Source organism: Ahaetulla prasina, chromosome 4, assembly GCF_028640845.1.
Source record: "Ahaetulla prasina isolate Xishuangbanna chromosome 4, ASM2864084v1, whole genome shotgun sequence".
In the NCBI taxonomy this organism is placed as follows: Eukaryota; Metazoa; Chordata; class Lepidosauria; order Squamata; family Colubridae; genus Ahaetulla; species Ahaetulla prasina.
This window is the reverse complement of record NC_080542.1, coordinates 60,726,212-60,854,583: the sequence shown is the minus strand read 5'-3', so window position 1 is coordinate 60,854,583 and position 128,372 is coordinate 60,726,212. Positions and strand designations below refer to the sequence as shown.

The following is a 128,372-nucleotide window of genomic DNA, read 5'->3' as shown; positions in this document are numbered from 1 at the left end:
GCAACAGGTAATTTTTGTATTATCTTCCCGAGGGGGAGAATCATCTTAAATTCAAGGTTTTCTTCCTCTTTAGTAAATATAAAATTATTAGCATGCTCAAAACAGGATTTGATCATTTTCCACTAGAAAACACAGGTCACTAGAAGACACAGCTAATACAATATTGATCCAATGTGTCAATTCCCTAATATAATAACAACAACAACAGAATAACAGAGTTGGAAGGGACCTTGAAAACCTTCTGGTCCAAGCTCCTGCTAAAGCAGAGACCATATACCATTCCAGACACGTGGCTGTCTTAAAAGCCTCCAGTTAAGGAACACCCACAAATTCTGAAGCCAAGGCATTTCATTGGTTAATTGTTCTCTGTTAGGAAATTTCACCTTAGCTCTATGTTGCTTCTCTTCTTGATTAGTTTCCATCCATCGTTTATTGTCTTTCCTTCTGTCCTTTAGAAAATAGGTTGACTCTCTCTTCTTTGTGGCAGCCTCTCAAATATTAGAACACTGCTCTCATGTTATCCCTAGCCCTTCTTTTCACTAAACTAGAGATATCCAATTCTTGCAACTGTTGTTTCTATGTTTTAGCCTCCAGCCACCAAATCATCTTTGTTGTTCTTCCCTGCACTCTTTCCGGAGTCTCAACATCTTTTTTATAATATGGTGACCAACCCTGAATGCAGTATTCTAAGTGTGAATACTAAGGCCTTATAAAGTGGCACTAATATTTCATGTGATCTTGATTATATTGCTCTATCAATGCAACCTAGGATTGCATTGGCTTATTTGACTGCTGCCACACTCTGCTGGTTCACATTTAAACAATTGCCCATTAGCACTCCCAAGATCCGTCTCACAGTTATTGCTATTGAGCTAGGTTTCACCTAATCTGTACCAATACATCTGGTTTTTCTTGTCTAAATATTAAAACCGTATTTTTCGCCACACTGAATCTTATTTTGTTAGATATGGCCCAACATTCAAGTCTGCTGAGACCCAAACGGATCTTGAGACTATATTTTAGGGTGTTGGCTATTCCTGCCAGTATCATTTGCAAATCTGATGAATTCCAATAATAGGCAGGTAGGTAGATCGATCGATCGATCGATAAATTCTGTTTATCTTTTAAATAAACAGATGACAACTTAAAAAACAGAAGAAAATGAGGTACTGCTTCACCTTTCTGTTCTGATGTTTCGCTCCCCTGATAAAAAAAAGTTATTAGTAAAAATCTGTAATAGACTAAGCATTGCCCAGTCAACTGCATTACTACTGCAGGTATGGATAAAAGCCATTTTAATATTCATCCATTAAAAAAAAGCCTCTGCTAAAATCTAGCAAAATATCTTGACCTAGAACTTCTATTTTTAGAGGACAGATTTTCTCAGCTCACTTCTGCTAGTATACTTTGACTAATCTCCAGTTCTTATGGATTTCAATCTGTTTGGCACCTTCTCGAGCCCGGGAACACTTAGTTGAGCTCTTTTCACATATTATCTACAGTTGTTCTTACCCAAGCAGACATTTGCTCTGCTCTTTGAATGTTTTCTTGACTTCAAGTTATACCTTCACCTCTGGTTCTAAAGAAGTCCAATTTTTACCATAGTAAAAATTTCTACCATAGTTCTCCTGCACAAGCTTTCTGCTTCTGAAAACTAGCTTACCAAAACCATTTGGTTTGTTCCAGTTTCCATCTTACTTTCACCTGTCAACAGCGTATCTTTCTCTCTCTTTCAGGTAACCTTCTTTTTTATCCTCCTTTAGATTAATTATTTAGTTGATGCTTCCTTTCATATATTACCTTCCTTTTCTCTCTTTTTGTCTCCAGACAAATGAGCCCCCCCCTCTCCACATGAGGATGGTGGGGCTGAAAAGAACCTGCTGGGTATGCCCAAACAAGTTTCTTCTTCCCATTCTCTCATCTCAAGGGCTGTGTTTTGTAGTTAATATGTACTTTCCTGCCCATTTCTCAGATCTGGAATAAGTATAGGGTCTCTGGTTCAATGTTGGAGAGGAAAGGGCTGCTGTGTCTTGTCTATATGAGTGAATGGGAGGCTCATTAATTAGATACCTTATAAAATGAATGTTCTCTTAGATAATTACATTGCAATCTATTTGACAGTAATCCTTTAGTGCCCAGGATAAAGATTTCTGGAAAGTATACTATACTGTATGTTGATGGAGGCTTTTATGGTCATGAGCTTCCAGGCTAAGAGCCAGAGTCTAAGCTTATTGGATATCCTAAAAGTTTCACCAGCAACTATGACTGGCATCTTCAAAGGTGATAGCAGTTGGCTATATAGAGCCTTCTTGGTAGTTCAGAGGCCTCTTAGTCCAGAAGCTCATCACCATTAATTGCTAAGGAAAGTTGGAGCTGTCCTGCCATATAATATGTTCCTGCCACAGACTGAACCTCAATATTAAGCATACATTTGTTTTTTCCTGCTAACTTTTTAGATGGAACGACATCATAATGCAGATACTAAATGCAGTTTCATTATTAATTCCTTCATATAAATCTACAGTGTCAAGAAAAATATCAGGAATTGCTCTGATCCCTAACCTCATTAATAAAGAATTAGAGAAATAAACTTTTAAAAATCATTATGAATGTTAAGAAGAAACTGCAAAAAATGGGGGTGGGCGGGGAATCAAAGGAAAGCAAACTAGATGTCAGAACAAACTGTTGCCAAGAAGAGAACACAAAGGCAAGAAAGAAAGAAATCTCAAAAAGGAACTAAAGAGTTCCTTAAGAGTTTCAGAGCTGTAAGAAGCGACAGAAAATAATATTAGGCCAATCTCTGCAAATACTCTGAAAAAGATAGGCAAACACAAAGAAAATCTTTCAGAGGATTCCTGAAGTCAAAAGGAAGATTCAAGCATGGACTACCATACTAAAGGACACTAATGCAGTGGTCACCAACCAGTGGTCCATGGCCCACTAGTGGTCCGTGAGAAAATTTTGGTGGTCTGCAGAAAAATTATTTGCATTTTTATATTGCACTAAATACTATATATCTCTTAAAAAAAATCATATTAGTGGTCCGTGGGATTTAAAACTAGAATTTTAGTGATCCCTGAGGTCTGAAAGGTTGGTGACCCCTGCACTAGTAGACAGATTCCTAGGAGTAACCATAACAATTTGGCATTGCTGGAAAATTGTTCAAAAATGTGGAAACTGCAACTCAGTGTTTCTAAATGTAAGATCATGCACTTAAGGTAAAGAATCCTCTGATAAGAGTATATGCATAGAAGTGCCTACCGTTCCTGTCCTATTGTTTCCTTTCAGTTATGTGCTTGTATATAATGTTGTGACAAATATTGGGATTACAGGGTTAGACAGTACAATAGAAGAAAAAGATTTAGATGCACACTCATAGCATATTAATGCTAAATGAAAAAATAATGTGGCCAGGTTGCTGTGGAAAACAAACAAAATGCTGGGATAAATCACTAGTGGTATAACCAGCAAGAAAAAGAAGATCCTGCTATATAGGGCTTTAGTCAAGACTCCATTTGGAATACTGTGTTCAGTTCTGGAGACCTCATTTTAAAAAAGATATTGATAAGATTGAGTGAGTCTAGAGGTAGGCAACAAAAATGGCGGCAAGCCTGAGGGTCAGGAGAGAGGAACTGAAAATGTACAGGCCGGAAGGGAAAGGGTGACATGATTGAAAACTTTAAACATATTAAGGGTGTGAATAAGGTTTTAGAAGGCAGTACTTCAATATTAGGCAAAAATCAAGAACACAGGCATAACCTCAACCTTACAGGAGGGAAGTTCAAAAGTAATGTTAGAAAGTATTAAATCAAGAAAGAATGGTGGAAGTTTGGAACCGACTTCCAGCAGAAGTAATGGGTTAATCATCAGTAACTTGAGTTTAAACATGCTTGGGATAAACAGATGTTCATCATCTGACAAAAATTTTAAAAAATAAAAATAATAATTAAAACATAATATTTAAAAAGGACATTGGAAGAATACATGAAAAACAGTGAAGAAAATGCACTGATGCTAGTATATGAGGAAGGTTTGCTGAATACTGGAGAGACCAAAATGGCCTACAAGAAGGACCGAATGAAGAGCAGAAAAGAGGCATGGGAAGGTAAAATAATGCATGGCTACAAAAGGTACTCCTTGACTTAGTAACATGTTTGTTAAGCGAATCTGGTTTCCCCCTTGACTGCTCATCAGAATGTTGCAAAAGATGATCATATGACCCCGGGACCCTGCAACCATCATAAATGTGAGTCAGTTGTCAAGCATCCAAATATAAATCACATGACCATGGGGATGCTGCAATGGTTGCAACTGTAAAAAATGGTTGTAAGTCACTTTTTTTTCAGTGTCATAACTTGGAATAGTCACTAAATGAACTGTTGTAAGTGGAGGACTACCTGTACATTAAAAAAAAATAACAGTAATGCAGATACTAACGACCTGGCAATGTCTAAGAGCAAGAAAGTTGAAGATAGAGACGGGTTAATTCTGGCTGCACAAGATCAAGCTTTAAGAATAAACTTATACAAAGCCAGAATTCAGAAAAAAGCAACAGATAGTAAGTACCATCTCTGCAAAGAGCTGAAAAAAACAGCGAATTGTCTGGTTAGTTGCTGCAAGGAGCTTGCACAGACTGATTACAAACAACAGAATGACAAAGTAGCAACAATACTGCATTGAATGATTTGCAAGAAATGCATTTGTTTACAAGCAAGAACTGGTAGGACTATAAAATAGAGAAAATAATAGAAAATGAAGAAGTTAAAAGGCTCTGAGGCAGAATTCTAACAGACAGGCACCTCCCATATAACATGCCAGATTTAATAACCATTGATAAGAAAGACAAAATAGTCTGGATAATAGACATGGAGACAACAAAGTAGAAGAGAAGGAACTAGAGAAGATAACAAAATACAAAGACCTGCAAATAGAAATAGAATTAGTATGGCAAAAGAAGATAAACGTAGTATCACTAGTAATAGACACCTTGGGTGCAATCACAAAACAACTAAAGCAGAATTTGAACACCATTGACACTGACAAATTCACCATCAGTCAATTGCAAAAGGCAGCTTCACTTGGAACAACTTACATCCTGAGATACCTTTAATACCACAAAACGTCATCAGGTGTCTATAACAAGTCCTTGGAAAGGACTCAATAGGTGGATAAAAATGCCAAATTCAGTCTGAACATCTAGCTAATGTAGGTAAGACCAATATTTTGCAAACTTTTGTGATGGAATTCTTGAAAGCTTAAGAATCAAAATGGATGACTTAAATATTATACAAGCTTAAAAGTCTCATATGCCCATAAATCCCTCCAAATAAGAAAATATATCTAATATTTAAATGGTTATGGCCTCTTAAGTGAGGGAATAGATTTAAGATATTACAAGATCGAATAGGAATAGGAATAGCAATAGACTTATATACTATCCCATTAGTGCTTTACAGCCCTAAGTGATTTACAGAATCAGCATATTGCCCCCAACAATCTGGATCCTCATTTTACCGACCTTGGAAGGATGGAAGGATGAGTCAACCTTGAGCCGGTGAGAATTGAATTGCCAAATTGTAGGCAGCTGGCAGTCAGCAGAAGTAGTCTGTAATACTGCATTCTAACCACTATGCCACCATGGCTCTTATGTGCCTTTTTATTCATTAAATCTTTTCAAAACTCAAAATGGAACAAAAATAAAAAGATATTTATCTTGCTCACCCTGGAATACTTGGGAGGGTTCAGAAGATTGCAAAAACAGTGTAATGATCTGTTATGGGCCACAAATTACCTCCTTTTCCATTTATTAAGGTTTTATTTTATTATATCAAATACAAAGAAGAGAAGAAAAAATAGGGAAGGAAGGGGAGTGAGGAAAAGATGTGAGATACAAAGGGAAAGAAAGAAAAGGAGCATTGACTTCTGACTCTTCTTAGCACAGTACAAGATAAACACATTCCAGCTTCAACTTTTTTCTTTTACACACTAATATATAACTAATATATAATATATAGCCATTCCTATAACAGCAAATCTTTGGTCAACAAAACAAAAGTCAACGTTTCATTTTTTTTTACCTTCACAAGCAAAAAATCCAGAAATGATATCCAAATAAAAACATATTTTCCTCTTTGAATAAAACTATCAATTTAATAATTTCTGCTTTATCTTCTTGCTATGGACATAATGTGTATTTCTATTTCCACCTAATAATCTTTGTGAATTGTAACCATTTTTATTTATAAAATTCATTGTATTATTTCAAATTCTTTGACCTTACTGAAAAAAAAAACGGGGGAACCCCTCTTTTTTCACCTTTTTTTCCTTTCAAAGTACTAAACTTTTTCATTTTTTTAAAATCAAAACTTTCTAATACATATTTTTCTTTAACTTAACATACAAGCTTTAAACTTAAGTATTATATTTAGATCCCTCCCTCCAAACTCCCTTTATAGAATATTTTTTTCTTTTATTAACATCCTTTTTAACACAGAGTTTTTCTTTAAACTGGTACATAATTGTCTTTAACTTTCTCTTAATATAGGTACTCTCAAATATATTTTCAATATCTTTTGCCTACTTTAAGAATTACTGAAGCATTATATATATGTAAAAAATTAAATTTTCAAATTTTGGCTTAAAACTAACTTTTAGTTGCCCATATCAAGCACAGAATAATCCATCCTAATTCCAGTTAACTCATTAAGTTTAAGTCACTCCTTCCACCTTATCTTCATGGATTAAAATCTTTTTGTTCTCTGGAAGGTGGAAATCTGGTTTGGTTTTTTTTCATTTTCTCTGCATATTTGTAAGAATTTATAAGGATTAGTCTTTATTAACAGCTCTTTAATAGCATCAGCTGAGCTCCCAGTGGGGAAGAGGATTTGTTCTCGGTTTCTACCTCCTGTTCTCCACAAGCACAGCTCTTTAGTCAGATCTCTCCCCACTATAAGCACGGCCCTTTTAAATGGGGAAAAAAGATGGGTGAGAGAACAAACACATTTAGCAGGAAGCTTTGGAGTTGCCCAATCATTTAGCCAAATGAATTCCGTCTCTAGAGCCATCCCAAACCCCACAGCCCGCAAGTGGGGCAGAAAATGGGAAAAGCCCCTCTCTTTTCAGTTCCCCATTGGGCTGGCTCCGCCAAAGGCTGCCTCCTGGTTTCGCAGCCAGTTTCTCCTGAAGTTTCAAGGGCCGCCACATGATTTCCATGAACTGAGCAGATCTCTGGTGCCGGGCAGGGTGAAAGCGGCGGCTCCTGGTTTTCCTGGCTGCCGAGCGTTCACTTAGAGAAGAGCAGCTAGGGAAGCAGACAAGGTGCGGCGACAGCGGTGGTGGCAGGCAGGGGTTGGGGATGTGCTGAGGGCAGCACGCACGTCTGGGATGCCCCTCTTTGGGCTTTTCACTAAGGCAGCAGTGGGCGCAGCCAATCCCAGTCCCCTGCAGCTCCCAGTGGGAAGAGCCCAGGCAAGCCGTGCATTCAGAGCTTCCCCAGCAGGGCCAAGAGCACGGCCATTGGCCAGGGAACAGCGGCTCCCAGCGGGAAGGAGCCCAGGCAAACCACGCATTCTAAGCTTCCATGGCAGGACAGAGAGTGTGGCCATCAGCCAGGAAATGGCATCTCCCAGTGGGAAGGAGCCCAGGCAAGCTGTGCATTCAAAGCTTCCCCGGCGGGATCAAGAGCACAGCCATCAGCCAGGGAACAGCAACTCTCAGTGGGGAGGAGACCAATCCACAGGGTCATCTGTGCAGGCAGCTCACCGTGACCATCCCGCCCTCACCGGCTGCTGGTCCAGACTGCCAGGTGCCACACAAGAAGATGTAAGGGCAGGGAGGGAGGGAAGCCCCAGCTTACCTTGCTCTGCTCCCTTAGGAGTGACCCCCCCCCAGGATTCCTTCTCTGTGTCTTTTGGCATGCACGCCTGTTGTTGGTCTTAGCACACGCATGTGCACCAAAAACCAGACCAGCTGGCTGGTGTGCATGCACACTCTGGAAACAGTAAGGTCATCTTCCTGGAGTGCAAATTTGCAATTGGTGGCTGCTCTTCCAGTTTCCAGCCTGCCGGTGTGCATGAAACCCAGCTGGCTGGAGCTCCAGAACCGGAAGGGCAACGGGCGATAATCCCGCATGCCCGGGAAATGGCTCTGTGTGTCATTTCCGGCACACATGCCATGGGTTTGCCATCATGGCCTAGATCATAAACTTTATTGCCCTGATAGTAAAATTTATTGTTCTGTGCTTCAATTATCACTCTATCCTCTTTTTGGATTAAAAATGATCAGAGATGACAATATTTTAACAATATTTTTAAATATTTTTGTGGACTATCTTTATATAATCCTTAATACACACACACACACACATTATATATACACACATACATATATATATATATTTTACACTAACAAGCTGACATTTCATTTTTTACTTTCATCCGAGGAGAACTCAGAACTCCCAGAACTCCTGACAGTATAAGCAGTTAACAAATGGAACGGCTTGATTTCAGAGGATGCCCTAATCCTGGATGTTTTTGACAGGAGATTGGACAGTCATTTGTCCAAAATAGTATAGGTCTCTTCAACAAGAAACATACCCAAGTCTCAAATGCCTATACATAAACGCTTAAAGTTTAGGGAACAAACAGGGTGAACTTGAAGTACTAGTACATGAAGGCAGATATGATATAGTTGCCATTACAGAAACTTGGTGGGATGAAACTCATGACAGGAATGTACCGATGGAAGGATACAAAAGAAACAGATCTAACAAAAGAAGAGGCGAAGTTGCATTATATATACAAGATTACTACATCTCTACAGAAATACACCTCCTAGAATCCATATGGGTCAATATAAAAGAAAAAAGCATGACACTGATATAGCCATATAACATAACATAACATAACATAACATCAGAGTTGGAAGGGACCTTGGAGGCCTTCTAGTCCAACCCCCTGCCCAGGCAGGAAACCCTATACCATCTCAGTCAGATGGTTATCCAACATTTTCTTAAAAATTTCCAGTGTTGGAGCATTCACAACTTCTGAAGGCAAGTCGTTCCACTTATTAATTGTTCTAACTGTCAGGAAATTTCTCCTTAGTTCTAAGTTGCTTCTTTCTTTGACCAGTTTCCACCCATTGCTTCTTGTTCTACCCTCAGGTGCTTTGGTGAACAGCCTGACTCCCTCTTCTTTGTGGCAGCCCCTGAGATATTGGAACACAGCTATCATGTCTCCCCTAGTCCTTCTTTTTGTTAAACTAGACATACCCAGTTCCTGCAACCGTTCTTCATATGTTTTATCCTCCAGTCCCCTAATCATCTTTGTTGCTCTTCTCTGCACTCTTTCTAGAGTCTCAACATCTTTTTTACATCGTGGCGACCAAAACTGGATGCAATATTCCAAGTGTGGCCTTACCAAGGCATTATAAAGTGGCACTAACACTTCACGTGATCTTGATTCTAGCCTCTGTTTATGCAGCCCAGAACTGTGTTGGCTTTTTTAACAGCTGCTGCACACTGCTGGCTCATATCTAAATGGTTATCCACTAGGACTCCAAGATCCCTCTCACAGGTACTACTATTGAGCAAGGTACCACATATACGGTACTGGTGCATTTTGTTTTTGGCCTAAATGTAGAACCTTACTTTTTTCACTGTTGAATTTCATTTTGTTAGATAGCGCCCAATGTTCAAGTCTGTCAAGATCTTTCTGTAACTTGAGCCTATCTTCTGGAGTGTTGGCTATTCCTGCCAGCTTGGTGTCATCTGCAAATTTGATGAGTTCCCCATCTATCCCCTCGTCCAAGTCATTGATGAAGATGTTGAAGAGTACTGGGCCTAAAACAGAGCCTTGGGGTACTCCACTGCATACTTCCCTCCATGTGGATGTAGTTCCGTTGAGGACTACACGTTGAGTGCGGTTGGTCAGCCAATTACGAATCCATCTGGTGGTGGTGCTGTCTAACCCACATTTTTCTACTTTATCTAGTAGTAGGTTATGGTCTACTTTATCAAATGCTTTACTGAAGTCCAAGTAAATTAGTACAAGCCACCCATCAAGCAGAAGAAATAGATGAACTTTTTGCTGACCGATTAACAAATGCATTTAGGAAATATATCACAGTAGTAATGGGAAATTTTAACTGCCCTGATATCAAGTGGTAGATAAACAGCAGTAAGTGTGAGATCAGTTAGATTCCTAACCAACCTAGCCGACAACTTTGTCATCCAAAAGGTAGAGGAAGGAAATAGAGGAAAAGTTATACTGAACCTAATTCTTACTAACTGAGAAATGATAGAGGAGGTCAAAGTTGCTGGAACTTCGAGCAAGAGTGTCCACATCCTATTGGAACTCAATATAATGGAAACACAAGTAATAGAACACAATCCAGCCAGTGTCTTAAATTTCAAAAGAGCTAATTTTAACATAAGCCTAAGAAAAATTCCGTGGATGAAAATCCTAAAAAGGAAAACAATTCAAGAAGTATGGAATCATATGAAAAATACAATCATAAAAGCCCATCTGAATACCACTGAAAAAGAAAAATAAGAAATCCAAGCATGGCTGTACAAAGATCTCTCTGATAAACTGAAAGACAAAAAGACAAGTACAAAAACTGGAAACAGGGACACAGAACTAAGGCTGAGTATCAGCAGATAGCAAAGAGGAAAGCAAAAGCGCAGAATGAACAAAAACTTGCAACGAAAGTCAAAGATAATAATAAAGAAGTTTTTTTCAACATATAAATAACAAGAAAAAATGAAGGAATCCATCAGCTCACTAAAGAGAGAAGATGGCAAGAAGTAACAGGCAACAGAGAGAAAGCAGAGCTGCTTAACTCTTTTGCATCAGTCTTCATGCAAAAAGAAATTATAGCCAACCTACCAAAAACATAACTGTAAAAACAGGCTAGAAGTAAAAATTAAAATAAGCAAGAAAATGAACTTGATTAATATAAATCACCGTGACCTGATGGATTAAATCCCGGAGTTCTGAAGAAGCTGGCAGATGTTATCTCAGAACCACTGTACCATAGCTTTCACACCAGGATCCAGAATCCAGATGATTTTCAAATCTTGAAACCTGAAGATTGGAAAAAAGCTGATGGGCCATCCCATCTTCAAAAAAGGAATAAAAACAGACACAGGAAACTACAGACCAATCAGGCTAACCTCAATATCTGGGAAGATACTGGAAAAGATAATCAAAAAAACAGATCTACGAACATCTAGAAACAAAGTTATAGTTAAATGCCAGCATGGGTTTAAGATAGATCATGGCAAACCAAAGGGGGAGGGAAGAAAGGGGGAGGGGTTCTCTTATGTTCTTTCAGTTTTGGGACGACCTTGATCTCCTCCTTTCACCCAACCTGTGGCAGGACCAGATTCAAATTTCTCACTTCTTGACTATAAGACAAAAATACTCTTTCTCCCCCGTTGTTATAGTTTTTGGGGTGTGAAGCAGTGGTGAGATCCAATTTTTTTTACTACCGATTCTGTAGGCGTGGTGTGGTGTGGCTTGGTGGGTGTGGCAGTGGAAAGACACTGCAAAATCTCCATTCCCACCCCACTCCAGGGAAAGGATACTGCAAAATCTCCATTCCCACCCCAGTCTTGACGGAAGGATATTGCAAAATCTCCATTCCCAGCCAGAGGTGGTATTTGTCGGTTCTCTGAACTACTCAAAATTCCCGCTACCGGTTCTCCGAACTGCTCAAAATTTCCACTATCAGTTCTCCAGAACCTGTCAGAACCCGCTGGATTTCACCCCTGGTGTGAAGGCCTTTAGTCTTGCATGTGTTTCTGTTTGTGTGTATGTAAATCACTTCGAGGGCTGTAAAGAGAGCCAGTTTGGAGGGAGATTAGGTCTCTTGTCTCCCTGTGATTACAAGATTTTCCCTTTAAAGGTCTGCTGTTTGAAGGAACGATGTTTCAGCATTGCTGTTTCTCATTAATATTTGGAAGTAAATATTGGCCTTGCAGTATTTTGCAGCCATGCTGCAAAGGCAGATCAGCTTATTATTAACCTAGTCATTATGCTGGGGCGGGGGTGGGGATGGGAAAGGAAAAACCCTTCCCCTGACCACTCTTCCCCCACCGGATGCATTTTTGTCTCCTCTCCTTGTGTGCACATCAAAGCAATGTCCCCACCTCCCTGTGCCTGAGGCTGCCAACTTTTTGGCATGTGGATTGGCTACCCAGATGTGTGTTGGCCTGAATGAAGGGTTGGGGAAAGAGCATTGGCGGACTAATGATAGGAGAGGAGCGCTGGGAAGGAGTCGGCAGAGTCAGAATGCCCGTTTTGGGCCAGTCATGGACTCTAGAAAGAGTGCAGAGAAGAGCAACAAAGCTGATTAGGGAACTGGAGACTAAAACATATGAAGAACGGTTGCAGGAACTCAGTATGTCTAGTTTAATGAGAAGAAGGACTAGGGGAGACACGATAGCAGTGTTCCAATATCTCAGGGGTTGCCACAAAGAAGAGGGAGTCAAACTATTCTCCAAAGCATCTGAGGGTAGAACAAGAAGCAATGGGTGGAAACTAATCAAGGAGAGAAGCAACTTAGAACTAAGGAGAAATTTCCTGACAGTTAGAACAATCAATAAGTGGAACGACTTGCCTGCAGAAGTTGTGAATACTCCAACACTGGAAATTTTTAAGAAAATGTTGGATAACCATCTGACTGAAATGGTGTAGGGTTTCCTGCCTGGGCAGGGGGTTGGACTAGAAGACCTCCAAGGTCCCTTCCAACTCTGTTATTATGTTATGTTATGTTACAGTAGAGTACCCAAGAAGAAATGAGAGTGTTAAGGCAGCCATGTTCAGTTGTCCCATTCTGTTCCTCATCTGTTCTTTTCCTAAGAAGTAACTTTGCTGAAAGATATAGACAACTGTTATTAATCAAAATTTCAGATTTTATGAAGCACAAGACAAATAAAACAAAAAAGTTTTTGTTGGATTTTTAAAATGAGTTCCTTCATTATTGTTTATATTGGCTTTCCTATCTTATTTTGGTCATATTCAGTAGCTTTTATATAATCTGTACAATATTAATTATATTAATTATACTCTTTCAGCAATTAAAATATTCTATTAAACTATATTACATTTTTTTCATTAGCCTCAGAATTCCTTCTTGCATATGCTTTTTATAAACTGCAACAAATGTTTCCAGACACATACCTGTCTTGCTAATTGATATATTATTTCTTCATTCTGAGAAATTAACCAACCCACTTATAATTATTCTCCCCAAGAGAAAATTAATATTGAAAATTCACAATAGTATTTAGCCTCATATTTCTTAGTATCTAGAAAACACACTATTAACACCAAATTTATAACCCTTCTATTATGTTTTATGCAGCATAATAGAAGTGTTACAAACTAGGATCTCCCACAGCACCACTTTGGTTGAAGTTGAACATTAATTAAAAACTATAATGTGTGTTCAAGAAAATCAGAAAGTAACTGTAATTATAATCAATGGAATCAAATGTGTAGAGAATATTTGAGGCAAATAGCAAATTACATTCCCTAAATATTTGATCACTATTTAGCAGTCTGCCTGGTAGTACATGGATTTTATCAAGTTGACAGTGTAAAGGCAGTCAGGTTGAGGAGTAAGATGTATGCTTTAGTTTGGGAGAAGGTGCCTGGAGAAATATTGATTGATATTATAAGTTAAGAATATGAATTCACTACCTGACTTCTTTGGGCAACCAGAACTGGACCCAAGCAAAGCTGATAAAAAGCATAGAGCTTTTCCTCAGGAAGCACAAGAGTAAACAATCACCAAGAACTTGTTTTCAAATGGTTCTAGAAAACCCCCTGCTAGCTATTTATTTCAACTGAAAGCATAAGATGTATGGAGTCAAGCATCATTTGTACCAGAAACTGGATGCCTTTATCTTACCAAGAGACAAAAGAATGTGGCAGTTCTGAACTTCGGAGTCATAAACAACATGCAATGCCCTCAATATGTCTACATGAGTGGAGATTAAAACCAGAAAAGAAAGATTGCCTCTTCAGGCTGATGAAGAATTGAAGTTCTATGATCATTGGATATATTGAAGAAAGTGCCTAATACGCAGTCTCTCCAATTAATTCAGCCATATATTGTTAAGTAGCCTGTTTAATTTCAATCCTTGAAATTAAACAGGGGGGAGTTGCATTGGTCATTTCTCAATTAGATGCAGATTTTGTAAAAAGTTGCCTATTTTTGTTAGTTCCACAATTTCCATTTCATCTTTAAGATTTCTGAGATGAATACCATCTAGAATCAGGAATGAGTTTATTCTTAATTAGACTTACAATCTAAGTTATTAATTTCATTATACATGAACTTGACTTTCATTTATCAATTAAGCTTATAAAACACCTTTGGGACAACTCAAACCACTGGTTTTAAATTTTCAAACCATGTTTCTTTTCTTTCTAATCTACTCAGACCCAACATTAAAATAGGTAAACTTTCTCTAGATCCTTCACCAAATGCCACAAGAAAGAAAACTTTAAGAATGAGAACCCAACACAGCTTCTAAATGATGCCTTCCCTTACTAGCACTGTTTTCAGGAATCCAAAACAATGAATAAAGTACTGGATTCCCTTTTGATGAAAATTTTTGGAGAGCTTGGCAGTACAGCTGGAGAAATCCAACATGCATGTAAAAATCACTGTGCATTAATGAATTTCCATCTGGGTATTCTGCAGCGGGAGCAAGAAAGATGAAAGCTGTATAACAATGCAAGCCCTGCCCCTTTTATAGCCGCACTATATCCATAATACACACTTAGATGTTACTTTAAAATGGATCAAAGAAGCCTCTACAGTCACCCACTGTTTTACATAACCAAGTGGTATATAGTTTAACATTTAAAGGTAAAGGTTATAGGCTACTTTATTTCTTTTGCTGGTTCAATATGGTGTAGTTAGAACTTTTCTTTACAACTGTATTTTGTTCACTTATATCCCATAGAAATCTAGTTAGTATTACTCATAATGTGCATATATGGATACGCAGAAAATACTGATAGGTAGGTGGGTTAACTCATATTTTGAGGATGAAGGTCAGCATCTATGTTTATACATTATATATTGTAGTCATAGAGAAGTCCTTTATTCTGTAATTTTCTTTTTCTTTTTTTGTTTACATTTATATCCCGCCCTTCTCCGAAGACTCTGAGCGGCTTACAATGTATAAGGCAATAATCTCATTCTATTTGTATATTTTTTACAAAGTCAACTTATAATATTGATATGCAGTCCAAAGGCTGTCCAATCTCTTCTTAAAAGCCTCTAGTAATGAAGCACCCAGAAGCTCTGGAGGCAACCTCTTTAACTGGTTAATTGTTCTGTGTTAGGAATTTTCTTAGTTCTAGATTTCTTCTCTCGATTAATTTCCATCCATTGTTTCTTGTTTTCCCTTCTGGTGCTTTGGAAAGTAAGCCTGACTAGCATCCCCTGAAATATTGGAACACTGCTATCATGTCACTCTTACTCCTTCTTTTCTCTAGACTAGCCATACTGTTCATGTTTTAGTTGCTTTTCTATGGATTCTTTTTTTAAAAAATCTCCATATTAATTTTATAATGTGGTGACCAAAACTGGAAGCAGTATTCCAGATGTGGTCTTACTAAGATTTTATAAGTATTAGTATTTATATTATTTATACTATACTATTTAATATTATTTATACTAATACTTGACATGATGCCACCAAGGATTGTATTACCTTTTGGGCTGCTATGGCCCCATGTTGGCTCATATTTAAGTGATTATCCACCAGGATTCCAAGATGCCTCTAACAGTTACTATTTTTGAGTCAGGTTTCAACTAATCTGTACTTATACATTTGATTTTTCTTGCCTAAATGTAAAATCTTATTTTTCTCTACATTGAAGTTGAAGTGTTCATGTCTGTCAAGATCCATTTGGATCCTGAGCTTGTCACATGGGATATTGGCTATTCCTGCCATTTTAGTGTTGTCTGCAAATCTGATGAGTTCCCTTTCTATTCCCTCATCTAAGTAATTTATGACGCTATTGAAGAGGATTGGGCCTAAGATGGAAAGTTGTGGTACCCCGCTGCTTTTCTCCATGTAGATGTAGTACCATTTAGGAATACTTGTTAAATGCAATTTGTCAGCCAGTTACAAATCTCCCTATTATTGATGCGGTCTAACTCACATTTTTACCAAGTATGTTGTGGTCTACTTTGTTGAATGCCTTACTAAAATCCAAATGTACTATGTCCACAGCAAGGATGAAATCTATTTACCTTCCCTATCAGTTCGGAAGTGCACGTGCTGTGTGTTTGTGCATACCCTCTGTGCATGCACAAACCCTTCTGCGCATGCGCAGAGGGTAAAAAGCAGGTTGCTTCCTGGTTAAAACCAGGAAGTAACGACGACTAAGTGGGTGGGCGGAGTCTCATGCTTCTGTCGCTACCGGTTCTCCAAACCACCCACCGCCATCGCTACCAGTTCAACCAAACTGGTCTGAACTGGTAGCGTTTCACCCCTGGCCCACACCATTTCACTGGCGCATTGATTTAGTGACTTTGTAAAAGAATGAATTGTTTTCAGCTGATCTGTTTTTGACAAACCTGTTGGTTTCTGGTTATAACTTTACTTGCTTCTGGGTGTTCACAAATCGGTTGCTTGATTAGTTTTTCTGGTATCTTTTTCCGGTATTGATTTCAGGCTGATTGATCTGTAGTTTCCTGGATCTGTTTTTCTTTTTTTTTTCCTTTTTGAAGATGGGAACCATATCAGCTCTTTCCAGTTCTCAGGTAGCTCCCTTTGCTCCAGGATTTTGGAAAGATATGGTTCAATATTTCTGAGATAACATTTGCGTGCTCCTTCAAAACTCTGGGATGTAATCTGTCAAGTCCTGGTGATTTGAACGCATCTAGATCAGATAGGTGGTCTCTTACCATTTAACAGCTTACTTTAATTTTTATTTCTAGTCTGTCTTTTATGGCTATGTTTTTGGTAGATTGGGCTGTAATTTCTTTTTGTATGAAGACAAATGCAAAGAGTGAGTTAAACAGCTCTTTCTCTCCACTGCCAATTATTTCCTTACCATTATTTCCCACTAGTGGACAGATTGTTTCCTTAATTTTTCTCTTATTTTTATATCTTGGAAGAAACTTTTTAAAAATTATTTTTGACATTGTTACAAGTCTTACTTCATTCTGAGTTTTAGCTTTTCTGATTTCATATTTGTATGTTAGAGCTATTTGTTGACATATTGCCTTAGTTATGTGCCCTCTATTTTTTATACTTATCCTTTTTGTCTTTCAGTTTGTTAGTGAATTCTTTATGTAACCATGCTGGTTTCTTCTTGGATTTTGTTTTCCTTTTGCAGTGGTATTTAGCTGGACTTGGCTTTTATAATATATTTTTCAGTTTCCCAAGCTTTTTGGACTGTTTTTCCATTTAAAACTTTCATCCATCGAATGCTTCCCAAGCTTTCTTAGAGATTGTTAAAATTTAAAGCTTTTACAATTTAAGATATTGCTTTGATTATTTTCCATTGCTTGTGTTCTCATTATATTGAATTCCAATATGAAGCAGTCATTCTTACCCAAAATTCCAGCAACTTCAACCTCTTCTATCACTTCTCTGTTAGTAAGAATTAGGTTCAGTATAGCTTTTCCACTAGTTCCTTCCTCTACTTTTCAGGTGATCTGTAAGCTAGGTTGGTCAGGAACCTGTTCAATCTCCACTTGATACAGTTTGTCTCCTAATTAATACCAGGGTAGTTAAAGTCCTCTATTTTTACTGTGTTTTCTACTTACATTTGGTTATCAAAAATTCATCTATTTCTTCTGCTCAGTTGGGTGGCATGTAGTATATGCCTATAGCAATTTCATTCTTTTTTTTTCTTTTATATTTACCCATATGCATTATAGGTGGTTTTCATCCTTGGTTTTGTAGATTTTGGTAGAGATGTAATGATCTCTTACATATAATGCAACTCCACCTCCTTTTTTGTTAGGTCTGTTTCTTTTGAATAGTTTGTATCTTTCCATCAGTACATTCCAGGCATGAGTTTCATCCCATCAAATTTCCGTAATGGCAATTGTATCATACCTGCCTTTGTGTACTAGTTTTTCAAGTTTATTCTGTTTGTATCCTAAACTTTGAGTGTTTATGTATAGGCATTTGAGTCCTTTATTGCTGAACCTGGGTATGCTTCCTATATCCAGGGGTGGGTTGCTGGGGGTTAAGGAAAACCTATAGCTAAGATTCTGTGCAGTTTGGAGAACCCCCAAATCCCACTCTTGGCTGGCTCCTCCCTCCTCACCCCACCAAGGAGTCCCCACGCAGCCTGTTTTGGATGCAGTAAGTGCAGGGCATGCGCGGAGGCTCAGGGAGGGCAAAAAAAGGGCCTACCAGAAGTTCAGGAAGGCCAGAAACACCTGGGGATGCAGTTTTTGCCCTCCCAGAGGCTCAAGGAAAGCCTCCAGAGCCCAGGGAGGGCAAAAACACACTCCACCCACCCTCCGCCGTGGTGCAGGTAACTAGGCCATGTCCACCATGGCCATGCCCACCCAGCAACCAGGCAGAGAACCCCTTGCTAAAATTTTTGAAGCCCATCCCTGCCTATGTCTCCTATTTTATATCTCAGTTGTTCTTCTTCCCATCATTGTTTGATTGGTTGTCTTCAGGCTTGTGCTTGGAATTAAGTCCCAAAGATCCTAAAGACTGTCCTAAAGATCCTTAAGATTAGTCACCCTTCTCCCTCATTTTTGGTTAAACTACAGAAGGCAAGCCATGCCACTAATTAATTGCTCTCACTATCAGGGAATTTCTCCTTATTCTTTCCTGCCACATAGTTTTCCTCATATAAATGTAATAATGTAATATAAATATATAAACTATTTTTTAAAAAAAATCCTTTTATTTGGCTTGTAAAGATGTAAAGTACAGAAAAGTTACTAAACATAGTGAAAGGATTATGTTAACAGTCTAGTAACAATGTTTGGCTCCATATGCCAGACTTCTGTTGCATTGAAGACAATGAGTTCCTTCATGAGGGTTGAATGTTCCTGGACTGCAAACCACTACAACAGAAGAAAGCAAACAAACAAACAAAAATAATGTCATCAAATGTATTACAATTTTCTGCAATCAAATGAAGAGTCTAAATTCAACGGCAGTTAATTGCTTCAATAAGTCTTGTCTACATGGGGTTTTATTTCCTAAATTCAGGATTCAGATTCACAAAAATGTTTTAACAAAAAATAAAACAAGGAAATAGGAGGCAGAAGTAAATGTAGAAAGTATAAGATAGCCATCATAGGTGAACAAAACTTTGAGAAGACTCCATCAGTTATCTGCAACACATTGTATATAGCTATCAACTCTCCCCCTTCCATCATATTCTAACATTTATCTTCCCCTATAGGAGACAATGTGAATAATTATAGGTACAGAACATCTGATATTGTATTTGCTGGGGTATTGTATTGTATGAAAACTCAGATAGATGTTTCACAACTAGTACCAAAATAAAATATAAATCTTGTTATGGATCTTCTACTGATCATTATGGTTGGCTTGGTTTGTTATGCAGATGTGCTTTCAACAATTTTTATGAACAAAATTATTGAAACTCGGTCCTTCATTGATAGTGATCTCACCAACAATTTAATGAACTTTAATTAACTTTAGCAAATATAGTAAGACAGGGTCATGGTCCGGACTGTTCATTTGCTTCGAGTCCAAATAGTCCTCAATTTACAACCATTCATTTAGCGACTATTCAAAGTTACAACAACATTGGAAAAAGTGACTTACAACTTGTCCTCGTATTTATGACCATCATAGCACACCTAGAGCCACTTGATCAAAATTCAGGCACTTGGCAACCAGAATGTATGATTGTGCCATCCTGGGTCATATGATCACCATTTGCAACCTTCCCAAATCAAATTGGGACAACAGCCACATTGCCGCAACCACTTCACTGCAACCCTCCCAGCTGCCCCCAATTCACTGCCATGTCCACCAAGTTCCCGGCGCACCACTACAGGTGTCCCTCCACCTCTGGCCCTCCCCCACCCCTCAGTCCCCCACTGCCTCACACTGGGTGATTCACTGCAGAACAAATCTCCCTGGTCGCTATTCGATGTGGGGTACTTAGTTGTGTGGGATAACTCACCAAACACCGATGAAAGGAGAGCAGGAGCATTTACCCTGTGACATGGCAGCGGGCTGCTCCCCTCCCCCCATGTGCCATAGAACTCTGGTGGAAGGTTGCACCAGCCGGCCCTCTTGGCCAGGTTTGACCCCACATTCCATTTGTAGATTTCTTTAGCCATATCCTCAAAGAGTAGGAAGAACAAAAATAAGAGAATGGAAGTAAAATGTCTATCTCCTAGCAATTAATTCAGAATTTGCTTACTTCTGACCCAGGATAGTATCTTGCTCAAGTCTAAAGCCTTTATCTACCTTTGGGCAAGAATGTTGTTCATCATCATCATCATCATCATCCCCTTCTTTCAAAGTTTTCATTGATTCTAAAATACTCAGCTTTGACTCAACCTCACAATCGATACTCATGGTCCAAGTTCGATTCTGGCCAATGTGTCTTTTGTGACTCCAGGGATCCATTTTGCTAAAAAAATATATTTAGCTAGAGATTAAATGGTGGCATTTTTTCTCTAAAATTATATATTTATCCAGAAAAGGAGATTTCATTTGCCTAGCTGCCTTTTTTCCCTACTAGACCCACAGAGACCATTTAATTAAAAAAATATATGTTTATTGTACAAGTGAATAAGTTAAAGTAAACCAGAAAGGAAAGAATTAAGTATGGAATTGCATGAAGAGAACAGAGGCAAAATCTGAGGAAAATAGCAAAAGCAGCCGCAGCAAAGCAGGAATTGAACCCAGGCCTCCCACATGACAGACGAAAATTCTACCACTGAACCACCAATCCACTGGTGGAAAGAGCTAGATGACTGCTTTGATGAAATAAAAAAGGCATGGTTGGCCAAGCTAAAAAACTGAAGTGCAATAATGATTTCAAATATTCTCTTCATGCATTTGCTCTATAAGAGTGTCTCTACCTGCTATCTGCATGTGCTTTAAGTGCTTTCAGATCTGAAGGATAGCTTTATTTTCCATTCATAAATATTTATTTCTTTATTAAATTTTTAGCTCACCCATCTGCATCTGGGGGGGGTGTCTTACAGATTATGAAAAGACAAATAGAAAAATAATTTAAAAATTAATACTATGCAAATTAAAAATTAAAACTGCGCACACACACACACAAACAGAATGAAGGCACGATTCAAGAACCCCATGTCTATGAGCAAGTGCAGAAGATTCCTTGCCCACCCGCTTAGGGTCCCTTACTTGATGGGCTGATTGGTCTTGTATCACTGCCACTGGGATTCAAAGTTGCCTCACCGGGCACTCATCTCTCTCTCTCACACACACATACATATAATCTCCCCTCCTAGTCCCCTGTTGACTACCAAACTGTGCATAGGAGTGAGTGGGGATAGCATGGGGAAGGTGAAGTCTCGTGTGAGCTTCCAGTGAGGTGCAAACCAGTTCCAATGGGAGACCATCAAAAGACAGGTGACTTTTGACATGTGGAAGACTTTCCGAGGCTCTCCCAGGGGATGGAGGGAGCAGATCCCAGCACATTTGCTGGAGGGAAGGGCGGCAGGGGAGAAAATCAGGTGGCACATGAAGGAACACACAGTCCTGGTTCTCCTTCCCCAGTCTCCCCATGGCAGCCTCTGAGGCATTACACACATGGGGAAGTAGCTGGTGCAAACTCTGCCAGGGAGGAATTAATTCCTTCCTTCCTTCCTTCCTTTCCTCCCTCCCTCCCTTTCCTCCCTTCCTCCCTTCCCAAAGCAAAGCATCTCCCACCTGCTGGGAGGGAGTGGCCCAACACCCAGCCACAGGTACTCTCCCTGCACGGATGTGTAATGAGTTATCTTGCACGGCTAATTGTCCCGTGCAGGATAGCGACCAGGGAAATTTGCCCATAGTGAATCATCTGATGCGAGGTAGTGGGAGGAGGGACAAGGGATAGACAACAGCTAGCACCAGAGGGATGCCTGGGACATGGCGTCCATAACAGTACCAAAAGCCCTTTAGTTAAAAGAAATTAAAAATGGCAAATGTAAAGAGGAATAAGAAATGTTTAAAACAAAATACCAAACCAAGACAAGGATAGAAAAAACAATTTTGGATCCTTTTTAATCACAATATACTGATCTGCACTCCTGTTTAACTGGATATAATTCAATGTCTAAAAAAGTTTTGTTCAGATACAGCCCTTTCAGCTTATTCATGGTTTAGTAAATTGAAAATCAGACTTTCTATCAACAGATCCCCTGCCTACTTTCTCTCACGTACAAGAACTGAAATTATGAAAATGGAAATTTCCATTTATGTCCATACCAGAAAACTATAGGTTAATCTTTGAAGAAAAGAAAATATAAGCAAAGCATTCATACTCAAATTCATGACTCTTGGTTTCTTACATCAACGTTGTTGAATGGGAACTGGTCCTAACCAGTATTTCTAGGGTTCTACATCAAAATTTAGAACTGCAACAAATAAATTAATCGCATCGTGTTATTTTAGTTTCCCAGGCAAAAAACAACGTATAAACAATGTCTGAATAGGTAAACCGGTACTTTTGAGACCAATTCTAAAAAGCAAGAATTTTTTAATGTAATGAATAATTAAAACTCAATAGCCTTACAGTAAAATATCCCTTGATACTATTTCAATCTGACAAGAATAAGCATCACAAAATATTCCACTTCTATTTATAGGCAAAAACATAGCTGACATTAATTTAGGAAGGCTTAAATCTGAGATTTAAGGTAGTTTTAATAAGGTTTAGCTATGGAACAACTTTCAATTGTGTTCAATTGCACTCTTACCTAATATATATGGTCACAATTTGTACATTTTATTAGCAATAGCAATAGCACTTATATACCACTTCACATTGCTTTACAACCCTCTCTAAGCGATTTACAGTCAGCATACTGCCCCCAATAATCTGAGTCCTCATTTTACCGACCTTAGAAGGATAGAAGGATGAGTCAACCTTGAGCTGGTGAGACCCGAACTACCAAACTGCTGGCAGCCAGTGATCATCAGACGTAGCCTAGAGTACTGCATTCTAACCACTGCACCACTGTGGCTCTTATTGTGCACATTCCCACTGTCCACGGTTATTTACCCATGGACATCTAGTACCTTTCTATGAATACACGCAGAGGAATTGTTTCCAGTTCAGATTTTAAATATTGTAGAAGCCCTGTCCACGCCACAACATGTCATATAAAAAGGAATGCCTCCTCTCAATACTCAATCCAATAACCATCACAGCGGGTAGACTCAGAATCAGAATCAGAAGAGAGACTTGTTTTCAGAATTCAGATGAAGAATTATAGTTGAAGACCCAGCTCTTTCTCATTTTAATCTCTCAGATTCACATAGATGAATCCACAATCCCACCATGATGTAGGTAGTCTAGGAGAGTATTGAAGACAATATTGCACAAAGACTGCATCCTGCTGACATTACAGTCTGAAGAAACAACGTGTTATTAAATTTGAAGGTTGCAGCCCAGCAAATGTACAAAAGCACACTAGTCAAAAATAAGGCTGACAAAGTCATTATTTGAATATCTCCCAAGGACAGGGAAAGAATGTTTCACCAGCTCATAGCACTAATGAATAATAACTGTCATCCATTTCTAAAATTCTTTCATAAGACAGGAAATTGGCACTTAATTCTGCCATAAAGCAACATCTTCAGATTGAAGACCAAACAGAAAGCACTCAGAAAGTATTAAAGGTTTAGATGAGACAAATAGAATTAAAAACAGATACTTATATATTGATCTTGAACGTTCAATGCAAGTTGGAGGCCATTGTTCTTGGCATGGTAAAAACCTAAAAACAAAACTTCACTTGACAGAAGACTTTTATCTCACACATAAGAGAATGAAAAGAGATGGAGTCAACTCTCATAGGAGGGAGAAAATATAGGAGTAGCAGAACCTGGGGCAGAGTTAAAAAAAGGGATGAATCTGGAATCCTTACATAGCCACAAGTGAACTAAGTCCAACCTTCCTTGAATTCCAAATTACCCTTATCTAACCCCAACCAGATTCTAACCATTAGATAAGGATCAATTCAAGAGAGGTAGAACTTAGTTCTCTTGTGGCAAGGAGGAAATCTAAGCTGATCCTTCTTTTAATTCTACCCCAGGTTGTGCTACACCTTCTACAGAAAATTAATTCTAAATAATAGCCAGAGGTTATTATCAAAAGGACTCAACTTTCTCTTGTGATATATATCACATGAAAGAAACTCCGCCCCTGATTCCACAAAAATAAAAGAGACTTCTATCTAAATAACTGGAATGGATTATTCAATAACAAAAAAAGCAATGGGATTAACTGGATTGATAGTCCATCTTCAAGAGTACAGGAAATTGTTCTTGCTCATTATCTATTGTATCTATTTCCCTGAAACAGCATGTTTTCAGTTCTAGACTAAGAGTATATTGTAAAATCTATGGCACCCTTTCAGCTAGCAATTGTTTAATTTAATGTGACCCGAATTTATGGAATTGATCGACACTAAGCTGACCATAGAAGTATCAAGGCTTTTGGGGAGAAAAATGATTTGAAATTATCAAATGAAAGATTTTTGCTAAAGCAAAAGAGACTTTTTTTCATCTTAAGTGCATTTGAGTTATGCTGAATTATCAGCCATTAAATCTTCCCCATTTTGTGTGTTGACTCCAAGTTAACATTTTGTTCTTTTTCACAATTTAAGTTTAGTTTGGTCCATAGCCAAACTTAAGTTTTATTTTTGGCCACACAAAAAGGTTACACTTTTTTCTTCTGTATATGTTGCACTAAAGGTTACTATTTAATATTTTAATTTATTGTGTGGATAAATTAATTTGATTCATGTAAGATGTTTATGTTTTCTTCCTTAATACACTGAGTTAATAGACATTTAAATGTAAAATACACATTTCATAATACTTTGTAGTATTTATTTTTTTAAATGCTATAAATTAAATAAGGAACTCTTTTTTTTAAAAAAAAAAAGCATAGCTTGTAAAAACTATGCTTTTAAAAACATAGTACAAAGAGTGTGTGGATTGTGTGGATTGGAGTCAAGTGTCTAATTTCCAAACACTGGAATTTGCAACCGATTAGGAGCATAATATGCAGAATAGCAAGCAATATTACTCCACCACTTTGCAATATTGTGATTTGGGCATGAAAAGCTTCAATATTCTATTGCTTTTATTGATGAAGAAGAAAAAAGAGTAAGGTTTTCATCACAAGAAGGATTCAATTCATAACTAAGCTGACTTTATTTTTTCTGATTCAGAGATAAAACACTAGGCACATACAGTTTTCATCCAATAGTATCAAGCCTTCTCTCTTTCAATTCAGTAGTGTTTAAAGTTTGATACGAGGGAGACATCCCCAAATATAGAGTGATTACAGATTGTCTGCTTATTGAAATCAGAATTCCATTACAGACTCAAGAAAGCACAATTAGTCTTTTAAACTTTGCTTTCATAAAAGGGAGCCCTAAGAACTCTTAACTCCAATTCCTTAGAGTAATTATCATCTATTCTAGAAAAGATAGGTACAATCCAAATCATAATGGCAATCACAATGTTTTGATTTAAATTTGAGTTTATACTAGGACCAAATCCATTTCTTTGAGTCACAATGAACAAATGCCAACAAGTTAGTCTACCTTAGTAACCAACTCATTTGCAGCTACATTCCATTTTCAAGATATTCATCAAGAACTATACAACCAAACCATAAGAATAACCAAATTTATCACAAGCAATAAATATAATAACTCTGTTGTAATAAAAAGTTAAGCAGATAATTCCTCTAAAAATATCTTTGTAGTCTGTATTTATAATCCTGGAAACTGTTATGCTTCCAACCTACCACAACAATTAGGGCAATCTGAATGTAGTAGAGAATTGATTCCATAACCTGGAGAACAGCGATTAATCCACACCATTTGCAGAGTGCCTTCAATGTAGTATATTTCAGGTAGTGGTGCTGTTCTTTTTCCAAGAACTTCAACTTGTTGGCTAAAGAATTTCACTATGAGGTCTTTTGCCTGAAGTAAAAAGAAATTACTTTCTTGATAAATTTAAAAATCAGCATTTTTCTTATTTCTTTCTTTCTTACCGGTACTTATATAAAAAATATAAATTGTATCAATAAAGTTAACTGTTTATCCTTGGTTAATGAATAAATATTCTTATACATGACTAGAGAATGACTTTGTGACATGCTGGTTCAGAGCACTAAAAAATAAATTGTTGGAAAAACAATTGAAGGACTTATGTTTGTTCATGTTTGAGTAAAGATGACTGATGTGTGTTTGGATGGGAGAGATATAAAAGCATTCTTTAAACACTTGAAAGGATATCAAAGAAATTTGTCTTTTCTCATTCCAGAATGCAGGATGTATAACATTGAATGTAAGTTGCAGGGTATTAGAAATACAGATTAGAAAAACTTTCTACCTAAAGCAGTTTTAGAAAACAAATGCCCAAAGATTGCCTGACATAGTGTAAGCCGCCCTGAGTCTTTGGAGAAGGGTGGGATATAAATGCAAATAAAAAAATAAAATAAAGATGTGGTAGACACATTGGTTGTGTTTATGAAGAAGCTAAACAGCCATGTTTTCTGATGTTTTAATTTAGGTTCCTGTAATGAGTACCAGTTTGGACTGAATGGCCTATGTGGCCCATTCAAACTTCTTGATTCTGATACAGGAGTCTGTGTGTCAAGATAGTAAATGTTTATGATGGTTCAGAGAGGTACCTTAACCTTAGCTCCAATTATCAAATCTGATGGACCAAATTTCTTAGTTTGGCCTACTACTGAAATAGATAGGCAAGCAAAAGTCAGGATAATTAAATACATCTGTCCAATCATTTGATGCCATCAAATTTCTCCCAATTTCTCTTTCAATTTCTTTTCTTTCAGATACATGTTTTATAAGAACTAAATGGAAAAAATATATACTCAAATCATTCTTGCCTTAGTATTTTTTCCCCTCCTGCTTTCCATAAAAGACAATCTCCTAAAATGATTATAGAGGTGGCCCCCAACCTTTTTCATACCAGGGACTAATTCTGTGGTGAGGTTTTATCGCGGACTGCGGGGGCATGCTGCCTGCACATGCTGCCTGCCTGCAATCCGCTTATGCGGTTTCACTTGGTTGTGCAGCCCAGTTTCTGACATGCCACAGCCCGGTGCCAGTCCATGGATTGGGGGTTGGAGACCCCTGGTCTACAGGGAGACATAGAAGATTATTTATCTATATAGAATCATATGACTGGAAAGGACTTTGGGGATCTACTAGTCCAATACTAGGCTGCGGAACTCTTATCTATTAGCAGAATTCATTACATCATCTTCAATGAATGGATGTCCAATTTTCCTTGAAAGTGTCTCCTTAAGGAGCTTTCACCCATTGTTCTTTGTCGTGCCCTCAGATGCTCTGAAGAATAAATCGATCAACTTTTTTTGTGAAGCTCCTCAAATACTAGAAATACCTATGTCACCCCAATTGTCTAGTCTGCCAGCTTCAGCACCTCTGACTGTGCTTCTGCCCAAATCCTGACATCAAAGGACAGAAGGGAGGGGAATTATGGAATGTGGGTTAGAGCCAGGGTGAGAATAGAAGAAAGGAGGCAGGAGGAAATTGACAGGGGTGAGAATAATCAGGTGTGTATATCAGTTTGCTCCAGACTTTAAGGACAACCTGAGAATGAGTGGATAGACTGCCCACCATAAAATGGTTTCCAAAACATCCAAACACCTTGCACTGGTGACTGGCTCAAGGGAGTTGGACTAGGAGGGAAGGAAAAATCTCATGCTATGCACTGGAATTTTTCAGATCCCACCCTGCTTGCTTTGCAATCATTCTACTGTAGTAAAAGTGCCTATGACTTCAACCAAATGGAGTCTTGGGTCATTCTTTTCTAGTGTTAGATTTGGGACAGGTCTGACATTAGGTGGGATCTACAAAATTGGTCAACCTAGAGACACCCTCTACCATGTAGAGACCATGTACACAATGTCAGTTCACAACAACTAACAGGAGGAGGGAGAAGCCTTGGCCGAAGCAGCAGCCAAACCCAAAGTAGAAGAAATCATCCTGAGTAGCTTGTGGGACTCAAAGCCTGTGACAAGCAGTCCAAGTCCAGATTGTCCCTAGGCGTCATGAAGAAACAAGACTGGGAGGAGAAGCCTTCTGGGGTCAACTTCCAAATGGGCAGTCATGGAAGCCACAGCAGAGAACCCAACCACAATGAGGAAGAGATTGTGGCACCTGATGAGCTTGATCACAAAGATGTGCTATTCGAATGGGCACTCAATTTCCTTAGCGGGGCATTCCGCAACTCAAGGGGCAGAAGGCCCAGGCCCAGATGGGGGCTTTGGTGCCTTTGCCAGTGACGGCCTACGTGGATAACAGAGCAGCTGCACTCCCCCCTGCACCTCCTCTGGTGGTTGCAGCCAAGCCCCAGCACCTAAGCCACAGTTGCTCTACCTCTGGCAGCTCAGCAGCCTCAAACCCAATGGGTTGCCACACCAAGGAGGATGGGGCAGAAACCCCCTGCCCTGTGGGCGACATTTGGCGGTGATCCAAAGCAGCTGACCTTCTTCCTCACCCAGGTGTGGACATACATGATTGAGTTTGGGGAGACCTGCCCATCGAAGGAGCAAAAGTATGGTGTTTTACCCTGGCCCTAGAAAGAGCTGCAGTGGAGTGGATGATAGCCCTGCATAACAAAGATGTTCCAGAGCTGCATAATCGGTTCATGGTGACCCTTTGAAAGAGATTCAAAGACCCCCTTGCTGACCAGAAGGCCAAAATTCGCATGGAGACCATTAACCAAGGGGAAAATTCTATGGCTGCCTACAGACAAGAGTTTTGCAGCCTAGTCTGCATGCTGACAGAGTGGCCGCCAGAGTGACATGTTGATTACTTCCAGGATGGTCTGAATGAGGATGTATATAATACCTGTATCTCCTGAGGAGATCCTTATACCCTGCACGCAGGGTATGTCCTTGACAAGAAGGCAGAGATTAATTTGGCCAAATCTTGAACCTGTGCCAGTCACAGATGGAGAAGACCCCTCAACACCAAAAGAAGGGAGACCCTGAAGCCATGGGACAGCAAGCAAAGCCCTCATCGGTGTTCCACTGGCTGTTTCAAGTGTGGAAATGAGGGGCACCAAGCTGCTGACTGCCGCATGTCAGACGTGCACCCAACAAGAAGCTCATGATGGGTCCTACCAAGAAATAAGGGAAACTGGCCACAAGAATCCGAGAGAAAGCTCTGAAATGTATAGAGGTCATGAAGTTCACACCCACCTACTGAGAACACGGGAACTCCGACGAAGGATCCAAAGAGCTTGGACAAAAGCATACAGTGATCCCTTGGTAAAGTCACTCTGTGATATTGGTAACTGTACCAATAGAACTAGTTTTCCTCTTGTCAGGGCACAGGGGAAGCTGGTGACCCTTCTGGACTCAGGCTGCACAAGTGCCTAGTCAGCCCTGCCTTATTGGAAGAAATGGACTTGCATCTCAGGCAACTTAAAGTGCCTGTGGCATTCTGCCAACTGGATGGGTCAGTAGCTGGGGAAGCCCCAGCCATATTCATCACCAAACCAATAGAAATCAGGATGGGGGGGGGCACACAGATACTTTAAGTTGTATTATGGCACCTGGCATGGAAAGGCTAGGGTTAACACGGCTTCAAAAGTGAAATCCCTATGTGAACTGGAGGAAGCGGCTCTTAAAGATCTGATAGTTGGAACCCAAGGGGAATCCCAGGGGAAGAATGCCCAAATATGGAAGGAGAGAAGCTGAAACTTGTGAAACTCAGAGGGGAAGTGGGGGCAGAAGTGAAGGAGAGACCCAAAGCCGAGACCCAAATCCCAAAGAGTATTTATACCTATGGCTGTATTTAATGAACAGGGCTCAGACAAACTACCATCACTACAAACCCATAAACTGTTCTATAGAAAAACTGACAGGAGCTACACTACCTAAGCCCAAACTATTTTTAAAAACTCCAAGGGAGTTTGATGAGTTCCAGGCTTTTATTGACATAAACCTTTATACAGCCAGCTAAACCACAAGTTGTAGCACCAGTCCTTTTCTAAGAAGGTTGGGTCCCTTCATCTCTATGTGGACTATTGAGGGTTAAATGTAGTATGATGGAAGACTTTTACCCCTTGCCACTTATGCAGGATATGCTAGCTCATCTGGCCAAAGGGATTTTTTTTTTTAATAAAATGGACCTCCAGGAGGCTTACTAATGAGTCAGAATCAAAGAAGGGGATGAATGGAAAACAGCTTTTAACTGGCCAATTGGATGTTTTCAATTCCAAATACTTCCATTTGAACTGCAAGGCGCATCCTGCTGTATTTATGCAGTTAATTAGCAAAGTGCTGCATGAACATTTATTCAAATGAGTCTATTGTACTTAGATAATCAAACTTAGATAACATTCTGATCTACATGTAAACCATGGCTGAGCAAGTGAAGCTAGTGCAAGCTACGTTAAAAAAGCTGCAGGCTGCCAAACTGTATGCCAACCTATCAAAAAGTGAATTCCATCACAGCAAAATTGACTAGCTAGGGTACTGCATCTCCCACATAGGGATTAAAGTGGATCTGCAAAAGTCCAAACAGTCTTAGATTGGGCCTATCATTGCACCAGAAACAAATATCAGAGTTTTATGAGGTTTGCCAATTTTTACTGCCAATTCATTTCCACATATGCACAAACAGCCCTACATTATGACAAACTTGCTAGACCAAAGAGGAGAGAAAGCCAAAGGGCAGCCAATCTCTTAAATGGTCAATGGAATGTCAAGCCACTTTTGGAAACTTCAAACACTTGTTTGCAGCTCAGCCTGTGCTAAAGCACTCCAATCCCACCTCCCCATTCATCATTTAGGCAGACGCCAGTGACATGGCAGTGGAGGCTGTGCTGCTACAGAAAAATGATCAAGGAATCCTCCAGCCTTGTGTCTATACCCCAAAAAACTTACTGAAAGAGAACACAGATGGTCAATATGGGAGAAAGACATATTCAGTTGGGTGGGTGCTGCTCAATTGGAGGCATTTCTTAGAAGGGAGCAAAATCCCATTTGAGCTCTGGACTGATCATAAGAATCTAGAGGCACTAAAGACCCCCAGGAGACTATCACTTAAACAGGTCTGGTGGGCCCAATATTTTAATCAATTCAAGTTTACCTTATGATACCTCCCCGGAGGGAAAAACTTCCTGGCAAATGCCCCAGTACAATAGTGAAAAGAAAGAAATAATCAGAGCAGTGATTCCCTAAAAACAACTAGCAGGAAATTCTCTTCTGGCAAAAGACTTACTCACTTCCTTAAAAGAGGCTCTAAGCTCAGACCTGTGATTTAGGAACCATGAAGCAGAATGTACAATGTTTGATGGACTTGCATGGATTGCATCCAAATTGTATGTCCCTCAAAAGCCAACAAATAAGAGTGTTTCAGAAGTGCCGATGACACAATTTCTGGTTGACGTCACAGTAAGAATAGCTGGAAAATAGCGGGCTCTGCCAAGCCATGTGAAATCCAGCCGGCAACTGCTATCGGGAGATCCTACAGGGTCCAAGCCACCTTGTAGGGGTGGCAAAGAAAGGAGAAGCGCTTCGTGGACCACGAGGAACTCGCAATTTCTTCATTAGGGTCGAAGCAAGTTCTCCTGAGCAGCAACAGGGACGATGGCCATTTTTGACTAGTCACAGGCTGGGACAACCGGGACCATAAGATTTGTGCTGGAACAGTCCATGGACAGAGCATTGAAACTGGGTGAGATAACTTCCAACTCTTACTTTAAAGACTTAAGTACAAGAATTTTTAAATCGTAAGCGCCGCTCAAATGATACAGCAGAAAGAGATAAAGGGCAATCCAAATAGAATACTCAGTGGGTATTAAAAAATCAGAAAAAGTTATGAGATTCCAAGAGAGAGGAATAAAAGGGTGATTAAAACGTCAATAAATAATGGAACTCCAAAAAGGTTAAGAAATGAGGGATAGTGATAAAATATATTAATAAAATGAAAAAGTATAAAATACAAATAGGGAAAATAGTAGTATGTATACTAATAGATAATAGAATTTATTATAATTGAAAATAAGCTAAGGACAAAAGATGGAAGTTTATGAGATTAACTGTGTTAAAATATATTGTGAATTCAAACTTTAAGGATTAGAAATCATGGAGATTTTAATATATAATCCCGGGATTGATTAAATTTTAATATTTGACTTTATTAGTAGTCCTAGACATTTGGAATATCGAAATTATGGTGGAATAATGAGTAATTTTTAAATATTAAATATTAGCGACTTAGTAGGGGATAACATATAAATGGTGCAAAGAAATGTTATTTAGGTTTAAATGTATTAATAAAAAATAAGATAAAGAATTATAAAGAGAGAATGGTATTGTGCCCCGTCACAAAATCCCTTCATCATGTATGCTTGCTAAACTGTTTATTCAACATTGGTGTTCCTGAATACATTATCTCAGATTGGGGAATTTAATTTACCTCTCGGTTCTGGCAAGAGTTCCTTAAACTCTTGGGAACCTCCCATGGACTTAGCTCATCATCCAGAAACTAATGGATCCTGTGAATGTACAAATTCTGTATTATAAATCCCTCAAGTGCTATATCAGTCAGCAAAAACACTTGGGTCAATCTGCTTGCCTTTGCAGAAGTAGCCTGTAACAACAATTCCTTCAACAGCAGCACCGGGTTTGAGCCATTCAAAGTAGCTTCAGGCCAAGACTTTGTAGCCATGCCCAAATTACCTCAAGCTAACATAACCTCTCTCGCAGAATGTGTGACCCAACTTCAAAACTCCTGGCCTGTCGTTCATAAACATTAGGTGACACACAGTAGGCACACACAAAAAGCCAAGTGGACAAAAATGCTCTCCTCCAAAAGAATTTATAATAGGAAATCTAGTCTACCTATCCACTAAGTATCTTCAATCCATTCATCCCTCCAAAAACTGGATCCTAAATATATCATAACCTTATTTACTGTCCAACTAGAATTACCAAAATTGCTATGGTGCATTCATCTGGCATTTCATTGCAACCTGCTTAAGCCTGCAAGCATCTCTCCATTGTGTCCTACCAAACCACCACCTCCATCTCCTATCTTCATTGAAGGTGAACAATATTTTTGAGGTTAAGGATATTCTGGACTCTTGCACACGTAAGAGGGGAAACCTAATATCTTATTGCTTGGAAGCATTTTCCCCTATCAGAAACTGAATGTGTAGCCTACCATGTCAATGCTGAAAAAATTCCACTCCAAATACCCGGACAAACCAGGCTGATGCCTATGTTCCTTTCTCTCCCCCCACCCTTGTCTCTTTTTCTTTTCCAGGGCTAACATGCCTGTTCAGGGTGGGAAGAATGTCAGGTGTGCCTGCTTCATTTGGACCATGCTTCTGCCTGCATTCTGATATCAAAGGACAGGAGGGAGAAGAGCTATGGAATGTAGGTTAGAGCCAGGGTGAAAACAGAAGGCAGGAGGCAGGAGAGAGGGGGAAATTGATAGGGTTCAGTATAACCAGGTGCTTGTGCCAGTTTGCTCCAGACTTCAAGAATAACTAGCCTGAAAATGAGCAGATTGACAGTCCACCATCAAACAGTTCTCAAAACTTCCAAACAACTTGCTATTGGACACTGGTGACTGACTCAAGGGAGATAGATTAGGAGGGAAGGAAAAATCTGGTTCTTTGTGCAGAATTCTTCAGATCCCACCTTACTTACCTTGCAACCATTCTACTCTAGTAAAAGTACGTATTATTTCAACCAAATGGAGTCTAGGATCTGGGACAGAGTTAGATTTGGGGCGGATCTGACACCAATCCTCCTCTTCATTAGACTAGACATATTTCCTTAATCATTTATCATACACTTAAGAGGTACTTCCAGACCTCTTGTCAACTTTGATCCTCTTCTCTGTACTCTTTTTAGCGTTTCATCATCTTTTTTGTCACAACAACCAGAACTGGACATAGTATACTAAGTGTGGCCTCATTAGTGCAATTATCATTTTTTGTGATCTTGGTTCTATTCCTCTATTAATGTAGCCCAAGACTGCATTGGCTTTTTTGGCAGCTGTGGCACACTGTTAGCTCATGCTCAAGTGGTAGTCCTCTAGGACATCTAAATCTCTCTCACAATTATTACTGTTGATCCACGTACTGCCTATTCTATATCTGAGTATTTGTTTTTTTAGGACCCTACTCTTCACAAATCTGAACTGCATTTTAGGGCCTATTGCTCAAAACTGTCAAGGTCCTTCTGAATCTTCAGTCTTTCTTCTAAAGTATTAGCATTTCCACCCAGGTTAGTGTCATCTGCAAATTTAATGAGTCCTCCTTCTATCCCCTCATCTACATAATTTATGAAGATATTAAAGAACACTGGGCCCAAGACAGAACCTTGAGGAACCTTACTGAATGCTTCCCTTCACATAGATGTAATTCCATTGAAGAGCAGATGTGGAGTTGTAATTGGTCAGCTAATTGTGAAACCATCTGGTGATGATACTATCTATCTCATATTGTTCTATCTTACCAAGAAATAAGTTTGGTGTACTTTGTCAAATGCATTACATTTATAGTATACTTAGACCCCGCAATTCTAAGTATATCATCTGTACAGCATTTAGTATATTTTATCTACAGCAATTCACTGATCCAATTCTTTAGTTTTTTATTAAAGAAGGCAAACAATATATTCTGGGCAGCAGGGATTAAAAAAGTAGTAGTTATTGGAAAGCTGAATGAACATACATTTTTGGGCTTATATTTAAGTCCAAAATGAAAAAAAATCGTATTTTTTCCCTTTTCACTTCTTACAAGGATAATAAGTATTCTATGTTAACAATGGAAAGATGTTAATATACTAAAGCAGAATTTAATATTCTTTTATTAATGGATGCCCTCAATTTTTACAGAACAAACCAACAAAATGAATGCATAACCATCACCAAGTTGAACAAAGTTTAATAATTTTGTATACTGATGAATGAGGCTAATTTTTTTAGTTTAATTTGACAAAACTTAAGGAACCGAACTTGCTGCATGAACCTCTCTTATTTCATCCCATATTCTTTGATAATAAATACATTCTCATTCTTTCTAACTCAACCTTTATTTTACAACTTACACAAAAAAAATATTAAAGCTATTCATTTACTTTTTGAAAGATAAACAAGGAACTAGTGCATTCTTATGAATTTCATTTCTTTTCTGAAAGATTTATATTACCTTTCGTAATCTTCTCGATACATCACATACACTGCTCTGACACACACTTTTGCCTTTTGCTGATTCTAGAGAAGAAACTGTAAAAATGTTCAGCTATAGGAGGGAAACTATACAATATAAATAGCCTTGTTTTCTAAAGGAAATTAACTATCAATTTAAAGGATAAAAGATTTCTTTGAGTCAACTTTAACTCCTGCTGACTAGATATCCATATTGTTTTCTTGCCAACGTTTGGTAAGTAGTATGTCAATGCAATTTTCCAAGGTATTTTTCAACATCTCACATTACACTGCAGTACTAGATTTTCTGTAAGTCCCCCATCTAAGTACTAATTTGGTCTATGCCACTTAAAATTTTAGAGATCTGTCAAGGTCACTAAGATGTTCTCAGCCACTATGGTATCTATTTTACAGTGAATTTTTAAATAATCGATTAAGGAATTTAATCCTCTTACACATATAATGGAAAAGTATGCTGCATCACCAAATTTTACTTTTATACTCAGTGTATATGTAAATGATGCAATCAACAATCTATTTTTAAGTATGGGATTAGCTAGACCTCTGACATGGAATACATAAATTAGAAGCCAGTTTTTAAGTTGAATATCAAGATCTCTTTTTAAAGAAGAGAATCTTGTTGTCCAAAATGTGTTGTATCGCCCAATATTGGTCTAAATCAGGGGTGAAATACAGCAGGTTCTAACAGGTTTTGGAGAACCGGTAGCGGAAATTTTGAGTAGTTCAGAGAACCAGCAAATGCCACCTCTGGCTGGCCCCAGAGTGGGGTGGGAATGGAGATTTTGCAGTACCCTTCCCCTGGGGTGGGGTGGGAATGGAGATTTTGCAGTTATCCTTCCCCTGCCACACCCACCAAGCCACACCACAGCCACCTAGCCACAGCCACAGAATCGGTAGTAAAAAAAATTGGATTTCACCACTGGTTTAAATAGACAAATGATGTGACTTGATATGGTACAAAGGAGTAAGTTTTAGACTGAAAGAACAAGATAATGTATAGTTATATAGACCACAAAATATATTTACTGCATCTGTGAATACTCATATTTGTCATCATTGCCACAGTTTTATTACCCCACAAAATAGGATTTCCTGGATGAGGCAAGTATATTTTTTCAAGGTGTTATCTGCTGTTATTAGACCTAAATGGAACATCTGCCATGTTCCATCAACTCCAGGCTGTCAAAGCCTATACTTTTTAAAATGTGTATTTTACCAACTTATCTCCTTGCAACCAATTTCACACATTTGATGATGGACTCTAATCCACAGAAGTTTATGTCACAATAAATTATGAGTTAATGGCTTACAATATGGTCAATAATAAATCTGTGCATATAACTGTTCATTGCCTTCTAAATACATCAACATTTTAGAGAGCTACTGTTCCATTATTAAGTAATACCGAATTATGTTTTATTATCGAAAATATCTACAAAGGCAAAGAAAACTGAATAACAAGGATCTACTGAAATCATTATATCAGTCATAATATACTTTCTTAAAATATAATTAAAATGACCTGGTCATTTACTAAATTAGCAAGCTGTCAAAATTATTTCATTATATATGGTTAATTAACATTACTCAATACTTTTTATGTAACTTCTGTCAGACCTTTAATACAAAAATAGTTTTCAACATATCATGAAAAACATGCCTCCATGAACAACTCTTCAAACTAGTCTTACCTTTAAAAGTGAAGAATAGCTCATTTTGCATTCCGGCTCTCTGCATTTTTACATGATGGCATTCAGACTTTTCTAATGAAACCTCAGAGCCCAGCTCCCCAACAAGCTTGGCCAATATCTGAAGCAGCTTCTTTTCAAAAGAATTATTATAGATACTATTGCAGGGAGCTGAATGATACCGTGCTGTAAACTCATAGTAAAAGTTAGGATCAGAATAAGCTGCAGGAAAAAAAAGTTTAGATTCAAACAAAAGCTAGATACCAAGTTTAAGATTTAAAACTACTGATTTTTTTTAAAAGCAAGAATTAATTGTACCAAAGGAGAAAAAATACAATCTCATAGAATATTATACCCAGGAACTAAGCTGCTACTTTAGGTATACTCAAATAGTTGGAATTCTCCCGTGTGATCTTTTTCTTTTGAACAGCAGATAAAATTTTATCCAACGTCTGTCAAAAACTACGCAGCCTAAAACCATCTCTATCTATTGGCCCTGATGGATTATGTGCCTACTTCTTAAAAAAGCTTTCCAACCTCTAAGCATAATCTATGAAACATCTTTCAGAACCAGCTCCTTGCTCAACCTATGGTCACTAGCCATGGTCATGCCTATCTTCAAAAAGGGTGACCCCAGCCTAGTTGAAAATTACAGACCAATCTCACTGTGTTGCGTCACCTGCAAAATCATGGAATCACTCATAAACCAATCCATTACCCTCCACTTAGAGATAAACAACCTACTCTCTAACAAGTAGTTTGGTTTCAGGAAAAATTTGTCCTGTAATCTGCAACACCTCCACTGCAAAAACATATGGACTACACAACTCGACCAGGGTAAAGCAATAGACGCAATTTACATAGAATTCTGCAAAGCCTTTGATTCAGTGGTACACAACAAATTACTGTTAAAACTAAAATCTTATGGCATTTCCGGATCCCTGCATAAGTGGATAACTGTGTTCTTGTCAGACAGGCAACAAGTAGTCAAAATAAGGTATGCCCTATCAAACCCTGCACCTGTTAACAGTGGTGTCCTCCAAGGCAGCGTTTTAGGACCCACACTCTTTATACTTTACATAAATGACCTTTGTGATCATATTATAAGCAACTGTGTTCTCTTTGCTGATGACATAAAACTAACACCTCCAACAATGCTGCTGCCCTACAAAGAGACCTTACTATGTTTCAGAATGGTCAAACAATTGGCAACTCCAAATCTTATCCAACAAATGCTCTATCTTACACATTGGCAAAAAATAATAATAATCAGAACATAAAATACAAGTTGGGAAGATATGACCTCATAGATGACCGTCACTCTGTCAAGGACTTTGGAGTACTCATCTCAAACTATCTAAGCGCCAGAGCTCACTGTAACAACATTGCCAAAAAGGCATTAAGAGTTGTTAACCTAATCTTGCAAAACTTCTTCTCCAGTAATATTGTACTGCAAACTAGGGCATACAAAACTTTTGCTAGACCAATTCTCGAATATAGCTTATCTGCCTGGAATCCGCACTGTATATCGGACATTAATACAATTGACCGAGTCCAGAGATATTTCACGAGAAGAGTACTCCACTCCTCTGCTCACAACAGAATATCTTATGCTACCAGGCTTGAAATTTTGGGCTTAGATAACTTAGAACTACACTGCCTTCGGTTTGATCTAAGCGTAGTCCATGAAATTATTTGTTACAACCTCCTACCTGTCAATGACTACTTCAGCTTGAAACACAGTAATACACGAGCGCACAATAGATACAAACTCAAGGTAAACTGCTCCAAACTCAACTACAGAAAATACAACTTCAGCAATAGAATGGTCAATGCCTGGAATGCACTACCTGATTCTGTGGTTACATCTCCAAACCCCCATAACTTTAACCTTAGACTGTCTACTGTTGATCTCACCCTATTCCTAAGAAGTCTGTAAGAGGCGTGCATAAGCACACCAATGTACCTACCAACCCTGTACTATTGTCCCCGTCTATTTGTATCCATTTCCTGTATTAATATTCATATTTATGCTTATATCTGTTATCTTATACATATTTGACAAAATAAATAAATAAATAAATAAATAAATACTGTTCATTGTTCAAGAATCACAAGAATAAAGAATTTTTGATTACAAATAACTCATGCATTTTTGAAGTTGAGATCTAGACATTTAACTTTCTTAATTTATTTTTTATTATCATGGATTGTATATCAGTGAAATTACTTGGCTTAAGAATAGGCAGATCAAGACTGAAAATGCATTTAGATATAGAAAATATGAAGATGATTAGACATTAAAACTCACTGTCTTCCTCAAAGATATTCTGTAAAGATAAAAAATGGAGGAATGCTGGCTAAAAACAGATCTTTAAGTTGGCTGACTAAAAATAAAACTAGTTTTCAACTACTTTTGTCAGTGAGTGTGACAATTTTTTTAAGAATGGCTATGTTGCTGAACTCCGTGGCCAAAAATGGATGTTTCCACCACTTCCCATATTATGAAGGAATCTGAATAGGCAGTACCCTAGCCATTTATCATATTTTATTCAACCAATAATTATATTCATCCACTAGGCTTAAATATTGGAAAGAACAGCCCATTGGGACCTGAACCATAGACTGTCATGTTTCTTCCTGGGCTCAAATGTTCATATTGTATGCAAAACTGCTAAGTTTATAATTAAGGCAATTCCCAAGAACCTGCTACATTAAACAAATTGACGTGCCATTTAAGGGAGATTCATTTAATTACTGACTCCTTGTATAACAATGTATTTATTTTATCACTGTATTTCCTCCTATCTACTTTATTCTGGAATTAGATTTTGTATTTTATTTTATTGATAAGGTCGCAAGGTTAATCAGTCAATAAGCTACTACTAATGTTTTCATAGGAAAAGATTCATATAATTCAAAAAGGGCTTAGGGGAAATAGGATTGCCACACTAGTATTCATTAGTAGTAGCATACCCCATTAAAACAAGACCATTATTTTCAAATTAGAGAAAAGAACCAAATATAGATAAATAACTATAAAGAGTAGATTCACACAACTCATATATTACATATATAAAATTTTATTAGAGTATAATTTCAACAGCAAAAACCACTACGTGTTGAAAAAATAGAATTAAAAAGTAAAAGATACAGAAAATGAAAAGTAGATAAATAGAAAAGAAAAAAATAAACTATACTATATAGAGAAATATATAAAGAGATTACTTCCCACCTTCCTAACAAATATAAGCAATTTTAGTAACATATCACTCTCTCTTAAAATGCAACCAATAATCTCTTCTTCCCATAAACAAATCCATAAAGCGTTTCAGTCCTAATCTCAGCAGGAGTCCATTTAGGATTAGTCTAGATAGCTATAGATCTATTTTAAATTTTATCAAATAAATCAATTTTATATTTCTTTTTCTTCTGACAATTATAAATCTTCTGGTTCAAAAAAACCTCTATCAATATGTCACGTTACAGTATTTTTCTTCAATCTATAATTGTGTTACAGTGTTCTTCTCTTTCAGCTGTATAATTGTTAATTCCCTCTAGCAGCCAATTTTTACAGCAGCAAATTCAAGTATTTTCATAGACACTGGAGAATAGGATAAATAATAAATAATGCCTGATTTAGCTTATCCGTGTATTTCTTCTAAGCAATGTTTTACCAGAACCAAAGAAATTAAAAATTGCCCCGCTTTCAAAAATTGCTTCAAAAAAATGGCTCAATGAGCATAGATGCTCTAATTTCCCAAAATGATGCTCTAATTTCCCAAAAAGAAATATCTGTTTAATTGTTCTGCTGCAGAGGAGCTTAATTTCACTGTAATCCCTAATAATAGCTAATATTTAAGGTTATATATTGATAAGGTTATCAATTAACCAAAAATAAAGCAAACGTAAAGGAATTATTTTACTCCACTAATCATCGCCAACTATAGAGTGGTCATCTCCATTTCAAGACCATTGAGCCAGTGCTGTTGGAAGACATTTCAGCAGTCATGCGGCCAGCATTATATTATGGAGCACTGGTTCCTTCCCACCTATTTATCTACTCGCATTTGCATGCTTTCAAACTGCTAGGTTGTCAAGGAGGGGACTCGCCCTGTTGCATGGCATTCTGGTCTCAAATCTGGGCTGCTGGCTTTTCCAGCTAACAAGGTGTGGCTCAGGCTGTAAGATAGCCTGTTATTAAACACAGCTGCCTGCAATTACTGCCCAGGCCCAAGGTTGACTCAGCCTTCCATCCTTTATAAGGTAGGTAAAATGAGGACCCAGATTGTTGGGGGGGCAATAAGTTGACTTTGTATATAAATATACAAATAGAATGAGACTATTGCCTTGCACAATGTAAGCCGCCCTGAGTCTTCGGAGAAGGGCGGGATATAAATGTAAAAAAAAAAAAAAAGGCTAGCATTTTAATCACTCTGCAACTGCATTGCCCCAAATTGCCCAAAGCAAGACCTAAATTCAAGAAATAACTTTACATAACTAAGAAGGTCTCTATAGCAGAGTTCCTCAGTCTTTCCAGCTTTGCAGATGAGCTGGGGAAAGAAGAAGATGGTTCCACATGAGAGGTGGGCAAGCGCACATGCACAGCTCCATTTGTACAAGTGGCAAGCAGGTGCATCCGCCACTTGTACAAATGGAGCACTCTTGTGCTTGCCTGCCACTCACACAAGAGGGGATGCATGCACCTGCACCTGCTCACCTGCCACTTCTGTAGCCCAGTTCCGAAGGGCTCAAGGCCATGGATTGGGGATGCCTGTTCTACAGCATATGTAAAATAAAAAAGGAAGTGCTATCACGGCAAATACCCTCTGACCCTCTGAGATCAGCCTAATCCTAATGTATAAATAATTAAGTATTTCTGAGAAATTAAGATACTTTTTGCACTATTAATTAACAATCATTGATATATTATTTTAAAATAATTAGGGCTGAATAACATTTAACTTAAAACAAAGGAAATATTAAGTTGGATCAATTCAACCCAGGCATACATACAAAATGTATGCGTGGGTGATAGAGGGAGCCGCTCGTGGCTTCCATGTAACACAACTCCTGCGCAGGCTGCACTAGCTACCTCTGGTCTTTCGGGTGCATTTCAAAGTGTTGGTTACTACCTTTAAAGCACTCCATGCTTAGGGCCGGGTTACTTACGGGACCACCTACTGCTACCGATTGCCTCCCACCGACCCGTGCGCTCTCACAGAGGGACTCCTCAGGGTGCCGTCCGCCAAGCAATGTCAGCTGGCGGCCCCCAGGGGAAGGGCCTTCTCTGTGGGGGCTCCCACCCTCTGGAATGAACTTCCCCCAGAACTCAGTCAACTGCCTGACCATCAGACCTTTCGCCGCGAGTTGAAGACATATCTATTTATTCGCGCAGGACTGGCATAGAATTTTTTAGTAGTTTTTAATATTTGGATTTAAATTTTATTGGGTTTTATGGTTTTAAATGGATTTTAATTTGGCCTTACATTTAATAAGTTTTTTAATTACTGTTTTTATTATGCACTTTTTACTGTTTTATCTGGCTGTGAACCGCCCTGAGTCCTTCGGGAGAAGGGCGGTATAAAAATTTAATTAATAAATAAATAAATAAAAATATTAATAAAATAAATCATATTACATCATGATCAAGATACAATATTTTAAGACGTAGGCCTCATTGAAACCTATTTTGTTACCTTTCAATACACCATTTGATTCATAGTTTATTTAAACTACAATTTCCATTTTTATCTCAATCCAGAATCTGTAGAAAGTATTATAGGGGACCTTGACAGAGATATGTATTCTCTGCTATCAAGGCAACAAGTGATAAATCCACTATGTCCAGATAATGTTTAGAAATGGGTCAGAGATGCCTCCTTAATTCACTACAGTATAAGAAAGGGGAGAAAGCACTATACACCCAAATTTGCAGAACATTGTTATTACAATATAACCAATCTCAATAAAACTAGTTTTAGACATCCTGTGGACTTGATTTCTTGATTTCATTAACTGAGTTGGGCTGACATAAACTATAATTTAATTCATCTTTACTAACTAAAATCTGAAAGTCTGAGGAGAGAAATTAAACTAATTTAGTTGTCTAGATGTAATAAGAAACTATTTGAAAGATACCTCAACACCAATAAGCTACAAGCTTTTGGAAAAGAGGCTGCTTAATGAGGAAAGTGTAGACAAGTAACGTATTCATATTATGGTTTATTGCCTAATATTCATTCTATTCTGAATCCAACCACAGGACAAACTTTGGCTGTAACTTCTTAATTTTCTAGTACAGAATAAAATATCTTCTAAGTAATACTCCAAAGGGAAAATATTTTAAAGAAAGATAGTTTGATTTTAGAATGCATTATGTTTATATTACTATGCAATCCTAAATAGAATGCCCAAATTTTATTTCAAAGTTGGAATTAAACAATTAAAGAATTAAACATTGTTTTGTCACACTGCTTTAAGCAGTTTCAATCCTAATGAAAAACTATTTTGTGTGTTCTATCACTAGGAATAATGGCAACTTGACACTAGACTTTCCTTTGTTTTTCATTCTACATCCATAAAAATGGAAATGGCAACTGTGAGTGCCAGCTATTGGCCAGTCTACCCTTCCTCACAAAAGGAGGAACAGCACAACACACATTGAACACAATCATGAACTCAAACTACCTAGGAAATATTTTATCAGGGAGGCAGCATTATTTTTTTCTCCAAAATATTTCTCAATATCTAAAATTGGCAGGGAATATCTAAAAATGGCAGGGAAGCCAGTGGCATCAAAGACTGAAATCACGCATGTTTTAAGGCTATGGCTTTAAGGAATGGATATTGAAACATTTGCAAATGCAGAAGAAATTACCATACTCTGATCCAAACTTGAGAGAAAATTCTGGATCACAGGATGCCTTATTTGAAACTCGAGTTAGAATTCTGGAATTCAGTTTTACTCCAAGTAGTTAAACAGGGCCTTAAGCTGAACATTCCACTTATCCCCAATAGTTGAGTTATTAGTTATATGCTATTTTTCTACTTTCTCAGCATTTTCTACTTAATTAGAGTTCTTGTTACCTTTTTAAAGAAGGAAAAAACTACAGGAAAATCTATATGCATATGTTCAGTACCAACAGCGAATACCTTCTAAATTCTGATTTAGCTGGTTACAGATTAATTGGAGCAACATGTTTAACTATGTAGTAAATTTCATTATATAATTTTGGCAAAAAAAACCCCACCCCTAAACATTAAAAAACAAAAAAGGACAGTTATTTGTCTTACCATAAATAACATATTTAATTAAATAGCTTTTTTCTTCTTGCTCAGTAGTAGGCTTAAACACTAGAGAACATGTGTAAACTCCACTCATGTAAGATTTGAAATTTTGGAATGAAAGCGTTCCTGTCGGGGATATTGTCACAGATTCATTTCCTGTATTGAAAAGATAAAACAAATTTTGTTGTTTAACGAGTTTCAAACCACCGTTAACTACATATTTTAATTATTTAGTCTTCTAAAGCATATCACAATTACTTTATCCATGTGTGTGTGTGTGTGTGTGTGTGTGTGTGTGTGTGTGGGTGGGTGGGTGGGTGTCTTTTTCAAATTATAATACTCCCCAAAAATGTTTTTAAAAAGATCAACAGAACCTGCCAGTATTAATTAATTCAATATAACCAGACTGGTATGAAAGACAGAATTAAAAAGGGATCTTCATAAATTGCAGAAGTGCATAGAAATAAAATTACTTTAATATTTTTTGCGTGTGTGCTCGCTTATTGCCTCCATTATTGCTATATACAGGAGAGTAAAAATTTCTTCAGTGGTATATTACATTCTCAAACACAACTCTGTCAAGTGGGAGATATTTGAACACTGTATTCTTAATCCCTCACAAACATCTAAGAGAAAAATGTAAAACTATGTTAGCTCTATAAAGCCAGGCCAAACTATTACAGGTAATCCTTAAATTACGATAACTCATTCAGAGTTCATTCAAATGTATGACAGAACTGAAAAAGGGGAATTTGTGCCTGGTTTACAAGTTGCAGCTGCTGCAGCATCACCATGGTCATGTCCCATGTACCCATTCTGCAATTACAATGCAACAAGCTGCAGTCACATGACAACCATTTACAAACTTCTCTACAAGCTTCCCAGAAGAAAAGTCAACCAAGAAGTCAGCAGGGAACAACTCGCTCTTATAAATCATTCCCAGTTTTTTCTTCCAGGGCCCCCCTATAAATTCCTGGGATCTATACTCTCTAGTACCCTCTTTCCCCAGAGCCCACCTGCTGCCATTGCTCCCCAGCATCTGTTCTTTACATGATAATATGCTTTATTGCTGTTTAGTAACAACAATCCAGGTTCCAATTGCCATTGAAAACAGCATCAATTTACTTCACCATCTAAGGACCATATTGCTTTCTGGAAAAAAATTGTTTCAGAAAAACAATTACAGAATCAATTAAAAAAATAATGTGACACTGATCCCTGGTATCTCTCCTGGTATAATTGTTTATCAATCTAAATTAATAAAAGGGCTTTCTTCCACAGATATTACATGGTTGCCCAGCATTAATGCTAAATCTAGGAATATATATTCTCAGATTGATGCAAGCCTATTCAGAGGTCCAGCATATCCATAACAAACAATAATTCATTTTCTCCACAGTTTATTCTACTAGATCCAATCCTTTACAGTCTGAACATCCATCCCTGAATTTGCAGGAAACAGAAATACTGCTAATGTCATTCATGTACTGGTGCTAGTGGGCTCCAAACTCCATGAACTCTTGCAAAAGCCTCAAAAATATATTAAATAAGAGAACTAATATGAATTTTTTCAGGATGATGCAGAAAATTTGCTAATATTCAAGCAGTATTTACCAACACCATCTTTTGACTGTTTCACAATCAGCACAGGCCTATAATCTATAGAATAGGACTCCAGATCCCAATAATTAGGTCCACTCCTAAACCTCATTGAAACTTCCAGAAAACAAATTGAAATGCTTATGCAAAGCAAACTGATGCTAATATTGGATGGATCAAGCAGCCCCTAAGAACTGGGGCAGCTTTGTTGGCTTAATTAAATCTGTGGTTAAAAGGAATATTCCTAAAGGCCACCATAAAGATTACATTCCTGGATGGAGTGAGGAGATAAATCAATTGTGCACCAAGTTTGAACAGGACAGTAATCCAGAGAAAGCAACCAAATTGCCAAAATATCTGGACAGAGCCAGAAAAGAGAAATGATCCAAGATTGTAGAAAATCTGAACTTTACCCACTCTAATAGGAAAGCCTGGTCTCTCATCCAAAAATTGGACTCATCATCTGTACGATCAAGAAAACTTTCTATCATCAGTGTAGAATCCATAGCTAACCAACTCTACTTCAAGAACAATTCACTAGACGAATTAGATCTGAATTTAGATTACTGAAGTATGATCTTTCACCACATGCTTTTACACCAGAAGTGCAGAAAGGGGCTGGGTTCTTTACAAAAAAGTAAAGCTACAGGATTTGATGGCATGTACCAAGAATTACTGAAAAACTGTGGACCATCAATTAAACGCTGGCTTGCCTCCTTTTTTATTTCCATATTATACTCAGGATGGCTATCTCCTATTTTCAAAAAGATTAAAATTATTGCAATTTTGAAATCAGAGAAGGACCCAAAAGTTCCCCAAAGTTAGAGGCCAACTGCTCTTCTCTTCAAACGTTTAGAAAGACTTGTGTTAAACATAACAGCCTTAGCAGTAGAATCTGTAATTTAAGTTAAACAAGCTGTATTTTGCCCCAAACAAGACTGTATTGATCAAGTCCTTGCATTAACTTTCTATCTGGAGAATGGATTCCAAAGGAAAATGAAAAATTTCTCTGTTTTTCTTGATCTCTCAGCAGTCTATGATGATGATTATGAGAGGACTTCTCTTCAAATTAATAAAGTTTGTACCTTGTTGTAAACAACATTGCCTTGACTGACAGCATGTTGAGTAACAGATTATTTCAAGTTTTCACAGAATTCAATAGAAGCAGATATCGTAAGTTGGTCTTCCAGAAGGATCAGTGCTATCCTCTGTTCTTTTTATCTGCCTGAAACTGTTTCTCGGAAATTTATTTATGCCAATAATATCAATCTCACAGTTCAACGAACCAACTTCAGTGATGCAGAAGACATTTTTTCTCAACATCTCCAAAACCTGGATGATTACTTTAAAAAACGGTGCCTCCAACCAAGCCTAACAAAAACCAAAGTAGCCATATTCCACCTTAGCAATAGCTATACAAATTACCAGCCTTCAGTGAAGTCTTGAACTGTATTTTACAATATAACAACTCCCTGAAATACCCTGAAGTATGGAAAAAAACAGCAGCAAAATTGAAAAGTCGTAATTATTTACTGAACAGACTGGCAGGAACATCCTGGGATGCTGATGCTAACCTTCTAATTGCCTTGGCTTTGATTTATTACATAGCTAAATTGTGTCAGCATGTACAGTAATAGCACCCACACCAAACTGTTTGATGTCCAATTCCGCTAGACAATGCATATCATCTCTGGCACATTGCATCCCATTCCTATGCAGTTACTAAGTTACTTGTACTTAGCAATATCGTATCACTCAACATCAACAAGGTCTCATTTGGTTATGGTCAAGGATGCTTAACAAGGTCCTCCCTATTCACCAAGACAATGCACAGCCCATCACAACATTGAAACCCCAAAGAGAAGCTTGGAAAACAGCTATTCACTTAACAACTACCCAGTTTAACCCAGAGAATGCCTGGATACAGTATGGTCCAAGATACCTTCTTGTGGCCTGACTATTAATGATCCCTCTACTAAACCACCTGGTTTTAACCGACCTCACTTTGGTCAAATTTTAACAAAACTAGATGTGATACTGGAAGAAGTGCCTTAACCTTGTAGTAGCAGGGATGAAAAGATTTGCCTTGTTCCGATTATAGTGCTGATATGTTAAACCAGGGTGGATAAAAATTGATTTTGAAAAAAATATCAAAAAAAATCAGATTTTTAAAATTTAAACTGGATTTTTTTATTTTTATCAAATTCATTTTAATAAAATGCTTTTGGAGTAAAAAATCTATCAGATAGTTTTCTTTTTAAGACACATTCATAATTTAGTTTATTTAGCATGAAATGGAGCTTAGTTATGTAGCATGAGGCTGTATATTCTACAATATTGGGACTGTCAGTGAGTCAACAGCAGATCAGAGGCGAAGCCACTGTGGGACAGAGATGACAGTTGCTCTTTAAAAATTGTTATTTAAATAGAGTTGATTTAAATAAAGCCTTTCTACTAGTGATTTAAATCATGATTTAATCTCTTGATACTTGATGTAAATCAAATCCACCCTGTGCTAAACTATTAAACATATTGCTCACAATGTGCATTCTCTGGTTTTCGCGTGAAGCAACGCCAGAGGCAATTGCCTAGGTAGCTGAACTAGACATCCAGTTATGAGGCAACTGTCATACCCTCATAGAAGTTTTACTTATAATTACATGGACTATATATATATATGTTTACTTCTCTTCTGTCATGTTCTCATCATATGCTAAATAACAATAATTGTTTCACAGTAGTAAGAGCAAAGTAGCACTTCCAAATCTAGAATGGAAAGGATCCAGCTAAATTGTTTCTCCTAGGAGTTTCAGGATCACCAACATTATTGCTTGCTCCACTGATACAATTAAATATGGAATATTGGTTTTAATATCCTATGGGTCAGAAGACTGGAGATAAGCAGTGAAATGTTTCAAACCAAACAAGCAGTCCAGTTGCCATGATTCAATTCTCAGGATCATTATCCATTGTTAAAATTAAATAACAAGATACATCATATTTCTATAAATGAAATACAAGTTTTATTTACTCAAAATTCTCAATAATATTTTTATGAGGATTGTGTGGTCAGGGTTTTGGAATCATAGGTGATTATAGAAAATCACAGCAGATATTATTATAACATCCTAACTCCAATTCTATAAGCAACTCAAATTTTGAACAGAGCATATTTATCTTTAAAGACTAGATTTTTACAATGAAGAGCTAATTTTATTTTTAAACTAGCTAAAGAATAATAATAAATACAAAAGATTAGTTAAAAATATTGTGCAATGATTATTCTTCAATCTAGTAAAATACATTTACTTAAATGAAAAAGTCTATAAATAAAATAAAATAAAAATAAAGAATTCTAAAATATTTCTCTCTCTCTAAATAACACTGCAGTACTTGCCTGACTGACATCCAAAAACCAAACTTGCCAATAATGCTACAATTCATTCTGGGATAATAAAATCAAGCTGTTTGCCTTGTCTTGCTACACTGAAGAATTCAATTAAACAGTATGGTACTATTCATTCACCTCAGCAACACATTTATATTACTTATTCTCATATAAACTACCTTTACAGTGAGAAACATATCCAATAAGTATTGCCCAGTTTCCTCTTTTATGGCCATTTGTCCTTTGTCTGAATAATGACAACCGAGATATATAATTAAAAACAAGTCCTATTTCAGTTGAACATTTCAAGTGACTGAAAATGTGTAAGCAAAAGAAGAAATGGAGGAATGAAAAGGGTTTATTTTATTTTAAATATTTAAATGCACGTTTATAATGAAATTATAAACTATCTGTTCCTCAGATAGCTGGCTGTGAATCCCTCCTTGTGAAGTGGGGCCACCGGAATCAGCTGGGGCTGTTGATCACGTACCTGGCTCCTTGCTGCGTGACTACAGCCCTGCCTGAACTGCTAGAGGTGCTTGCTGGCGTGGCGGTTGAGATCCCCAGACTATTGGTCTTGGGGGATTTCAACCTGCCATCTGCCGGCTTGTCGTCGACGGTGGTTCAGGAGTTCCAGGCCTCCATGACGGCCTTGGACCTGATTCAAGTAACTGATGGCCCTACACACATTGGGGGAGGCGCGCTAGACTTGATTTTTATCTCTGGTCAGTGGGTAAATGATCTGGATTTAGGAGATTTAGTGAAAGAACCGGTGTCATGGTCAGATCATTTTCTTCTTCGCCTAGACTTTCAGACCGCCGCTCACCACCGCAGGGAGACGGAGCCAATGCGTTGTTTTTTTTTGTTTACATTTATACCCCGCCCTTCTCCGAAGACTCAGGGCGGCTTACAATGTATAGGGCAATAGTCTCATTCTATTTGTATATATTTACAAAGTCAACTTATTGCCCCCCCAACAATCTGGGTCCTCATTTTACCTACCTTATAAAGGATGGAAGGCTGAGTCAACCTTGGGCCGGGCTCGAACCTGCAGTAATTGCAGGCTTTGTGTTCTTAATAACAGGCCTTACCAGGCAGAGCTAAACCGGCCCTGGTTCCGTCCCAGGCGCCTGATGGACCCGGAGAGGTTCCTGACGGAGCTTGGGCCGCTTCCTGAGGATCTTACCCACGGCACGACTGAAGAACTGGTTGCGGCCTGGGAACGGGCCGCGGCTGGGGCTTTGGACCGTGTCGCGCCTTTGCGGCCTCTGACCCGGTGTAGATCTCAATTGGCTCCCTGGTTTTCCGAGGAGCTGAGAGAGATGAAACGCCGGAGAAGACGCCTGGAGAGTGTTTGGAGGTCTAGCCGTTCCGAGGCTGATCGGACACTAGTGAGGTCCTTTACTAGGACCTACCTAGTGGCAATGAGGGAGGCGGTTGCCTCACGTTTCCACCCTCATTGCATCGGCAGATAACCGCCCGGCCGCCCTGTTTCGGGTGACCCGTTCCCTCCTCCATCAAGAGGGACGGGATGACCCCTTACAGGGACGAGCTGAGGAGTTTAACGGTTATCTATACGATAAAATCGTTCAGCTTCGGGATAGTTTGGACCAAGATTGCGATGATCCAGCCGAGACGACAGAGACACGTCTTGTTGAGGTTATCTGGGATGAGTTTGATTCTGTGGCTCCCGAGGACATGGACAGGTTGCTGGGGAGATTACATGCAACTACATGTTTACTGGACCCGTGCCCTTCCTGGTTAGTGCTGGCTGCTCAGGAAGTGACACGAGGCTGGCTCCAGGGGATTATAAATGCTTCTTTGATGGAAGGGGTTTTCCCCGCCGCCTTGAAGGAGGCGGTGGTGAGACCTCTCCTCAAGAAGCCTTCCCTGGACCCAGCTATTTTGAGTAATTATCGCCCAGTTCCAACCTTCGCTTTGTGGCGAAGGTTGTAGAGAGTGTGGTTGCATGGCAGCTCCCCGGCACCTGGAGGAAACTGTCTATCTGGACCTGCTCCAGTCCGGCTTCCGACCCGGTTATAGCACGGAGACGGCTTTGGTCGCGTTGGTGGATGACCTCTGAGGGCCAGGGACAGGTTGCTCCTCTGCCTTGGTCCTATTAGATCTCTCAGCGGCTTTCGATACCATCGACCATGGTATCCTGCTGCGCCGGTTGGAGGGATTGGGAGTGGGGGCACCGCATCGGTGGTTCTCCTCCTATCTCTCTGACCGGTCGCAGACGGTGTTGACAGGGGGCAGAGGTCGCCCCGAGGCGCCTCACTTGTGGGGTGCCTCAGGGTCGATTCTCTCGCCCACCCTGTTCAACATCTATATGAAGCCGCTGGGTGAGGTCATCAGTGGTTTCGGGTGAGTTATCATCTGTACGCTGATGATACTCAGCTGTACTTTTCCACCCGGACCACCCCAACGAAGCGGTCAAGTGCTGTCCCGGTGCCTGGAAGCTGTACGGGTCTGGATGGGGAGAAACAGACTCAAGCTCAATCCTCCAAGACGGAGTGGCTGTGGATGCCGGCATCCGGTACAGTCAGCTGCATCCGCAGCTGACTGTTGGGGGCGAGTTAGTGGCCCCAAAGGAGGTGGTTCGCAACTTGGGCGCCCTCCTGGATGGACGGCTGTCTTTGATGAACACCTGGCGGCCGCCGCCAGGAGGGCCTTTACCAGGTTCGCTTGGTTCGCCAGTTGCGCCCTTCCTTGATCGGGATGCCTTATGCACGGTCACCACGCCTGGTTACGCCTAGGCTGGATTATTGCAATGCTCTCTACATGGGGCTGCCCTTGAGGTGCACCCGGAGGCTGCAGTTAGTCCAGAATGCGGCTGCGCGAGTAGTAACGGAGCCGCCGTGGCTCCCACGTGACATCGCTGCTCCGTAGCTTGCACTGGCTTCCTGTGGTCTTCGGGTGCGCTTCAAGATTTTGGTAACTATCTTTAAAGCGCCCATGGCTTAGGACCCGGTACTTACGAGACCGCCTGCTGTTACCTTTGCCTCCCACCGACCCGTGCGCTCGCACAGAGAGGGTCTCCTCAGGGTGCCGCCCGCCAAACAGTGTCGGCTGGCGGCCCCAGGAGTAGGGCCTTCTCTGTGGGGGCAGTGACGCCTGGAACGAACTTCCCCGGCCCGCGCCAAGTGCCTGATCTTCGACCTTCCGTCGTGAGCTCAAAACATATTTATTCATTAAAGCGGGACTGGCATAATTAGTGATGTATTTTAATTGGGTTTTTTAATATTTTTTAACTTCTTAATTTAAATTTTAATAATCAGCCTTTAAAATTTGCTCTTTTTAATTGTTGTTCTAAATTGTATACATTTTTGTTTTACTTTGGCTGTACACCGCCCTGAGTCCTTCGGGAGAAGGGCGGTATAAAAATTTAATAAATAAATAAATAAATAAATAAATAAATTATATTTAAAGTTATTTCCAACATCAACAGAATAATAAATAAACTACAGGAAAGTCAGTTGAAGTTACAAAACTAGTGGAAGCAGCAATAAAACAGTAGCTATCACTGATTACTTTAAAGGTGGTACAATCTAAAATGTCAGCTAAATTATAAAATTAGTGTTGACAGCCAAACTTCCCATGTCACTCACTACCTACTGGTAAGTTTTTAATGCAAGGGCACATAGAAATAAAGCTCTATATAGAGAGAAATATTTAATTCTAGGCTACTTCATTAAAAAAAAACTAGCATAGAAGAACAGCCATTTATTTTTTTATACTTGAAAGTGAGCTCTTTGGACAGTGCCAGAACAATGGAAATTTTGTAAAAATGTTTTCAATTAACTGTTTGCTTCTACTTCATAAAATTCTTTTCACTTCAGACTAGTGATGCTTGGACATTTTTAACAATGGATTCAATAAATTAGATCCTCAATGGGGTGCTTCCTCTGTTACTTTTTAATTTATTTATACTAGTTCATCCAATATTACAATAATTATCCATTGTCATGTATTTAGAGAACCTACAGTTCTACAAAGAGAGCCAGGAGCTTACATCAACCCAATGTCTGATTTTTTCAACATAGATCACCCTGTTCTTGAATGGCTGGGTGGACTGGACATTAACATTTGAACTACTGTAAGTCCATGTATTTGCCATACACTAAATAAAATAAATAAATACAATAATTAATCTGAGATACTAGAACAGCACAATATTAAGATGGTCTCCATGCTTAGGGGAAGACCATTGAAAACACATCCTGTAGTCTAGACCTATCTTAATAGTGAGTTGTCTATTTAGAATAAAAGAGTTGGAAGGGACCTTGGAGGTCTTCTAGTCCAACCCCCTGCTTAGGCAAGAAACCTTACACCACTTCAGACAAATGGTTATCCAACATCTTCTTAAAAATGTCTATTGTTGGCACAATCACAACTTCTGAAGACAAGTTGTTCCACTGATTAATTGTTCTAACTGTCAGGAAATTTAGTTCTAAGTAGCTTCTCTCCTTGATTAGTTTCCAGTCATTGTTTCTTGTCCTACCCTCAGGTGTTTGGAGAATAGCTTGACTCCCTCTTCTTTGTGGCAGCCCCTGAGATATTAGAACACTGCTATCATGTCTCCCCAATCACTTTTTTCATTAAGCTAAATACACCCAGTTCCTGCAACAGTTCATCATATGTTTTAGTCTCCAGTCCCCTAATCATCTTTGTTGCTCTTCTCTGCACTTTCTAGAGTCTATTTCATCAGGATTCATGCATAGATGCTAGTTTTGAAGATGATATCACTTTCTTATTCCTCCCTCCATTTTTTTATTATTGGCTGATTAGTTATGATTAAATCTTTATTCTCATTGTCAATCCATGAAACTCGTATGTCGTTATAAGTGGCAGGCAAGTAGCATTGGTGACAAGGGATGATCCTGGATTTCTTGGCTTCTCATTTACTTAAATGAGTTCTTTCCCTGCTTTGCTCATCAAGATCAACTATCTGTTGTACCCCAATTGTAATCCTTCTACAAAAAGTAGACTATAGTATTCTTGTTCCTCTTGCCTACTTCCTGTATTAAAGTGTGCAGGTCCTATCCAGTTCTCATCCAGAGTAAATAGTACAGAGCTGCAATCTTTTTCTCCTTCCAAACGTAACATTTATCATATACTTATGCCCAAGGAATTCAGATATGTGGCAGGGGGCCCCTGCAAAGAATATGGCCTGGTGGGCACTGGTGCATGTATATATTGCAAATTCAGCAGAGCCAATTCTGGCCTTTATCTCGAAAATATTTTGTTGATCTCACCAAAGTTTACTCTGATAGTGCTATGATTAAAGGCCATAAGATTAAATGTAGAGGTAGTTTTGAGAAACAACAGAAAAGATTGCATGATTAAAAATCTTATACTTTCATTAAGATGAGATACAATTCTTCAAGCAGAAGCACAAGTGTAAAGGAGCAAGACAATATAAGTTAAATCCTATCTATATGAATAATAACTTTCTCTTGGATATAAATAGAAGAACATAACTCTTTTATCTACGGAATGTCTCTTATTTTTTTGAGGAAATTTGGGAGTTTGAACTTCAAAATCTGTATCTATAATGGCAACTGGGGACTGAAATTTCCATTGCTAAATGATTTGGTTATAAAGTTGCATTCACATAATTTAGTGATGGCAATGTGTGCAGTCCTGGTTGCCATTATTAATCAAAAACTATAGTAGCTTGGTGAGGCAAGTGGAGAAACCAGCTTAATCTCAAGCAGCTTGCAAGCAAGCTGCAAATCCCAAGCAGCTTGCAAGCAAGTCAGCAAATTGGTAAGAGACCAGCAGTAGGTAGGGAAGGATAAAGGGGCTGCACAAGGGTGATAGGAAGACAAAAACTGGAGGGCATAAGGGTGCATGCGGGTACTCAGGAGTATAAGGGAGATGCAGAGCAAGGATCTTGTTGGATGTGGATGCAAGGATGCATAAATAATCAGTGCAGCACATATGCAGAGAGACTGGGGAAGGGTATGCAGGTGGGGGAGATTTCCTCACTAACTTTCTGGGGAAGCTGACAAGGAAGGTTGCAAATGATGATCATATGACTGAGGGGAGCCACAACTAAGATTGTAAGAGTCAATTGCCAAGCATCCAGATTATGATCCCAAGATCATGAGGGTGTCCAGATGGCCAGAATTCAAGAATTGGTTGTAATCATCATTCATTCAGCACTTTCATTACTTTGAATGGTCACTAAATGAATGTTTGTAAGTCAAGAACTGCCCAGAATTGTTAAAAACAATTAGTTTGGTTTATCTGTTTTTAATAAGTAAAATTAAATTAAGATCCTTAGATTTAGCTTAATACAAGAGAGTACATATAAATTGACATTCTGTTCTTTTTTAGATGAAAAACAGGAAAACATTATTAAGCAATACTGGAGGAAAATACCTGTAACCAAATCACCACTTGGTCCATGCCATTCAAATATCGGGTCGATCAATTCTAAATTTCTCAGATGATTTGTTAAACACAGAATATGTGGACTGTTGTGATGCTGCCTGACATAAACTTTGACTGAAAATATAATTTAATTAATATTTGTTAAAAGAAAGTACATTAACAATAAAATGCATTTAAAATAGCAATTATCCAAGTAAAGCAATGCTATCTTCAAGATTTATGCATTTACTCAGAAGTAAATCTAATTAATTTCAAGATTTGTTTGTAAGTAGTTTAGGATGACATGAAATAGATTTAATTGGCATACATGACAGAATGCATGTGTTCAGACTTTCAGATATAGGATGTCTTTATTATAAATATATTTATTATAAATTTATTATAAATATATTATAAATATATATATAAAGTTATATCTTTACTTATGGCATCTCAATAATTAAATGTTACATTAAAAAATAAAGACTGTCCTTTGCTCACATTCATTCTCTAGAAGATTGATAGACAAACCAGGATTCACATTTTTAGCAATAGTAGGCTGTGATCTATCCTATATTGTTTTTATCTTACCAAGAAGTAAGCTGTGCTCTTCTTTGTCAGACTTCATTGAAGTCTAAGTAGAGTAGATCCACACCATTTCCTTGATCTATTAATTTAGTCACTTTAGCAAAGACAATAAAGCATAATCTGTTTTTAACAAATCCAGACTGTTTCTAGTAAACACCTTTTTCATTTGTAGGTACTCACAATTCCTAGGTGTTTGCAAATCCATTGCTTATCTTTTCTAGAATTTCCCCAGGTATTAATGTCAAGCTGATTTGTCTGTAGTTTCCTGGTTTCACTTTTTTCCCTTTTGAAAATTGCATATCAGCTCCTTTCCAATCTCTGGCAGTTCCTCTATGCTCCAGGACCTTTAAATGATTTTGTTCAGTAGTTCGGAGATCATATCATTTGGCTTTTTCAGAATCTTTGGATGTAAACCAACTAGTCCTAACAATTTAAACTCATCTAAAATGGATAGGTAAGATATTCTATTAATAACTTTTCCCTATTTTGATCAGCATTCCTTTATCCCAATAGCGGGTTGATCATTTCCTTGACTTTCTTCTTATTCCTTACATATTAAAAGAAACTTTTTTTTGTTATTTTTGGCATTTGTTGCAAGTCTTACTTCTTTCTGAGTCCTAGCTTTCCTGACTCCACCCTTGCAGATTCAGGCTATTTATTGTTATTCTTTTCTTAGTATGAGCTCCTCTTTCCATTTTATACTTCTTTTTCTACTTCAGTTTGTCAGAGAACTCCTCGTTGAACCACGTTGGTTTCATCTGGTCTCTTGCTTTTTTTCCCTCTGTGGTGCTTCATTTGATTTGGCTTTTTAAATCTTATTTTTCAGTGTTTTCCAATGTTGAATTGCTTTTCCCTTTAGGATTTCCATCAACGGAATTCTTCCTAAACCTCTTAGTTTGTTGAAGTCAACTCTCTTGAAATCTAAAACACTCCTTTGACATTTCAACCCTATTAGTTAAGGACTGAGTTCAGTCTAACTGACCCTCGTTTCTTCCTTTGCCATTTGAATGATGAAATTGTCAACTCGGCTCATCGGGAACCTGTTTGATCTCCCACTTGCTGCAGAATTTGTCTCGCAATTAACGTCCCTCACTACTATAATGGTGTATTTCCTACACACCAGCTAACCGACTAACCAAAAATTCATCTATTTCCTCTGCTTGGTTGGGTGGCCAGTTAAGTATACACCTATAGCAATGTTTTTCTTCTAATATTCACCAGATGCATTCAAGAAGTCTTTCAACCTTGGTATTGTGTATATCTGTAGAGATCTGGAGATTTCTTACTTACAGTGCATCTGCTCTTCTTTTTCTTCTTTGCAATCTGTTTCTTATTACAGGTAATCCTCAACCTACAACCATTTAGTGACCGTTCAAAATTACGGCACTGGAAATTGACTCATGATCGTTTTTCACACTTACAATCATTGAACCATCCCCGTGATCACATGATCAAAATGCAGATGCTTGGCTACTGGTTCATATTTATGACAGTAGTGTCCTGGGGTCATGTAATTACTTTTTGCAACCTTGTGAAAAGTAAAGTCAATGGGGAAGCCAGAGTCACTTAATAACCGTGTTACTAATTTAATAACAACAGTGATTCACTTAACAACTGTGATAAGAAGGGTCATAAAATGGGGCAAAATTAACTTAACAACTGTCTTGCTTAGCAATAGAAATTTGGGGCTCAGTTGTAGTTGTAAGTCGAGGACTACCTGTACATCTAAATGGCGATCAATGAACTATTAATTATGTTAATTATGATAAATAAGTTTAAAAAAAACAGGAAAAGAAGCCAACTATATAAATCAGGATTTTATATGGTGACATCTTTAGTTTAACCATTAACTAGTCAGTTGATGTTAGTTTAAGACAACTTGTGTTTTCTTGATTTGTTTCACTTCTCATAGAAAGTAATGAAAGAGAGTAAAGGACTAGTGTTAACATTCCTGAAGCATGAACTTTTTAAAGGCAAAATATGAACATGTGAATAGAGCCAATGCTGAAAACCTCTCCAAAATTTCAAATTTGTTTGAAAGAATGTAGAGTATTTAATATATACCTGGTAAATTTGTTGATCCTACAACTTTCGGTACATTATGATTTATTCTGGTAGAAGAATGAACTGTCAAAAAAGAAAAAAAAATAGTATAAATTCAAATTTAGAAAAATAACTAAGACACAAATGACTATTGATTAATCAGAAAAAAATAACAGATCAAAGCAACCACAACCACTTTATACATAATTTCAATAATACAGAATGAAGTGGCCATATTCAAACAATAATTCAAAACCTTTAAAAATATATGAAGTAACTAGCAGATGTGATCTCAGAACCACTGAACTATATCTTTCAAAAATCCTGGGGCATCACAGAACTGCCAGAGGATTGGAAAAGAACTGATGTAGTTGCCATCTTCAAAAAAGGAAAAAATATGTATATGATATGTATATAAGAACAAAGTAGCAAATAGTAATTGTATTTGTTGTTATGGAAAGAATCTGTACAGGTATATCAAGACCAGGATGGTCACACTGTGTTCAATGTTTTTAATGTTTATTAAATAAAAAACTTTTTTTTTAAAAAAACAAAAATAATAGATTCAGAAAACTACAGACCTATCAGCCTGACCCCAATACCTGGGAAGATTCTGAAAAAGATAAGCAATGAATCAGCAAACACCTAGAGGCAAACAGTCATAACCAAAAGCCAAAATGAGTTTGTCAAAAATAGATTATGCCAGACAAATCTTACTGCAGTCTTTGACAAAATGACAAAATTAGTGAACCAGAGGAACTCTGCGGATGTAATTTATTTCAATAAGACATTTGATAGACAACAACTTACTACCTGATAAGATAGAAAAATGTTAGACAGCTTCACCCCCAGATGGACTCGTAACTGGCTAACCAACCGCACTCAACGTGTAGTCCTCAATGAAATGCATCTACATGGAAGGAAGTATGCAGTGGGGTACAACAAGGCCTGGTACCCTTCAATATCTACATCAATGATTAGGATAGGAGACAGATAGGGAACTCATCAAATTTGCAGACAATACCAAGCTGGTAAGAATAGCCAACGCTCCAGAAGATAGGCTTAAGATACAGAAGGATCTTGACAAACTCAAACGTTGGGTGCTATCTAATAAAATGAAATTCAATAGTGAAAAAAGGATTACGGGTGACATGATAACAGTGTTCCAATATCTCAGGGGTTGTCACAAAGAAGAGGGAATAAATATATTCTCTGAAGCACCTGAAGAAGCAATGGATGGAAACTAAACAAGGAGAGAAGCAACCAGAATAAAGGAGAAATTTCCTGACAGTTAGAACAATTAATCAGTGAACAATTTGTCTTCAGAAATTGTGAATGCTCCAACATTGAAGCTTTTAGAAAGAAACTGGACAACCATTTGTCTGATATGGTATGGGGTTGAACTATAAGACCTACAAGGTCCCTTCCATTTGATAAAGTAGACCATAACCTACTACTTGATAAGATAGAAAAATGTGGGTTAGATAGCATCATCACCAGATGGATTCGTAACTGGCTGACCAACCATACTCAACGTGTAGTCCTCAATAGAACTGCATCTACATGGAGGAAAGTATGCAGTGAGGTACACCAAGGCTCTGTTTTGGCCCAGTACTCTTCAATATATGCACCAATGATTTGAATGGAGATAGATAGATGAGATAGATAGGGAACTTATCAAATTTGCAGATGATACCAAGCTGGCAAGAATAGCCAACACTCCAGAAGATAGGCTTAAGATACAAAAGGATCTTGACAAACTCGAACGTTGGGTGCTAGCTAACAAAATGAAATTCAATGGTGAAAAAAGTTAAGGTTCTACATTTAGGCAAGAAAAACAAAACACACAGGTACAGAATATGTGGTATCTCACTCAATAGTAGTAACTGTGAGAGGGATCTTGGAGTCCTAGTGGACAATCATTTAAATTTGAGCCAGCAGAGTGCTGCAGCTGCCAAAAAATCCAAAACAGTTCTAGGCTGCATAAATAGAGGGATAGAATCAACATCACGTGAAGTATTAATATCCTTTATAGTGCTTTGGTAAGGCCACACTTGGAATACTGCATCCAGTTTTGGTTGCCACAATGTAAAAAAGAAATTGAGACTCTAGAAAGCATGCAGAGAAGAGCAAGAAAGATGATTAGGAGACTGGAAGCTAAAACGTATAAAGAATGGTTGCTGAAATTGGGTATGTCTAGTGTGAAGAAAAGAAGGACTAAGGGTGACATGATAGCAGTTCCAGTATCTCAGGGGCTACTACAAAGAAGAGGGAGTCAAGCTATTCTCCAAAGCACCTGAAGGCAGGACAAGAAGCAATAGGTGGAAACTAATCAAGAACAAAAGCAACCTAGAACTAAGGAGAAATTCCCTGACAGTTAGAACAATTAATCAATGGAACAACTTGCTTCCAGAAGTAGTAAATGTTCCAACACTGGAAGTTTTTAAGAAGAGATTGGATAACCATTTGTCTGAAGTGCTATAGGGCAGTGATGGCGAACCTTTTAGAGACCGAGTGCCCAAATTGTAACCCAAAACCCACTTATTTATTGCAAAGCGCCAACATGGCAATTTAATCTGAATACTGAGATTTTAGTTTAGAAAAAAAACAATTCATTCATTAACATCTTTTGTCTTAAAAAAACACAATAACAGCGCTTTCAATGATATAAACAACTTTTGATATTTACAATTTCAGGCCCATCTCAACCATAATTGTATTTAATTATGTTTTTACAATTCTGAACTGTCCATCTCCCTCAAAGAGGGTATCTTGTTGACGGCAGCTCTGTTCCCAAATACATTTGGGCAACATTAATAGAGGATTTGGCAGGCTGTGTTAACAGCTTCATCAAACCTGTCTTAAGAAACACAACCTACCACAAATCCTATTGTGCCTTAGTATGAAGTTTGATCCCAATCTAGAACTTGCATCAATGAATATGTAACTTACTTTATTTATTTATTTATTTATTTATTTATTTATTTATTTATTTATTTATTTATTTATTTATTTATTATTTCGACTTTTATACCGCCCTTCTCCCGAATGACTCAGGGTGGTTTACAGCCAAGTAAAAAACAACAATACAAAAGTTAAGAACAATTTTAAAAAACTAATTTTAAATTGGCCGAACTGTAAAAATTTGCTAAATCCCATTAAAAACTAATTAAAACTATTAAAAAACTAAGGCTAATCCTGCTCGATGAAATAAAAGGGTCTTCAGCTCACGCCGGAAGGTTCAGAGGTCAGAGAGTTGGCGCAACGTTGGAGGTAGTTCGTTCCAGAGGGCTGGGGCCCCCACAGAGAAGGCCCTCCCCCTGGCGGTCGCCAGCCGACACTGTCTGGCCGACGGCACCCTGAGGAGACCCTCTCTATGGGAGCGCACTGGTCGATGGGAGACCACCGATGGCAGCAGGCGGTCCCGTAAGTATCCTGGTCCTAAGCCATTTCATAGTTTGCATAACTGATTTGCTCAAAGTAGTCAAATCTGTTGACTTTGCAAAGCCAAAAAGTCCCGTTATAACAGTGTTACATGGATGAGGCTTGTAGTTGTATGTATTTACAAATTAAATCAGTAGCCAAATTAAAGAGTTAATTCAGGACCTGGCCAAGTGAGGGCTCTCTACCGCACTGCCTGACGGGCCCGAGACCTCAGTGCCACCAGTCCACCGCAGAGAAAAGCTCCAGTTCTTTCTAACTGAGTGCTTCACGTTAGTCTTTCCTTGCTTCTTTTCCTCCAGGGGTGGAGAGCTCGGGAAGGGGATTGGGGCAGCCCCAGTGGGATCAGGCATCTCACAGGGCAGCCTAGAGGCAGGGTCCTCACCCTGACAGAAAGTGAGGAGGGGGAGAGAAGAGCCTGACAGAGCTGGAGCTAAAGAAGGAGAGACCGATGTTTACAGAGGGCAGGTCCTTTGCAACTTTACAGGTTTCTTTGACCCGCTGTAAACATCTATGGGCACACGCGCCATAGCCAGCTGCTCTTCTGGTTTCTGGAGCAAATGCGCACTGGCCAGTTGGTCTTCAGGTTTCCAGTGCTCTGGCACATGTGAAGACCAGCTGGCCGGCATGCATGCGTGCGCCAAAAACTCAAAGACCAAGTGGCTGGGATGCACACGCTTGGCATTACAGCATGTCCTAAATATTGATCTTCATCCCATTCAATATTTAGTTTAAAGTCCTTTAGATAAGCTGAGCCAGTTAGAAGTTTGAAAGTTTGATAACCAAACTAGAGCCAAACATTCTGGAAACTGAAAATAAGTGGATTCTAGAAAGCACTACTAACAATAAAATTGGAAGACTTAGAAAAATAGGGGAACACTATTTATAATCTTATAAGATGATGCAATTAAAGCCTGATAAAGTTATATATAATTTGCAAGCCAAATATGGATAACATGACAAAGCTCAATAGACTGAAAAGAAACTAATCTTCTCACATCTCATGGGTCTTATTTCTAAGTTTTAAACTACAGTACACTTTTCTGAATAGAAAATAATTACAATGCATAGCCACAAGGTGGAGTCATACAACCATTAATATTTAAATAAGTAAAAATATAATAAATTACAGCAATTCTAAACATTCAGTTTTCCTAGAACTGTTTTCAATTATAAAATCTGGAAAATATGTACATTCTAATACAATATTTTTTCTCAGATAAAAATGAAAGTCCATTTATTTTGTTCTTTCAATTAATTCATTTGCTCAAATGCATTTTAGAATCCTGTTTGAAAGTCTTGAAATAAATGTTACTTTTATTTGTCTAATAAAAAATAGTAATTATTCCAAATAACTTTATTCTTTAGTTTTACTTTCATATCCTTTTGGAAAATTACAAAAGAAAACTATTAGAAAACAGTTTGCAAGATCATTATAGTAGCAGATAGAAATTTGCATAAATTTCTGAGTGATTTATGACTGAACTAAGTCATTTTAGTAACTGCAGCAACTGACACACTTTGCCAAAATTGTTTGTTGAAACAAAAAAAGGTTGACCAGAAAACTAGGAAGTAATGAAGTCTATATGCTTACATTTAGTACCTAAATGAATCCTGGGGCTGAAATTTATTAAAGATAATGAAATTAATAATATAATGAATAATGATAATTTGGCAAAAACTGGTTTATTCATACGGAAACCATACGGTACTAGCCCAGGAAGCATAGATTGGAAGTCAGGATGCTAACTGACCAGCTACAAACGCTGTCTTTCCTATGAGAATCATTACTATGGATTTGCTTGCCAGTTATACTCCTCAGTCTAAAGACGATCAAGCCAATCAAGCATATAGTATTTTCCGGGACTTTCCTGGCGAATTACGCTACCGATATGCCTAGAGCAGGGCAGGAGGCGCATTATGGTCTCAAGGGGGACGGGCTGGGAAGCCGTCCTCTTCCCTTCTTCCTCCTAATTATTGAAGTACGCGCTCTTTTACCTAAGGAACGTCCCTGCGATAGGGACAATGTCAGAGCGACCCAGGAAACACAGAAACTCCAGTATGCGGAGGGGAAGTCACGTTTTCTCCGCAATCCTCGGCGCCGCATCTCCGCATGCCCACAAATGCTGCGGGACTGGGTGAGTTCCCGCTCCCCCCTCCACTTTTTCGCACGCGGGCGCCAACAAATTCGTTAGCGTGGGCGTCGAATGCCTCTCGTCACAATGGAAAAGGGGAGGGGCGGAGGAAGTGCAATGAAGCATGGCACAGAACTGTTCGGATGAATTGGCGGGCGGCAACGCGTAGTACGGAGCGTTCGCCTGTGACTCTTACGCAACTGCAAACCATTCCTTATAAAGATCCTCGTGTCGGCGACCTAAAAAGGTTACTTGGCATATTGGCCATAACCTCTCCGTGTGTTTAAACTACCGCTACTGACTTAACAGTTTTTTTGCTTTTTGCTGCACACTTAGAACGTTCTGTATGTCTTACTCGATTTATTTGTGTAGATTAATAAATTCTGTCTCTGCTAATCGTGATTTAGCTGCGAATCAGTGTCACTTTTAGCAAGAAAGGCCACAAAAGCGCAGATCTTCGGGAGTGGGGGAGATGTACTGTGTCTTTAAATGAATTGAAGCTGTTGGGGTGGGTAGATGAATTTTTTGCTAGTAGCTAACAAATGTTTGTAAGAAACACACCACAGTAGTAATGGGGGACTTTGACATCAACTGGGAGACAAACCCTGTATTAAGTGAGAGATGTAACAGGTTCCTTACTAACAAGGTTGCTGACAGCTTTGTAATCCAAAACGTAGAGGGAGGAACCAGAAGGGCAGCTATACTGGACCTAATTATTGCTAACAGAGAAGAAATGATAGATGGGATTGAGGTTGCAGGACCATTGTGGGAAACTGACCATGTCATGTTGGAATTCAATATAATGCAGACACAAATGTTATGTATTAACAGTTGTACCTTTAAATATTTGAGCGGGAAATCAGCACGTTGCTGATTGGACGAAGCCTCCTGCAGAACTGTATAAAAGGAGAGGTTTTTCCCCCAGCCTGTTGCTGGGTTCACCCTATATTAAAGAGCTGTTGTCACTACCCTGGTCTCCAGCCTCGTTACTTCCCGAACTTAACATTGGCGACTAAGGGATCTCGAGGCTGAGGAGAACCAGAACCGAGCTGAAGCACGATAGACCGAACCCAGCAAATCCAGGGCAGAAAAGGCGAGATGGCCAGTTACACTCCACCTGCACCGTTGACCGCTAAGGAGAAATGGGGACGTATATGACCCGTTGAAAGTTTCTAGAAGCCAACGAACTGCACGGAGTTCCCGACAACCGCAAAAGGGCTTATTTCTTAAGCCACTGCGTCCGGAGGTCATTGACATCGGAAGCCCTGGCAGAGCCAACACCGTTGCAGTCGGTGTCGTGGCCAACCTTACAGACTTTGCTAAGGAACCACTTTGCCCCAACACCGTCTAAATATGTGCGGCGGTTTGAATTCGGAGAGCGAAGACAGATGGAGGGCGAGTCTATCGGTGATTACATGGCCGCCTGAGAAGAGCGCCCAAGGACTGCGGATACCGTGATCAGACGAGGTGCTCCTCGAGCAACTCATCCGAGGTCAAGACATCCGTTCTGGCGGCGGCTGCTAGCAAAGAGCAACCTAATCTGGCCAACGCCTCTGGACGAAGCCAGAGCACATGAGATGTCATCCCAAGCGGCAGAGACGCTACAGAAGCCGTTCCCCAAAAGGCGAGCGCAAGGCAACCCCGTACACCAGGAGGAGGTTCAGACCGAATCCGGACGGTGAGATGAGGAAGGGTCTGCCGAACCGAAAACGCGACAAAGGGGACCGAGATGAATGCGGAAGCTGCGAGGTCAACACCAGCGCCAACGCTGCAAATTTAAAGATGCGATATGTCGGCGGTGTGGGAAGAAAGGCACCTAGCTCAAGTTTGTCGAGCGCCCAACCTTCCCGCCGAAAATTCAAATCGCCAATCAGAGCGCCGGAATCGGCAAAGCGACCCGCGATTGGCTCAAACAAAAAGGCGCGGATTCCAACCAAACAACGGTGGTCATAGGCGCCAACCAAAGTGGAGAAGAAGATCTTCACCAGGCCAAAAATAGAGGGAGTACGGTGCCGGCTTGAAGTGGACACGGGATCAGCGATCACCATCATGTCCTGGGACACTTTGGCGAAGTCGCTGCCGTCCGTCAAGCGCCACCTGCAAGCACAACGGCTACGAGTCCACGACTACCAGGGAATCGCATCTTTAGAGACCGAGTGCCCAAATTGTAACCCAAAACCCACTTATTTATTGCAAAGCGCCAACATGGCAATTTAATCTGAATACTGAGATTTTAGTTTAGAAAAAAAACAATTCATTCATTAACATCTTTTGTCTTAAAAAAACACAATAACAGAGCTTTCAATGATATAAACAACTTTTGATATTTACAATTTCAGGCCCATCTCAACCATAATTGTATTTAATTATGTTTTTACAATTCTGAACTGTCCATCTCCCTCAAAGAGGGTATCTTGTTGACGGCAGCTCTGTTCCCAAATACATTTGGGCAACATTAATAGAGGATTTGGCAGGCTGTGTTAACAGCTTCATCAAACCTGTCTTAAGAAACACAACCTACCACAAATCCTATTGTGCCTTAGTATGAAGTTTGATCCCAATCTAGAACTTGCATCAATGAATATGTAATTTTATTTATTTATTTATTTATTTATTTATTTATTTATTTATTTATTTATTTATTTATTTATTTATTATTTCGACTTTTATACCGCCCTTCTCCCGAATGACTCAGGGTGGTTTACAGCCAAGTAAAAAACAACAATACAAAAGTTAAGAACAATTTTAAAAAACTAATTTTAAATTGGCCGAACTGTAAAAATTTGCTAAATCCCATTAAAAACTAATTAAAACTATTAAAAAACTAAGGCTAATCCTGCTCGATGAAATAAAAGGGTCTTCAGCTCACGCCGGAAGGTTCAGAGGTCAGAGAGTTGGCGCAACGTTGGAGGTAGTTCGTTCCAGAGGGCTGGGGCCCCCACAGAGAAGGCCCTCCCCCTGGCGGTCGCCAGCCGACATTGTCTGGCCGACGGCACCCTGAGGAGACCCTCTCTATGGGAGCGCACTGGTCGATGGGAGGCCACCGATGGCAGCAGGCGGTCCCGTAAGTATCCTGGTCCTAAGCCATTTCATAGTTTGCATAACTGATTTGCTCAAAGTAGTCAAATCTGTTGACTTTGCAAAGCCAAAAAGTCGCTTTATAACAGTGTTACATGAATGAGGCTTGTAGTTGTATGTATTTACAAATTAAATCAGTAGCCAAATTAAAGAGTTAATTCAGGACCTGGCCAAGTGAGGGCTCTCTACCGCACTGCCTGACGGGCCCGAGACCTCAGTGCCACCAGTCCACCGCAGAGAAAAGCTCCAGTTCTTTCTAACTGAGTGCTTCACATTAGTCTTTCCTTGCTTCTTTTCCTCCAGGGGTGGAGAGCTCGGGAAGAGGATTGGGGCAGCCCCAGTGGGATCAGGCATCTCACAGGGCAGCCTAGAGGCAGGGTCCTCACCCTGACAGAAAGTGAGGAGGGGGAGAGAAGACAGAGCTGGAGCTAAAGAAGGAGAGACCGATGTTTACAGAGGGCAAGTCCTTTGCAACTTTACAGGTTTCTTTGACCCGCTGTAAACATCTATGGGCACACGCGCCATAGCCAGCTGCTCTTCTGGTTTCTGGAGCAAATGCGCACTGGCCAGTTGGTCTTCAGCTTTCCAGTGCTCTGGCACATGTGAAGACCAGCTGGCCGGCATGCATGCATGCGCCAAAAACTCAAAGACCAAGTGGCTGGGATGCACACGCTTGGCATTACAGCATGTCCTAAATATTGATCTTCATCCCATTCAATATTTAGTTTAAAGTCCTTTAGATAAGCTGAGCCAGTTAGAAGTTTGAAAGTTTGATAACCAAACTAGAGCCAAACATTCTGGAAACTGAAAATAAGTGGATTCTAGAAAGCACTACTAACAATAAAATTGGAAGACTTAGAAAAATAGGGGAACACTATTTATAATCTTATAAGATGATGCAATTAAAGCCTGATAAAGTTATATATAATTTGCAAGCCAAATATGGATAACATGACAAAGCTCAATAGACTGAAAAGAAACTAATCTTCTCACATCTCATGGGTCTTATTTCTAAGTTTTAAACTACAGTACACTTTTCTGAATAGAAAATAACTACAATGCATAGCCACAAGGTGGAGTCATACAACCATTAATATTTAAATAAGTAAAAATATAATAAATTACAGCAATTCTAAACATTCAGTTTTCCTAGAACTGTTTTCAATTATAAAATCTGGAAAATATGTACATTCTAATACAATATTTTTTCTCAGATAAAAATGAAAGTCCATTTATTTTGTTCTTTCAATTAATTCATTTGCTCAAATGCATTTTAGAATCCTGTTTGAAAGTCTTGAAATAAATGTTACTTTTATTTGTCTAATAAAAAATAGTAATTATTCCAAATAACTTTATTCTTTAGTTTTACTTTCATATCCTTTTGGAAAATTACAAAAGAAAACTATTAGAAAACAGTTTGCAAGATCATTATAGTAGCAGATAGAAATTTGCATAAATTTCTGAGTGATTTATGACTGAACTAAGTCATTTTAGTAACTGCAGCAACTGACACACTTTGCCAAAATTGTTTGTTGAAACAAAAAAAGGTTGAGCAGAAAACTAGGAAGTGATGAAAAGTCTATATGCTTACATTTAGTACCTAAATGAATCCTGGGGCTGAAATTTATTAAAGATAATGAAATTAATAATATAATGAATAATGATAATTTGGCAAAAACTGGTTTATTCATACGGAAACCATACGGTACTAGTCCAGGAAGCATAGATTGGAAGTCAGGATGCTAACTGACCAGCTACAAACGCTGTCTTTCCTATGAGAATCATTACTATGGATTTGCTTGCCAGTTATACTCCTCAGTCTAAAGACGATCAAGCCAATCAAGCATATAGTATTTTCCGGGACTTTCCTGGCGAATTACGCTACCGATATGCCTAGAGCAGGGCAGGAGGCGCATTATGGTCTCAAGGGGGACGGGCTGGGAAGCCGTCCTCTTCCCTTCTTCCTCCTAATTATTGAAGTACGCGCTCTTTTACCTAAGGAACGTCCCTGCGATAGGGACAATGTCAGAGCGACCCAGGAAACACAGAAACTCCAGTATGCGGAGGGGAAGTCACGTTTTCTCCGCAATCCTCGGCGCCGCATCTCCGCATGCCCACAAATGCTGCGGGACTGGGTGAGTTCCCGCTCCCCCCTCCACTTTTTCGCACGCGGGCGCCAACAAATTCGTTAGCGTGGGCGTCGAATGCCTCTCGTCACAATGGAAAAGGGGAGGGGCGGAGGAAGTGCAATGAAGCATGGCACAGAACTGTTCGGATGAATTGGCGGGCGGCAAGGCGTAGTACGGAGCGTTCGCCTGTGACTCTTACGCAACTGCAAACCATTCCTTATAAAGATCCTCGTGTCGGCGACCTAAAAAGGCTACTTGGCATATTGGCTATAACCTCTCCGTGTGTTTAAACTACCGCTACTGACTTAACAGTTTTTTTGCTTTTTGCTGCACACTTAGAACGTTCTGTATGTCTTACTCGATTTATTTGTGTAGATTAATAAATTCTGTCTCTGCTAATCGTGATTTAGCTGCGAATCAGTGTCACTTTTAGCAAGAAAGGCCACAAAAGCGCAGATCTTCGGGAGTGGGGGAGATGTACTGTGTCTTTAAATGAATTGAAGCTGTTGGGGTGGATAGATGAACTTTTTGCTAGTAGCTAACAAATGTTTGTAAGAAACACACCACAGTAGTAATGGGGGACTTTGACATCAACTGGGAGACAAACCCTGTATTAAGTGAGAGATGGAACAGGTTCCTTACTAACAAGGTTGCTGACAGCTTTGTAATCCAAAACGTAGAGGGAGGAACCAGAAGGGCAGCTATACTGGACCTAATTATTGCTAACAGAGAAGAAATGATAGATGGGATTGAGGTTGCAGGACCATTGTGGGAAACTGACCATGTCATGTTGGAATTCAATATAATGCAGACACAAAAACTAGAACATAATCAAACTTAGACATTCAAATAACTGATTTCAACAAACTTAGAGTGAGTTTGGAAAGGAGTCTGTGGCTGGTAGTATTAAAGAGGAAAACAGCCCACTCTAAAAAGCATGATTATAAAAGCACAGTGCAGCATAATACCACTGAAAAAGAAAAATAAGAACTCTTAAGAAGAAACCAGCATGATAGCATAGAGAACTCTATGAAAGACAAAAAAGATAAGTATAAAAAATGGAAAGGGACACATAAATGAGAGACACAAAGATGAAGTGCAGAAACTTAAGGCTCTGAATGCACTAAGACTCACAACAAATGTCCAAAATAATTTTAAAATGCTTCTTTCACAATATAAAAAACAAGAAAAAAGTCAAGGAAACAATCAGTCTACTACTACTACTACTACTTATTATTATTATTATTATTATTATTATTATTATTATTATTATTATTATTTAATTTTTATACCGCCCTTTTCCCGAAGGACTCAGGGCGGTTCACAGTCAGGTAAAAACAACAATGAATGAATACATTTAAAACCATAAAACCCATTTAAAATTTAAAAACCCAGTAATAAAAATTCTAAAAAATTCTATGCCAGTCCTGCGCGAAAAAATAGATAGGTCTTCAGCTCGCGGCAGAAGGTCCGAAGGTCAGGAAGTTGTCGAAGTCCCGGGGGAAGTTCGTTCCAGAAGGTAGGAGCCCCCACAGAGAAGGACTTCCCCTGGGGGCCGCCAGCCGACATTGCTCTTTCCAAGACCGCTGTTTACACCTTCAAGATCATCTCAATGGCCCGGAACCATCCCTCCCTACTTGCTCTTTCCAAGGCCTTTGGTCGCACCCGTTATATTGGTACATTCACCCTCATGTTCTTATCACGTATGCTCGATCCACCCCTGGTAGTCTTTTTTCTCTCTACCTTTCACCTGACACCCATATATGCTCGTTACCGTTCTTCTCACCGGGGTAGACCATCTAGTCCAGGTGGAGCCCTATTCTTGGCTTTACATATTCCCTAAGCGGATGGGAGACATTGGTAAGGAAGTGACAAGCAGCAGAGAGAAAGCAGAGCTTCTTGATTCTTTCTTTGCATCTGTCTTCGCGCAAAAAGAAAAAATAGTCCAACTAACCAGAAACAGAACTGTAAAAGACAGACTAGGAATACAAATTAAATTAGGCAATAAAATGGTAAAAGAACACCTGTTCAAATCATCAGTTCTGAAGGACTTGGCAGTCATGATCTCAGAGCCATTGAACCTTATCTTTTAAAGATCTGGAAAACCAAAGAACTACCAGAGGGCTGGAAGACAGCTGATGTAATTCCCATCTTCAAAAAAAGGGGAGAGGGACAACAGATCTAGGAAACCATAAATTATCAATACATAAGAAAATCCTAGAAAAGATAAGCAACAAATCTGCAAAAATCTAGAAACAAGCAAAGTTATAACCAGAAGCCAGCATGGGTTTGTCAAAAACATATCATACCAAACAAATCGTATTTCATTCTTTGACAAAGTGACTAAATGTATGGATCAGGAAGTGCTGTAGATTGGTATACTTGGATTTTAGTACAGCATTTGACAAAGTAGACCACAACCTACTTCTTGATAAGCTAGAAAAATGTGGGATAGATGCCATCACCACTACATGGATTTATAACTGGCTGACAAACTGCACTCAACATGTAATCCTCATGTTGATTATATCAGGGGTGTCAAACTGGTCATGCATAGGCCACGGCCACTCCAGCTCCACAAAGGAGAAAAACACAATGCATCACGTGACGGCAACGTGACATGGCGAGTTTGACACCCATGAACTACATGGAGAGAAGTAACCACTGGATATCCTAAAGTTTGGTTTTGCGCCCAATACTCTTCAATATCTTCATAAACAATTTAGATGAGGGAATCAAGGGAAACTCATTAAATTTACCAACGACCCAAGGCTGGCAGGAATAGTCAACACCCCAGAAGATAGCTTCAAGATCAGAAGAATCTCAACAGACTGCAACACTGGGTCCTATGAAATGAAATTTCACAAAATGAAATTCAAGGAGAGAAAAGCAAGCTTTTATACTTGATCAAGAAAAACCAAATGTATAGGTATTAATTAGGTGAAACTTGCTTCAATAGCAGTAACTGATAGGAATTTTGGAGTCTTAGTGGACAATGACTTAAATATGAATCATATTTGTGACTGTGCAGCAGCGACCAAAAAAAGCCAATCCTAGGCTGCATTAACAGGTGGATAGAACCAAAATCCCGTGAAGTGCTTTGGTAAGACCACACTTGAAATATAGCATCCAGTTTTGGTTACCACAACATAAAAAAGATGTTGAGACTCTGGAAATAGTACAGAGAAGAGCAACAAAGATGATTAGAGGCTGGAGGATAAAACATGAGGAACAGTTGCAGGAACTGAATATGTCTAATCTAGTGAGAAAGGACTAGGAGTTACATAGCAGTGTTCCAATTTTTGAGAGGCTGCCATAAAAAAGAGAGGTCATCATCTTATTTTCCAAAGCACCAGAAGGCAAGAAAAAAAGCAATGTATGCAAATTAACCAATAAGAGAAGCAACCTAGAACTAAAGAAAATGTTCCTGACAGTGACAACCAACCAACCAGTGCAACAACTTGCCTTTAGAAGTTGTGGGTGTTCCATCACTGGAGGATTTTAAGAAGAGCCTGGATAGCCACTTGTTTAAAAAGGTGCACCGTTTCCTACTTGAGCAGGGGTTAGATTACAAAACATTAAGCTTCCTTCTAACTCTAATGTTCTATGTTCTATGGCAAATTTTTTCTGCACAATCCCACAGAAATAAATTATTTTTAGTTCAGGGGAGTTTATTCCTGGCAAAATGAATTTGTTTTTTTTTTTTAAGTCATGGATGTCAAACTCACGGCGTCACGTTGCCATCATGTGACTTTTGCAAAGTTTTCCCCCTTTGCGGAGCTGGGGTGGGCGTAGCCTGTGCATGATGCATCCGGCCACAGGTAGCCAGTTTGATGCCCCATTTTTAAGTGGTCTTACTCTCACTTATCAACGAAACAGGTTTTTTGAACAATATGTAGGTAGTTCTGTATGGTAGTTACAACAGTTCATTTAGTGACCATTTGACCACGGCACTAGAAAAAGTTAAATAAAAAGTTACTTAAGATTGTTTTTCACTTATGACTGTTGCAGCATCTCATGAGCAAAATTCAGATACCTGGCAACTGACCCATACTTATATCAGTTGCAATGTCCTGGGTGATCTGATCACCTGTTGTGACCTTCTGACAAGCAAAATCAGTGGGGAAGCCAGATTCGCTTAACATTCTTTTTACTAACTTAACACTGCAGTGATTCATTAACAACTGTTGCAAGAGAAGTCGTAAAATGGGGCAACATTCACTTAGCAACTTAGCAACAAAAAGTTTAGGCTCAGTTGTGGTTTTAAGTTGAGGACTACCTGTATTTTAACTGAAGACTGATGAAACTCGGTTGTAGAACTTATTGTATTTGCATCTAATAGACAAGCAAAGGACAATATCTTTCTAGATAAATTTTCTTTTTTGGCTCTAGGCCTCTCTAAATACATGCTGAATTGGCTCCATTTCCTTTTCTAGACCCTCCTATTATTAAGTATTCTCTGATGTTTGAGCATCATTAGTATTTTAAAAGTTGCTACTAAAGCTTGGAACCAATGGGGACAATGTAAGCCTTTAATGCAGTATAGTGCTGAATAGTCTATTCCATAGTGCAATTTAATGGCTACCTTTTATACCAACTGTAGCTTCCAAATCATCTTCAAAGGTAGTTTTATATAAAGCACAGTGTCATAATATACAGTACGTGAGTACATGCATAATTCTGTATTTATTTATTTATTTATTTATTTGTTGTTGTTGACAAGTTTATGTTTATATTAGAGGTGGAGACCCTTTGAGAGATGTATACAATGTAATTTCATGCCAATTAGTATATATTCAAAGTGACAATAAAGTATTCTATTCTATTCTATTCTATTCTATTCTATTCTATTCTATTCTATTCTATTCTATTCTATTCTATTAATTGTGTTTTATATAAAACTACTAATCTAACAAGATAGTCATAATAGGGTTCGTTTCTCCATTCCTTGCAACACCAGTTATACTATCTTATTGTAGCCAGAGACTCTTTCAGAAGAATATCCGTGACATGTTTATAATCCAACAGGATCACTCAAGGCTCCCCTGCAGAGGTGGATTTCAGCAGGTTCTGACCAGTTCTGAAGAACCGGTAGCAGAAATTTTGAGTAGTTCATAGAACCAGTAGTAAAAATTCTGCCTGGCTCCGCCCCCAACTGATCGGGAGGAAATGGGGATTTTGCAGTAACCTTCCCCTGGAGTGGAGTGGGAATGGGGATTTCACAATATCCTTCCCCTATCCCACTAAGCCACACCCACCAAGTCATGCCATGCCCACCAAGCCACACCCACAGAACTGGTAGTAAAAAAATTTTGAAACCCACCACTGCTCCCCTGCCATTTTAAGCAAGCAGGAACCTATATTGGGCAACAGTAATATATGAAGATGCTGAAAATGGATAATTTTAATGGCAATCAGACAATCAGTGACTGCATGGGTCATTGTTTCAGAGATGCTTCCTTACCAGAGTTTATAATAATAATAATAACAACAGAATTGGAAGGGACCTTGGAGCCTTCTAGTCCAACCCCCTGCCCAGGCAGGAAACCCTACACCATCTCAGACAGATGGTTATCCAACTTTTTCTTAAAAAATTCCAGTGTTGGAGCATTCACAACTTCTGCAGGCAGTTCTCAACGCCTTCCACAAAGAAAGAAATTCTAATGTACTGCCTTCATCAGGAAAGTTGGCATATATTCGGAAACGTATATACCTTGAAAATAACCCATCTTGAATTGTGAAGCAGTCAAACATCAGCACAGGAAATGTTTTATGAGATTTTATAAACAGATTTATGATAATTTCATGTCATTTATGTCAACTGGTTTTCCCAGTTGCAATGTATGGCTGTGAAAGTTGGACCATAAGAAAGGCTGAGTGCCAAAGAATTGAGGCCTTTGAACTCTGGTGCTGGAGAAGACTCCTGTGAATCCCTTGGACTGCAAGGTAATCAAACCGGTCAGTCCTGGAGGAGATCAACCCTGACTGCTCTTTAGAAGGCCAAATCCTGAAGATGAAACTGAAATATTTTGGTCACTTAAGGAGAAGGAAGGACTCACTGGAGAAGAGCCTAATGCTGGGAAAGATTGAGGGCAAAAGAAGAACGGGGCGACAGAGAACAAGGTGGTTGGATGGAGTCACTGAAGCAGTAGGCATGGACTTAAATGGACTCCAGAGGATGGTAGAGGACAGGAAGGCCTGGAGGAACGTTGTTAAGGAACGCAATGCATTGGACACAACTTCACAACTAACAACAACGTCATAAAATGTTTTGTAAAATTTGCCAAATTTCAGTGCATGGTAGTCATGAGTCCTGGATTTTGGAGGCATTCTGACAGCCCATTTGAGATATCTTGGTTCAAAAATCATTGACCTATGATGCACAATTAAATATTATGGTAACAAAAAATAGGGGGAAAAAACACTCTGTGCTTTATTGATTATACAAAGAATTTTTGTTGTATCAATCATATTATTAACAATCAGTTCAACAGCTTGTCTCCTGGAGTTGTGGGTGCTCCCTTGCTGGAGGTTTTCAAGAAAAGATTGGACAGCCATTTGTCTATAAGTTCTGCCTTGGGCAGGGTGTTGGACTAGAAGATCTTCAAGGTCCCTTCAGTCCTATGAGTCTATGATTTTATAATTCTTATATACTTAGGAAAATGGAAATCTTAGAACATCCAATAGTTCTTATTTAAAATCTGTACAAAGGTCAGGAAGCCACAAATTTGCAAAGGATTGAGACAAAACTGCATATTGTCCTTGTCCTATTACAAATAGTCTTTGAGATATAAGTGATTATTTAGTAGTTGTTTGAAGTTATGACAGACCCACAACCCCTCTAAGTTACTGATGATCTTCTTTCAAATTTATAGCGGTCTTATGCCTGACAGATCACAGGAATACTGTAGTGCTCCCCACTTTCCTATCCTACCCCGCTGGGTTTCTACAGCCCTTGGGCCTACTCCAGAGGTGGGTTTCAGCAGGTTCTGATCAGTTCTGGAGAACCAGTAGAGGACATTTTGAGTAGTTCGGAGAATCGGTAGTAAAAATTCTGACTGGTCCCACCCCCATTTAGTCTCTACCTCCCAAATCCTAGCTGATCGGGAGGAACTGGGGATTTTTCAGTAACCTTCCCCTGGATTGGGGAGGGAATGGAGATTTTACAGTATCCTTCCCTTGTCACACCCATCAAGCTATGCCATGCCCACCAAGCCACACCCACAGAACCAGTAGTAAAAAAATTTGAAACCCACCACTGACCTACTCCCACCCATTACCATAACATACTTACCTTTTATAGATCTCTGGACCTCATGTTGCAGAAGGCCGCTCATTCCTGGCTGCCTTCTAGAAGTGACCATCATTTTGAGCATGACAAAATTCCTTGTGGAAATGGTAGCTGCTTCCAAGCTTTCTGCCCAGATCATCTGACAGTCCGGAGATTGCAGGGCTCTCCTGCCTCTTGCTAAACTTTAGAAAAACCAGCCCTTTGCATGTGTTAATAATTTGGGTTTTCATGAACCGGAGTGATGCAAGAACAAATAAAAATGAAATCCAAACATACTGTGTAAAGGAAACTTTATTCTCAAGACCAAAACGCTCTGTTCTCAAGGGTAGGCTATGGAGTATCAAATACATCAAGCATGTATTTTATGACAGATACAAGAGTAAACATAATTATAAATACATGAAAAGGATACAAATAAAAGAATACAGTAACACAGGGATGGTAGGTACACTGGTGCGCTTATGCATGCCCCTTGCTTACCTGTTCCTTACCTCAGAGAAACAGGTTTTTTTCAATGAAGAAAATAGAAAAAAAGCTGCGAGGGGCAGACTTCTTGATCTTTCTCCCTCCCTTCCCAATTAGGTGCTGAAACAAAATTCACCCACCCTGCTCTCCAATCTCAATCCCCTTTAACCACTTCATTTCTTAAATTTACTGCATGCCTAGAAAGAGAGCAATAAAATCTAAGTTACTCACGATGATGAGTGGCTTGCAGGCTAAAGACAGAGGAAATTAAGTAAAGGAATTTAATTTTTTTAAAAAGTAGAGAGGGGGAACATGAAGGAACCAAAAAAATCCTTATGCAGGTTGTTTATGTGGACAGGAAAATACTCTACAAAGCTATCAGAAGCATAACACATGCACATATAGAGATTCTCAGTCATCCAAGTCATGGTTGCCCCAAAAGTGTTTTTTCAAAAGGCAACTTCATTTGATTTCTCATCCAAGAAGCTTCTTCAGCTCTGACCAAATTGTGAGGGATGGAAGGATTTATATTCCTTGCAGTCATCCGCTCATAAGTCATTTTTCTCAGAATCATTGAGGCCACTTGAAATTTTATCTGTGCTCCCAGGGTCATCTGAATAATACAAATGCCTTCTTTGGAACTACTGAAAGGATTGTAGTGTAAACAGGAGATAGGAGGTGTTATATCCCTCCCCCTCTGTTGAGAGAGGGCTGTTCAATCTTAATGTAGAGAGCCTCTTTACCACTGGTCCTCTCTGTCCAGACATTTGTGCAGTAAACAGTTGTGACAGAAGCTTGGCCCTAAAGCAAACTTTTTAAACTGGGCCAATTCACAGTTCCTAAGACTGTTGGGTGGGCGGACTGGCTGGGTAGGCGTGGCTAAGTGATCATGTGACTAGGTGGGCATGGCCAATTTAGCAGTCCATTAAACAATGCACACCAATTAACTTTAATTTGTTTTGCTCTTGGAGGTGTTTTATTTGCTTTTGTTTGCATGTTGCTCTTTGACTTTTCTTTTTGCTAGATCATTTTTTCAGTTGTTTAGGAGTCTAGTGGTCCACTTCAGAAAACTCAGTTTTGCAGCAATTCTTCTCAGCCCCAAGGAGCTTACAGTCAACAAGTCTCCCGCTCTCTCTGTTTCTCTCTCTGTCTTTCTCTCTCTCTCTCTCTGTCTTCTCTCTCTCTTTCTGTCTCTCTCTTTTTCCCTCTGTCTCTCTCTCTCTCTTTCTTTCTCTCTCTATCTTTCTGTCTCTATTTCTCTCTCTCTCTCTTTCTCTCTCTTTCTGTGTGTGTGTGTGTGTGTGAATCTCTCTCTGTCCATCTTCGGGAGGTAAGGGAGGTCAAAAACAGGCGCACAGACACCCTGGGAAGCCTCCGTGTGCCCTGGTTTTTGCCTGCAGAGTGCTACTGGAGGTGGGGAGGCCAAAATCGGGGGCATTTTTGGCTTCCAGGGGCATCCGTGAACCCCGTTTTTCACACACACACACACACAGCGCCTCCAGAATCACTCTGTAGGCCAAAAATGTTGGCCTTACCTTCCGGTTCCAGCCCGCAGGGCTCACAAAGATAAATCCTGTGCTGAGCAAAAGGGTGGGGGCCAGTGGGTGGATGGAGTGATGTGGATGGGGCAGCCTTGTGGTTCTGCAAGGGCTGGATTAATGGCTTTGGCAAGCCATAGTTTGAAGACCCCTGCCCTAAAGGGTGTCAGATGTGCAACAAAAAGCTGTCCAAAGTTTTACAAGCTTTTTTTTCTCCTTGTCTAATTCTTTTTAGGACCCATTTTTTCTGTTTGATAGATGTACTAAACTAAGGGTGTCAAACTCAAGGCCCGGGGGCAGATTCAGCCCATGGGGGTGCTTAGATCTGGCCTGCAGGTCCACCCTGGAAACAGCAAAGGACCAGCCCACGGTGCCTCTGCCAGCAAAAATGGAGCTTGGGAAGGCCGCAGGCAGCCCTCGCAAGCTCTGTTTTTGCTGACAAAGGGTTGCAAGAGGTCATTGCAGCTGAAAATGGAGCTTGGGAGCACATTTTTGCTGGCAGAGTTTTCGGGGCGACCCCAGGTGCCCCCAAAACAAGTGAGGTTTAGCTAGCCATCCACCCCCACCCCGAGGCCTAACACAACCCTGATGCAGCCTTCAATGAAATCGAGTTTGACACCCCTGTACTAAACCATCAGTAGCAAAGTATTTTTCTTGCTTTATTTGTACACTATGAGGTTAGGCACTGGAAACAGAAAGTGAAAAGTTTCTTCACTTGCAGAGCAAAAGAGCACTGCATATACTTTCATTATGTGTTCATGTTCCACTGTCACTAAGCAACTGAGAATCTTTGTACATATGAAGCTTCATTCCTTTGGTGGGTGCCATTTCTTTTTTATTTATTTATTTCAGCTATGGAAAGAAGCACTACACCACTACTTTTTTAAAACAATAGCTTCACAGTTGAGTCTATGGCTTCTGATTTTAATGAAAGTTATTAAATCAAGTTAAAAAAATAATCATGGCTTCTCAAGTCACTGCAAGACATTTTCATCCTTATTCACACTTAAATCCAGTTGATTCACTTCACAAGATGCATCTAAACCAACACAAAGATCTGTTGAAGAGAATGTATATGCCTTTTGTACGGGGACCTGAAGACAGGCATTTCTTTGCCAGTTTCCAAGAGAAGGATAGTAATGCTTTTCTGAAAATCAACCCTTTCCTTCCTCCTGAAGATAAAAGCTACCTTTTAGCACCGCATCGGGATGATGTACCAATAATCAACACTAGTTCAGGATTTGTGAGCCCAGGTGGTAAAGTTGACCGACAAATCTTAGATAACAAAGACTATGAACCCCTGCAAGATGGCAAAGATACACATTCTTCACAGCAGGCATCTGCATTTTGCAGAAGAAGCCAAGTTCGTGACAGAAACGCTTTACTGTTGAAAGAAAGAAATCAGAACCAACGGTGGAATTCTAGAGCAGTACCTGACATTTCTGTGAGATCAAGACTTGGAGGTAAATATCACTGCCACTACAACTGCCACTATCAGGGTGTGTGTGTGTGTGTGTGTGTGTGTGTGTGTGTGTGCGTAATTTTTTCTGTTCAATTATGCCAGTTCTCAGAATTGCTTTTTTTTTTTTTTTTTTTGTTTACATTTATACCCCGCCCTTCTCCGAAGACTCAGGGCGGCTTACAATGTATAGGGCAATAGTCTCATTCTATTTGTATATATCTACAAAGTCAACTTAAACAAGTCAGCTTAAACAAGTACCAGCAGTTTTCTTGACACGGTACTTCAAAAGTGAGTTTCTGTTTGCCTCCTTCCTAGGGCTGAGAGAATGTAACTGACCCAAGGTCACCAGCTGCCTTCGTGCCCAAGACAGGACAGCAACTCACAGTCTCCCAGTTTCTAGCCAATTCTCCCACAACATTATTTGGTTTGATGAAAACCAGCAAGCTGAGATTGCAGTCAAGAACTGAAAGAACATGTGGAGAGTTCAATCAATTGTTCTAAATGGGAATCCAAATTAAAGTATGCATTTCAAAATCAGACTTGGCTTGAATTGATCTAGCAAAGAGAATCCACAACCTATCTTGTAAGAAATGTTCATAAGCTTTCATTTACGAAATCTTAAGATTTTTTTCCCCTTAACATTTAGCTGAAATCAGTCTTTCTGTTATATCCAGGGATGAAAAACAACAGTCCCTGTACTCTCTTTTTGTTACATTCTTTCAGATATTGTAGAGGGGTTTTTTTTGCTTCAGGTTTTTTCGAAATTATAAGAGTTTTATCATATCTATTTATATATTACTAAAATTGTTGTCATGATAATTAACTGGGTAAAATACATAATTGTGCAACAGTTTTTAAACCAGACTATTTTTGAACCAAGGCACCTCAAGTGGTCTAACTTACAGAATGCGTCCAAATTTATTTATTTATTTATTTATTTATTTTGTCGCACAATATATATAAGCTCAAGCATGAAATAACTATACAATATATAAGCATATATATAAGCATGAGTATATAATAACTATATTAATTGGATATAACGAAAGGAAACAATAGGACAGGAACGGTAGGCATGCTTGTGCTCTTATGCACGCCCCTTACAGACCTCTTAGGAATGAGGTGAGGTCAATAGTAGACAGTTTTTGGTTGAAGCTTTGGGGATTTTGGGAAGAGACTACAGAGTCAGGTAGTGTATTCCAAGTATTAACAACTCTGTTACTGAAGTCATATTTTCTACAATCAAGATTGGAGTGGTTCACCTTAAGTTTAAATCTATTGTGTGCTCGTGTATTGTTGTGGTTGAAGCTGAAGTAGTTTCCGACAGGAAGGACATTATAGCAGATGATCAGGTCATGCCGAAGGTGGCGGAGTTCTAAATTTTCTAAACCCAGGATTTTAAGTCTGGTGGCATATGGTATTTTGTTGTGATCAGAGGAGTGGAGATACTCTTGTAAAATATTTCTGGACACACTCAATTGTATTAATGTCCGAAATGAGGTGTGGGTTCCAGACAGGCGAGCTGTATTCAAGAATTGGTCTAGCAAATGTTTTGTATGCTCTAGTTAGTAGTGTAATCTTTCTGGAGAAGAAGTACGCAAGATTAGGTTTACAACTCTTAAAGCCTTTTTGGTGATGTAGTTGCAGTGGGCTTTGGCACTTAGATCGTTTGATACGAAAACTCCAAGGTTTTTGGCGGAGTGAGGGTCATCTACAAGGTAATGTCCATCAAGCTTGTATTTAGTGTTCTGATTCTTTTTTCCAATGTGTGAGAAAGAGCATGTCTTACACATTGTAATTTGTATTACACATTGTAATACAATTACACATTGTAATGTGTAAGACTTTGCAGAAGATGACTGCTGACTGTTGTGTTCATGTAACATCAACAGAAAGCTTACATTTATTCACATTCTTTCTCAATTTAGCCATGTTGACTTAGGATTTGTTAGAGATGTCTCTTAACTTTATTCTCAAAACTCCTGACTTTTCATATCTATTGACCTGAGTTTTCTTACATTTTTCATAGACTTATTCAGTAAAAAGCTGTCAATCAGTCTCCCACAGTTCTCAAACTATACCCCTTGCATTCAGCAGCTCTTTTTACTCTGTATAACTGAGCAATAGTTTTTCAGAATAAGCAACTCTCCAGCTATTCCCTTTTCTTTCTCTTCTTCAATTCTGTTTTTATGTATATATGGTACAATATATGAATCCACTGCGGAACCAGCCAACTGTAATTACTTCTCTTCTGACTTTTCAGCCATTAAAAAAATAATTCATAAATGTTATACATGGCATATTGTGATAGTCACTAATAAAAAGTTAATTTTTGTATTCAGTTGTAATCTCAGTGCAATGAATATTATTTAGTGAAAAATGTTCAACTTTTTTTTCCAGGATGGACAAGTCCAGTAAAAGTCATACCACATCCACCTAAAGCCAAAGAAAATTTTATACCTCATACATTTGTATTTCATGTGGACACAGATGTTCAGGTAAATTTCTTTACTACTGCTGCTTCAAATCAATAACATAATTCCAATCAGAAGAAGAAGCATCAAATGATATCATTAAAAATTATTCAGTCACTAGCCCCATCCCATCTTCAGACAGCGTGGCCCTATATATCATTAGCAATGTCCTCCAAAATCAGATTACATCTAAATTGCCCTGAAACAAAAGCAATTCTAGTTTCCAATCTCCAACCCTAGCTGAGTCCTAAAGGCAGTTTGAGAAAAAGCAAAAAGTTTTCCATAGACTCAGCTTCTGCCCTGGTCATTTGCTGCACATTTTGTGCTCTAGCTAGCCAAATTTTTTGAGCTGAACTTTTTCCTCAGTTCCTTAATGCAAACAAGCTGGAGAAAGATTTTCTTTGCTTGCTTGCTTGCTTCTACTCTTCATCCTGGCAGTCACTTATCAAGGTAAGTAAGTTACAGATTTTTTCACTCTTTTTCCATGCATGCAGTAAAGTTAGGAAGTGAGTTCTTTAAAAGGGATAAAGATTGAAGGGCAGAGAAAGAGAATTTAGTTTCAGCATCTAATGGGAGGGAGGGAACAAGTTTGTCTCTGTTAGGTTCGGGAAGTAACGAGGCTGGAGACCAGGGTAGTGACAACAGCTCTTTAATATAGGGTGAACCCAGCAACAGGCTGGGGGAAAAACCTCTCCTTTTATACAGTTCTGCTGGAGACTTCGTCCAATCAGCAACGTGCTGATTTCCCGCTCAAATATTTAAAGGTACAAACATGAATACATAACACTCCTCCCCTCCCAGAAAACACTTTGCCTCTATTTACATATTTATTTACATGTTATTTTTCGACGTAGTCACGCAAATAACCTGGGCGTCTCCTAGTTCTTTCTGACCTGCGCGGTTCAGTTCTGGGTGGTGTTTTGAGCTGGTCGGAGGGGCTGTTTTCCTCCCAGCTCTTTCTCTGGGCCAACGGGCTCCGGATTATTGGCCGACTTTTTCTTGGCCATCCGCCTTGGATTAATTTTGAATTTTCCTGCTGCTTCCTCGGGACCTGATGGCGCCGCTGGAACTCTGGGACCTCAGCTAAGTCTTGCGCCTCCCGGGTCATTGTCAGCTGTGGATTCAAAGTGGTATTGGTCATTATCTGTCTCTTTTGGTTCGGTTTGGTCAGTTATTCGCTTCTTAACTGATCTATGTGGCGCCCACACTCGGTTGTCTGGTAGCTCTACCACGTATGATTTTGGGCCGGTTATCTTTATTATTTGTCCTGCGAACCAACTAGGGCCGTCCCCATAGTTTCGGGCCCACACCCGGTCGCCTATGCTCATTTCCCTTGTCTTTTCTAGTTCCCCTTGTAACCCTCGGTGTGTAATGGGGTTCAAGCGGTCAAGTGGGCACCGGAGTTTCCGTCCCATTAGCAATTCGCTGGGCTTTTCCGTGGCCGTGCTTGGGGTTCTGTGCTGGACGGCTAGGAAAAGTCTATTTTGTTTGCCAGTCACCTGGCTTGAGCCTGACACGCCTCCTTAGCGCCCGGACGGAACGCCTGCAAGGCCATTCGACGCAGGGTGGAAAGGCGCAGAGAGGGCATGTCGGATGCCTCCTCTGCCAGGTATTCTTCAAACTGGGCTGCCGTGAATTGAGGCTCATTGTCGGACACCAGAGTGTCCGCAACCCGTGAGTTGCGAATAGGTGGCGAGGGTTGCGATTACTGCTCGGCCGTAGTGGACTTCATGAGTATGATCTCCAACCATTTGGAAAATGCATCAACAACCACTAGGAACGTTTGGCCGTGGAAAGGGCCAGCAAAATCAATGTGGATTCTTGACCAGGGGCCCTGGGGCTTTTCCCATTCTCTGACTGGGGCCGTTGGGGGTAGAGGTCTGGACTCTTGGCAAGCTTGGCATTTCCCTACCCTCTCAGCAATCTCTGCGTCCATGAGTGGCCACCATACATAGCTTCTAGCTAACCCCTTCATCCTTACGATCCCTGGGTGACCCTCGTGGAGGAGGTCCAATACCTTTCCCCTTAGCTTATCAGGAATTATTACACGATCACCCCATAACAGGCACCCCCCTTGAGCCGAGAGCTCATCTCGTTTTTTAACAAATTCTTTGAACCGTTCGCCCGGCGCAGCGGGCCACCCTCTCTGTACCCAACCGAGTACAGTCCTTAACACAATGTCCCGGTATGATGCCCGAGCCACTTCCTTAGATGTGACTGGGCCAGAGTCCAACGAGTCAATAAGTAGGATGGGCGTCCCCGGAGTGGGGTCTTCGGTCGCCCCTGGTAGTGGGCATCGGCTTAACGCGTCTGCATGCCCCACTTCTTTTCCTGGTCGATGCTGCAGCTTGTACGAGTAAGCGGCTAAGAATATAGTCCAACGGGTCAAGCGTGGCGAAAGTGCCACAGGCGTTGGGCGGTCGCCAGCCAGTATCCCTAGTAGCGGTCTGTGGTCAGTCACGATTTCAAAATTCCGCCCAAAGACATACTCGTGGAATTTCTTGACCCCTGATACAATGGCTAGTGCTTCTTTGTCTAATTGGCTGTAGTTCCTCTCTGGGGAGGACATCGTTCTAGAGTAGAACGCTATGGGGGCTTCTGTGCCGCTTTGGAAGTCTATGGCTGAGTACAGCCCCACCCCATAAGGGAGGCATCGCAAACCAGCACTAGGGGTAATGAGTCGTGATATTGGATGAGCAGGCTATCACTTGAGAGCAGGTTCTTTACTGCTTCAAAAGCCCTATTTTCTGACTTTCCCAAGACCAAACAGTATTTTTCCTAAGAGCCTATGCAGCGGTTCAAGAACGGTTGCTTTGTTCTTTAAAAGACCGCGTAAAATTAACCAATCCCAGGAATGCCTGCAGCTCTGCTTTGTTTTTGGGCGCTGGAGCCTTCCTAATTGCCTTAACCTTGCTCTCAGTAGGGTGAATTCCTTTCTTGTCTATCCGTAGCCCAAGAAATCGACGGATTCGACCCCTATCTGGCATTTGTTTGTCTTGACTTTTAATCCGCTGTCCGGAAAATGCTCAAGACCTTTCTTAACCGCCTCCCCAATTCCTCCATGTTTTCCCTGAAATTAGGACATCATCAAGTAGGGAACTACCCTGGGAGCCCCTGCAGTAGTCGTTCCATTAGGTTTTGGAACAACCCTGGTGCCACACTGACCCCAAATTGCAATCGGGTGCACTTGAAGGCCCCCTGTGCGTTACAATTGTTTGGGCTTCGCCAGCGGGCGCTCACGGCAGTTGTTGGTAGGCTTGGGCCAAGTCTAACTTTGCAAAGACTTGCCTTGCCCCAAAGAGTGCAATAAGTGTTGCACCACGGAACCGGTGGCGCTTTTCTGTAAGGCTTTGTTAAGCGCCGCCTTGTAGTCAGCGCAAATTCTAATTGACCCGTCCGACTTTATTGGGGTGACGATTGGCGCCTCCCACTTTGCGTGATCGACTGGCACCAAAATCCCTGATTTATGAGCTTGTCCAGCTCCTTATCGATTTTGGTTTTAGGGCAAAGGACTCTCCTCGCCTTAAGCCTAATGGGGCTACCTGGGGTCTAAGTTGAAGGAAATAGGGGTCCCCTTGTACTTGCCCAGGCAGTCCTTGAAGACATCTTGAACTCGTTAAAGAGAATGTCTTTCAGGTTACAGTCACTTCTGTAGATGCCAGTCACTCCCATGCCCAGGGCACGAAACCAGTCTAGTCCCAACAGACTGGGCAGAGTTCCTTCGACGATCGTGATGGGCAGGGTCTTCTTGTGAGGGCCGTACTCGACTCGGACGGAGGTGGTCCTCGAACAGGGATGCGATTCCCTGGTAGTCGTGGACTCGTAGTCGTTGTGCTTGCAGGTGGCGCCGCGACGGACGGCAGCGACTTCGCCAAAGTGTCCCAGGACATGATGGTGATCGCTGATCCCGTGTCTACTTCAAGCCGGCACCGCACTCTCTATTTTTGGCCTGGTGAAGATCTTCTTCTCCACTTTGGTCGAGGCGCGCCTATGACCACAGTTGTTTGGTTGGAATCGCGCCTTTTTGTTTGAGCCAATCGCGGGTCGCCTTGCCGATTCCGCTCTGATTGGCCGATTTGAATTTTCGGCGGAAGGTTGGGCCGCTCGACAAACTTGAGCTAGGTGCCCTTTCTTCCCACACCGACATGTCGCGTCTTTAAATTTGCAGCGTTGGCGCTGGTGTTGACCCCGCAGCTTCCGCATTCGCCTCGGTCCCCTTTGTCGCGTTTTCGGCGGCAGACCCTTCCTCATCTTCACCGCCGGATTCGGTCTGAACCTCCTCCTGGTGCACGGAGTTGCCTTCGCCGCCTTTTGTGGGACCGGCTTCTGCAGTGTCTCTGCCGCTTGGGAGGACATTTCATGTGCTCTGGCTTCGCCCAGAGCGTTGGCCAGCGTTAGGTTGCTCTTTGCTAGCAGCCGTCGCCAGAACGGATGTCTTTGACCTCGGATGAGTTGCTCGAGGAGCACCTCGCCCAGGTCACGGTATCCGCAGTCCTTGACGCTCTTCTTAGGGCGGCCATGTAGTCACCGATGGACTCGCCTCCATCTGCCTTCGCCTCCGAATTCAAACCGCCGCACGTATTTGGACGGCGCAGCGGTGGTTTTTAGTAATGTCTGTAAAGTTGGCCACGACACCGACTGCAACGGCGTTGGCTCTGCCAGGGCTTCCGCGATGTCGATGACCTCCGGACCGCAGTGGCTTAAGAAATAAGCCCTTTTCGGTTATCTGGAACTCCGCAGTTCGTTGGCTTCTAGGAAACTCGAAACGGGTCATATACGTTCCCCATTTCTCCTTAGCCGGGTCGAACGGTGCGGGCGGAGTGTAACTGGCCATCTCCGCTTTTCTGCCCTGTATTTGCTGGGTTCGGGTCTATCGTGCTTCAGCTCGGTTCTGGTTCTCCTCAACCTCGAGATCCCACCTTCGTCGCCAATGTTAAGTTCGGGAAGTAACGAGGCTGGAGACCAGGGTAGTGACAACAGCTCTTTAATATAGGGTGAACCCAGCAACAGGCTGGGGGAAAAACCTCTCCTTTTATACAGTTCTGCTGGAGACTTCGTCCAATCAGCAACGTGCTGATTTCCCGCTCAAATATTTAAAGGTACAAACATGAATACATAACAGTCTCCTTCTCAGTCCCCCCCCCCACCTGTTTTCTTTATTGAAGAAATGTGGGTTTCTTGGGGAGGGAGGGAGGGAGGGAGGGTATGAAGCAAGGGAAAGGTTTTGAGAAGCTCTTCCTGAAGTTGCTGCTTAACCTAGCAAGAGCCAGGAGTAGTTTGCAGGCTCTTGACAGCCAGCTGATCAGGGCAGAAAGCTCTGGAGCAACTGCCATTTCTGCAAGGAATGATCAAAATGCATAAATGATGGCTGCTTTCAGGAGTAACGGCGAGCAGGGCCATGTGCTATGGAGTCCTGCAAGGACAGGATGTGGGGAGATATGTGCTGCAGCATCACTATAGTTGTCCTAAGGATAAATGACTGCAGAGATGCTGCAGCCACTTTGAAACAGGATCATATATAGGGTGGGTTTTTTTGGGGGGGATGTCTGTTGTGATTTCAAATAGCTATTAAGTGACCTGTCATAGTTCAAGAACTACCTTTATATTTAGGAGATGAAGGAATACACTGACTTAGCTAATGAAGAGGTAATTAAAATACCATGACAAGTTTAAACACTGCAAATTAACTCTCTTACTTTTCTCTATCCTTTTTAAAAGCACAAAAGCAGGATTGGAAGTAATCATATGCAAACATGCTTGAAAATAGTCTGAAATATTCAACTGAATTCTGATCACTTCATTATTTTCTATATGCTTTATTTTGTATTTTCTTATTAAGTCAAGTGATCCTTCTTCTGAACCCTGCAGAGATAAGAGAGCTTTGAAGTATATGTATACATCTACAACCCAGAGGTGAGTTTCTGTTTCTCTTAAGAAAAATGTGATGATACTGAATTTCCGTGTTCCTCCTGTTACTGGCAAAATTCTATGTATCCTATTTTCTGATGAGGCTAATAATACAAGTAGATTTCCTTTAAGTTCTGTGTTTATTAGCTATAACAATACAGATACTGGTTAAGTGGTAAAACAAAGGTCATAGGATAGGAATTGATCTTAGAGTAATTATTATGGGTTATTGCACAGTCAGCTCAATATTCAAACTGGATTTTGCTTTTTTTTTAATCCATCTATAGAGTCCTTCCCAAGGACCTGGGATAAGCAGAGATGAATGTTTCGTGGTATTAAAAGTGTTGTTGCAGAATGTAAGCTGTTCTGAGAATAAAGCTGCCTTTGCAATTAACTGATGGTGATATTGTCAATGCCAGTAGTGTTCAAATGCTGCTCTGTTGTTTTGGATTACACCCAGGGTGCCTGTTAGAACATAGAATAACAGAGTTGTCATATAGTCCAGCTCCTGGCATAAGCAGGAGAATCTATACCATTTCAGACAATGGCTTTCAAGTCTGTTCTTGAAAATCTCCAGTGATGGAGCACCCACAACTTCTGAAGGCAAGGCACTCCACTGGTTGGTTGTTCTCACTGTTAGGAATTTTTTTCGTAGTTCTAGATTGCTTCTCTTCTTAATTAGTTTCCATCCATTGGTTTTTTTCTTGCTTTCTGGTGCTTCAGTAAATAGTTTGCCTCCTTCATCTTTGTGACAGCCCCTTCAAATACTGGAACACTGCTCCCATCCCATCCTTTTCACTAGACTAGAGATGCCCAATTCCTGAAACCATTCTTCATATGCTTTAGTCTCTATCTCCCTAATCATCTTTGTTGGTGATTACTATTGGTACTACCCTTGTGTTCTTTTTCCACACATTCTATTTCTATTTGCAGATCTTTGTAATTTGTTATCTTCTCTATATCTTTCTCTTCTTTTTCTGCTATCTTCAGGCACTGCCACATCCACTATCCAGACTTTTTTATCTTTCTTGTTGACTTATTATTAAGTTTAGAATGTTATGTGGAAAGTACACATTGGTTTGGATTTAAAGTCCCAAGAGTATTTTAGCTTCTTCGTTTTCAATTACTTTCTCTATTTTATGATTTCACCAGTTGTTGTTGTTGTTGTTGTTGTTTAGAATTTAGACTTCCTTTAAGAGGAACTCAAGATAGCAAACAAAGATAATACTCCTTCTTTGGTTTTCCCTTTGAACAACAACCCTGTGAAGAGAGTGACTGGCCCAAAATCAGTTTTCCTACTCCAACTCACTCTTAGCTTTCTATCATTCTTAAATATCAGCTTTCTCTCTCTCTCCAGCCAGTCATATTCCTCCCCCTATTTTATCTGGACAAAATTCTCTTTCTGGTTATTTATTTGAATGACTTTGCTTGCTTTATAAATTAGCTATAATAAAAATGATTTTTTCTTTATTGAAGAAATGTGGGTTTCTTGGGGAGGGAGGGAGGGAGGGAGGGTATGAAGCAAGGGAAAGGTTTTGAGAAGCTCTTCCTGAAGTTGCTGCTTAACCTAGCAAGAGCCAGGAGTAGTTTGCAGGCTCTTGACAGCCAGCTGATCAGGGCAGAAAGCTCTGGAGCAACTGCCATTTCTGCAAGGAATGATCAAAATGCATAAATGATGGCTGCTTTCAGGAGTAACGGCGAGCAGGGCCATGTGCTATGGAGTCCTGTAAGGACAGGATGTGGGGAGAAATGTGCTGCAGCATCACTATGGTTGGTCCTAAGGATAAATGACTGCAGAGATGCTGCAGCCACTTTGAAACAGGATCATATATAGGGTGGGTTTTTTTTGGGGGGGTGTCTGTTGTGATTTCAAATAGCTATTAAGTGACCTGTCATAGTTCAAGAACTACCTTTATATTTAGGAGATGAAGGAATACACTGACTTAGCTAATGAAGAGGTAATTAAAATACCATGACAAGTTTAAACACTGCAAATTAACTCTCTTACTTTTCTCTATCCTTTTTAAAAGCACAAAAGCAGGATTGGAAGTAATCATATGCAAACATGCTTGAAAAATAGTCTGGAAATATTCAACTGAATTCTGATCACTTCATTATTTTCTATATGCTTTATTTTGTATTTTCTTATTAAGTCAAGTGATCCTTCTTCTGAACCCTGCAGAGATAAGAGAGCTTTGAAGTATATGTATACATCTACAACCCAGAGGTGAGTTTCTGTTTCTCTTAAGAAAAATGTGATGATACTGAATTTCCGTGTTCCTCCTGTTACTGGCAAAATTCTATGTATCCTATTTTCTGATGAGGCTAATAATACAAGTAGATTTCCTTTAAGTTCTGTGTTTATTAGCTATAACAATACAGATACTGGTTAAGTGGTAAAACAAAGGTCATAGGATAGGAATTGATCTTAGAGTAATTATTATGGGTTATTGCACAGTCAGCTCAATATTCAAACTGGATTTTGCTTTTTTTTTAATCCATCTATAGAGTCCTTCCCAAGGACCTGGGATAAGCAGAGATGAATGTTTCGTGGTATTAAAAGTGTTGTTGCAGAATGTAAGCTGTTCTGAGAATAAAGCTGCCTTTTGCAATTAACTGATGGTGATATTGTCAATGCCAGTAGTGTTCAAATGCTGCTCTGTTGTTTTGGATTACACCCAGGGTGCCTGTTAGAACATAGAATAACAGAGTTGTCATATAGTCCAGCTCCTGGCATAAGCAGGAGAATCTATACCATTTCAGACAATGGCTTTCAAGTCTGTTCTTGAAAACCTCCAGTGATGGAGCACCCACAACTTCTGAAGGCAAGGCACTCCACTGGTTGGTTGTTCTCACTGTTAGGAATTTTTTTCGTAGTTCTAGATTGCTTCTCTTCTTAATTAGTTTCCATCCATTGGTTTTTTTCTTGCTTTCTGGTGCTTCAGTAAATAGTTTGCCTCCTTCATCTTTGTGACAGCCCCTTCAAATACTGGAACACTGCTCCCATCCCATCCTTTTCACTAGACTAGAGATGCCCAATTCCTGAAACCATTCTTCATATGCTTTAGTCTCTATCTCCCTAATCATCTTTGTTGGTGATTACTATTGGTACTACCCTTGTGTTCTTTTTCCACACATTCTATTTCTATTTGCAGATCTTTGTAATTTGTTATCTTCTCTATATCTTTCTCTTCTTTTTCTGCTATCTTCAGGCACTGCCACATCCACTATCCAGACTTTTTTATCTTTCTTGTTGACTTATTATTAAGTTTAGAATGTTATGTGGAAAGTACACATTGGTTTGGATTTAAAGTCCCAAGAGTATTTTAGCTTCTTCGTTTTCAATTACTTTCTCTATTTTATGATTTCACCAGTTGTTGTTGTTGTTGTTGTTGTTTAGAATTTAGACTTCCTTTAAGAGGAACTCAAGATAGCAAACAAAGATAATACTCCTTCTTTGGTTTTCCCTTTGAACAACAACCCTGTGAAGAGAGTGACTGGCCCAAAATCAGTTTTCCTACTCCAACTCACTCTTAGCTTTCTATCATTCTTAAATATCAGCTTTCTCTCTCTCTCCAGCCAGTCATATTCCTCCCCCTATTTTATCTGGACAAAATTCTCTTTCTGGTTATTTATTTGAATGACTTTGCTTGCTTTATAAATTAGCTATAATAAAAATGATTTTTTTCTTTTATTTTAATGAGCATTCTAGAGGATATGAAGAAGTTCCCTGGGATAATATGTTATCTCCCAAAGTCAGGCCTTCACATTCAAGATTACAACCCATGATGGATATTTCTACAAGCAAGCGATATGAACCAGTAGAAGAAATAAGCCAAGTCTGTGAAGTCTATTTCATTATGATTATGTGGGATAAGCAAACACAGGATAAAGTGCAGTGGTAGATCACATCCTTTACTATCCCAAATACCTTCAGATTGAGTCCCTTGTATCTATAACTATGATGAGAAACGATGTCTAACTTGGCCCAGCCCTGACCCTTTTAGATTCCTGGAGTATGATGACAAGGCTAGAAAAGGAGCTCTCTTTCGTAAACTGAAGCCCTCAATCAAAGTAGATCAGTTAGGTTATTCTTTAGCCTATGAGTATCCAAAATTTTGGCTTCTCTGAACTTCATTGAATGAAGTGTAATTGTTTTATGCTGCATATAAAGTATGGAATATAGATAATATATATAAATTAATTATTAATAATGTTAAAATTGTACAGTCTTGTGGGATTACATTACTAGCTGTCCAGGATGTCAGCCCACAGGACACGGGTTGGACACACCTGCTTCAGTCCCTGTCAGGGTCATCTCCTACATCTCCATAGCTACTCTGCAAGAAAGAAACCATGGCAGAAATAATGTTAATGTAGAAATACTGTCGTGCTAGTTTAATTCCAAAGTCTATTGGCATCCTACTCCATGAAAATAGTCATTTTCCTTTTATTTATGAGAGGGAAGTAGTAGGGGGTTCCACTTACCTTCGATACCATTTCGGAATCAGGAGCATGCGCACAGATCTTCTGCTCATGCACAGAACCTTCTGTGCATGCACAGAGCATCCGTGACGACATCCGGGCAGGTGGGTGGAGCCTCCCGCCTCCACTACCAGTTCACCCGAACCAAGGCAAACCGGTAAAAAAACCCCACTGGAAAATGGGATTTTCTTCAGAATGAAACTGAGTGGAGGTGATATTGCTTACTAGCTGTTAAAGAAGAACCACCAGCTGAGATTAGCTGTAGTTCTTTGTCCTCAACCAATAGCCTGAAATGCAGATGCTAATTAAGAGGAAATTTACAATGAATTCTAAACACTTGCAAGCACAAGCAGTAGACTCTCAAGTAGAGATTGCTCAACTTGCAGAAAAAGATTTCTCCTTCTGTTCCTTTGGTTCCAGGATTACTCCATGAAAGAGAATTTATATTAGAATTAAGAGCTTTAGTGACATAGTGGTTAAATGCGGTATTGCAAGCAAACTCTGCCCACAGCCTGGAGTTCAATCCTGATACTGCTTGAGGTTGACTCAGCCTTCCATCCTTCCAAGATCGGTAAAATGAGGAGCCAGATTCTTGGGGGCAATATGCTAACATTGTAAAACGTTGAAGCACAATGGGGCAGTATATATGTACGTCTAAGTGCTGTTGTTAAGATACATGTCAGCTCCTCAGTGACTTATCAGGATCATAGGGGTAAAATTCTCATTCTGCATTTCTGGTTTATTGATTTTACCTATTATGATGTTTTGATTCTTTCTGTTTGGAAAAGTGTGTGCAATATATGCAATTGATTTTTTTTACCTGATGGCCTGGTATCTTGAGGCTCTAGGAAATGAGCTATTGTTTATAAAGTATTTTGCTGTGATTAAAAAAATACAATGATGCAATATAAATAGTAATGATAATTGTAATATACCAAATCACATTCAACCCCCCTATCCACACATTTTAATTATCATGCTAGGTTGTTGGAGGTCTCTGGGACAGATTTCAAAAGAGAATGTTTACAGTACCACACAGGCCAATACAGTTGTGAGTTCCATTTTTTTATATAATTTGAAATTATTTACAAATATTGTATGTGCTTGCTTTATGTAATGAAATGTGTTGTATAATGAGATGGTTAAAGTTTTAACAGTCAGGTGTATCTTTTAACTTTAGAGAATTGACATTCTTTTTAAAAAAAAATTCTATAATATATTAAGGACTTTAGGAAGTCAGTAATTAAGTCATCTCAGCTCATTAGTCTTATATTTATTTTAATGGCTTCAGTGCCTCTTCTGTTGGCATGTATAGTTGGTTAACTTGGCATATAATGTAATGTAATGTAGTGCCCACTAGTTCATCTGCCAATGATTATCCTGATTTCTGCAGATTATTGGTTACTGGAATGGTTGGTGCTTAATGAAGAAAGTGCAAAATGCTAGATGACATCACAATTGTAGTATTTCATCTCCAAATTCGCCAACCAGCTATTCCCTTGCAGCAATTATTTTCCACTTTCCAAAAAGGGAATTAATTGTTGCTCCCAGTTCTGGTTTGATGCAAAAAAATAAATAAATCAAATTTGTCTTGTAAATTAGTCTGGACTAAGTGTGGGAAGATTATATATCAACAGACCAATGAGAATAAAGAAAAACTATTTTACTGTTCTTCCTACTACAGAGTTAGTTAGGGAAACTAGGAGAGGATTTCTATTTCAGCTGGTTAACAAAGATGAGAAAAGTCAATATTTTTATACCATGTAGTCCTCAATTTACAGCAGTTCATTTAATGATCATTCAAAGTTACAACAAAACTGGAAACTGTGAGTTATGACCATTTTTCACACTTACAACTGTTGCAGCATCCTCATGGTCACCTGATCAAAATTCAGACACTTGGCAACTGACCCATGTTTATGATGGCTGCAAGGTCACGTGATCACCTTTTGTGACCTTCTGACAAGCAAAGTCAGATGGGGGGAGCCAGATTCTCTTAACAACCGTGTCACTTAATAACTGTGGCAAGAAACGTAAAATGGGTCAAAATTCACTTAACAAATGTGTCACTTAGCAACAGAAATTTGGGGCTCAGTTGTGATCACTACCTGTATTTTGCTGATGAATTTGTAAGAAAGAAAGCCTACCAGTGAACCAAAAGTTCCAATGTTCCTCTATTCCACTAGGGACAACTTGATAACAAAGGATTGTGTTGTAAATGTTGTACCTTGATGAACGTATCTTTTCTTTTATGTACACTGAGAGCATATGCACCAAGACAAATTCCTTGTGTGTCCAATCACACTTGGCCAATAAAATAAAAAAAATAAAAATTCTAAAGAGCAGCAACTTGTGTCTGGAGGGAAGGGTAGATATCTCTTCTTCCTCATAGCACATGACAGCCAATAAGTACAGTGCAGCAATCAGAATGTAGAATGCTGCTTGTGCCAGCAGAAGTTGGAAAGCAATAGATAGAATCATAAAATCGTAGAAGGGACCTTAGAAGTCTTCAAGTCCAATCCCCTGCTCAAAGCAAGAGACCTTATACCAGCCTGGACAAATGATTGCAGTGCTGTAATTTCTGACAAAAAATGGTAGGCACCAGGATAAGCTAGATACATGGATGCAACAGAGTTGCAGCAGGTATAAGGGATGGCTTCTAATATCTTATTTTTAATAATAATGACTAACACAGCATTGTGCCATCAAAATAACCTTTTGTATACTATATGCATTGTGGAATTGCATCAATTTATTGCTAGTGTCTGCTGTCCTTATGCCTTTCTCTCCAAAATACTGGAAGCTGGCGGAGGAGCGGCGGAGGTGTGTGGGTGGCGATGGCGGAGAGGGGGCTGCCCGGGCTGGAGGCCCAGCGGCGGCAGGTAGAGGGAGAGGGGCCGGGCCAGCCCGGGAGGAAGAGACCTCTGGGAGCGGGAGAGAAGTGGTATTTGCTGGAAAATCATTGGTACAAGCAGTGGAAAGTTTATGTGGAATCTGGAGATCAGAATTCAAATGCTTTCCCTGGACGGATCAACAATGCTGAACTCTTTGAAGATTTGGAGTCTTACCGGTTGAAGGATAGACTGGTAGAACATGAAGAGTACATTCTGGTGCCAGAGGAAGTGTGGGACAAGTTGGTGAGCTGGTATGGCATTGAACATGGCCAGCCAGCCATTGAACGAAAGGTGGTAGACCTTCCTAGCATGCAGAAGGTGGAGGTTTACTTAGTGGAGCTGTACCTCTGTCAGCACAATGATGTAGACAACCATGTGGTCGCTCAATTTAGCCGGATGGATACCATTGATACAGTGCTAAAAGAGGCCCGGAATCAGTTTTCAGTTCCAGCAGAAGATGAATCAAGACTCTGGGTGAAAAATGCTGATGGCTCCTATGAGAGGTTACGAAACTTGCAGATGACTGTGCTGGATGCCTGCCTAAGTTCAGGGCAGATTGTGATAATGGAGATCAGGAGTAAAGACGGTACTTGGCCCAGTTCCAGACCACATATCATGAAGAATTCCATTGATGAGGAAGAGCGGTACCAGGGCCAGCCAGGGATTTGTGGCCTTACCAACTTGGGGAACACATGCTTCATGAACTCATGGAAGCACATCACAGTAGTAATGGGGGATTTTAACTACCCTGACATCAACTGGGAAACAAACTCTGCACCAAGTGGAAAATCCAACAGGTTCCTAACAAACCTAGCAGACAACTTTGTTTCCCAAAAAATAGAGAAGGCGACAAGGGGGTCAGCCATATTGGACTTAATTCTCACTAACAGAGATGAAATGATAGAAGGTGTTGAAGCTACAGGAACCTTGGGGCAAGTGACCACAATATTGGAATTCAACATTAAGCAAATACAAGTAGTAGAACAAAGTCAAACTAGAGTCTTGGACTTTAAGAGCTAATTTCAATAAACTTAGAGAGATCTTGAGAAGGATTCAATGGATGAGAATCCTCAGGAAAACAACCCAAGAAGCTTGGGAAATTTTGAAAAGTGAGATTATAAAAGCACAGTCTAACACAATACCAATGAAGAAGAAAAATAGTAGATCACAAAAGAAACCAGCATGGATGCATAAAGAACTATCTGACAAATTGAAAGACAAAAGGACAAATATAAAAAGTGGAAAGAGGGCAAATAACTAAGGCAGAATATCAGCAAATAGCCGAGCCTGTAAAGATGAAGTGAGAAAGCTAAGGCTCACAATGAACAAAGGCTAGCGACAAAAGTAAAAATAATAAAAAGCTTCTTCCAACATGTTAAAAACAAGAAAAAGTCAAGGAAACAATTGGCCCATTGCTGGGAGAAAGTGGCAAGAAGATGACAAGCAACAGGAGAAAGCAGATCTACTTAACTCATATTTTGCATCTGTCTTTACACAAAGGAAAAACAATCCAACCTATCAAAACAGCACTACAAAAACAGATTAGAAACACAAGTTAAAATAGGGAAGAAAATGGTAAGTGAACACCTGTCTACCCTAGACGAGTTCAAATCACCAGGACCGGATGGATTACACCCCAAGGTTCTGAAGGAACTGGCAGGCGTGATCTCAGAACCACTGAACTATATCTTTCAAAGATCCTGGAGCACAGGAGCTGCCAGAGGACTGGAAAAGAGCTGATGTAGTTCCCATCTTCAAAAAGGAAAAAACAGATCCAGGAAACTACAGACCTATCAGTCTGACCTCAATACCGGGAAGATTCTGGAAAAGATAATCAAACAACGAATCACGAACACCTAGAAGCAAACAAAGTAATAACCAAAAGCCAACATGGGTTTGTCAAAAACAGATCATGCCAGACTAATCTTATCGCATTCTTTGACAAAATGACAAAATTAGTAGACCAGAGGAATGCTGTTGATATAATTTACTTGGACTTCAGTAAAGCATTTGATAAAGTAGACCATAACCTACTACTAGATAAAGTAGAAAAATGTGGGTTAGACAGCACCACCACCAGATGGATTCGTAACTGGCTGACCAACCGCACTCAACGTGTAGTCCTCAATGGAACCACATCCACACGGAGGCAAGTATGCAGTGGAGTACCCCAAGGCTCTGTTTTAGGCCCAGTACTCTTCAACATCTTCATCAATGACTTGGACGAGGGATAGATGGGAACTCATCAAATTTGCAGATGACACCAAGCTGGCAGGAATAGCCAACACTCCAGAAGATAGGCTCAAGTTACAGAAAGATCTTGACAGACTTGAACATTGGGCGCTATCTAACAAAATGAAATTCAACAGTGAAAAAAGTAAGGTTCTACATTTAGGCCAAAAAACCAAAATGCACCAGTACCGTATATGTGGTACCTTGCTCAATAGTAGTACCTGTGAGAGGGATCTTGGAGTCCTAGTGGATAACCATCTAGATATGAGCCAGCAGTGTGCAGCAGCTGTTAAAAAAGCCAACACAGTTCTGGGCTGCATAAACAGAGGATAGAATCAAGATCACGTGAAGTGCTAGTACCACTTTATAATGCCTTGGTAAGGCCACACTTGGAATATTGCATCCAGTTTTGGTCGCCACGATGTAAAAAAGATGTTGAGACTCTAGAAAGAGTGCAGAGAAGAGCAACAAAGATGATTAGGGGACTGGAGGATAAAGCATATGAAGAAGTTGCAGGAACTGGGTATGTCTAGTTTAACAAAAGAAGGACTAGGGAGACATGATAGCAGTGTTCCAATATCTCAGGGGCTGCCACAGAGAAGTGGGAGTCAGGCTGTTCTCCAGAGCACCTGAGGGTAGAACAAGAAGCAATGGGTGGAAACTGATCAAGGAAAGAAGCAACTTAGAACTAAGGAGAAATTTCCTGACAGTTAGAACAATTAATAAGTGGAACAACTTGCCTTCAGAAGTTGTGAATGCTCCAACACTGGAAATTTTTAAGAAAATGTTGGATAACCATCTGACTGAGATGGTGTAGGGTTTCCTGCCTGGGCAGGGGGTTGGACTAGAAGGCCTCCAAGGTCCCTTCCAACTCTGATGTTATGTATGTTATGTTATGTTATTTGTTTGGGCATTGCTGGAAGTGTCTGATTGAAGGCTATTACTCTTTGCTCAATCAGTGTAATATATAATTGGGCCTTAATATTTTATATTAATAGTACATTTAAATAATTTAAACTATGTTTAATCTTTGACAGTGTTAGCCCAAGTTCTCGAACTCAGCATATTCCTTTGTACACGTAAGTTATAGTTTGTTTCAATATGTAATTTTGAGCTTCAGTAGAAAATTAGGCATGTGTGTGTGTGTGTGTGTGTGTGTGTGTGCGTGCGCGTGTGTATGTGTATGTGTATATATATATATGTATGTGTGTATATATATGTGTGTATATATATATATATATATATATATATATACACACACACACACACACACATACATATACATATATATATATATATATTTATATTCATCTGAGCAAGCTATAATGATGAATATATTTGCTTAATATGTAAAATAAATTAAAAAATTAAAACACTTTCATAAAAAATAGATAACTATTTGAGAAACTCAAATTAAGAGGTACCATGGTGCAAGTTATAAAATATAAATTGTGTATTTTTGATAAGGAATATAACAATACAATAAAATACAATACAATAATCAGCTGTTAAGGTGTAAATTACAAAAGAGCATAACTTGCTGAAAGTATTAAATAACTATTGTAAATGATAGAAAGTTGGATTTCTAGGACTTGGTTTCTCATATTCTTTTTATTGGTGTTGGAAATTCTTATTTATTGTAAATATTCTCGTGACATGACCACCTACAGAGGAGCTATGGAATAAGCAAGGAAGGTGTTTGGTAAAGAATGGCTCAGTAAATGTCTGCTACTAATGGTATTCCTCTCATCAGCTTGTCTAAAACTCAGTTTATGAGCAAAGATTATGAAGTTGCCACAAAGGCTATGACATTTGAGGAATTTAATGAGCTCCAATAGGACCATGCCCTTTTTTTGAATTCTCTATTAGTGATAAAATCCAGAAGAAAATAATGGTCAGCCAAAATGTCTATATCCATGTGACCAAGAATAGCTTAATGGCCTATATGAAATGATAGGTCACCAGTTACGTTGGTTTGATTTGATCTGTCATTTTTTCAAGTCTGAATATAAAGGCTTTGGGGGGAATTAATTCACCCATTTCCTATTCTTTTTAGATTTCCCTAAAATCTGTTCCAAAAATATTTTGTGGGGGTTTGCTAAAAGCACTGCTGAGCTTTCTGTTCATCCTGAAAATAATTGCTTTTGGACAATTTAGTTATGTTAAATGTGCTGGTTTTTTTCATGTTCTCATTCAAACAGAGGCTGTATTGGTTCAGAGAATTCTGAGGATATAGACAACCCCTTTGTTGACTTAATTACCTACAACCGAGTTCATACTACAGTGCCACATTATGTGAAATCTTCACAGTATGTATATATGTATATTTACGTATCAATTAATGGATGAGTTTTAATTGAATATCATGGAGGGTTCTTCATGTTATATTATCAAGTAGGATTTGAGTTATTTGGAAATATAGGATTATTCCTCAGTGGGTTGGGCTGTGATTCATATACAGAAAAACTATTATGCTTATATTTATTCCTTACTTGGTAGCAAATTCTAATCTAGTATGTTGATATTTTGTCTTAAGTATCAATCTGCTTGTGACATTTGCAGTAAAACAGCCTATAATAGAAATATAAGGTGCAAGTTATATACTATATATAAATGCCTATGTATGTGCACATATGACCTTATATAAATCACAGTTACATAATTGGAAGGTAATGTGGCAACATGGGGTTTTAATGCTAAATTCTTTATATAATCTTAATCTCTCAAATAAAATAAATCCATTGTAGTAGTAATAGAAAATAGAAGTAGTAGAAAGTAATAGTAGAGCCATGATGACGCAATGAAATATTAGAATGAAATATTGCAGGCTGATTCTGTCAAATTCCAGTAGAACTATGAAGTGCCATATAAGTGCCATATAAGTTTAAGTGCTATTGCTATTCATATCTTTATGTGATTCATGTATCTGGGATATTAAAAGAAATACTGGTGAACTGGAGATTTTGTTTGGCCAGACATAAGTTTCTCTTCATATCAGTTTCTGAAAATATACTATGGAATTCTGAGAAATGTTCATCACCTTTTCAACAAATTTTTCACACCAAATCAAATATATTTTAATGAAAACCCATCAAATTCTTTTCTCATTCAACTGTATCAGTGATTATTTCACCAATCAAGCAATCCCACTGCCCCCAGCTAATTTTAATTAATCATTTCCATGTGAGATATGGCTGGAAAAACTTGTCATTTTCCTCACAAATTCTAATTTGACCACTTAAGAAGCAATTTCTGAAACTAATATGGCAAATCTGGGACAGTCAAAACTTTAGGCTCCCCCTGAAGTCAGTTGGAAAGCTGAGAATTTGCACTAAGTCTGCTTGCTAAGAAATTTATTATAAGATGTTCAATGAACTTGTCACAGTGGGGTGCTAAACACTCAGATTTTCAAGGCTTAGTGACAAATAATGGCAGCTCCAAATCATGAGAAATAGCACTGTTTCAATGGGTTCGTTTAAAGGTTCATACATATGCTTTCTTTCTTTTTCTTTCCTTTGCTTCTTACTTCACAGTTATAGTTACTGTATATGCTGTACAGTTTGACTGAATGCTACTGGGTTTTTAAAAAGCTCCATTACTCTTAGCTTTGGTTATCAGCATATCTCTGGTCCCAATTCAAAGTGCTGATATGACCAGAACGGCCTAAATAGTTTGGGAAAAAGCTACCCAAAGCAATGTTTTTTTCATTTTTACCTATATTTATCATAATTTGTGCATCTTAGGTATTCACCAGGTACTCTCTTCCAATAATACAAAGAAGGTAACCATGTTCTTTTCCCAAGGATATTTAGCAGCTATTTTAATGATTTCAAAAATACCTTTATTACTAGCATTATTAATGTGATTTTTATGTTGTATTTAGTGTGATCGTTGTGTCTGGTAATGTTTATGTAAGTTCTGTGTATCTATATTTATGGTTCCTATGTTATATTTAATCTTCACTAAAAACATGCTTTAATAAATGTATTCCATTTGTATTATCTCAGTAGCATACAACTACAATAAACATAAACAGTACTATAAACTGTAAAGAACAGTGTTATATATTTAGTATCAGACTATCCACGGGTAATTGTTTCAGAGATATTTTCTTACCTAAACAAAGAAACAGCATGAACATGGGTAGGCTTCTTTCATCCCTCCCTCCCTTTATGGCTACTGATATGGTGTGGTATGGTATGGGAGGCTGCACAAGGATGTGCAAATGTTTCAGGGGTAAAGGAAGGTGTAGGGAAAAGTAATGTGGGCCAGGCTGGCATGAGCGAAGAAGGATTCTTCCTTCCTCCCTATTCCTCCTCCTTTCTCCTTTCCTCCCTCCTTTCCTCCCCCATATCTTCCCTTCCTTTCCTTTCCCTTCCCTTCTCTTCCCAGCAGGTAGGTAAGTAGCTGCTGCTTGGTTTGGGAGGGAGATCATGAGATTGGCTATCACAGAAAGTTGAAAACAAAGATCATGTGACTGCAGCAGCAACTCAGGAGCACAGCAGCAGCCAGAAGCATTGAAGCATATATACATATACATAGTTTATAACAATTTTTTAAAAAATTGTCCTGTGTTTTGATTGAAGTATAGTGAGGACATTTTTTTTTTGTTTAAGCACCTCTATTTTAAGATTTATTTTGAAATTGGAATATTGTCCTTTTGACACTAGTAATAAATAGGCTGGATTTCTATAAATCTTTATCTTGCTTTCATTATACCTGCATAGGAAAGTCATCTGTTTTATGTTTTGTGCTCTATTCTATAGTCCATGTTCACATACGATATCTTCAGGATTAGATTCTCTGTACAAGTATAGATCCAATTTCAGAGCAAAGTGCCACCTTTAATATCATATTTTTCTGGATGTTTAAGACTGCATTAAGACCTAAGACCACTTATTATAGTGCATAAGCCAATGATGGCGAACTTATGATATGTGTCAAAGGTAATATACCAAAAATGTTTTTGGTGACATTCCAGCATTCACCAACATCTGGCAACAACTAATCTTGAAAGCTTGCCACATTCTCACATGATTTTTCAAGGCTGCTGAGGCCATGGGAGAATGGCCTCTCATGCAACCACCAGAAGTCATATGAGAAGTAGAACTCCAAAAATCATGCAAGAATGCAGTGTACTTTTATGTAGTTTTTTTGAGTTAACATGTCTTACTGAGTTATAAAGTAATATAAAATACAAAATATAAAGTAAATAGGAAAACAGTGGGGAGGGAAAGGGGAAGAAGAAGGGAGGAAAGATAAGAAAGAAAATAAAAAGATGCATTGACTTCTGACTCTCTCTTTTATAGTAAAATAAGGCATTAACATCTAATCACAACTTTTTCCTAATAGTACAAAGTATATAGTAGTATGCTTACTTAATAGTATAAATAGTATTTGTCTCCATGTGGAAACAAAAGTACTTACGTTCTTTTCTTTAATCAAAGTGGTCAATTTTGCCTTTTGGCCAACTCCATCAATTTCTGCAACCATTCATTCATGATAGGAATTGAAGTATCCTTCCACTATTGTGCATAACAATAGTCTTGCTGCTGTCAACATATACAGTAACAAAGTTCCGATTTTTTTCTCTAGTTCTTTTTCCATTAGACCCAAAAGGAAAAGTTCTGGTTTCACTTTTATCTCCGTTTTCAAAAAAAAATTGAATCATAAAATATGAATTATATTCTAATTTTTATTTTTTATTTTGCTTTATCACATATCCACCATAGATGATAAAAAGTCCCCTCTTTACTTTTATACTTCCAGCATTCATTTGACATACCTTTGTACATCTTAAATAACTTATCTGGTGTTAAATATCAATGGTACATCATCTTATAAAAATGTTCTTTTAGATTGTAATTTAATGTGAATTTGAAATCCTTCATCCACATATTTTCCCATTGTTCAAACATCACTTTGTATCCAAAAATTTTTTTTTTTTATTTGCATTTATATCCCGCCCTTCTCCGAAGACTCAGGGTGGCTTACACTATGTTAGCAATAGTCTTCATCCTATTTGTATATTTATATACAAAGTCAACTTATTGCCCCCAACAATCTGGGTCCTCATTTTACCTACCTTATAAAGGATGGAAGGCTGAGTCAACCTTGGGCCTGGTGGAACTAGAACCTGCAGTAATTGCAGGCAGCTGTGTTAATAACAGACTGTCTTAGCAGTCTGAGCCACAGAGGCCCATATTCCTTGCCCACTGAATCATACAATGTTTTACATGCTCATTTTCCAAATTCAATTTTAATAACTTTTTGAGCACCTGCAGAATGAAAACATTTCTTAAGGGCTTAAACATCAATAATACTTTTATGCAGTTTTTAAGGCTGTAAAAGAGCATTTTCAAATGCTGCTTCAAGGAAAAAAGGTTTCATATAACTCAGAGCAGCATAAGGAAGAGTACAGGTGCCTAGCCACCGAAATAGACATTGCTTGAAGAGATGCAACAGATGACACATTCTGGGAAACAATGGGCTGTGGGGGCAATCACACCAATTCCCCAAGGGGGTGGGCAGTCATTGGAGCTTTGAACTCTGGGGAAGGCCATTTAATTTCAAACTGCTTATAAGCGACTGTTGGTCGTAAGTCAAAGACTTCTGTAGCCTGTGTTCAGCTGTATAGCACATTTTAAAAACGAACGTGCTATACACTCTTGTGCACATTCTCTCTTTTCGGTGCTGTGTAACTTTGAATTGTCACTAAATGAATGGTTGTAAATGGAGGATTACCTGTATTTTTCCTAAATATTTATGTTAACATGCCTATATATTAGTTGCCACTAGATGTCCTCTGAACATAAATCTTTAGTGCTCTGCAAAAATAATGAAATAATGAATTTAACTGAGCACTTACTAGTGATATTGTAATGCTTTCCTCTGAATGGCATTTGAAAATGTTTATTTTTTGTGAACGAGTGCTGTCAGAGAAATTTAACAATAGGCTCACTATAACAAACAATATAAATAAAAAATACAAAAACAAGGGGTCCTTGGTGCTCACTGAGCTTGCTTGTTTTCTTGCAGATGTTTCATTGCAGTCAGAAGACATGATAAAAACTCTTTAATTTCACAACATATAGACAGACCTAACCATAGTTTCAATTGGGTATAAATATGACCATGCTAGACCAAGCCAAATCCAAAAACAGCAGGGAATTTCTAGAATCCTAGCATTCTCACAAATTATTCATCAATAGACACATAGACATTAACAACACCTATGCAAAAGAGACAATCAATCATCCAAAAAGCGAAGAAAAAAACCCAAGCACCTCTCCACATGCAATCAGCACCCAGATCAGCACAGAGTAACTCTAGGATAAACATTAGACCAGCAATCAAGTAAACAATACCCTAATCCAGAAACTGCCAAAGAAGTCAAAAGTAAACAGCCCAACCAAAGAATCTCTAAGACCATTCCCACCAATACTGACAGGCAAGTCACTAGAATATAAACTGATAGCAAACCACATTCCTTACTAACACTGATGAAGTTACCTAGTTTGGGTAATGAAACATTTGCAAGAAAACAAGCAAGCTCAGAGAACACCAAAGGTCTCTCATTTTAACCCTGAGCTACAAATATTTGCATTATTTATTTATTTATTTATTTATTTATTTATTTATTTATTTATTTATCACATTTATATACCGCCCTATCTCCCGAGGGACTCAGGGCGGTTCACAGGCAAGTAAAAGACATATAAATACAGACTAAAACCACAGTTAAAAAACTTATTCTACCAAGCCGAATTAAAAAGCAATATAAATAATAAAAACCATTTAAAACCAATATAAATTTAAAAACTAATCCAGTCCTGCGCAGATGAATAAGTGTGTTTTAAGCTCGCGATGGAAGGTTCGGAGGTCCGGAAGTTGACGGAGTCCTGGGGGAAGTTCGTTCCAGAGGGTGGGAGCCCCCACAGAGAAGGCCCTTCCCCTGGGTGTCGCCAGACGGCACTGCCTAGCTGACGGCACCCTGAGGAGTCCCTCTCTGTGAGAGCTCACCGGTCGGTGAGAGGCATTCGGTAGCAGTAGGCGGTCCCGTAAGTAGCCCGGCCCTATGCCATGGAGCGCTTTAAAGATGGTCACCAAAACCTTGAAGTGCACCCGGAAGGCCACAGGTAGCCAGTGCAGTCTGCGCAGGATAGGTGTCACGCGGGAGCCACGAGGGGCTCCCTCTATCACCTGCGCAGCCGCATTCTGGACTAACTGAAGCCTCTGGATGCTCCTCAAGGGGAGCCCCATGTAGAGAGCATTGCAGTAATCCAGACGAGACGTCACGAGGGTGTGAGTGACCGTGCATAAGGCATCCCGGTCTAGAAAGGGGCGCAACTGGCGCACCAGGCGAACCTGGTGGAAAGCTCTCCTGGAGACGGCCGCCAAATGATCTTCAAAAGACAGCCATTCATCCAGGAGGACGCCTAAGTTGCGCACCCTCTCCATCGGGGCCAATGACTCGCCCCCAATAGTCAGCCGTGGACTCAGCTGACTGTACCGGGATGCCGGCATCCACAGCCACTCTGTCTTGGAGGGATTGAGCTTGAGCCTGTTTCTCCCCATCCAGACCCGTACGGCTTCCAAACACCGGGACAGCACTTCGATAGCTTCGTATTTTGTATTAAAAATACAAAAACAAATACTTTGCTTTTCTGAATTTTTTTCAACTTTAGATCAAAGATGTCTTTTCTTGGTGTAAGCTGGGAGTCTCAAACTCAAATGAAAAGAGAGCCATATTACATAAAATGTGGTAATTGGTGAGCTGCTTTCAAGTACATACAAAAATTGAATTGAATTAAAAATTAATTGTAACCAAAATGTTTATTGGAACATAAAGTGTAATCAATCAATCAATCAATCAATCAACAAACAAACAAATATTACTATATAGATTCAACATCTTGTTCTTGCTGTGGCAGATGGTCCTATTTCTCTTTGCCTAATGACCATACAATTTATCCTCCACCCAAGAACAATTTTGAACATTAGAAGTGATGAAATAATATGAAAATTATATAACTTTAAAAAACAATTGTTTATTTTTCTGTTTCCCACTGACTTTGCTGTCTATCCCAGAAGTGGTCCAGCTTTCATTTTTCATGTCATCAACAGGCAGACAAATTAATTGGATCAGGGAAAACAAGAGGTGCACAAGCTGGCACCCTGAGGAAAAAAGGAAAAGAGGTACCAGGATCTCATCTTGGGTAGTTCCACCTTTCTCCACACCAATGCAGACTTGCAAGGCACAGACTTTCCTTTTCTTCTGCAGTGCAAGCAGTCCTACACGTTCTTCTGTGGCATGGAAATGGGCACAGCGGGGAAACACAGAGAAGCTGGATTCATTGGTCTCTGTCTTTGAGACCTCTGATTAAGCTGTGATAGTAATGACTGTTGCTCATATTATCAAACTTTGATATATTTTAGGACAGAGGTCCCTAACCCCCAGTCCAGGGACCAGCATAGCTCCACAGCATGCCACAGGGCCACACAAACAAACCCTCCAGTCCATGGAAAAACCTCTCTCCATGGAATCGGTCCCTGGTGCCCAAAAGGTTCGGGGCAGCTGTTTTAGGGCATGCTTTTATTAATGACTCCTAAAAAGTCAAGCTGATGTGTCATGGATTGTGTATTTTAAAATGTATTTCAGATTCCGTGGGTTCTGTTATCAGACTTCATATTTATTATTATTATTAAGTCCTGAATTCCACCAACTAGATCAGAGGTAGTCAGCCTTTTCATACCTACCACCCACTTTTGTATCTCTGTTAGCAGTAAAATTTTCTAACCGCCCATTGGTTCCACAGTAATGTGCCGTGTATCGTCGTCTGTGCATGTGCGCATTGTGGATTGGATTTGGGGGGGCGCCGCCTACAAGCTCTGCTTGTCTTTTACAGCTGGGTAGTGTGGAGGGGGATGCATGAGCTATTCTGGGATGAGGCTCTTTTGTTTGCGGTCGCACTATAGCGCCATTTAGTTTCAGTTACGTAATGTGAACTAAACTTATGCACGGGCGATGCAAATAGTATATTTTCAGAAATTTAAATTGTCACAGGGAATTTTATGAAAACCTAATGAAAATGTTTTTAAATAATGCTATAAATTTTTTTTAAAAGTCAATTAAATTTTTAAAAAAAGAAAAGTGCTTCAGTATCGGACAACACCCCTACCGCCCACCCTGAAAGCTGGAACGCCCACTAGTGGGCAGTAGGGACCAGGTTGACTACCACTGAACTAGATGGAGATAACAAACTATAGCTGGGGAAATAAAATTATACTAAATTGGCTTGGTTTACATTTATAATTTATCCTGAATTACTATAATTATATACTTTTTTATTTCAAAAATCCAATTTGTTTTTCTACTGTTAATATAAGGAAGTCATAAATGTTTGCTGATTAATTAATTACTTATTATTAATACTATGAACTACTACTATATCTCATTTTATCTTTTGCCAACTGCCCTATGACTATTTAGGAACTAGAACAGATATTTTAGATTTTCTAAACAAATGTTCTAAAAGCTTATCTCAAATGTAAAAAGCTTAAAAAAATAAGGCCCCTATACAGAATACATATTTTTAGGAATAATTTAAAATAAAATAATTAAGTTGCACCTAAACATAAATTCAATTGCACCTGAATACTTACATTTTAGGTGCTTCCTTATATAACAAAATATAACTGGACTATATAACTATTTCCCTTTGTTTACAATGTTTCTCATGTACTCTAGGTTTGGAAGACCACTTGGTATCATACATCAAACCTAATACTTCCAGGCAGCGGATGGTTTCAGCTGAAATACCAACCTAGAAATGAGATGAAAAAACATTTTGTTTTGCTTTGTTTCATTTCTGTTTTTCTGTTTTCAAACCAAAACTTTATCTCATCTTTTTTTAAAGTATTTTCTAAGTATTTAAATTCCTAAGCCCAAAAGTGCACATTTTTTGCACAGTTTAATTTTATTCCTGTGCTCACTTTTTGCAAGCAAAGTTCCTACTTTCTTTGAAATTAGCCAGTTTTGTGCATACTTATTTATAGTGCATCCTATTTTTAGATACATATTTTGCTTTATTATTTTAAAACATAGATCTTTGTGTGTATGTATGTTAGGTTGAGGAAATAAAAACTGGTAAACTCATGTAAAAATGAGATGGAACTAATTTGTCTTGCACTTTTTTCAAAAGCTCACAACTTGTATATGTCTTATCTTGACTAGTGCCTGGTTCTTTACTGACTTCTGTTAATGAGAAGAAGAAGATGTAGGGTTTTTCTACTCCTAGTATGAAGGTGACAGTCTTGGATCCAAGAAAAATAAGGCCATGTATATCTGTGAAATTACCACAGCTAATAGTAGTAGTAGGAAATTTTCTTACTGCATAAAGTCCTGTGAAAAAGTTACTGGTATGCTGTTGATTAGCAGTTTGGCAGGTTTGGAGCAAAAGAGGGTAAATAGGCAAGTGAGGTAATAACTCCTAACATATATTGTACAGAATTCTTTGTGGAAGACAAAATGTTGAGGTCCAAAATGAGAAAAACTAAGCAATTAAAAGTACAAGCGTGCTGTCTTTTATCCATTATTCTTGAATGTTTTGAACCTGATAATTGTATGTTTGTTAATTTCCATATGCGTTTCGTATATTTTAAATAAATGGAAAGTGACCATTCTACAGGGCAACTACTATAGCAACAAAAATGCCACATAGATTAAACAAGTTACAGGGATTTAACAAAATAAGGTTGGTTTCTTGTTCTTCGTTTGAAGAGCTCTTTCTATTTCATTATCATTTACTGTTTTTCTTGTTAAGACTTAAAACCTTCTTCTCTGCTGTCAGGGACTATCCCTTCCCCCAACAAAACTTTGCTACACTGATTTTTAAGCCCTTAAGAAACGTTTTCATTCTGCAGGTGCTTAAAAAGTCAGGGGGGGGGAAATTGGCAACTGAAGGTGGGGATTTCCTGTGAAATATTCACCGAGAGGAAGAGAAAGAATACTCAGTGAGCTGGCACTTCAGACTCTTTTAATTCACTGTATTTCTCTAATTCTGATTAAGGAAACACTGGAAATTAACAAGGCTCAAAATACTTGCTACATGGTCTCTTAGGTCTACCGTGCATGCACACTGATGTGCTGCACATTTTTAAAAGTAAACATTACGATGCATGAAAAAAATACCAAGCAACTACAATTTGGTCTTGATCTAATTCCCTCTCCCAGGTTGATTATTGTTCTTTCTTTACAAAGGTTACTGCTGTTGTGTTTCATTTCAGTATATTCTCTGTAGCCTGTTTCCTTCAGAAGTATATTTTCTTCAAATTATGTATCAACCAAAAGTCAATCATAAATATCTTAAAGGGTTGTGCAAAGTAAATCAGTAGCTTTGGATATCAACCATAAAAACATATGAAAAATATTTTAATGAAATGCAAGTATATTTCAGGGCTGATATATTATCCCTGGTTTCAAGGTAAAGATCAATTATATCTAATCAGTCAGAATAGAGCTGGAAGGTACCTTGGAGGTCTTCTAGTCCAACCTTCTGCTCAAGCAGGAGACTATATCATTTCAAACAGGTGGCTGTCCATCAACCTCCAGTGATGAAGCACCCACAACTTCTGAAGGAAGCTGTTCTACTGGTTAATTATTCTCACTGTTAGGAAGTTTTCCTTAATTCTAGCTTCTCTGTGATTAGTTTCTAACCATTGTCTTCTAGTGCTTTGGAAAGTAAATTGACCCCTCTTCTTTGGGGTAGCATCTCAAATACTGAAATACTGCTATCAATTCACAATAAGGCCCATTGTCTGTCAATATCTTGTCTTCTGGGGTGTTGGCTATTCCTGCCATCTTAGTGTCATCTGAAAATTTGATGAGTTCCTCTTCTATTCTCTCATCTAAGCCATTTATGAAAATATTGAAGAGTACTTGTGCCTAAGATGGAACCTTGTGGTACCCCACTGCTTACTTCCCTCCATGTAAATGTACTACCAGTAAGGACTACTCCTTCAATACAGTTTGTCAGCCAGTTACAAATCCACCTAGTGGTGATGCTGCCTATCCCACATTTTTCTAGTTTACCAAGAAGTAGGTTGTGTTTTATTTTGTTGAATGCCTTGCTGAAGTCTAAGTGAACTACATCCACAGCTTTTTGCTAGTCTACTAATTTAGACACTTTGCAAAGAATGAAATAAGAATGATTTGGCATGATCTGTTTTTAACAAACCTGTGCTGGCTTCTAGTTATAACTTTAGTTGTTTCTAGATGTTCGCAGATCTGTTTTTTGATTATTTTTTTCCAGTATCTTGCCAGGTATTGATGTTAGGCTGACTGGTCTGTAGTTTCCAGAGTCTATTTCCACCACCACCCTTTTTTAAAAAAAAGATTGGAATCGAATTAGCTCTTTTGCAATCCTCTGGTAGTTCCCTGGTGCTCAGCGATTTTTGAAAGATATGGTACAATGGTTCTGAGTTGACATCTGCCAGCTTCTTTAGAACTCTGGGATGTAATCTGTCAGGTCCCAGTGATTTGTATTCATCAAGATAAGGCAGCTGTTCTCTTACCATTTTCTTGCTAATTTTAATTTTTATTTCTAGTCTGTCTTTTACAGTTAGGTTTTTGGTAGGTTGGGCTATAGTCTCTCTTTACATGAAGACCGATGCAAAGAATGAATTAGTAGCTCTGCTTTCTCCCTACCACCTATTACTTCCTTGCCATCTTCTCTCTTTAGTGGACCAACTGTTTCCTTGACTTTTTCCTTGTTATTTATATTTTGAAAGAAACTTTTTATTATCTTTGACTTTTGTTGCAAGTCTTTGTTCACTCTGAGCCTTTGCTTTTCTGGCTTTCTCTTTACAGATTTGGACTATGCTGATATTCTGCCTTAGTTATGTGTCCTTTCCATTTTTTGTACTCATCCTTTTTGTCTTTCAGTTTATCAGAGAGATCTTTATGCAACCATGCTGGTTTCTGCTTGGATTTCTTGTTTTTCTTTTTCAGTGGTATTGTATTGGACTGGGTTTTTATTATCATATTTTTCAGAGTTTCCTATGCTTCTTGAGTTATTTTCTCCTTTAGGATTTTCATCTATGGAGTTTTTCTTAGGCTCTGAGTTTGTTAAAATCAGATTTTTTAAAGTTTAAGACATGCTTGGATTATATTCAATTGCTTGTGTTTATTATCTTGACAACAATCCAAAACAAATAACATTGAAGTTTATTTATTAATTTACTATGACATGGTTCTGATATTCCTTACCCAGGATACATTTGCTATAAAATATTAAATTTCTCCTATCTATACTGGTGGGGGGAACCCCCAAAATAAATTATTTCTAGATTTGGGATAATTCCCAATTGTAATAGCTGACAAAAACAGTAAGCGTTTGAATAAATTCTGTAAAATGATGCTTTCCAATTGCTTATTGCTCTTCCTATGTTTGGACCACAATTGATCCTTTCTATTTCTTGGTGGAAAGAATATAAATAAATAATATTTCATAAAAATATCTTTTTATAAGAAACATTTTACTCAATTTTTGAATATCACTGTTAAAAACTGTAATAGTCATAATCCTTGTTTTCCAGATTTCTTTATCATGGATCTTTGCAGACCATGCTAAAACCAAGTGGTATCAATTTACACTCTCATCTTAACGATATGCACAGAAAAACATGGAGAGTGATTCCTCATTTATCAGTGCAGCAGTCTCAAAAAACAATGCCAAGCCTGAAATCTTTTATTATGCAATAAAACACAGCCTGAACATATGCTTTAAAATTAATATTAAAAATGATCATGTGCTTATAGTAGATGGTAGTTAGTTAAGAAATTACAGTAAACCTGTATTGATCAAATGCTAGGTGCTATAGCTAACTTAGCTGAGTGAGATGTCAAGAGAGATAAGCTTTCAGTGAGTAAAACTAGCGCTGTTGACTTCCTGAAGTGGTGCAGGTGTCATATCTGTGACCGAAAACACATGGCATAATCATGGAAATACAAACTGCTGAAACCATACAGTTCATAACACCTGCTCATTGTAGACAGGCTGCATATACAGTATGTTGCTTTGGTTGGATATGCTATCAACATTTTTATTAGAAATGATTCTTTATTGCATTGATATTGCAATATATGTTGCAATATAATGTATGTTTTGATGCACAATATATTTTACTGTATAAAAACTGGATGCTCCATAAGTTCCCAAATGGTGTTCTTGTTGGTCTTTCACAACTTTATACTGTAGAATATTAGTGAATGACTTCTTTACAACTGAGCTAATGGCTGAAAAAGAACAGTTTTTGATAAAAGAAATTATACTATTCCCCAAACTTTGAAATACTATGATCTTACTTCTGAGGGGTAATAATTCTTGACGAATGTATCTTTTCTTTTATGTACACTGAGAGCACCAAGACAAATTCCTTGTATGTTCAATCACACTTGGCCAATAAATAAGTCTATTCTATTCTATTCTATTCTATTCTATTCTATTCTATTCTATTCTATTCTATTGTTTTGAAGATTGAAGCTAAGAAGATTGTTGGGGTTTAGGCGTAATGTGGTTTCATTTGTGTCAATCCTACATAATAATTTCTCCAAAAATAGAAAAATTGTGTATATGGTTTTAGGTATATCATTAAGTATATGTAATTTCCTTATTTATCTTAAACATTTTACAGCAGAAGTCGGTACTAAATGTGAGGTTTATTGTGGAGTAATTGTATATATGACAAGTTGCTGAATAATCTCTGTTTTTTTTGTTTTTTTAAACAAATGAACCAAATATAATATAATTATTTAAATTGCGCTATTTATATGTACCTATCTAATTTTAAACTGGATACTAAAATATCCTGTAGATACATGTGTTTAGGTGTAAATATTATAACATATTGCAAATTACACCCATTGGAAATTGAGAAGAAAGCTCAGCTATTCACTTTTGAACAGACTCTGAATCATGGGGTATTGCTTTCAGATTATAAACTCATTACAAACATAAAAAGATGTTACAGTTATATAATTTCTAACTTTGCAGTTTGCAAATAGTGGGAGAATTATAAGTAGAAATATTTATTAATATTTATTAATAAATAAATTACGTGAAGTGCAGTCACAAAATTATCTTTTTTATCTACCAAAATTATCTATCTACAATGTATATGTAGATCAACCTGTGAATTCTTTCTGGAGGAACAGATAAATTATAAGGCTTCAAGGGAACTTGAGGTTCTTCTAGTCCAATCCTTTTCCCAAGGCAGGAATCTTTATACCATCCTGAAAAATTGGATATCTAATTATTTTAAATTAAAAAAAAACCCTCCAGCAATGAGCATCCACAACTCTGGGAGGCAAGCTGTTTGATTGGCTAATTGCTCTCACTGTCAGGAAATTTCTCCTTAATTCTAGGATTTAACAAAAAGAGATCTCTTTTTGCTTCTTATTCTGCTTTCAGCTGCTTTGGGGGATGTCACCCCTGCTTCTCTGTGATAGCCCCTCAAGTACTAGAACAGGGGTGTCCAAAGTTTTTTTGGTGAGGGCCAAATACAGAAAAATAAGCAAAGGCCCGGGCCACACCATTGAACGGGGGGGCGGGGGGGGGCTAATTTTTTTTCATACCAGTTCTGTGGGCGTGGCTTATTTTGGGGTGTGGCTTGGTGGTCATGTGACTGGTGGGCGTGGCTAACTGCTCATGTGACTGAGTGGATGTGGCTATGGGCATAGAAACTACTCAGAGGGCTAAAAAAAGTAATTTTTGACCAGTCCTCACACTTATGACCATCCTCACATTTATGCCCATTGCAGCATTTTAACAACCATATCACTCATTTCATAACTGCTTCTCTTCACCACGGTTACAAAATAGGGTGCAAAATGTAAAGATAGTTGTAGGTGTGAGGACCAGTCAAAAGTGTGAGGACAGGTCAAAAATAACTTTTTCAGCCCTCTGAGTAGTCCTTATGCACAAAATGCTGCAACAGGCATAAATGATGACCGGTCATAAGTGTGAGGACTGGTCAAAAGTGTGAGAACCTGTCAGAAATCACTTTTTTCAGCCGTCTGGGTAGTCCCTATGCACAGTTTAGGCTTAAGTATACGAAAGTTTGGTGGTTGAGACACGAAGGACTTCACAGAGATGGCTATCAGTCATTCTGGATCTCAGTCTGCTTTTGTTCTGATTTAACAGAGAAAATGTTTGTTCACATATGTATGTTGAGCCGAACAGGCTCATCATTCTTTTTGCATGGCGTCTCATCAGAGGAAACTTGGTATGATCCAAACTCTGATAGAAGTCAGGGAGGGAGAGAAGCTGATGTTGACTCTTCAGAGAATCATCACATTGCATTTCAATCAGTTCTAACTGCAGACTCTCCTCCACTTCTTCTGCATCCACCAGGAAGGGGGTCGAGAACAGCTTGATTTGTTTTTCAATGACAGAAAAATCTTGAAAACGCTGGTTGAATTCTGTCACAAGAGATGTAATTACAGAAACATATTTCTCCTTTTTAGCAGAAAGGTCTGCCTTTGGAAAAGCAGACTTGATTTCAGACAGCGCAGGGAAGTGTGCAGTTTACAATATGTGGATATCATCTTCATTTAAGGGTGGAAATGTTTCATATTCATTCATCTTGGCCAGGGTGTCAAACTTGGTCTCTTTAAGACTTGTGGACTTCAACTCCTAGAGTCCCTCAGCCAGCAAAGCTGGCTGAGGAACTCTGGGAATTGAAGTCCACAAGTCTTAAAGAGACCAGGTTTGGACACCCCTGATCTTGGCTTTTGCTTTGTATTTGATATGAACTTGAAACTCCCTTCGTTATTCCCTGCCCAAGGGGTGGAGGCGCGAGGAGCCTCGCCAGGCGGCCCGAGGAAGGCGAGGGTAGAACTGCTGGGATCGGGCACAGCCAGCAGCCTCTTTCTCGCTCACCGCCGCCTCCTCCGCCCCCTCCCTTCGTTATTCCCTGCCCAAGGGGTGGAGGCGCGAGGAGCCTCGCCAGGCGGCCCGAGGCGAGGGTAGAACTGCTGGGATCGGGCACAGCCAGCAGCCTCTTTCTCGCTCACCGCCGCCTCCTCCGCCCCCTCCCTTCGTTATTCCCTGCCCAAGGGGTGGAGGCGCGAGGAGCCTCGCCAGGCGGCCCGAGGAAGGCGAGGGTAGAACTGCTGGGGTCGGGCACGGCCAGCAGCCTCTTTCCCGCTCGCTGCCTCCTCACCTGTTTCTCGATGGCTGTCACTGCCGCCACGCGTGTCCGACATGGGGAGGCGCGAGGAGCCTCACCAGGCGGCCCGAGGAAGGCGAGGGCAGAACTGCTGGGGTCGGGCACGGCCAGTAGCCTCTTTCCCGCTCGCCGCCTCCTCCGCCCCCTCCCTTCATTATTCCCCGCCCATGGGGAGGAGCCGCGAGCCTCGCAGCAAACCACCGGGCAAGCACCGGGAGGCGGCCGAAAAGGGCCATATTCAGTTATACTTTCAAAATTTGCTGCGGGCCAATAAAAACTGACCCGCGGGCCGCAGTTGGCCCGCGGGCCGTAGTTTGGACACCCCTGTACTAGAAGATAGCTATCATGTCTCCTGTAATCCTTCTCTTCAGTAGGCTAGACACTAATTCCCTTAACTCATAATCATACAGTTTAGTTCCAAATCATTTATCATCTTGTTGCTCTTCTTTGCATTTTTCTAAGGTCTGGGGGGGAAATATATCACAGTGACCAGAACTGGATACAGTATTCCAAGTGTGGCCTCACTAGTGCAGTATAGAGCAGAACTATCACTTCTCATGATATTGATGTGATCATTCTGTTCATGCATTATAGGATTGCACTGGCTTTTCTGGTAGTTGCAGCACTAGTTTGAATGCAGTAGCTGATAGAATAATAATAATAATAATAATAATAATAATAATAATAATAATAATAATAATAATAATATCGCCTGGATTACTGCAATGCTCTCTACATGGGGCTCCCCTTGAGGGGCATCCGGAGGCTTCAGTTAGTCCAGAATGCGGCTGCGCGGGTGATAGAGGGAGCCCCTCGTGGCTCCCGTGTGACACCTATCCTGCGCAGACTGCACTGGCTACCTGTGGCCTTCCGGGTGCGCTTCAAGGTGCTGGTGACAATCTTTAAAGCGCTCCATGGCATAGGGCCGGGCTATTTACGGGACCGCCTACTGCTACCAAATACCTCTCACCGACCCGTGCGCTCTCACAGGGAGGGACTCCTCAGGGTGCCGTCAGCTAGGCAGTGCCGTCTGGCGACACCCAGGGGAAGGGCCTTCTCTGTGGGGGCTCCCACCCTCTGGAACGAACTCCCTCCAGGACTTCGTCAACTTCCGGACCTCCGAACCTTTCGTCGCGAGCTTAAAACACACCTATTCATCTGCGCGGGACTGGATTAGATTTTAAAGAAATTGGTTTTAAGGGGTTTTTATTATTTATATTGTTTTAAAAATTTGGCTATAGAATAAGTTTTTTAATTGTTGTTTTTAATCTGTATTTATATGTGTTTTAACTGCCTGTGAACTGCCCTGAGTCCTTAGGGAGATAGGGGGGTATATAAATATAAATAAATAAATAAATAAATAAATAAATAATAAATAAATAAATAAATAATAATAATAATAATAATAATAATAATAATAATAATAATAATAATAATAATAATAATAATTTAATTTGTATACCGCCCTTCTCCCGAAGGACTCAGGGCGGTGAACAGGCAGATAAAATATAAATACACACAATAATTAAAAACATCCCTTAAAAAACTAATTTAAATGCCCAAAATGTTAAAAAACGTACTCCCCCGTAAAATAACAAAATTTTAAAAACCCATCCAATAAAAATAAAAATCAGGCTAGTCCAGCCATACGAAATAAATAAGTTTTAAGTTCGCGGCGAAAGGTCCTAAGGTCAGGTAATTGTCGAAGTCCGAGGGGAAGTTCGTTCCACAGGGTCGAGCTCCCACAGAGAAGGGCGGGGGCCGCCAGTCGACACTGTTTGGCTGACGGCACCCTGAGGAGTCCTCTCTGTGGAGCGCATCGGACGATGGGAGATAGAAGCCGGCAGTAGGCGGTCCCGTAGATAGCCGGTCCTAAGCCATGGGCGCTTTAAAGGTGGTAACCAATACCTTGAAGCGCACCGGAAAACAACAGGTAGCCAGTGCAGTCTGCGCAGGATAGGTGTTATGTGGGAGCTCGAGGCGCTCCCTCAATAACCCACGCAGCCGCGTTCTGAACTAGCTGAAGTCTCCGGTGCTCTTCAAGGAGCCCCATGTGAGAGCATTGCAGTAGTCCAGGCGAGAGGTAACGAGCATGAGTGACTGTGCATAAGGCATCCCGGTCCAGGAAGGGCGCAACTGGCGGATCAGGCGAACCTGATAAAATGCTCTCCTGGAGACGGTCGCCAAATGGTCTTCAAGGACAACCGACCATCCAGGAGCACGCCCAAGTTGCGTACCTTCTCCATCGGGGCCAATGATTCACCCCGACAGACAGCCGCATCTGCAGCTGACTGTACCGAGGTGCCGCATCCACAGCCACTCCGTCTTGGAGGATTAAGTTTGAGCCTGTTCCTCCCCATCCAGACCCGTCGGCTTCCAGACAGCACTTGACAGCTTCACTGGGGTGGCCGGGGTGGAAAAGTACAGCTGGGTGTCATCAGCGTACAGTTGGTATCTCACCCCAAAGCCACTGATGATCTCACCCAGCGGCTTCATATAGATGTTGAACAGGAGGGTGAGAGAATCAACCCTGCGGCACCCACACATGAGGCACCTTGGGTCGATCTCTGCCCCCTGTCAACACCGTCTCGTCCGATCAGAGGTAGGAGGAGAACCACCGATAAGCGGTGCCTCACTCCCAACCCCTCCAACCGGCGCAGCAGGATACCATGGTCGATGGTATCAAAAGCCGCTGAGAGGTCTAATAGGACCAGGGCAGAGGGTAACCCCTATCCCTGGCCCTCCAGAGATCATCCACCAGTGCGACCAAAGCTGTCTCCGGACTGTATCCGGGCCGGAAGCCGGACTGGAGCAGGTCTAGATAGACAGCTTCATCCAGGTACTGGGGTAGCTGACATGCCACCACACTCTCTACAACCTTCGCCGTGGCGAAGATTGGAGACTGGCGATAGTTCCCTAAAACAGCTGGGTCAGGAAGGCTTCTTGAGGAGGGTCTCACCACCGCCTCTTTCAAGGCCGCGGAAAGACCCCTCCACAAAGAAGCATTTGTAATCCCCTGGAGCCAGCCTCGTGTCACCTCCTGAGTAGCCAGTACTAACCAGGAGGGGCACGGATCCAGTAAACATGTGGTGGCGTTCAGCCTACCCAGCAACCTGTCCATGTCCTCGGGAGTCACAGGATCAAAGTCACCCAAACCACCTCAACAAGATGGGCCTCAGAACCCTCGCCTGGATCTACCCAATTTTGATCCAATCCGTCCCGAAGCTGAACGATTTTGTCGTATAGATAACCATTAAACTCCTCGGCACGCCCTTGTAGGGGGTCCTCCCACCCCTCCTGTTGAAGGAACGAGCGGGTCACCCGAAACAGGGCGGCCGGGCGGTTATCTGCCGACGCAATGAGGGAGTGTATAAGAATCTACAAAAGGAAGCCAAAGAAGTTATTAGTGCTGCTAAAGTTTACAAATTTATTTATTTATTTATTTATTTATTTTTCGCATTTGTATACTGCCCTATTTCCCTAGGGACTCAGGGCGGTTCACAGCCAAATAAAAATACATATAAATACACAATAAAACCCCATTAAAAAACTTATTACATAAGGCCGAATGATTAAAAATAGCAACACAAATAATAAAACTCCATTAAAACCAAATTCAAAATTTAAAATTCTAGTCCAGTCCTGCGCAAATAAATAGATGTGTCTTAAGCTCGCGGCGAAAGGTTCAAAGGTCAGGAAGTTGGCGGAGTCCTGGGGGAAGTTCGTTCCAGAGGGTGGGAGCCCCCACAGAGAAGGCCCTTCCCCTGGGCGTCGCCAGCCGGCACTGCCTAGCCGACGGCACCCTGAGGAGTCCCTCTCTGTGAGAGCGCACGGGTCGGTGAGAGGCATTCGGTAGCAGCAGACGGTCCCGTAAGTAACCCGGCCCTATGCCATGGAGCGCTTTGAAGATAGTTACCAAAACCTTGAAGCGCACCCGGAAGGCCACAGGTAGCCAGTGCAGTCTGCGCAGGAGAGGTGTCACATGGGAGCCACGAGGGGCTCCCTCTATCATACCTACCTTTTAAATCATTTCAAAAGATCATTTTTCAGAGGACAAACAGCCATTAACAACAAAATAGCTTTAATTGTAACAAAAAGTTCCATGTTAACTCTGCCTTTGCATGCTATAAAGAATCAGACCAGTTTACAAATAGAATTCTTTGCAATGTGTAATGAGATTCATATGTTTCCAATCTTAAACATTTATTAAGGGTAAGCTAATTTTTCCAATATTACTGGATATATTGCAAGGTATAATGGAATTTCACGTTTCATGGGTCTTCTTCTGTTCTCTGAGCTATAGTGCTCTATCCACAAGACTTGATGGAATTGCATTATCTATTAGAACGATTATATTTGAATAGCCATATATATACTAGTCAGTATAATTTGAAAATATGGAAATAGAATGCATTTCATATTTTTTAGAAATCCCCTCCCAAATTAAGACTCTTTCAGTTACATAAAAGAATAGCTTATTTCCTGCAATATATTCATACTGAGAGCATATGATTAGGTTTGTTCAGTGTGGCTATATTGGCCTCTTTAGTTTATAGATGATATTCTGTGGTTTGACTGATCTATAAAGAGACTAATTTTTTAATGAATCTGGAATTAACTTTCTATCATTTGCTTTGAGAGGGAGGTGATGTAGAAATGTCCTCTTTTCAGATTTTTTTCACTAGCTAGGAATGTGGATAAGACTCCCCACAAACAATATAGTTGATAGTGCCATTTTATAACTATTTTTTTAATCTGTTCCAATTTTTGTACTGTATTAAGTCAATATAATTTTTATACTATAATGTTTTACTTTCTTCTACATCCCTTTCTCACAAGTACAAACATAAGCCAGCACTTTTGGCTTAATTACAGCTATCAGGAAATAATTATTCCAAGCTTGTGCCCATTTAATCAATTCCTCTTCTCCCTTTAACTTTTCCCTTTAGCTCTCCAAATACCCTTGGATACACCGGCAAGGTTCATTGGTCAGCCACCCAACCAGTAAATTCTAATCTTCCACCAACATTGCCATCAATAATTTCACGAATGTATGGGTAAGTGTAAGGCACATTACTTAATTTGCTCATATGAATTATAAAGAAAATCCTAATTACGGTTATTTCATTAAAGAACAATTAAATATTAACATGGTATTTCTATGGTTTAGTAAAAAAAAAAGGGGGAGCTAAGTCTCATAACTGTCGTAAATGAATATTCAAAAGCAGTTTGCTCCAGAATTCCTGCATTCCATTTAAAATTTGGAGTGGAATACTGATCACTAAAGAAAATATGGCATGCTACAATGTTGTATATACGGTATCTTTATCTCTCTTCTAAACAACTTCTGGGGTTAGAAAAAATTGCACCAGTTATTTTTACCTAATAAAATCCATGTTATTTTTACCCTTCACTAAGAAAGGCACCAGAAATCCTAATCTGTCCATAGATTTCTATAGATCAGTGCAAAATTTCCTTTTGATCAGAGCTTCAATATTTTGGAGTTTGAACAGAATAAACAAGTATATTCAGCACAGGTATGCTAAGTAGTACTATTCTAGGAAAAATTGTTCTTTTTCCCTTCGGCATATGGATGCCAAATTTTATTTTTTTAAATTCCTGTAATTTCAAAGAAGATATTATTTGGAAGATGCAATTGTTATTCAGAAAATATTTTTTTACATAGAGCCTTTATTTTTATATATCTATGGAGATTCTCAGTCATCCAGGTCATGATTTTCTCACAGGTACTTTGCCAAAAGGCAACTAGACTTTGTTTTTTCTTTGAGAAAGATATTTTGCTTTTTATCCAAGAAGATTCTTCCATTCTGACCGACCTTCAGAACTGAATAAGCTTCTTCGATGAGAAGCAAAACATCTTCCTCAAGGAAAAAATGAAGTCCAGCTGCCTTTTGAAAAAGTATTTTTGAGATCTTTATTTTGTACTTCAACTCCAATAACATTTTCAGTTACCCATTTCCCCAAAGATTGCATTCACATTTTTTTCAATTAACTTATTTTTCTTAAGTCTATTTTTTTTGTTTTTGTTTACATTTATACCCCGCCCTTCTCCGAAGACTCAGGGCGGCTTACAGTGTATAAGGCAATAGTCTCATTCTATTTGTATATTTTTACAAAGTCAACTTATTGCCCCCCCAACAATCTGGGTCCTCATTTTACCTACCTTATAAAGGATGGAAGGCTGAGTCAACCTTGGGCCGGGCTTGAACCTGCAGTAATTGCAGGCTTTGTGTTCTTAATAACAGGCTGTACCAGCCTGAGCTATCCGGCCTCTATTAACTTAGATTTTCTAGTTTCTGACAAAAATCATCTGCAAATTTTAAATGAAACTACATTCTATCTTATAATGTTTTTATTCACCATGGTAAACACCTTACAAATTGAAGAATTCCCAGGAAACACTACATTTTTTGTCATAGATTTATCAAATTGTTTAAAAGAAAAAAAAAGAACAATTACATTCAGGGATACCATTGGTTTTAACAATGGTATTACTGGACTTAATCAGTCTCAAATTAGATATAAACTCCCTTTGTCAAAAGCACTATTCGTTGTAGGAGCACCCTTTTCTTGTAAGAGTACAAGAATATTATTGTAGTTTCTGGTATTGAAACTATAGGATTCTTGGAAATATATGTTTTTAGATCAAGCAAATGAATATTAGCATATAATATCCCACATGATATTTTAACTATCTGGACAGTGTATGTTATATACTATATATCACTTTCTTTTTTACCTCTCCCAACCGACCATGTACTGTATTTTTTGGAGTATAAGACACACTGGAGTATGAGACATACCTTAGTTTTTGGGGAGGAAAATAAGAAAAAAGTTTATTGGCAGGTGGATTGGCCTCCCGCAATACCCCCAATCAGCTGTTTCCAGAGGTGAATTTTAGCAACAAGTTCCTTGGTTGTAAGCTCTGTGCCTTGCTTTTTTTGGCTTTTTTTTTTCTGCCTCTGAAACTCTGTTTCAGAAAAAACTTTTTTCTGCCTCTGAAAGCCTCCAAAACAGAACTTCAGAAAAAAAACCCGCTGAAGTTCTGTTTGGGAGCTTCTTTTCTGAAGCTCTGTTTGGGGGCTTTTTTTCTGAAGTTCTGTTTGGGGCTTCTTTTCTGAAGCTCCATTTTGAGCTTTTCTCTAAGCTCCATGAAGCTCCGTTTGGGGTTTTTTTTCTAAGCTCCGTTTCTAATGCTTTTTTCAGCCTCTGAAACCTCCATTTGAGAAGCTGGGCGGGGGTACATTCGGAGTATAAGTATAAGACGCATCCAGATTTTCACCCTCTTTTTTGGGGGGAAAAGGTGCATCTTATACTCCGAAAAATGCAGTACATTGAATATAATTAGCATATTGTATTATCATTTATATACATACCATAGTAGTGAGATACTAGTACAGTTATGTCCTATAGAGTGTGCATAATGCTTTTAAACAATAATAATTTTAAATCCAAAACAGGATTCTAAAATCATATTAGTTTTGATGTGCAGTGTTATTATGATACCCCAGTAAATTTTATCTATTTTCTCCTGACATGAGTGGGGATGATTGAGCTTGAAATTCACATTCACATGAAAAATATTTTTTTGTTATTGCAGATACTTAGCTGAAGAAGGACAGCCAAAAGAATTCCCCCACTGGGGACCCATGTCACAGATCGTTACAACCACTGAACCACAGAATTCTTTCAATAAGAAGGAAAAAGAACAATTTAAAATGCGAAAAAATGTTCATCTCAGTGGGAAATAAAAATTGTAACATGGATTTGTTTTTAAAAACCAACACTTTTTCAGCGTTTGCCTTTATGACATAGAAAAGTCGCATTCTATATAATAATACACTCAAGTACATTGCATATTTTAACAAAATATACATTTTTCCATATAGTTTTATGAAAATCCCATAACTCATTCATTAAAATATATTGATTTCTCAATTCTATTAATTATGTCTTTAATCCTAGTCAAAGGAAAGTGCCTTGAAGAATAGTGTTCATTTTTTACCTCTGGGACTTTTTTTTTAGCATATGACATGTATAACCAGGAAAGTCTACATTGCTTTTTACCACAGAGTCCTATGTTTCCCCAAAAATAAGACCTAGTCTTATTTTCTTTTGGGCTTGAAAATAAGCACTCGGACTTATTTTGGGGGAGGTCTTAGTTTTTTAAAGTGCAGGAGGCAATGAGTGTGAGGGCCGATGGGCTACTGCTGGCCCCACCCTCTCCGTCCCACTGTCTATTTGCCCTCAGCTGCAACAGACCAAACTCTTAGCATGCCCTGTCCTCTATCCGCCCTGCCTGCTGGCCCAGCTACTGCTTGGGACACTTCTTGGCTGCGGAGGGCACTGTGCTGGCTGCCAAGCAGCTTCCCATGCTGCTGCTGATCTTATTTATTTTATTGTTTTATTTTGTCAAACACAACAATATGTATTAGTATAAGCATGAAATAACCACACAAATTGAATACAACCAAAGGGAACATTATGACAGGAATGGTAGGCACGCTGGTGCTCTTCTGCATGCCCCTTACAGACTTCTTAGGAATGGAGTGAGGTCAACAGTAGACAGTCTTTGGTTAAAGTTTTGGGGATTGTGGGGGCTCTTCATTCTCCTGGCAGGGCGAGTGGAGGTCGGCACATGCTTGGCCCCAATTGAGGCTGCAGGCAAGCAGACAGTGGGATGTAGAGAGCAGAACCCAAACACCTTTTGCCCAGAGGGAGATGAAGCTTTGTCTGCTTGCAAAGGGGATGCTTTGAAACAGAGCTAATCCCTCTGTTTCAAACCGTCCCCTTTGCATGGGGAAAAACTTTTCTCCATCTAGGCATAAAATCGCCTATTGGGCACTTGGGAATGAAGCGATTTGGCACCAGAGTAGTACCTATTATGAACTTGTACTTTATATGCTTTAAACTGCCAGGTGGGTAGGGGCTAGGGGTAAATTATAGGAGCTCACTCTGCCACACAATGCTGTGACATTGAACTGCCAGAGTGCTGACTAATTTTGGCCAACAAGTCCTGTGTTTTTATGTGCAACACCATGTCTGGGACAGAAAGATACAATATACAAAAGAGATCAGTAGAATTGTCTAATACAGGGGTCTCCAACCTTAGCAACTTTAAGCCTGGAGGACATCAACTCCCAGAATCTCCCAGCCAGCAACAGCCATTAATTGACTAGATTTCTTGGTCACATGCATGTAAATCTGTTAGAAATAATTGCAATCCTTTTTCTACTTAAAAACTGACTTAAATAAAACAAAAAAATTTGTTTGTAGCCTGTTGCAGTCTTTTCACTTTGATGTACACTTTCATGATCTGTCGTGATTTACTAAATAAAATTGTGGCCTATCAACTATTCCATGCTTGTTTAGTAGAACATTGATAATTGTTCTGTATTGTTCTGTATCTGTCCAAGGTGTGAAAGGATATCAAGCAACTTTCAAATCCAAGTACTTGGTAAGTGGGTTGCATTTGGCTTAGCAGAACAATTTTTGTGAGTCTGATTTCAACTTGTAACTCTCAACTCACTAAGTCCATTTACAAAAAATGACATGACGCTTCATTGAAATAGCTAAAGACTAAGTTATGTGTCTTGTCATATTGTGGTTTGTTACCGTTCAATGAGATACGTAAACTCAGTCCTTATAGTTTATAAATCATTGCTCCAAGTTAAGTGCATTGTATGAACACACATTTTAATTAAAACAGTAGTATTAAAAGTTGAATTTTAAAATGTAAAGTTAATGGGGGAAAAGGATTGGGGCTTCAAGATTTGTGGGAAACATAACATTTTCTCAGCTTGCTAGTCTCTGTTCTAAACTACATTCCCAGAGTGGCTTCTGCCTTTTCAGAATGACAGTACCCAGACTTTGCTTTAGGTATCCTTCATCTGCTTTTACACTTTGTTATTGATGATTTATTTTATTTATTTATTTCATAAACCCAGAGTTTATTTCTTTTGACCCAGGGCAGTGATGATGTTAAGCAATTTCTATATGGCAATTTCTCCAAATAATCATATCCAGTTGAACTCATCCTATTATCAAGAATATTGTTTCTTTAAACCCCCTATACAACTTTGTTAGTTCATAATACAGTGAAAATGTCTCCCATTTTCTTTTTTAAAGTTAGTTAGGAATGCATATTGCATATAGGAATGTGAGCAGGGCAGTGGCCTTGAGGTGAAAATGCTTGCCTCCCACTTGGAATCTTGAGGGTTTAATCCTAGGCAGTGACAGATGTTTCTCTAGCAAAGTGCAAAAAGAAAATATCTGCTGTGAACTCCACATAGATGTCAAGAAGGACATTCAGCTAGTAAACACTCCGGTCCATTCAATCAATCCAGTTCCACCCCAATAAAAGGGACTACAGATTCATAAAAAGAAAATCGTATATAGGAATAGTAATGTATTTTTAAAGAAAAGTTTTTCACTTTTCTCCTTAGTTCTAGGTTGGTTCCCTCCTTTATTAGTTTTCATCCATTGCTTCTTGTCTTCCTTTCGGTGCTTTCAAAAATGGGTTGACTCCTTCTTTGTGGCAGTACCTCAAATATTAGAACACTACTATCATGTTGCCCCTAGTGTTTCTTTTCACTAATAATAATAATAATAATAATAATAATAATAATAATAATAATAATAATATTATTATTATTATTATTATTATTATTATTATTTTATTTTATTTTTATACTGCCCTTCTCCCGAAGGACTCAGGGCGGTTCACAGCCAAGTAAAAACAACAGTAAATAAATGCAATACAAATAAATTCAATAATTAAAAAACTTACTCAATTTGGCCCAAATATAAAAATACATTTAAAAACCATAAAACCCATTAAAATTTAAAACCCAATAATAAAAATTCTAAAAATTCTATGTCAGTCTTGCGCAGAAGAATAGATACATCTTCAGCTCGCAGCGGAAGATCCGAAGGTCAGGAATTTGTCGAAGTCCTGGGGGAAATTCGTTCCAGAGGATAGGAGCCCCCACAGAGAAGGCCCTTCCCCTGGGGGCCGCCAGCCGGCACTAGACTAGAAATCTTCAATTCTTGCAACCATTATATATTTTATCCTCCAACCCCCTAATCATCTTTATTATTTTTCTCTGTACTCTTTCCAGAATCTCAATGTTTTTATATTGTGGTGACAAAAATTGGATGCAATATTTCAAATATGGTCTTACCAAGACATGATAAAGCAGTACCAACACTTCACATAATCTTAATTCTATCTGTTAAGCCAGCAATGCTTTTTTGGCACTGCTGGCTCATATTTAAATGATTGTCCACTAGGACTCCAAGATTCCTCTCGCAAGTTACTACTATTGAGCCAGGTTCCAACTATGCCATACCTGTACTTTGCCTAAGTGTAAAACCTTATTTTTCTCACCATTGAATTTTATTTTATTAGATAGTGCCCATTATTTAATTCTGTCAAGAACCTTCTGGATCTTGAGCCTATCTTCTGGGGTGTTAGCTATTTCTCCCAGTTTGGTGTCATTTGTAAATTTGATGAGTTTCCCTTCTATTCCCTCATCTAAATTGTTTCTAAATCTGTTCCCTCATCTAAATCTTTTATGAAAAGAACTAGGCCTGAAACAGAATCTTTGGGTATCCCACTGCTTCCTTCCTTCCATGTAGATGTAGTTCCTTTAACAACTACACACTGAGTGTGGTTTGTCAACCAATGTCTATCCCACATTTTTCTAACTTACCAAGAAGTAGGTTGTGGTCTACTTTGTCAAATACTTTTCTGAAATCCAAGTATACTATGTAACTTGGCAAGTTAGATCTAGCCATCATAGTGACAGTTGTAAAAATTTTGGTGAAAAAAAAATCACTTGATCTGGGACCTCTCTACAATTATTTTGCATGGCTGAGGAAAGCAGTTGAGAAAAGGTGGTAGCCCATATCACCAGACATATTTGAATGATACTGATTTTTAAAATCTATTTCAGCTGGTCTTTCAGGATATGTTGATTTCTATTTCAGTTAATCTTTCAGTATATATTGCTCAAATTTCTTTTTTTTCAATTTGTTGCATGACATGTGATGGAAATTAGAAAGGTAAAATGCAGCTTTCACCTAGTTTCCTCAGAACTGCCTGGTAGTATTAGGCCTTAGAGGCCTTGTTTCACAATAATTATGGTGCTTTCTCTTGGGTA

At 39.2% G+C, this 128,372-nt stretch overlaps 3 protein-coding genes across 5 annotated transcripts; 2 read left to right on the top strand and 1 right to left on the bottom strand.

Annotated features, from left to right (window-relative positions):
• Nucleotides 1-18,914: 18,914 nt before the first annotated feature.
• Nucleotides 18,915-64,090, bottom strand: ZPBP (zona pellucida binding protein). Of its 3 annotated transcripts, none has more exons than XM_058183374.1 (8): nucleotides 63,865-64,090; nucleotides 58,447-58,509; nucleotides 55,804-55,929; nucleotides 44,433-44,582; nucleotides 37,140-37,358; nucleotides 35,429-35,505; nucleotides 26,001-26,178; nucleotides 18,915-19,074 (listed from the first exon to the last, which is right to left on the bottom strand). In XM_058183374.1, exons 1-8 carry the CDS (start codon nucleotides 63,971-63,973, stop codon nucleotides 18,980-18,982), a joined length of 1,017 nt encoding a protein of 338 aa, XP_058039357.1. In that variant the 5' UTR covers nucleotides 63,974-64,090; the 3' UTR covers nucleotides 18,915-18,979. The 3 variants fall into 3 exon arrangements, with proteins under 3 accessions (XP_058039357.1, XP_058039358.1, XP_058039359.1); XM_058183375.1 differs by having other exon boundaries at nucleotides 35,429-35,493; XM_058183376.1 differs by lacking the exon at nucleotides 26,001-26,178 and having other exon boundaries at nucleotides 63,865-64,088.
• A 15,373-nt stretch (nucleotides 64,091-79,463) lies between these two features.
• On the top strand, nucleotides 79,464-125,503 carry SPMIP7 (sperm microtubule inner protein 7). Its single transcript, XM_058183373.1, has 9 exons — nucleotides 79,464-79,965; nucleotides 82,365-82,462; nucleotides 88,278-88,351; nucleotides 92,058-92,184; nucleotides 93,814-93,881; nucleotides 98,994-99,035; nucleotides 100,158-100,265; nucleotides 121,137-121,244; nucleotides 123,809-125,503. Exons 1-9 carry the CDS (start codon nucleotides 79,464-79,466, stop codon nucleotides 123,957-123,959), a joined length of 1,278 nt encoding a protein of 425 aa, XP_058039356.1. The 3' UTR covers nucleotides 123,960-125,503.
• LOC131198581 (ubiquitin carboxyl-terminal hydrolase 11-like) lies at nucleotides 95,639-96,404 on the top strand. The gene is made up of 2 exons (XM_058183379.1): nucleotides 95,639-96,227; nucleotides 96,280-96,404. Exons 1-2 carry the CDS (start codon nucleotides 95,668-95,670, stop codon nucleotides 96,284-96,286), a joined length of 567 nt encoding a protein of 188 aa, XP_058039362.1. The 5' UTR covers nucleotides 95,639-95,667; the 3' UTR covers nucleotides 96,287-96,404.
• Nucleotides 125,504-128,372: the final 2,869 nt, after the last annotated feature.

Bases quoted from the DNA above. Each gene is read 5' to 3' on its own strand.
- SPMIP7 (XM_058183373.1), top strand. From the start codon at position 79,464: ATGGCTTCTCAAGTCACTGCAAGACATTTTCATCCTTATTCACACTTA. The intron at 88,352-92,057 runs GTGAGTTTCTGT...TGAGCATTCTAG, and splicing joins TATACATCTACAACCCAGAG to AGGATATGAAGAAGTTCCCT. The intron at 93,882-98,993 runs GTGAGTTCCATT...AATCTTTGACAG, and splicing joins CCACACAGGCCAATACAGTT to TGTTAGCCCAAGTTCTCGAA.
- LOC131198581 (XM_058183379.1), top strand. From the start codon at position 95,668: ATGGCGGAGAGGGGGCTGCCCGGGCTGGAGGCCCAGCGGCGGCAGGTA.
- ZPBP (XM_058183374.1), bottom strand. From the start codon at position 63,973: ATGCGGCGCCGAGGATTGCGGAGAAAACGTGACTTCCCCTCCGCATAC. The intron at 58,510-63,864 runs GTAAAAGAGCGC...CTTTTTTGACAG, and splicing joins ATCGCAGGGACGTTCCTTAG to TTCATTCTTCTACCAGAATA. The intron at 26,179-35,428 runs GTAATATAAATC...TTTTTACTTCAG, and splicing joins TATCGAGAAGATTACGAAAG to GCAAAAGACCTCATAGTGAA.